Raw genomic sequence first — 122,594 nt, 5'->3', positions numbered from 1 at the left:
CATAGGAGGGTCACACAGCTCCCACAATCAGACGACAGTGCCCAGGAACTCCTGAGGTACTGAAACGATTACCAGAGGCTGCTCATAGGCCAGCCCTTCCACCCACCCATGTCCCTTGGCCAGGTATCCTCTGTCCCTGCTAAACAGTTACCTCATGTTCCCAGGAGCCCCAGCTTCTCTCCTCCCTTTGCTCCCTGCGGCTCTCTGCAGGGGGTGCATCCTTCCTGCTCATCTCTGCCCAATTCTGGGGGGCCTCGGGTGCCCACCTCAGCCTGCCTCCTCTGGAGAGAGAGCCATCCCTAAGTGGCCCTTTTGGGAGCCTTGGCACAGAGACCAACAGGGTCATTACTTATCCCTTAGGTGCCTGTCTGGCTTCTCCCCTGGCCTGTGGCCCTGAGGCAGGACTGTGTCCTAGGGTCTCTGAACCCCCACACTGGGCACCAGGGACTTGGGGATGCTTGGAGAAGGGTATGACACTAAGAGGAACTGGTGGCCACTGTGGGGGGGCGGGGATAGGAAGCAGGGGCCCTTGGAGCCTCCTAGCTGGCAGAAACCTGAATCAATCCTTGCTCTGGCACTAATTCCATGAATAATCCTGGGCAAATCTCTGTCTTCCTGGGCTCTGTCTCTCCGCCTGTAAAATGGGGAAGTTGAATTCAGTGATTTCTTAGAGTCCTGCAACTCTCACCACCCTTGGTTTAAATCTCTGCTCTCAGCGTCCCCAGCTCACCCTACCATGCTCCTCCAGGTCTCCTGTCCCCCGGAGAAACTCTCAAGAGTTTCCCCCCGAGGTTCAAGAGACTCTCCCCTGAGCCGGGCCGCAGTCAGGTAGACTATCTCCCTCACTCCACGTGGCTCCCTTTCCCCAGCCGTCACCTGGCCTCAACAGGCATCTGCACCCCATTTCTGCCCTCCTCAGGGCCTGGTGACAACTTTGGAGGCCTAAACACTGAAAAGACAATCCCTCCATGCATAATTCAAAACAAAACAACACTACCTTGTATAATAAATGCAAGGAAGTCCACAAATTCTGGTTTCTCCCATGATGACATCTTCAATTAAAAAAATATATATCAATTACTAAATTCTTTTTCTAAAAAAATGTTTTAACACCCCAGCCTTGCTGGGACCTTGAACGCATGCTTCATCTGCCTTGTCTAGCCTCCCCAATGCATCTATATGGCCATGTAAGGAAGCATGCATTCCTCGTTCCAGGCTCTGTGTCCAGCGCTTTGGAACCCTTATCTGTAAGCCTACTGAAGTAAGTAACACTACTTCCGTCTTACAGAGGAAGAAACAGGCTCAGAGAGGTGAACACTTGCTCAAGGTCCCCAGCTAAGAAAGGGCAGAGTCAGCTCTGACTCTGAAGTCCAGGCTCCTTCACTTCTGAGACTGCCACCCTTTCCTCTTAAATATGATGCTAGCCACAGTCGAACCAGCTCGGGTGGGGCGGCGCAGCATGCCTGGCCGTGAGCACAGCCTGTTCAGGGTATCCTTGCCCAGATGGCAGTGCAGGCTTGTGTGAGCTGACCCGGCTCACCCTCTCCCTCCCTTTCCCATTTGGCCTCTGTCACTCCCTGCCCGGTGTTTATAGCTTCTTTACAGACATGTCTTGTTCACGCCCGTGGAGGTGCAGGACAAGGTCCTGATGGGGTGTGAAGACCTGGGTGTCCCGTCAATCCCCCTCACACAACACCCTCCCTGACTCCCAGCCTCAGTTCTCAGACTCCTCCCCTAGCCTCCCCTCCACATCAGGAAAGCTCACGCATCCTAGAAGTGCCACCTCCACCTTGACATCTTCCCTGAGTTCCCACACCCTGATTCAGACCCAACTCGAATTTCATTCGGCTTTGCATTCGTGTGAGTGGTGCACGTGCCTCTCTCCCACTAGATGGCGAGTTCTGTGAAAGCAAGAGTCATATCTTATTTCTCTCTATAGACCATTTTCCTTTCAAGTGCAAATGGGTATTTGTTAAATGAATCTACTAAGTGTGCTCATTCTTTCCATCTATCTATCCACCTATCTTTCCACCTATCCATTTATACACACACACACACACACACACAGATGATATTTATTAAGTGCATATTATGTGTCTGTCCCAGTGCGAGGTATTTCACTTTTGCAAAAGTTAAAAATTATAGAAAAGCAAAGATTCAGCACTTTTAATATCCATAGAGATAGAAAGTAGACACTAGCACTTGCCAGGCTCTGGGAGTAGTTGGGTATGGGGAAATGGTGAGTGACTGCTAACGAATACAGGGTTTCTCTTTGCGGGGATGAAAATGTTCTGGAATTAGATAACGGTGATGGTTGTACAACTTTGGGAATATACTAAGAGCCACTGAAAAAGGGTGAATGTTATAATATGTGTATTATATCTCACATTAGGCACTTTAATATATTTTCCCATTTATGGTTAATCCCGTCAACTGTGTGTGTATGTGGGTGTGTAAGTATTTTTATTGCCATTTTACAGAAGGGGAAACTGAAGCTCTGAAAGGTGAAGCGATTCAGAGGGTTATTGTGAGAATTAACTACAAATAGCAAATGTTTATGGAGCCTAATCTAACCAGTCTATGGAATCTTCATTACAGCCCCATGATCTTCAACCCATTTTGTAGACAAGGAAACAGGCTTTGCCGAGGGTCACAAGGTAGGAAGAGAACTGAGGTTCAAATGCCGGCATTCTGATGCCTGCCTGCCCCACAAGCACCCACCTTCTCAATTAAAAGGACTAGCAATCATTCACGAGGATGTGGTGCGAGTGGAACCTCACCCACTGCTGCTGCCAGTGTCACTTGGCACAATATCTTTGGAAAACTATTTGTCAGTATCTACCAGAGCTGAACATCCACATAGCTTATGACCCAGCAGTTCCACAGAAATGTGCGCATATGTGCACCAAAGACGTGTACAAGACTATTCATAGCAGCATTATTCTTATTAGCTCAATATTGGAAACAATCCAGATGTCTATCAACAGGCAAACGGATAAATACATTGCAGTACAGTCACACTATGGAATATTAACACAGCAATGAGAATGAACACTCTACGGCCAAATGCAACCATATGGATGAATCTCACCAACAACATGTTGAGCAAAAGAAGCCTGACAGGGAAATGTGTATGCTGTGGGACTGCATTTACATGAGCCTCCAAAACGGGCTGGTCTGTGGTGTTGGGAGTCAGGGTTGTGTTTAGTCTCGGGGTGACTAGAAGGGATAGAGAAGAGTTTTCTGGGGTGGTCCAAACATTCTGTTTCTTTATCTGATTTCACATTACATGAGTGTGTTCACTGTGAATATTCACTGAGCTGGATACTTATGACGTGTGCACTTTTTATATGTATGTTAGACTTAAAAGTTTTTTAAAAGAGAAACTGAGTTTGCACACGCATACACACACAAAATCTGCCACTCCACCTCTGGAGTCACCTCAGATCCTGTTACCAGGCTGGATACTCAGGAAGCCCCACTGAAGCCTGCCTTGGATCCGGCATCTAGGTGAGGGGAGGAGGGAGATGGTGCATCAGGCCCAGAGGTGGTGGGGGTGGGTGGGGGCAGATCGGTGAGTGAGTTGAGGATGCAGAGGATGGAGAGGTGGACAAGAGTGAGAAAGAGGAGTCTTAGCTGTGTCTCTAACTGGCAGCAAGTTGGAAAGTCATTTCCCCTGTCTGGGTCTCAGTTTCTGCATCTGTAAAATGGGTGAACAAAATTATGAAGGAAAAACAAAAAATATGACTACATTAAAATGAGGAAGTTGGACCGGATTAGTTTTCATATCAGAAGCACCCAATTGTTCTATCAACAAATATGGGTCTCTCTTAGGAATGAAGAAAATCACCTCCCTTTGCAAGAAGCACACATCATGTTTATAGACTTTCTGCTTCTCTAAGTTTAGTGATACTAGAAGTAGCAGTCATATTGTTTATACATTTTTAAATTATGAAAATACCGAGTCAAAAATAATTCCTATGTAAACTGCCTCTGGTCCCGATTGAAAACCATCAATCTTTGTGCTCTGAGACTGTGAGCGTGGAGGAGGAGGTGAAGGAGGAGGAGAGGCAGAGGAGAAAGCACAACAGAGTAGAGACCAAGTGAGTATTCGGCTATCTGTCCACCCAACCGTTCCTCTGTGCATCTAGTCTTTACCTATCCATCCATCCATCCCCTAATAGTCAACCTGTCCACCTATTCGTCCATTCATCTCCCTGTCTGTCCCTTCATAATCTGTCAATCCATCCATCCCTCTCTTCTGCCATCCATCCAGTTCCTATCAGTCAATCTGTCCACCTGTCCATCATCCTTCCCTCTATACATCCACCTAAACTTCCATTTCTTCATCCATCCATCCACCTAGATACCCACTCATCTGCCCATGCAACACACGTATTAACTGCCTGCTGGTGCCAGGCCCTTGGTTATGCTAGGGATGGGGAGTGGAGGGATGCTCAGACACTCATAACCTGCCTCCTGCCTCCAAGCAACTCAGCATGGAGAATGAAGCGTACCCACCAGCAACTCAGACAGGGGCAGAAATAGTGTCTAGCACTGTGGAAGTTCAGTGGAGGGAGGGCTGACTTGCAGCCTGGGGATCAGGGAAGGCTCTCTACAAGAGGGTGTGCTTGAGGTGGGCCTCGAAAGACAAACCCGGTATTAGACATGCAGAGAAGGGAGAAGGTGTTCTGGAGGGAACAGCAGGGGCAAAGCCCGCATAACTGCAATGCTCCCTGGCTCCCTCGGGGCAGGACACAGGCAGCCCCCCGGCCGTGCCCCTCAGCCTGGCTCCAGTGGGCACTGAGGCATCTACACCAGTGCCACTGAAAATGTGGCCCACGGACTACCGCCAGGCTGTGGATTCCCTTACTAGTTAGTGACAAGATAAATAAATTGAGAGTAAGTGTTTAGAAATATTTATATCAATTTAATAGAGTAATCTCATCTATTGAAGATAAAAAAAGCTGGGCTTATAGTTTGTATATTTTTTCAATTTAATTTTTCTAATAATTCATTTTTTATTGTATTTCGCATACTCATGGCAGATTGAAGATGAGAATGGGCCCCTTGCCCATTTTGCTTGGGCTGCAGGTAGTTTGAGAAGCTCTAGTGGACAACACAGCTTACGCTCACATCGGCTTTGCCAAAGTGGCTTCACGATCATCTCAGTTCCTGGAAGGCGGGGCAGGGTGAGGACTATCGTCGCCACTAGAGCACGACTGGCCCAAGTCCTCACGGATGGTGGATGGCAGGGCTGACTCCATACCAGGCGCCTCCCCTGAGCTCCTGCCCCAGGCTAGGCTGAGCTGGGGGGTGGGGGAGGGCCCAGGAGAAGAAGAGAGAACAGCAGACAATGTGGGGCGAGGTGACTGTCCTAGAGTGTGCGTGGGCACTGAGGGGGACAGACTTCTGGAGAACACCAGCCCGAGGGCCAGCCTGGGCTTCCCCAGATGGTCCTGGAAGAGCCAGGCCAGGTCCCTGGGACCTCTGGGAACACGCAGTGAGGCGAATTCCAGACCCAGCCCACTTCCACACCTTGCCATCTTCTTCCCTCCTCTTCTCCTCCTGCTCCCCCTCCCCCCACCAGCCAGCCTGGAGTTCCCCAAGGCCAGGGCCTTGGCCCATCCACCTGTGTTCCCAAAGCCTGCCCTAAGTTTAGCCAACAAAACCACTGGTCTCTGCTGGCCCTTGGCAGGAACCACAGAGCTTCTGGACACATTGTTTCATCTTGTCCCTTGGGGAGATTAGATGAACAGTGATTATGATTGTTCCTTGTCACCTATGAGGTTACAGACTCAGAGAAGTTAAGTCACTTGCTTGAGGTCACAGAGTGAGTAATCTAAGGCTCTAATTCCCGACCCTATACTTTTTGACTAGTAGGGTTAAATAGTAAAGAGGATGGGGTTGGCCTGGGGACATAGAGGTTAAGTTCGTGCGCTCTGCTTCAGAGGCCAGGGGTTCGCTGGTTCAGATCCTGGACGCTGACCTACTCACCGCTCATCAAGGCATACTGAGGCAGCATCACACATAGCAGAACTAGAAGGACCTACAACTAGGATGTACAACTATGTACTGGGGCTTTGGGGAAAAAAAAGAAAAAGAGAGGAAGATTGGCGCAGATGTTAGCTTTGGGCCAATCTTCCTCAAAAAAAAAAAAAATACTAGAGAGGAGAGGGAAGCCATTTGCATATGGCCCTGGGGTGAAGCCCGTGGTGGGGCTGGGGGCGGGGTGGGTGGTGTGCAGGGCCAGCTGCCCAAGAAGAAAACAGTGGTGTGTGGCATGACCAGCGGGATTTCTGCCCAGAAACTTCCCCTTCTCCAGCACTTTGGCTGTCTCCTGGGCAGCCTTAGAACCCCATCCCAGGACAGGAAGAGGCAGGAATGGCAGGGGCAACAGGCATTTTCCCTACTCTGCTGGTAGACAGGTAACATGGGATTATATTTTTGGAAGACTATGTGGCAAAATCTGTCACACCAAAAATGTTGGTACTCTTTGACTCATCAAGTTCAATTGCAGGAATTTGTCCTATAAATATTTCCATAAGTGTGCAAAGATGTACAAGGATATTCCTGGCAGCGCTATTGATAACACTGAGAAACAGGAGAATGGTTGAATAAATTTTGATAAATCCCTGCAGGGGAATACTATGGAGCTGTTAACAACCTCATCTGTAAAATGGGGATAATAAGTACCCACCTCTCACAGTTTTTATGAGGATTAAGTGAATTAATACCTGCAAAGTGCTTAGATAGTAAATGCTAGCTATCATTATCATTATAGGTGTAGAAATAGGGAAAGTTAGCTAAGATGTAATGCCAATCAAAAAAGAAAGTTACAGAACGATATGTGAAGTGTGATCCCATTTGAGTAAAAATTGATAATAGTAAACATTCACATATGAAAAAAGAAGAAAAGTTTGGACATATAGGCACCAAATTATGACTTTGGTGGTCTTAGGGGGGGTGGGATAACAGAGACATTCACTTTGTAAATTTCTATAAATTTTGAAGTTGTATAATACCAGTGCATTGCTTATGAAACCAGAAAAAAAAAATCCTCCAAAAAGGTAAAGAAAATAAGAGGAGAGAGTGGAGTAGATGATGCCCTGGGAACCCTCTTCCCTCTTCTTCGGGACCCCAAAGTCCAGAGATCAAAGCTGTCCAAACAACAGGAAAGGCTCCCTGACTGGCTGACCAGACACAGGGAAGGTGGAGGTGCAGCCTCCCACTGCAGCTTCTCTGGACACTCACTCTCCTTCTGCAGGGCCCAAGGACCCCACAGGGGACACCTTCTCTTTAGGGCACAAGGCCCAGGAAGCTGGCTCATCAGGGACCTGTGGGTCATCTCAGGCAAGCCACTCACCCTCTCTGGGCCTCAGCTGCCCTTCCTGTAACATGGACAGAAGCAGCCCAGCCTATTGGTAAGTTATGAACAGCCAAGGGAGCAGAAAAAATGTGTACCAGCGTCACAGCAAGGCAAGGGATGCGGTCAGCCTGGAGTTGGTATTTCACCAAGAAGACCCGTTATGCCAAGAATCTGTCTGTAAAAATGTCAATGGCCACCACTTACCAGTGGACAGTTTTTACTCACAACACTTGTGACACCAAACGCATGATGTTTTTTCCAACACCACTTCTCCAATTCTCCAACACCAGCCGGGTGTCCTACAATTCATTTCAGTTCTGACACTATCTATCTGGAGATAGTGTCAGATCCCACAGCTTAAGGGCCTAGTCCTACAAGACTGCCCCCACTTCAGACACCAATCACAAGTCCAGGTTGTCACCTGTACTTCTGACCGACTGGTATAAATCTGGGGATCCCATGACCCCTGCCTCAATTGCGATAATTTGCTAGAAAGTCTCACAGAACTGAGGAAAACACTTATTTACATTTACCAGCTTATCATAAAGGATACAACTCAGGGAATCCAAATGGCAGAGATGCACAGGGCAAGGGCAGGAGCTTGGAGCTTCTGTGCCCTTTCCGGGTGCACCACTCTCCAGCACCTCGAAGTGTGCACCAACCCAGAAGCCATCCCAACTCCTTCACTGAGTTTTTATGGAGGTTTCATTACGTAGCACGGTTGATTAAATCATTGACCAGTGCGGATTGCATTCAATGTCCAGCCCCCTCCCCTCCCCAGAGATGGGGGTGGGGCTGAAAGTTCCAACTCTCTAACCAGGCCGAGATCTTCCTGGTGACCAGCTCCCATCCTGAAGCTGTTAGGGGCCCCCAGCCACCAGTCATCTCATTCACACAGGAACGACACTCTTATCACTCTGGAGATTCCGCGGATTTTAGGAGCTGTGTGCCAGAAACCAGGGATAAAGACCAAATATATGTATTTCCCACTGCACTGCAACCGAGTGTCCCGGAGGGCTGCCAGGCCCTGCGTGTTGGTTGTCATGTCTAACCAGTCCGCCCCACCACCTCTCATGTAGGGCTGACGCCCCCCAGTTTACGGAGCACACCAAGGGTCAGAGAGTTTGTTTGTTTGTTTCTCCCACACAGTACACATATGTTAGAGAGTGCAGCACAATCATCCAGGTTGTACAGTTTACGAGAGGTGGAGTCCGGATTTGCACCCAGTTATGTTTGATGGCAGAGCCCAAGTCTGTTCTCCCACCGGGCTGCTCGGAGGAACTAAAGGCTGACCTGCCCCTTATACCTCCTCCCCCAAATATCGCATGTCAGGTGAGCCCACCCAGGACTGGGCTAAAGGGCAGTACTAGAGTAGGGGGCCGCTGGCGCATGGTAGGCTCTTGGTGAATACCTGCTGAGTCAGCGAAGGACTGGCAAGTCCATCTCTCTATGCTCTCCAGGAAGGGGTGTGAGGACTAGGGTCTCGCCAGCTGCTCGGGGCTCACATCCACTCCCCAGGATGTCTGGCATGTCGGAACCGGAATGAGCTGTGGGACTCAGCAGGGACAGCGGGCCTTGTGTCACCCAGATGGCAAACTGGGCTCAGTTTGAAACAGGAGCTTGTCTCAGACCACCCGGCATGTCATGTCATGACCATGCCAAGTCTCCTGCCTCCCGGCTCTGGGCCCTCCACACTGCACCACTGAAGTCTCACAAGAGAGAGCCAGAAGAGGCAGAACAGGTACCATTGCGTCAGTCTACCCATACTACAGATAAGGAAACAGAGGGCTGGACAGCAGGTGTTCTGGGCAGCGCAGCCCCCTTCTTTGTCCCTGGATGGCATTTCTGGCCACCTCAGTGCGCCAGGATGGGGTCTGTGCTTGGTTGTTCAGTCAGTCCCGGGAGACCAGATGCCACTCAGGGCGTCAGGCCCCTGGACTGACATGGAAAGGGGGTCCCAGGGAGGCACATCTCTCACCCAGAGTCACACAGCTGATGGAGCTGTGTGTGGGAGCTGGGATGACCCTCAGCGCTGCCCAGCACCAGGGGGCCCAGGGACTCTGGGCAGGGCAGAGCTGACTGTCACCTCCCACTTACACGCTGGCCAGCCTGTCCCGTATCTCAGGGACAGACAGGGGGATGCATCGCCTATTTATCATTGCCAGGCCTGCCCTGGGAATGTTCTGTTCCTTTCTGCCCTGCTGGGAGCCCCTACGCAAGGTCAGCTTAGCCCACCTCAAGGAGGAAAGGCAAAGGTGAGCTGCCTTGCCCCTGAAGCTCAGGAGCAGGAAAGGCAGGTGGGGAGGTGGGTGCAGGCCATATGGACACCCATGGGCCGACGTGGGAGGCCAACCGGCAGCCAACGCAGCCCACTCTTCTGTGCTGCTCCCCAAATGCAGAACACACCCTCACCCACAGCTCCTGTCCTACAGTCCAGGCAGCCTGCTTGGCCCCAGGTTACAGATGACCAGAGTGAGGTCCAGAAGAGGACGGTCACCTGGGGGGCTGAGTCAGAGGCAGCAGTGGGAGCAGAAACCAGAGCTTTGGAATCAGGCTGCGTGGGTTTGAATTCCAGCCCTGCCATTTCCAGGCTGTGTGACCTCGAGCCAGTGCCTTGAGTTCTCTGGGCCTCTGTTTCTTCATCTGTAAGGTGGAAAGAATATCCTTTCCCTCTGAGGTTATTAGGAAGAAGGAAACAATGACAGAAAAGCTGCGCACAGTGCCTGGCACGCAGTAGGTGCACAGTAAATTTCAGTTTCTCCCTCTCCCTTTCCAGCTACCCTGAGCCTGAGGGAGCCCTCTCTCCCCTCCCTCCTCTGCCTCATATTTGAGCCAAAATCCCTTCTTTGGCCCTGACCAGGAAGTGAGAGCTGGGTTAAGGAGCACCTCTTCCAGCCTGACAGCTCCAACACAGGTCCCTACCTACCTTTGCCCACCACAGGGCCAGTGGCAGGGTCAAGGAAGCCTGAGGAGGGCTCCAGGGAGGGCGTCTGCCTGGAGGGAGTGTGAGCATCTGGGCAGGTGTGGTCCGTGGGAGCCTCAAAGCGTGCCCCACCCCCACTTCCATTCCACTCAGCGGTTTGTCCACGCTCATTCTGCCCTCCACCTCTACAAACGTCACTCCCACCGTGCCGCCCATTCACAGTGTCTTTAGGGGGTATGGGGGTGGGGTGCAGTCAGAAGGACACCCTCTCAAGAGAGGGGACATCCTGGCTGCCACAGCTCAGAGCTCCTCAGCTGGAATCTCCCTGCTCCTCCAGAGGCTGCTCCTACCCTGGGGCTGAGGAGCTGAATGCCCTGGGATGCGCCTGAGCCTGCTGCTCCGGTTCCTAGGCCTGAGATTCACAGGCTCCTATTCTTTATTTATTTATTTTTGTGAGGAAGATCAGCCCTGTGCTAACATCTGCCAATCCTCCTCTTTTTTTTTTTTTTTTTGCTGAGGAAGACTGGCCCTGGGCTAACATCTGTGCCCATCTTCCTCCACTTTATATGGGACGCCGCCACAGCATGGCTTGCCAAGCAGTGTGTCAGTGCGCGCCCGGGATCCGAACCGGCAAACCCCGGGCCACCACAGGGGAGCGTGCCCACTCAACCGCTTGCGCCACCAGGCCTATTCCCCACAGGTTCCTATTTTGAGCCTTCCCCTAGATCCGGAGGCCTGGGCAGGAGGTGAGGCAGCCAGATGCTGAGACTAAAAGGAGAACTTGGGCAAGATGGAGGCCTGGGCTAGATCCCTGCCCCACCTACCAGCTGATTCAGCCGACCCTGTCACATCATCCCCTTGTGAAGGACCAGAGAGACCTTGTTAGGAGTGGGCTGCCCTGTCCTCCAAAGCATCTCGGTGTCCCACCTAATTCTGTCCCTATCTCCATACCAGTGGCCCAGGCACAAGCCTCCTATGTCACAGAGGGAGAGCCGGGCCCAGAGGAAGGAAGTGATGTGCCCGAGGTCACACAGCCAGACACAGACAAAAGCCCAAAGCTCCTAAACCCGGCCCAGGCCTGACCATGGCCTCCTCCCAGCGAGGTGGCCTCAGGAGACACAGGGCTGGGGGCAGGGTGGCTGGGAGCAGAAGGAAGCCTTGGTCTTTCCAGCCAGACTGGTGGGAGTGTCCTTCGCCACTTCTCTTTCCCCTACCTGTTGGCCAGAAGGCTGGTGGCCGTGAATCCACAGGGCTTCCCTGCCCACTGTGACGTCTGGCTTCTCCCTGCCCAGCCAGGGGGAGCTTTGGTCCTTGCCCCTGATCCCAGGGCCCATCTGGAATCAGCTTCTCTGCTGGCACCACACTCCAGGGCAGGGAGTGGGGGTGGGGGGTGGCTGACAGGGAGGAAGGCCCTCCCTTGGCCCACACTCAGCTCCATGGAGAGTCCCCCAGATCTCGATTCAATCCTGCCAGCCAGTGGGCCCCAGGACACAGCAGGAACCTGTGTGCAACTCACCCTCTGCTCCTGGAAGGGCAGGCAGAACGAACTCTTGGTTTCTCAATCCTGAGCCCTCTCTGGGGTATGAGCTTGGCTCTTTCTCCCTGGCAGCTGAGCCTGAGGGAGGGGGACCGGGATATGAGAGTATTCACCACCAGCCCAGCAGAGCCACAGAAGTACACCTCTCATTCCACAGGTGGGAGACTGAGGTCCAGCCTATGACAGGCTCTGACTCCCCTCCGGCTAGGCACCTGCACCCACTTGATCCCCTCCACGTCCCTCACCTGGATTTGGCGCGGTCTGCGGGTAAGGCAGGCCCCAGCCAAGGCCACGGGGTCTCCCCGTGCGGCGGCCCGCCCCGCCGCGGGGTGCGCGCGGGATGCTCGGCCGCGGAGGCGCTCGCGTCTTCTCCGCGCCGGCGGCAGAGGGCTCTGTGCACTGCGCTGCGCCCGCGGGCCCGGCTTTTAGCAGCGGGTGTGGACGCGGGCACTGCCTGGCCCCTGCCCGCCCAGCCGCCGGCTCGGGGTGTCCTTTGCCCCTTGATCCGGTGCCTCCTTCTCTCCTTAGCACGTGGGTGGCAGCCGCTCACCCGGCTGGCGACCTGTGGAGCAGCTATGGCCAGGGCCATGGGCCCAGCCAATCCTCGTCTGGGGCCAGCTCGTGCCCGCTCACCTTTAACCCCCTCTCCCAGGGGGCTTGGTGCCCGGCTCCCAAACCGCGGGCTGGGTTTGAGAGGGGAGGAGCCACAGGTGTGGGGCCAGACCCAGGTGGGCAGAGACGGAGCCTGGGGCAGCCTCAGTTACCTCCCTGAGCCCAGCTCCTCTTCAGCCTCATCCTAGTCCCCCAGTTCTCTCTCTCTCAAGCTTCCATCTGGCTTACTGAACCCCATACACTCCCTGGGCGCCAGCTCCATCCAGTGCCGCCTCCTGAGCCCTCTCCCCCCTCTAAGCCCCCTCCCTCTCTGACTTTCCATCGCCTTCACGGAATCCCACTCCTATTCCCTGAGCAGCCCTCTCCTTCCCTTACTGCACCCTCCCTCTCCACAGCCTCTACCTTCCCTGGGCTCCCATTCCCTCCTGGAACCCCTCTTTCTGACCTCCTTTCTTCCCCGGAGTCCTTGTCTCCTCCTATGCCTCCCACCTCTCCCTGACCACCCCCGTCTGCCCTGCACTCCCATCCTTGAGCCTCTGTCCCCCTCCCTGAACCCACTGCTTTCCTGAACCTCCCTCACTCCTTCCCTCCTGCCACCTGGAGCCCGCTGATCTCCCCTCACGGGTCCTCACATTCCTCCTGACTCTTACATTCCTTCCACAAACACCCTGGACACCCACAGGGTAGAGCCAGAGAGGATGGGGCCAGGCCAACGGTGGCTAAGCATCCAATTCTCAGAGTCCAGCAATGACACATGCAAGGCCTGGGAGGCCCTGCTGAGGGGGCTCCACCTGGGAAGGAGGGATTCAGAGCCCTAGCTCACCTGCCAGCTCCAAGGGGCTGCGTGGGGTTGAGGCAGCAGGGCCCCATGGCAGAGCTTAGCCAGGAGCAAGCAGTCTGGGGTAAACAGAAGAAAGAATGGGTTGATGGCTGATGTTCCAAGTGATGAATAGGTTCCCACTCGTCCCATGAGCTTCCTTCCTTCTTTCTGCTGCTGGAGGTGAGCAGCAGAGTTTGAGGGAGCCCTGCCAAAGACGACGCCCAGAGTCCCCTGCTGATGGCAGGAAGTGGAGCACAGGGGCTGTGACACAGGGGATTGGAGGATTGGGCTGGGCCCAGAAGAGGCCCTGAGTTGTACAGGATCCTGCTCACCCCACAGCCTAGATTCACACTGCCCTAGGGTGGGCATCTTGAGGAGGGGAGCAGATGAGGATGCCCCCCTACTCCTTCCAAACTCCTCATCCTCGGTGAGTGTTCCTGGTGGGTGAGTCCGGCCTTTCTCTGCTCCCTCTTCCCTCTTCTCCATGAGCTTCATTTCACATGGTCTCTCACTGTTGTTCCTCAGTCCTGCTACCTTGGACAGACACCTGTTCACAGTCAGAGCTAGGACCCAGAGAATGAGATCAAAGGCATGTGCGTGTGTGTGTGTGTGTGTGTGTAAGGAGAGTGGGGCTTGAGCCAGGGCAGGGGCAGCCCCGAGGTACAGCCCTGGTCCTGCCACTGACTGGCTCTGCAGCTGGGCAAGGTACTTACTTTATCTCCCAGGGCCTCAGTTTCTCTATACATATGGTTGCCAGATTTAGCATAAAAAATCAAGAATGCCCAGTTAAATTTGAATTTCAGATAAACAATGAATATTCTTTAAGTATAAGTATGTCTCATGCAATATCTGAGGCATACTTATACTAAAAGATTATTCCTAATGTTTATCTAAAATTCAAATTTAATGAGCATCCTGGATTTACCCTACCCATATGTGAAACAGGGGAGGCAGGGAAGTTTGGACAAGATGTTTTTTCTGCAGGGCCCCTCTTAACTCCAGCTATACCCTGTGAAAAACCTCAGGTTGACCTGGAAGTGGTCCAGGGGTATTTGCATCTCTTGCAGAATAAGGGGAGAGCCAGGTAAGATGGGAAGCAGCATGGAGGGGATGGATGTCGTCATAGGGCCCTCAAATGAGAGAGAAGAGGCAGAGGGAAGGAGAAGGTCCTCAAAGCAATGCAATCTTGGAAGAATTTCTGAAGGAGAAAGATTTTCATGGTTGCTTTGATGCTGGAAAAGAAGGGAAGGAGGTTGGATGGCCTCTGGTGATTGTCCCCCCTCCCTTAACGGAAGCTGAGGAGGCCTGGGAGCGGGGTCCCCTCATGTAAGGAGGTCTCCTGAAGACCAACAGACAGTACTCCCCCTTCACATGCAGAGTCTCTAGAGCGAGGACAGGGTCTCACTTCAACTCCACAAGTCACTACCACTTCTAGCTAATGTTGGCCAACCATTTAGTACTGGCCAGGGTCCTGCCTACATCTTCTAAGCCCTTTATGTGGGTGAATCCCTTCAACAATCAGATGAGGTAGGTGTTTTTCCCCATTTTACAGATGAGGACACAGAGGCACAGAGAGAGTGAGTGATTTGTCTGAGGTTCATACAGGTGGTAGGTGGCAGCGCTGGAACTTGAGCCCAGGTGTCATGGCCCTGCACCTGCTGTGTAACAGATTCTGTGCTGGGGGCTGGGACAGGAAAGATGACGTAAATGCCATCCCTGCTCTCAAGGGACCTCTAGTCTAACGGGGGATGAGTGAGTCTTTAATGACTCCAGTCCAGGTCAGGCTGGGATCAGGGCTGGGACAGAGTGTGCGGGAAGGAAGGACTGCAGGAGGAGGTGTGTGCCAGGCCCGTAAGTTCTTCAGCAGCTTTAGGAGAAGGCATCGGGAGCAAGGGCATTCCAGGTGGAGGGATATCCTGCGCAGAAGCAACGGGTGTGGAAATGCAGCAGAAGACTGGGGAGCAGTCAGGAGTCTGACCTGACTGGAAGGGGGCGTCTAGAGGTCCAGTATGAGATTGGGGAAAAGAAAAAAGGGAGAGAATCATGTCGGAACACAGACGTCAGACAAAGAAAGGGTGACTCCATCCGGGGACAGGAGGGAGCCATGGAGGAGTGTCCAGCAGGGGCAGGGCTGGCTGGATTGGCTGGAGTTGCTGCAAGAGGGTAGCACTGAGGGAGAGCTCAGGGCTGCATGGGGTGGGGGCCTCAGCCCTGGAGTAGGAGGTGGGGAGGGGGAAGGGGGTCCTGCTGAGATGAAGGGTCTGATTGTCGCTGTGATTTCTGCGTGTGCTTCTCCAAAGGGCTCGGGTCTCCATCAACTGGGGATCCAGCCCCAGAACAGGACCTGGAACAAGATAACACGCTTATAAATGTCAGCAGAATTGTGTGAAGAGAATCTTGGGACAGATGGGAGGTTTAGGGGTAAGAAAGGGGTGAGAAAGGCTTTCCTGGGCTGAGTATAAGTGCCTGGCAGGATGCTGACCCCCTAAACCAAATAAGGGGTTACAGCGGAGACTGATTGTGGGCAGAGGTGGGAGGTACTGCACTGAAGGGTCATCATGGGGTGACGTTCAGCAGGCTGTTGTCCTCGGGATGGCAGATAATGTCTGAGCCTCTGATGAGGCAGATGCCGGAGCTCTGAGGCAGCTCGGGGTGTCAGGCTGCTGGTTTCTTCAGCCTGGATTGATGCCCGCTGTGTGCCTCGCCCTGTGCTGTGGGGACATGATTATAATGTGGTAGGAGGGTGTCCTCTTCAGCAGAAAGACAAGATGGCTGACGTCAAAGCCTTCACTTTTCACAACGTTCAAAACAGCTACCAATAATGTATTGTTTAGATGCATGTGTCTATATAATAAAACTATTTTTAACAAAACAAAGGAACCACACACCTGTTAGAAGGGCTAAAATGAAAAGACTGACCATATAAAGTGTTGGTAAGGATGTGGAGTAACTGGAATTCATATATCGCTGGTGGGGATGTTAAACCTGTTTGGAAAACTGTTTGGCGGTTTCTTAACGTGTTAAACATATACCCACTGTCTGACCCAGCCCTTTCACTTCTAGGTATTCAGTCAAGAGAAAAGAAAGGATACATCCTCACAAAGACTTATATGCAAATGTTCACAGCAGCTTTATTTGTAAAAGCACAAAACTGGAAACAATCCAAATGTCCAGCAGCAGGTGAATGGATAAACAAGTTGTGGTATATCCATACAGTGAAAGACAATACTGTGAAAAAAGGGACAAACTGTTGATAAATGCAATAGTATGGATGAATATCAAAATAATTATTCTGAGTGAAAGAAGCCAAACAAAAAAATAGTATACACTGTATGATTACATTTATATAAAGTTCTAGAAAATGCAGTCTAACCTGTAGTGACAGAAAGCAGATCAGAGGTTATCTGAGGATGGGCTTGAGGGGTGCGGGAGAGACTGGAGGGAGGGATTACAAAAGAGCATAAAGGAACTTTTGGGGGTGATGGATACGTTCTTTGCCTTGATTTTGGTGATGGTTTCATAGGCATATACCTATGCCAAAACTCATGAAATTGTACACTTTAAATATGTGCAGTTTATTGTGCACCAATTATACCTCAATAAAGTTATTTTTTAAAAAGCAAGGGAGTGATAAACCCCAAATTCAGGAGTGTGGTACTTTGGGTGTGGGCAGGCAGGGGCACAGGCTTGGGCAGAAGCACCCAGATGTAAGGTATTGGTGAGGTTCCAGTTCTGGGATTGGGTGGTGGGTTCATTTGTGTTCATTATAAATTAATAAATCCACAAATAAATGAAATAAAAGCAGGTCAGGTATGGACCAGAGACAAGAGTGTATTAAAAAAAATTAGGACTAATCTATTTCTGTGTACCTGAGGTCCAGATTTTAAAGGGGGGTATGTGTGCACTGAGATAACTGGATCTCCACACGCAAAAATGTGAAGCTGGATCTCTACCTCACACCATATACAAAGATTAACTCAAAATGGATTAACGACCTAAATGGAAGAGCTACAACTGTAAAACTCTTAGAAGAAAACATAAAGGTAAATCTTCATGATCTTGAGATAGGAAATGGTTTCTTAGGCATGATACCAAAGCACAAGCAACAAAAGAAAAAATAGATAAACTGGACTTCACCAAAATAAAAACTTTTGTGCTTCAAAGGACACCATCAAGAAAATGAAAAGTCAACCTACAGCATGAGAGAAAATTACAAACCATATATCTGATAAAGGACTAGTTTCCAGAATATATGAAGAACTCTTACAACTCAACCATAAAAAGACAAATACCCAGGCCGGCCCCGTGGCTTAGCGGTTAAGTGCACGCGCTCCGCTGCTGGCAGCCCAGGTTCAGATCCCGGGCGCGCACCGCTTCTCCGGCTATGCTGGGACCGCGTCCCACATACAGCAACTGGAAGGATGTGCAGCTATGACATACAACTATCTAGTGGGGCTTTGGGGGGAAAAAATAAATAAATAAAATCTTTAAAAAAAAAAAAAAGACAAATACCCAATTGAAAAATGAGCAAAGGATCTGAATAGACATTTCTCCAAAGAAGATATAAAAATGACCAAGAGCAATTACAACAGATACCACGGAAATACAGAGGATTATAAGAGAATACTATGAGAAATTATATGCCAACAAATTGGACAATCTAGAAGAAATGGATAAATTCTTAGACTCATACAACCTCCCAAAACTGAACCAAGAAGAAATGGAGAGTCTGAATAGACCAATCACAAGTAAAGAGATTGAAATAGTAATCAAAAACCTCCCAAAAAATAAAAGTCCAGGACCAGATGGCTTCTCTGGTGAATTTTACCAAACATTCAAAGAAGATTTAATACCCATCCTTCTCAAACTCTTCCAAAAAATAGAGGAAGATGGAACACCTCCTAAATCATTCTACGAGGCCAACATCCCCCTGATACCAAAGCCAGACAAAGACAATACAAAGAAAGAAAATTACAGGCCAATATCGCTGATAAACATTGAGGCAAAAATCCTCAAGAAAATATTGGCAAACCGAATACAATAATACATTAAAAAGATCATACACCATGATCAAGTGGGATTTATACCAGGAACGGTTCAACATCCGCAAATCAATCAACATGATACATCACATGAACAAAACAAAGAAAAACCACATGATCATCTCAATAGACGCAGAGAAGGCATTTGACAAGATACAACATCCATTTACGATACAAACTCTCAACAAAATGGGAATAGAAGGAAAGTACCTCAACATAATAAAGGCCATATATGACAAACCCACAGCCAACATCATACTCAACGGGGAAAGACTGAAAGCCATTCCTCTGAGAACAGGAACGAGGCAGGGCTGCCCACTCTCACCACTCCTGTTCAACATAGTACTGGAGGTTTTTACCAGAGCAATTAGGCAAGAAAAAGGAATAAAAGGAATCCAAATAGGTAACGAAGAAGTGAAACTCTCACTATTTGCAGATGACATGATTGTATATATAGAAAACCCTAAAGAATCTGTTGGAAAACTATTAGAAACAATCAACAACTACAGCAAAGTTGCAGGGTACAAAATCAATCTACAAAAATCAGTTGCATTTCTGTATGCTAATAATGAACTAACAGAAAAAGAGCTCAAAAAGATAATACCATTTACAATTGCATCAAAAAGAATAAAATACCTAGGAATAAATCTTACCAAGGAGGTGAAGGACCTATACAATGAGAACTACAAGACATTATTGAAAGAAATCCATGATGACATAAGGAAATGGAAAGATATCCCATGCACGTGGATTGGAAAAATAAACATAGTTAAAATGTCTATATTACCTAAAGCAATCTACAGATTCAATGCAATCTCAATCAGAAGTCCAATGACATTTTTCACAGAAATAGAAAAAAGAATACTAAAATTTATATGGGGCAACAAAAGACCCTGAATAGCTAAAGAAATCCTAAGAAAAAAGAACAAAGCAGGAGGCATCACAATCCCTGACTTCAAAACATACTACAAAGCAATAGTAATCAAAACAGCATGGTAACGGTACAAAAACAGACACACAGATCAATGGAACAGAATTGAAAGCCCAGAAATAAAACCCCACATATACAGACAGCTAATTTTCAACAAAGGTGCTAAGAACATACAATGGAGAAAGGAAAGTCTCTTCAATAAATGGTGTTGGGAAAACTGGACAGCCACATGCAAAAGAATGAAAGTGGACCATCTGCTATCGCCATTCACAAAAATTAACTCAAAATGGATCAAAGACCTGAAGGTGAGACCTGAAACTATAAAACTCATAGAAGAAAATATAGGCAACACACTATTTGACATTGGTTATAAAGGAATCTTTTCGGATGACATGCCTACCCAGACTAGGGAAACTAAAGAAAAAATAAACAAGTGGGACTTTATCAGATTAAAGAGCTTCTATAAGACAAACGAAACCAGAATCAAGATGAACAGACAACCTGCCAGCTGGGAGAGAATATTTGCAAAACATACATCTGACAAGGGGTTGATCTCCATAATATATAAAGAACTCACACAACTGAACAAGAAAAAAACAAACAACCCGATCAAAAAATGGGCAGAGGAAATGAACAGACACTTCTCCAAAGACGATATACAGATGGCCAACAGGCACATGAAAAGATGTTCAACATCACTAATCATCAGGGAAATGCAAATAAAAACAACACTAAGATACCACCTCACGCCCGTTAGAATGGCTATAATCACCAAGACAAAAAACAACAAGTGTTGGAGAGGATGTGGAGAAACAGGAACCCTAAACCACTGCTGGTGGGAATGCAAACTGGTGCAGCCTCTATGGAAAACGTTATGGAGATTCCTCAAAGACTTAAAAATAGAGATGCCCTATGACCCAGCCATCTCATTACTGGGAACCTATCCAACGAACCTGAAATCAACAATCCAAAGAGGCTTATGCACCCCTATGTTCACTGCAGCATTATTCACCATAGCCAAGAAGTGGAAGCAACCCAAGTGTCCCTCGACTGACGATTGGATTAAGACAATGTGGTATATATACACAATGGAATACTACTCAGCCATAAAAAAAGACAAAATCATCCCATTTGCAACAACATGGATGGCCCTGGAATGTATTATGTTAAGTGAAATAAGCCAGAAAGAGAAAGACAAACACTGTGTGATCTCACTTATATGTGGAAGATAAACCAACACTTGGACAGAGAAAACTGTACTGTGGTTACCAGGGGCAGTGGGGGTGGGGGGTGGGCACAAGGGGTGAAGGGAGTCATATATATGGTGATGGACAAACAAAAATGCACAACCCAAAATTTCACAATGTTAAAAACCATTAAAACATCAATAAAAAAAAAAAATGACCAAGAGCACATGAAAAGATGCTCAACCTCATTAGCCATCAGAGAAATGCAAATCAAAATTGCAAGATACCACTTCACACCCACTAGGATAGTTATAATTAAAAAGTTAGACAATAACAAGTGTTGGCAAAGAAATTGGAACCCTCATACATTGCCAGTGCGAGCGTCACATGGTGCAGCTGCTTTGGAAAACAGCCTGGCCTTTCCTCAAAGAGGTTAAACATAGAATCACCATATACCCCCTCATTGGTATACAACCAAGATAAAAAAGCACACGTCACATGAAAACTTGTATGCGAATGTTCATAGCAGCATTATTCCTAACAGCCAAAAAGTGGAACAACCCCAAAGTTCATCAGCTGAAGAATGGATAAACAAGTCATGGTCTATACATTCAATGGAATACATTTCAGCCTTATATTTCTTTCTTTCTTTTCTTTCTCTCTCTCCCTCCCTCCCTCCCTCCCTCTCCTTCCTTCCCTTCCCTCCTCCCTCCCCTCCTTCCTTCCCTCCTTCCCTCCTTCCTTTCATTTTTTTTTGTGTGTGAGGAAGATCAGCCCTAAGCTAACATCCGTGCTAATCTTCCTCTTTTTGCTGAGGAAGACCGGCTCTGAGCTAACATCTATTGCCAATCCTCCTCCTTTTTTTCCCCCAAAGCCCCAGTTGATAGTTGTGTGTCACAGTTGCACATCCTTCTAGTTGCTGTATGTGGGATGCGGCCTCAGCATGGCCAGAGAAGTGGTGCGTTGGTGCGCGCCCGAGATCTGAACCCGGGCCGCCAGTAGCGGAGCGGGGGCACTTAACCGCTAAGCCACGGGTCCGGCCCTATTTCAGCCTTAAAAAGGAAGGAAATTCTGATACATGCTACAACATGGATAAACCTTGAAGACATTAAGCTAAGTGATATAAACTAGTCACAAAAGGACAAATACTGTATGACTCCACTTATATGAGGTACCTAGGGTGGTCAAATTCATAGACAGAAAGTAGAATGGTGAGTGTCAGGGGCTGGTGTGAGGGGGTAATGGGGAGTTAGTGTTTAATGGGTACAGAGTTTCAGTTTGGGAAGATGAAAAAGCTCTGGAGTTGGATGGCAGTGATGGTTGCAGAACAATACGAATGTACTTAGTGTCACAGAACTGTATAGTTTACAATGATTAAAATGATAAATTTTGTTACGTATATTTTACTGCAAAAAAAATCAAAAGGAATCATATGCTAATAAATGCTACAACACGAATGAATCTTGAAAACACTATGTTAAATGAAAGAATCCAGTCACAAAAGACCACATCTAGGATTCCATTCACATGAAACGTCCAGAACAGGTAAATCTATAGAGACAGAAAGCAGATTAGTGGTTGCCTGGAGCTGGGGGTGGGAGTGGTATTGGGGGAAATGGGGAATGACTGCTAATGGGTACAGAGTTTCTTTTGGGGGTGATGTAAATGTTCTAAAATTGTGCCAGTGGTTGCATAACTCTGCAAATACAGCAAAAACCACTGAATTGTACCATTTAAATTGTTGAATTGTACGGCATGCGAATTATATCTCAATAAAGCTTTTTTTTCTTTTTAAAGGGGGGTGGCGATTGGATCCTTGGAGAATAATGAATTTAAAGCTGAACCGGGGAGCAGAACCCCAAAGCTGAAGTGTCCTCTTTGCATGGTCAGCTTCTGGAAGTCCCTAGCAGATAGTAGGTGTTCCATAAATTAAAACCAATGGAGTGTTTCCAGAAAGAGAAACCCATTGCAGCTTCTGTTTTTGGAGCATCGACTAAGTGCCAGGCATCATGCTAGACACTTCTATCAAGTCACCCAACCCTTCAACTACCCGTTTTACAGAAGATATCATTGAGGCTCAGGGAACTAAGGAATTTGCTCTTGGTCACATAGGAAGTGGCAGAGCTCAGAATGTCTGACTCCAAAGATAAGGTTTAAAAATAGACCCTAAAAATTATTAATTTTATATAAAAGTCTTCAGACTCACGAAAAAGTATAAAGAATAACAGAGTGCACACCTGTGTACCCCCAAGCAGCTTAAGAAATCGAACTATCTATCAATGCCGTTGAAGTCCCTCTGTCTCCTCCCTGACTCCATGCCCGCCTGCCAGACAGCCGTGCTCCTAATGGGTATTGAATTGCTATTTATTGTTCCACACTTTTACTTTGAACATATCTCCAAGCAATATGAAGTGTAGTTTTGCATGTTTCTAAACTTTATATAAACAGTATGATAATGTACTCTTCTGAGGCCGCCTTTTTTCACTCAGTGGTGTTTGTGAGATTCATCCAAATTGACATGTGTAGCTGTAATTTGCCCATTTCTGTTGCTGTGTAGTACGAGGTGTTCTACTGTCTGAAGGCTCATCAGTTCCTCTCCATTCTCCTGGGGTTGGACTTTTGGGTTGTTTCCAGTTTGTTGTTACTACAAGTAGAGCTGCTGTGAACATTCCTGTTCTTGTCTCCTAGTCCAAGGGAGTGAAAATTCCTTCGAGTCTGTATTAGTTTCCTATTGCTGCTGTAACAAATTACCAAATTAGTGCCTTAACACAACACAAATTTATTATCTTACAGTTTTGGGTGTTAGAAGTCTGAAATGGGTATGACTGGGCTCAAATCAAGGTATTGGCAGGGTCATGCTCCCTTTGGAGTCTCAGGGGAGAATCCATTTCCTGGCCTTTTCCAGCTTCTAGAGGCTGCCTGCAGTCTTTGGCTCGTGGCTTTTCCTGCATCTTCAAAGCCACAACGTAGCGTCTTCAAATTTCTCTCTGACTCCGACCCTCTGCTTCCATTGTCACATCTCTTCTGATTCTGACCCTCCTGCCTCCCTCCAGGATAATCTCTCCATCTCGAGGTCCTTAATCACATCTGCCAAGTCCTTTTTGCCATGTAAGGTAACACATTCACAGATTCCAGGGATTAGGATGTGGACATCTTTGGGAGCCGTTATTCTGTCCACCACAAAGGGGAACAGCTGGGTGGTGTGATATGAGCATCTTTGAATCATGAGTTTGTCAAGGCGCTCTCCAAAGTGAGTTGATTCTTTCTCCCACTAGCAGTGCCTAAAGATTCTTGTGCTTCCCATCCTCACCAACACTTGATATTACCTGACTTTTTAATTTTCACCAACCTGATGGCTATGAAATTATCTGGGCTCTGACTGCTTTGTGGTCAATGGAGTTGAATGTGAAAAAGAAGGGCCTTGCCAGTAAGCAGGTGGTCATGCCCTTGCCTAGAGCAATGCCCCTGAAGTGGTGAGATGGGGTGACGTCAGACTGGGTACAGGAATACGGGGGTGAGAAAATGGACACAGGGAGTGCAGAGTGTCGAGGGGATGGCTTAGTCAGCTCGGCTGCCGTCACAAAATACCCCAGACCGGGTGACTTTATTTATTTATTTATTTATTTTTTAATGGCTCATTATCTTTTTTTTTTTTCTTGTGAGGAGGACTAGCCCTGAGCTAACATCTGATGCCAATCCTCCCCTTCTTTCTTGAGGAAGACTGGCCCTGGGCTAACATCCGTGCCCATCTTCCTCCACTTTATATGGGACGCCGCCACAGCATGGCTTAACAAGCCGTGCGTCAGTGCGCGCCCGGGATCCGAACCTGCGAACCCTGGGCCGCCGCAGCGGAGCGCGCGCACTTAACCACTTGCGCCCCGGGGCTGGCCCCCGCCCGGGGTGACTTTAAACAACATTTATTTCTCACGATTCTGGAGGCTGGGAAGTCCAGGATCAAGGTGCCAGCAGACTTGGTTTCTGGGGAGAGCTCCCTCCTTGGCTTGTAGACAGCAGCCTTCTCGCTGCGTCCTCACATGGTGGAGAGAGAAAGAACTCAGCTCTCTTTCTCTTCTTATAAGGACACTAATCCCATCACGGGGGTCCCACTCTCATGACCTCACCCAAATCTGATTACCTCCCAAAGGCCTCACTTCCAAATGCCATCACATTGGGGGTTAGGACTTCAACATATGAATTTTGGGGGGACATAAGCATTCAGTCTATAACAGGCTACTTTCAAAATACTGGGGGAGGGGGTGAGAAGGAGGTATCAGTCTAAAGCCAGAAATTAAAGGTGAAAGAGACAGAGGAAGAGAGACAGAACAACTAGAGGGGGGCAAGGCATCTTGGAGGAGGCAGGTGAAGGTGAGACCCATAGCAAGGGTACCTGGGTTGGCTCTGGAATGAGGAGAGGCTGCCCTTCCTGGAGGCAGAAGAAAGGAAGGACGCTGGGGCAGATGCAGAGAAAATCCAAAGAGGTGGGGCAGGAAGTGACAGAAGCTTCTCCATGTGATGGGCAGTGGAGGTATCTACTGAGATGGTTGGGAGTAAGTGTGGGGTCTGAGGAGTGTGGGGAAGGTTTACAGGGGACATTGTTGTGGGGCATTCAACAGGAGGCCCACTGGGCTGAACAAAGAGGGGCTGGTGAGAAAGAGGGGATAAACTGAGGCAGGAGCCTCCCATCAGATCTCACCAGGGCCTCTTAGAGTGAAGAAGGCCTGTGGCTTAGAGTAGGAAGGGCCAAAGGAGGGCCCGGGATGGGGAGTGTCTAGGAGGCCCCTGGAAGCTTGGTGGAAATAGTGGGTCCTGAGGAGGCAGAGCAGAACCAGGGAGATCATAGCCAGGAAACTGGGGAGTGTGGTGGGGCTGTTGATAGTGCCCAGGATCATGGTGGAGGGACAGCAGGGACTGTCCAGGGGAGAGGAGTGCACAACCTAGTCTGGGGAGGTGGAGAGGGCTTCCTGGAGGTGGTGATGTTCCAGCTGAGTCTTGAAGGGGAAAACCAAATTTCAGTTATCACAAAAATGTGGAAGAAGCGTTGCCTTCCCAGTCTGTCAACAAACCTGTCCTGCCCCCCTCCATCAGCTCTGTCTCTTTCTCAGACTTCTCTACCATGCCCGGTGTGCTCTGACTGGATTGATAAGAGTCCTTGTGGGGCTCTGTAGCTCCCATGCCTTGGCTTATAGACTTCTCTTTGGTTTCATTATTTTCTCCTTTAATTTCAGAATTCCTATTCATCCCTCAAAACCCAGCTCAAATGTCAGCCTGTCTGGGGAGCCTTTCTGGTTGCCCGGGTCCCCTCTCCGTGCTTTCTTAGTAGTGTGAAGTAGAACAAGCTCACTCACCACTGCTTGATTTTAGACTAGTGACTTCATCTCCGAGTGTCTGTTTCCTGACAACGGCACCGGCCAAGCCTAGTTGTGAAGACAAGGTGCATGACATCTTCTGGCCTCACACAGGAATCACACAGGACAACATCCTGTGGCGGCACCTGCCATTCTGTCTTGTACTAAAGAAGCTGAGTGAGCCTGTGACTCTGCCTTACTCCATGTGCTCTCTGCGGGCAGGTACGACGCCCCACAGGGCCCAGCCCATGCCCAGCACAGAGAGGCATCGTGTGCTCTGTGGACACTGCACAGACAGCAAGAACTGAGACTGTCATTGACCTGTAATGTGATTTTGGGGAGGTGACATCATCTCTGTGAATCTGTTTTCTGATCTCTGAAATAGCAATAACTCGTGTGAGGTATTCACTTACCACAGGTGAGGCCCTCAACGTTCCCTCTCTCTGATCCTCACAGTATGTATCGTCATCCCATTTTGCAGAAGAGGAAACTGAGGCTTGGGGAGGTGAATGGCTTGTCCAAGTTAGCAGGGCAAGGGCTCCCGGCGCCCAGCCAGCCTCAGAAAACTTGTGCGAGTCCGAGGGGAAATGTGCAGCAGCCCTGCAAACTGGGAACGCCCAGGGTGGGCGAGTGCGACCCGGGGGCGTGGTGAACGACGGCCGGGAGAAGGGATGCAGAGAGAGGTGGTCTCGGACACCTGGAAGGCGGCAGGAGGCTGAGTTTGCGCCGCAGTCCGCGGGTGCGGGACGCGCGGCGCGGCGGCTGCGCCGGGGTGGGCAGGGTGCGGCCCGCCTCTCCGCGCCCCACCCGCAGCCCCCGCGCCGCGGCCCCTTTAAGAGGGGGCGGGGCGCCCCCTGGCGGCGGAGAGGCGCGCGGCCCGAGCCGGAGCCGGATCCCGGAGCCGGAGCAGAGCGGAGCGGAGCGGAGCCGGGGCGGAACGGGCCGAGCGGGCCGAGCCAGCAGCCGAGCTGGGGGCGCGGGCGGGCGGCATGTACCGGGCCCGGGCGGCGCGGGCGGGGCCGGAGCCCGGCAGCCCGGGGCGCTTTGGGATCCTCAGCACCGGGCAGCTCCGGGACCTGCTTCAGGATGAGCCCAAGCTGGACCGGATCGTGCGGCTCAGCAGGAAGGTAGCGCGGGGAGTGCGGGCGGGGGGCGCGGGGGACGGGCCGCGGCCTGCCGGACCTGCCGACCGACCCAAGGACCGCGCGGGCCGGGCCGCGAGGCCGCTGGTGGGCGCGGGAGCCTGGCACGTACGAGTGGGCCCCGCGGAGCCGCCCCCGGGAAGGGGTCGCCCGGAGCCGACCTGGGGCGGGTGGGGCGCCGGAGACCCAAGGAGGCGCCCGCGCACCCCCGGATGGCCGCGAGGCGTGTCCTACAGCGGATGCTCCGGGGAGGTGTGTTTCGGGGGGACACGGGGTGGCTGTGTTGTGGGGGGCCCTGGCTCGCACACCCACGTTCTGTAGGGCCAGAAAGGGGAGGCGCCTTCCACAGGGAGAACTAGGGGCCTGTTTGACACCTGGGGGGACCACTGGGGGGGCGTCCGCATTCTGGGGGTGCAAGAGGAGGCTTTGTGTCTTCCGTTGGGGAGGGTTACTGAAAGCCGAGGTGTGTATTGCATAGGCCACCATAAGAGAAAGTTGTATATTGCACAGGAGCTAGGCCTGGGCTGGTTGTCTGTGGGGAGGGAAAGTGTATATTGGAGGGAGGCAGAGGAGGGGCATGTGCATCCTACAGGGGACAGAGGGAGGGTAGTGCGTTCTCCAGGGACAGGGAGGGGAGCGTTGGCCCTCCTAGAAACACAAGGAAAAAGCATTCTCCAGAGCAGGAAAGAAAGGGGGTCTGCTTTCTGCAAGAGAAGGAAAGCTCGGAGCAGGTGCTAGGGATCAGGAAGGAAAAGGGGGTGTGTATTCCTTGGGGTGTGGGATTCCACTGGAGGGCAGAAGGAGGGGGTATAAAGGGAAAAGAGGGTGGCTTGAGGGGGTACTATGCAGGGACAGGGTGAAGACATCACTCTGGAGAGTAGGAGCAGGGGTGGGAGTGTTTTCAGCACAAACACCTGAGGAGGAAGCAGACAAAGGCCTAGAATGAGAGGGAAGCTGCCCGTGCGTGGGAAATGGGACAGAGGAGGGAGGGGGACTCCTCAGGGACCAGAGCAGACAGAGTAATTGAAAAATTAAAAATTAACTAACATTTGTAGAGGCCTTCATAGTTTTCCTCACTCCAGTCTCACAACGACCCTACAAGGTAGGTGTTTTCCGCTGACTTTGGAGAAGAGGAAACTGAGGCCCAGAGAGGGAGCTCAAGGCAAAGCCTGGTCCAGGCCTCGTGTAGTCCCTCCACCTGTTGGCTCGCCATCCTGAAGGGTGGGGTGCTTTGGCTTGGCCTGTGGGCACTGTTGCCCAGGGTGGCAGGAGGTGGACGTGGGCAGGCTCCGAGTGGGCCTCTTGGCTCTTCTCTGCCGGCAGTTCCAAGGCCTGCAGCTGGAGCGTGAAGCATGCCTGGCCTCCAACTACGCGCTAGCCAAGGAGAACCTGGCATTGCGGCCCCGCCTGGAGATGGGCCGGGCTGCCCTGGCCATCAAGTACCAGGAGCTTCGAGAGGTGGCTGAGAGCTGTGCAGACAAGCTGCAGCGACTGGGTGAGGGCACAGCTGGGAGAACCGCCTGGGGTGGGGGCAGTGGCCATATGGCTGGTTGGCCTGGGGAAGTGCCAGGCTCTGAAGGGTGGGACTTGGGCAGACCTATTTCCTGGGCAAGTCTGAGGGGAGCTACTCCTGGAAAACTGAGTTGGGGAAGTGAGCATTCGGTGAGCAGAGCTGGGTTGGAGAGGCCAGATGGGGGCCCTGGGCAGTGGGAGAAAAGGGGGAACAATACCCAAGGGCCTGGGGTGCTGTAGGAGACAAAGCCCCTGCTTCCTCTTTTGCACTAGGACTGGGGACAGAACCTTGGGGGGAGGTGCACAACCTGATCCCGTGGGCATTGTACAGAGGAGGAACCTGAGGATCCAGAGAGGGGCCAGGAAGCATAGAATCACATACAGGGCGAGGGTCGGGAGTGGGCCCTGGGGCTCTGGCTTGCCTGTCCTGGATGCCGGGCCTGAGGGCAGGGGCTCTTCACTCTGTCCCTCCGTGGCCCTCAGAGGAAAGCATGCATCGCTGGAGCCCCCACTGCGCGCTGGGCTGGCTGCAGGCTGAGCTGGAAGAAGCTGAGCAGGAGGCTGAGGTGAGGGGAGGGGTGGCTGGGCCTGGGGACAGGGAGGGAGACCCATCGTATGATCATCCCCCGCCTTCATTCTTACATTGCAGGCTTGAGAACCCCTCCTCCAGGAAGCCTACCCTGAGGGCCTGGCCCCCAGGAGAGCCCACTGCATTGCTGTCCAGCTGTCCACATGGACAGCAGGGCTCGCTGTCCCCCCGTGACACCACCCCACCCTGGCTCCCTGTGAACGCCTCAGGGCAGTGCAGGACGGGTCTACAGAGGAGCTGGACGGACTTCTTGGTGCTGGGGTGGGGGCAGGGTGCTCAGTGAGCAGAAGGAGGCTGGGGAGGTGGGCCCTGGCCCTGGCCCTGGCCTTGATGAGACACCCTAGGCTACTTCAAGCGCGTCCCCATCTCTGATCCTCTCATCTCTGACCCAGCAAGTCTGGTGACAGTAAGGAAATCAAAGGCTTGAGAGTAGAGGACATTTGTCCGCAGTCACTCAGCATGTTAGAGGCAAGCCCAGGCTGGAACTCAGGTGCCCCGTCCCCTAGTTGTGGGGTGGTCGCCAACTGGAAGGGATTCAGGGTGGGAGGCTGAGAGGTCTTTGGCCATGCTCCTCCCAAACCGTCCCTTTCTCCCTGTCCCAGGAGCAGATGGAGCAGCTGCTGCTGGGGGAGCAGAGCCTGGAAGCTTTCCTGCCCGCCTTCCAGCGCGGCCGGGCCCTGGCCCACCTGAGGCGGACCCAGGCGGAGAAGCTGCAGGAGCTGCTGCGGCGCCGGGAGCGGTCTGCTCAGCCAGCCCCCACTGCTGCTGCGGATCCCCCCAAACCCTTCCCCGCTGCAGCCGTCCTGCCCACCGGGGCCGCCCGGGTGCCACCAGCAGTGCCCCGGAGCCTGCCCCCCTTGGACTCCCGCCCAGTGCCCCCACTGAAGGGCTCCCCCGGGTGCCCCCTTGGCCCAGCCCCTCTGCTGAGCCCTCGGCCCTCGCAGCCAGAGCCCCCCCACCGGTAGGATCCAGGGTATGGCCCCCCAGTGGGGGGCCCAGACAAACTTGATGCGTGGCTCCTCCTCCTCCCCCATTGCCTGGGTGGGGGGAGGGGCAGGCCCCTCCCCCTGGCCTCAGGCAGGCCCTGGCCCTGGAGGCTGAGCTGGGGAGGAGGGTCACCTGGAAGATGCCCAGAGAGAGGGCCAGGGTGGGGTGGGCAGGCTATTATGCCTCTGGCGCTGAGGAAGCTTTGCCTTTTTTTCTCCCTGGCTGGAGCCTCTTTGGTGATGGGCCAGCCCCAATGAAAGAACTTGACTCATGGGGGCCTGGGAAGGTATCCGCTTCCCCCAAGGGACCCTGCCTAGGGGCCCATCGCACCCCACCACTCCACTGGGCTCGCACAGTGCCAAGGCCGACAGGAGTGTTTTCCATCAAGTCCTGAGCCTATCTTTCCCCCAGTTCTGGGGCCCGCCGCCTAGGAGCCAGGTGGTCAGGCCCCAGCTGACCAGGGTCAGGGTCACCATGGCCCTGGGGCTACTATGTGCCCCACTCATGCTCCAGACCCTGGGGCAAGGTAGGCCAGGGCCTTCTGACCTGCACAGGTGAGAGTGGGCCATCCCCAGGAAAGACCATTCTGTATTTTTCTGTCCCAGTCTCCTTAGAATGGAACCTTTTTGAGGGCAGGTCCTTGTCTTTGTATGTTCTGTTCCCAGCCCCGCCTCCCAGGGGCCGTCAATAAATGTGATGATGAGGATGCTGCTGCTGCCTGACTCCTCTCTGGCCCCTCCACCAGCTACTCTGCTGTTGCAGCCTCCACATCTCAGCTTCTGCACTTCCTTCTCCTGAGATGACCTCCCTTCCTCTCTGCCCATCCAAAGCCCAGCTGTCCTTCGGGTCCAGCACTGTTCTTGCCTCTTCCATGAAGCCGTCTCTGATCACCAACCCATGGGAGTCTTTCCTAACTCTTAACTTCCCAGCACCTCTGGCCAGAAGCACACTCTGCTCCATCACTGTTCTCCAATGGCATCACCTGTATGCACCTTCTTTTCCTGGGTTGCCTGTAAGCCTGATCAAGATGGTACCTGCTCCTTCTCTGGCCTGCCAAATGACCACCCCCACTGAGTGATGGAAGAGGGCTGAAGGGATCTGTCTTCAGCTAGGGTAAATACTAGGTGGCCAGCTTGGCCCATGAGTGTGGGACAAGAAGTTGGGAGAGCGGGAACATGCCCTGCATCAGCTTAGGTCAAGTCTAATGAGATACAGTTTGGTAGGGAGGCATGGAAGGTCCTACAAATAAGAGGGGAGAGTCAGAGTGCTGTAGAAGCTAGTGTGATCTTGGTCCTTGTTAATAGGGATATAACCATCTAGAAAGAGGGAAGTATTGGGTTGGCTCTACTTTTCACTGAAGTTTTGCACTGTTAGAGGGACCCCCAAAACAGTACCTTTGCAGTAATAATGATGAGAAAGAGGATTGGGACCAAGTCGCAGGAGGAAGAGTCGAGGGATCTGTTTGAGACGTGTGTGTCTAATGTTTAGTCTTTGAATCTCCAAAGGCTAGAGAGGTAGAGCCCGAGATCACGTAGAGCTTGACTCACATGGGAGTCAAGACCAAAAAGGGGAAACCACAGGGAGCCAGATTTTGGTTCAGTGTGAGGCTCTTAAGTCAGGGCGGCTACTGGAGGTAGATGGTCCCCATTCCTAAAGACGTGCAAGCAGTGCCTGAGGGACCGCTTGATGGGATCTTTAGAGATTTAGGCAAGGGTTGGAGGGACTGGCCCATTGGAGCTTTCAAGAGCCCTTCAAGTCCAGCTGGATCTCCCCCTGGTAGGGTGCAGTCAGAGTACTGACAGCGCCCACTTGAGAACCTCCATCCACACAGGCCTTGGCTCTCCTACTCTCCTCACTGCTAGCACTTGAGCTGCTGGAGGCAGAGGGACACTGGAACCACAGGGTGCCTGCCTGAGATGGCAGGAGACTGAACAGCTCTGGAAGACCTCCCGCATTCTCAGCACAGCCTGGGGCAGGCTGGCCCCTCTTGCCCTGGCTTACCATTCCTGGTCCATGCTTCTAGGGAGTTTTTTGTTTGTAACCAAAAGGAGAAAAGGGGCTAAGGCTAGGTGTGTCTGAGCCTTCCTCCACTATTATGAATTGGGGAGCAGCCTCTAGAAGGCAGAGCCTAATGTCCACAGCCTAGTTCAGCCTCCCCTCCCTAGGAAAGGTAAGAAGAGAAAGCAATGACCCAAGCAAGGGAAGGACTGGGAGGGGAAAAGATGGGGTCCTTCAAAGGGCCTTCCACACCCCTCACTTTCCTCAAAGAGCTCAGACTCAGTTTTAGATGGAGTAGGGAGCAAGGCCCCTCAGTGTTCAGCTCTAGCATGAAAAAGACCTGAGGCAGGTGGATACAGTACCACCAGAGTGGAGTGGGCCCAGCTATGGGCCATGGGAAAGGCTTAGAGTTGGAGAGTTAACAAACTTCATTAACCCACCTGCTTGAAGGTACATGGAATGTTCTGGAAGGTTCCAGGCAATCTGGGCTCTCTCTCCTGCCTGATAACTTCTGGAATTTTCTGTTTCCTGGTTCTGGGGCCCCAGGGAATGTTCCTGGCTGTAATCTTCTGTGAGAGAGAACAAACTTGAGGGTCTACACCAAGGGAACCATGAGAAAGGTCCCACCTATTACAGACCACCAGTGTTTTTACAAACCAAAACCAAAAAATTGCCCAAGTAACAAAACTCCCACTCATTTTTGATAAAAACAAAGAGTTCCTGCCCCTCAAGAAAATCTGTTATGTATAACTTCTTATTTGGGAATGATTAGCTTCTGAGTATTTTCCTAAGCTTCCCTCATTTTCCAAATACGAAATATAATAACATTAAATGTGTGTTTTGTTTTTGCCAATCAAGGCTTACTGAGCTAAGCAGGCCCTGAACCAGAGTGGGCTCAAATCTTTACCACTGAATTGTGTGGTCACTGTAAAGCCATGACTAAGAACTTGCCCCTGACCTCCAAGGCTAGAGTCAATCAAATGGTTTCCAAGAGACCAAGCTGGACTAGCTGTGGTTTTACCCCAATTTATACAAGGATTTTACACAAAAGATTGAGCGCAGGAATTGGCGTTACTGTACCAAGGGACCTCTGGCTTTGTCTAGGACCTTGCCACTACCGGAGACTTCTCAAAAAGATTCTTCCTGTCCCACAAAGAAAATAAGATTTACATTCTGCCTCCCTGCATACAGTGTGAGCTCTTATAACAACACACGATGTAGCCTAGGGATCTGCAAACTCAAATGCCTGCAGGGGCCAGGAAGGTCACAGAGGTGCAAAGCAGTCCATTTCCACAAAGAAATACGCCCTCCCCCATTTTTCTGGAAATGCATCATCCTTTTGTTTCCCCTTTTGATAGACATGGGATACAGAAAGATACTTCTCTATTGTGTGCAAAATGGTGCAAGTGTGTGGATCAAGGCCGTTGGTGTGAGTGTAGTGAACTGGGGAGCGATATCTAAAAGGCAGATGTTACAGCATCTCCCAGCTGGTAATGCAGGTATGTGAGCTCAGTGGCGGCACATTTTCTCATTTTTTGAGAGAAGTCAGAAATCTAGATTTTTTTTTGTGAGGAAGACTAGCCCTGAGCTAACATCCGTTGCCAATCCTCCTCTTTTTTGCTGAGGAAGATTGTCCCTGGGCTAACATCTGTGCCCATCTTCCTCTACCTTATATGGGACGCCACCACAGCATGGCTTGACAAGCGGTGCGTCGGTACACACCCCGGATATGAACCCGCGAACCCCAGGCTGCTGAAGGGGAGCGCACGAACTTCACCACTATGCCACCAGGCCGGGCCCGGAAATCTAGCTTTTTATGCAAAGTCTCCCAAGTTTTGAATGTTGGCTAAAGTTATTTTAAGGCACCACGCCAGCCACAGCCGAACACTGTGTGCGGGTTGGCTGTGGCCCGTGAACCATGAATCTTGGTCTGTTCTTGGTCCTCCTGAAACAGGCCTTCTTTTCTCTAGTAGCAGTCCCCTCCCAGGACTGAGTCTGAACGCCGAAGGGGCAAAGGCAGGATGGCAGGGCCAACCCAGCTCAGGACCCCAGGTTCTGACAGCCTTAAGAGACAGTAGTGAGATGGCTAGATCCAGAGTGACACCATGACCTCATGACAGATGGTGGAGATGAACTCTCTGCACTGGCTTCTTGGGGGTGAGCACACTGAGTTCTTGGCATATTCAAGTTCACAAGGTCCAGACTCAGGTCTCACTATCATCCTAACACACTAACAGAGGGACCCTCAGCTGCTTTGCACAAACCCTATGGCTATCAGGGCTACAAGCAGGCCTGAGAGCCAAGCTGCTGAGGGCAGGCAAGGCAGGCCTTCTATGATCCGGCTCATAGGCAGGTGGCAGCCTGTGACCTCATTATAAGGCTGAGGATCTGAGAGGAGGGAAAGGCCAGGATAGAGCTCACTTTTCTAGTGCACTGAATTCAAGAGATAGTGGATTGAAGTAACACCACCACTTACCAGCTGTCCCTTCTCTGAGCCTCTCTTCAGGGGATCTGGTGACCTTCTAGGAAGCCCAAAGATCTGAGGCACAAGCACCCCACCCCCTCAGCCATTCCCCCAAAACAGAGTGTGGTGGCCACTTACTTTGGCTCCACCCTTGGTGCCTCAGCCTCAGGCTGTGGCTATAAAGACCGCATATATATATAAGGAGTCAATAATGACCAAATGGACAACCCATTGGCCTAAGGTAGACTATCCTTATTCATCTTGGCTCAAGCTGGGGCGATTACAGAGGACAGGTGCACTCAGTGAATGAAATGCCAGAGCCTCAGATGGAAACAACTCCTACTCCCTCAGAACTGGGATCTGTATTTCACTCAGTATTAAAAAAAAGGGCAACAGAGGGAAAAGCAGTTTGACTCAAGAGGAATAAAATCAAGTCCTGATCAAGTCCAAAGACAATATCACAATTGCCAAGACATGTACACCTTTGATTCCTGTCTTGTTGTCCATGTCTCCCCACTTAGGACCTGTGTGTGCTGCTCACTCAGCCACATACTGTACTTGCACCCCCATCCCCACCCCCACCCCAATGAGCACCGCCTGGGGCAGGCTGGGCCCCTCCTGTCCATCTCCGTCCTAGGTCCAACCTTCTAGGGAGTTTTGGTTTAGTGTGTGACCAAAAGGAGAAAATGGACTAAAGTTGAGCATGTCTGAGCCTTCCTCCACTATCAGGAATCGGGGAACAGTCCCTAGAAGGCAGGGGCTAATGTCCACAGCCTGGTTCCGCCTCTCCTTCCCAGGGCAGGTAAGAAGCTGAGAAAGGAACGACCTAGGACAACTGCAGGGAGCGGGTGTGTGTGTGTGATACTATGGGAACCAGTTGGGGGATCCTTCAAAAAGCCTCCCACACATCTCCCCCTTCCATGAAGAGCCCAGACTCAGTTTTAGGGAGGGCAGAAAGTGGGGTCTCTCAGAGTTCAGCTCTGGTCTAAAAAAACCTGAGGCAGGCAGTATGGCACTATAAGAGTACAGTGGGCCTAATTCTAGGCCTAAGGAGAGGCTCAAAGTTGGATGGTTAATAAACTTTATTGACTACCCTGCTTGGAGCTGCATGGAATGTTCTGGAATGTTCCAGAAGTTTCACATTCTGGATTCCCCAACCCCCAAAACCCTCTGGAACCTTTATTTATCTCCATGTTCTTCACGGACAGAGAACAAACTTGAGGAGTCTATGTCAAGCAGCCCATGAGAAAGGTCCCAGCTATTACAGACCACCAGTATTTTTACAAATAAAATCCAAAAGAATCCCAACCCCTTTTGATAGAAACTTTGATAGAATCTTGCCCCAAGGACACTTTGTTATACCCCAACTCCTTGGTTGAGAATCACTAGTTTCTGTACATTTTACTAAGCTTCATTTCCTGTAGTTGGCATTTCAAAAAAAAACCCAGATCTTTCCTCTTGTTTTCCAAATATGAAACATAATAACATTAAATGTTCTTTTTCAAAGTACATTTGCCCCTCCCCCCAAATCAAGGCTCACTGAGCCCAGCAAGTCTGAACCAGACTGGGCTCACAGCTTTACCCCTTAATTGTAGGGTCACTGCAAAGCCATGACCAAGAGCTTGCGCCAACCCTCCAAAGCTAGAGAGAATTGAATGGATTTCAAGAGACCAAGTTGAACTAGCTGTGAGTTTATCCCAATTTATACAAGGATTTCACACAAAAGATTGAGTGTGGGAATTGGTATTAAGATACCAAAGCACCTCTGACTTCGTTTAGAACCTAGACTTAGGCCCTCACCCTTGTGGGAGATCTCTTGCACAGGTTTCCTATCCCCACAGCTTTACACTCAGTCCCAGTGCATAAACGTTTGAGCACCTACAATCTCACAGCCAACCCACACCCCCCATGGTTAAGAGAGCCTGACTATTACAGCTCCAGCCAAGTGATGACCGCTGCTTAGCACGAATTAGACAAAAAAAGCAGCCATGTTTCAAGTACTTGTCTTGTGGGGCCTGCGATAAGCATTGCAAGCTAAGCAGGAGGATGCGCCACATTCAGACGACTCAAACTCCCAGTTTGTTGCTCTATTTCTGGCAGGGTATGAGTTGCACAGTTAGCCATGGGGCTGGCTGGTAAAGGGATGACCTGGTGACCGGTACACTATCCCAAGGATAAATCTGACTTGACCGGCATCAGGTTTTAATCACCGAGCCCACCAGAACTATGGATAATAAAATGTGACAGACCTCAGGAGAGCAGATGATGTGCTCCTTTGCTGTCATGCCCACAGAGTAACTTCTCCAAGGTCATCCATTAGATAACTATGAGCACAGGAACGCTCATTCCTTACTTGATGACCTTGCTTTCCCACTCTCACATGCCACCAACAGAAGGGAGAGTGGGGTCTGGGGCTGACCACACAAGAATGGCAAGGTTCCAAATACCACATTCTTACCCTACACCAGGTCTCACCTGTGGCTTGGGGAACTCACAGAAAGACAAGGTTCGTACAACCCCAGAATTTTTCTTTTGGCAGCCAACAATTGGTCACATTGCACGTTTCAAGGTTACAGAGGAGCCCCACGGTAGACACGCAGGGCAGGAGCAGCCAGTGCTTGCTCAGAGCTTTACAACAAAGCCAGAGCAAGTGTTCCAGAAGTGGACAACATCAGGAAGGCAACCTCTGGAAGCAGGCACCCAAGGGACTCCAGAAAACCCTTCACTATTGGGCTTTCGGGACTCTCCATCTTGGGGCCTCTTTCTCGGGCATCGAAAAGCCACCTTTTCTGGACCGTGGAGGGAGGGATGTGCAGGTCCACGGCTAGGCTGGGCGGGCGGGGAAGAGGAGGGGAGAGCAGTCCTTCGGACTCCAGCAGAGGTAGACTATGGAGGGCAAAGGGCTCGAGAAGACGGGAAAGCCCATCTTCGTGGGGCTGGCTGGGGCTGCTCCCCCGCCCTCCTCTCTCCGATTAAAAACGAAAGCCCACGATGATGAAGATGGCGAGGAGCAGGAAGACGAAAGCCGTGTCGCGGGTCTCGTCCCAGCGGAAGCCCCTCGCGGCGCGGTCCTCCTGCTGCTTGCGGAGGGCCTCACGCCGGGCCCTCTGGCGCCGCTCCCGCTCCAGCTGCTCTCCGTAGTGCGCCTGGTAGAAGGCGTCAAAGTCGAACATGGTGCGGGTGGCGCCCGGCGCGGCCTGACCACGGCCGGGGGCCCGAGAGGCAGGCGGCGGGGCGCGGGGCGCGCCGGGGTCGGCCGCCGGCGTCCTGGAGGGCCGGCCGCCGGGTCCGCGCAGGTCCTCGTCGCTGAGCAGGCCGCGGTCATACTTGCGGCGCAGGGTGGCGCTGCCCAGCACCACGTAGGCCTGGGAGATGCGCGTGAAGCGCTCGGCAGCCTCGGCGCTCCCCGAGTTGCGGTCCGGGTGGTAGAGGAGGCACTGCCGGTAGTAGGCCGCCTTGATTTGCGCCTGCGTGGCTGTGGAGGGGACGCCGAGCAGCTCATAGAGCGCCGTGCGCGAGTATGAGCCGTCGCCCGGGGAATAAGCCCTCACTTCCAGGCGCAGGCCGGCTCCCGGATTTTGTGGCGCTCCCCCGGCCTGCCACAACCTCCACATTAACAGCCCCGGGTACCTCAGAGAGCGCTTGGCTGCCATCTTGCGTGGGTCGGGGGGGGGGCGGTGCAAGATGAACTAGCAAATGGGAGGCGCGCGTTGTTCGCGACGCGTAGGCCCTGTAGCCAATCGGGTGAAAGAGAAGGCGGGGACAGGCGTGGAGCATGCGTAGTACGAGGCGGTCCCGGAGCCGATGACATAAAAGCCAGGTTCCGTGAGCCGCCGGCACCAGCCGTGCTGACGAGCGCTGGGGATGGCGTTCCGCGGGCGGAGACCAGAGCACGGCGGGCCCCCGGAGCTGGTGAGGCTTGTGGCCTGCGGGCACCCCTCTGTTCTTCTCTAGGGCCTCCGCGTCTTGATTCCTCCCTCTACTCCCCTTTTCTTTTTCTCTTTCCCGCAGTTTTACGACAAGAATGAAGCCCGGAAATACGTGCGCAAGTAAGGGGAGCCTGGATGTTGCGCGGCGTCGGGGGTCGGGAGCCGGCAGGTTGCCCTGATTGCGGAAGTTGCTTGGAAATCACGCAGAGTTTCGGGGGGTAGGGGAGGGAAGGGACCCGGGTTGGTCCGATTTTTCCCACTGGCAAAGTCAGCTTTAAGTAAACCTCCGAACCCTCTGGGCCTTAGTAACCAACCTCAACACTAGAATGGGAGTGATTACACCTACTTTGTCTAAGTTGTTTTCAAAGTTTAATGTGACAACGTGTTTTAAGTATGTGGTAAAATAGGAGGCAACGGATACTTGTGGGGGGGTCATTCGTATCGGGGGGAAGGAAATAATATTCATAGAATGCTTATTCTAGAATATCTTTAGAAGGTCTGCCCTTATTTAGTTATTTAGCTGACTCCTCATGAGAACTTTTGGTGTGGTATCTGAATTTCATGGAGGGTGCTTATTTGTATAATTATGAAGTTGTTTAACAGGTGAGGGCTAGAGAGGGGACTTCCAAGGCTAGCCTTTCTGATAGATTCCTCTAGAAGATACTACAGATACCTGTTCTCTCCTTTCTGTTCAAATCGGAGTCCAAGACCAAGATGGTCAGCAAAAATCTCTGGCCCGGTTGTCATTATGTAGCAAACAGACTTTTTTCCAGCTGCAGAGCCATCTGTTTGGCATTCTGAAAACCACTATGTGTGATTCTTTCTCTTGATCCTGGGAAAACCAGGTATACTATAGACCTGTTTGTTCAATATGGTAACTAATAGCCATCAGCCATCTATTCAAATGTGTCTAGTCGAAATTACTTAGTATGAAGAAAAAGTAAATATTTTGTTGATCATTTTGTGTGTTGATCTGTTGAAATGATGTTTTGAGCATATTGGGTTAAGCAAAATATATTATTAGGTATATTGGGTTGGGTAAACAGCTATTCATTAATTTCACGTATTTCGTTTTAACTATGGCTGCTAGAAAGTCATACGTGGCTTGTGTTATATATCTCATTTTATTCTTATTTATTTTTTTGTGAGGAAGATCAGCCCTGAGCTAACATCCATGCCAATCCTCCTCTTTTTGCTGAGGAAGACTGGCCGTGGGCTAACATCCGTGCCCATCTTCCTCCACTTTATATGGGACGCCGCCACAGCGTGGCCTGACAAGCGGTGCGTCGGTGCACGCCCGGGATCTGAACCCAGGCCGCCAGCCGCGGAGCGCACGCACTTAACCACTGCGCCATGGGGCCGGCCCTATTTCTTATTTTATATCTCAGCACTGCTATAGAATTTTGTTGTGCATTGTTGATCTTTATACAGTAATTTTTCCAGAGAACACGTTCTTAAGTAATACAACATCAAAGCCTGATTGAGCTGAAAATAGCTGATAGTTGGTCATTAGCTAATCTCTTCACGTTAGCTTTACAGCTGGTACAGTTAGAATTTGTGTCACAAAATAACTTGTTGCTGTATTATGTGGACTTCTGGGGTCACTTTTAAATAGTTGTGGTTGAGTTTGGTGACCGGTAGAGTACCTCAGGGTGATTGTTTCTTTTTCTCTTTCTCTGGCTTTTTTTGCTCTGGGTGAGGTTTTAGCTCAGAACTCCTTTATCACTTGCTTGTGTTTCTGCCTTCCCAGCTCACGGATGATTGACGTCCAGACCAAGATGGCTGGACGAGCATTGGAGCTCCTTTATCTGCCCGAAGATCGGCCCTGTTACCTCTTGGATATTGGGTGAGAACCTGGGCCCGGTTCCCACTGTCCAGGTAGTGGAGTGCCTTTGCTACTCACACTGCTGAGTCCCTGTTTGATGGTGTCTTCCAGCTGCGGCTCTGGGCTGAGTGGAGATTATCTCTCGGATGAAGGGCACTACTGGGTGGGCATTGACATCAGCCCTGCCATGCTGGGTAAGTACGTCCTGTTTAGCACTGGGGTGGGCTACCCTCATGAGTGTGGAGCAGCTATGCGTAGGGTCTGTTTCCCTGACTTACTCTTGTCCGATGTAGATGCGGCCTTGGACCGAGACACGGAGGGAGACCTGCTTCTAGGGGACATGGGCCAGGGCCTCCCCTTCAAACCGGGCACCTTTGATGGTTGTATCAGGTAAGAGTCTTCATGTCCTGCTTTTAGTCCTCAGGCCAGTGCTTCCCAAACCTGTCTGTGCAGCAGAGTGACACAGGATGCTTAAAAATATACATTCCCCAGGATTTTCAGATTTATAAGGTTGGAGCGAGGCTCCCAAATACGTGTTTTTTTGTATTTGGAAACGATCTACTCCTTTGATTATTTTGCACTGCCAGGGTCAAGCACCAGCGGTAGAGATTCTTTGCCTTGTGTGTGGGGGCGGGGGAAGGGTGGTGGTCTGAGCCCGTGGGAGCCATTTTGTGGCCTCAGCAGCCATCTTGTTCTCTTCTTTCTGGACTCTGTAGTGGAGAGTGGCCCAGACTGCTCCAGCCTCTTTAAGTGGCTTGGGAGTCCTTTCTGGGTCAGTTTTGAGCAGATACATAGAACTTTGATAACAGAACTTAGAGCACTGAAATTACTGTTAGAAACATGAAGTTGTTCTTTGTTTTCTGTGCTAAGTTCTGTTGAGTATTTGGTGTTGTGTTTTGTGGGTGGAGGTAGGGAATAAGGGAGAAAGTCATAGTTTAGTCATTACCTGGGGGAAGACCTCCTCCTGTGATTGTAGACTGAACAGTAGGGATCTGGGTAAGTAGTAAAAATTTGGATTTGAAGATTTTCTTCTAGGGTAAGGGCTTAGCTTACATTTGGGAACAAGATTGGGGGTGGGGGGGGAGCAAAACATTTCAAGGATAACAGTTGCTTATTAGTAATGATTGGGTGAGATGTTCTAAGCTGCAGAAAATCAAAGGCTAACGATGTGGTCTGTATGTTTTAGGGGTAAATAGTCATTTTTTGTTTGTCTTTAAGAGGAAACGTGGTATGGCAAGCTTTTTCTTTTTTTTTTTTAACATTTGGTATATATATAAGACATTGTACAAGGTGCTGTGGAGTTTGTGGAACTAAAACACAGTCCCTGTTCTTAAGACTCTCCATGGTTTATTAGGTACTGTAAGACTTGGGCCAGACAGCTAAACGTGGAGCTGAGTATAGAGTGTCACTAGGGAGTCGTGGGACCCACCAGAGTTGTGAGGAGAAGCAAGAGAGCACAGGAAAGCCTTGACGAGGGAGGAGAGGCTGGGGTTGGGCCTTGAAGATGGGGAGGAATCTGAAGTCAGAGAGAGGGTTTCTGAGTGAAGGAATGGTGTGAGCAAAGGCACAGAAGCAGGTGGGGAAGGGAGTCTGATAGATGACAGGGATGAATGAGAGATTTCATGGAAGGTGAGATTGTGTGGGGCTGGTTCCTAGAAGGCTTTTAACTCCGTCCTAAGAAATTTGGGATTTATTCAGTAGTTGATGGGGAGCTGGGGAGTGACAAGATCAGGTCTGTGTTTTAGGAGGGTCATGTAAGAGAAGAGAGAGGAGAGCTAAGTTCGGTGGTTGAAGCAGTCGAGACAGTAATGTGTGCTGAGCCAGGAGAGTGGCAGAGGGAGGTAAAAACTGGGAGAGGCAGTCAGACAAAGCAGCAGGGTTTGGGGTTCCGTGGATGTGTGTGCACAGCAGTGAGGAGGGGAATGCCAGAAAGGAGGACATAGCTCCTTGAGGTTTTAAATCTGGGACTTGTGGAGACACTTGGGCAGGTACCATTGAAGGAACTGATTTAGGAGGAGGGTGAATGAATGGCTTTGTGTAAGTATAGTAAGGCACATTCCCCTTGATTGGAAGAAGGGAATGAAGGGGTAGGTGGCAGAGGCAGCCTTGACATGCTTAGTAATTTTAAACTTGAGATGCATGTAGAAACAAGGTTGAAGAAATGTTTGCTTGGACTGGCTGCAAGGAAGTTAATGCTCACCTTCTGTACACCCTGTTTGGGTCAGTGTTGTAGAGTAGTGACCTGGAGTGGACCTGCACATGGCAAGAAGGAGAGTTATGAGCAGGAGGGTTTCATCTGGAGACCAAGGATGTACGATGTTAGAGTCTAGAAGAGGCAGGGGGAAGCGATGTGTATTGGTCCCTTTCCTGACTAGGGTCCTTTCCTGTTTTAGCATTTCTGCTGTGCAGTGGCTCTGTAATGCTAACAAGAAGTCTGACATCCCTGCTAAGCGCCTGTACTGCTTTTTTTCTTCTCTTTATTCTGTGCTGGTGAGTATGAGATGGCCTCCGCCTCTGGGCTGGCTGCCCGTCTCTCCCTTGCCCTGCAGGTAGAGTGATGAAGTAGAGGTGTCCAATGGGAAGGCCATTCAGATGGGATTGCATGGGGTGGCAGGAACTTATTGTGGGTACTTCTGTCCAGGTCCTCAGCCTAAACAGAAAACTCAGTGGGTTGAAACTCGCTGATGAAATGCAGAAAGACACTGATGTCACAATCTGAGACCGATCACAATTCCTGTGTCCACTATGCTGAATTTTAATCAGAAGTTGGTTTGGGGCATGGACTCCACAGAGTGAGGGCAGGGACATTGTGTCCAGGCCACACAGAGGATGCCTTCTAGAGTGCTCACATCCTCAGCCTCGCCCCTCCCCTACTGCTGATGCTCAGATGGGGAGCAGGGTGGTTATTTACCACTGAGAGAGCCTTTGTTAGCTTTATTTTGTGTTTATAACTGATGATGTTTTCTGTTGTTTACTAAGATTAGATGATAGTTTGAGATTCTAAGTCCTAAAAATGAATTCTTTGACTTTTTTGAAGGATCCAGGTGTTTCTTGGTCTCCTTAGTCTTCCCCACCTCACTCCTGGTTTTCCTAGGGTGGGTTGTTCTGCAGATGGCTGGCTGGTCTGGCCCATTGCGTGGTTTCTCTCCCTTTCATGCATTGGGGTTAATCCTGAACTTTTGAGGGCCTTTGTATTGGTCTTTCTCTTCTGCTGAAATGCTCTTCCCTCATCCATTTAAATAGCCAGTTCTCCACTGCATTCAGGTCTCTGCTCAAGTGTCCCTCTGAGAGGCCTTCCGTGAAGCAGAAGTAAACTCAGCACTCTCTGTCACTGGCCATCCCTTTGTGCTAGTTTATTTTTCTTTTTGGCACTTGATCACTGCTGTAAATTAGCTGCCTCCCTCACTGAAATGTGAGCTCCAAAAGCTCAGGGGCTAGCTCTTGTTCATGGCTGTGTCCCTGGCCCTAAGCACAGTGCTGTGCACATAATGGGAACTCAGTAAATACTTAGTGAATAAGGGGTCCTGAACCCATGCGATGTTTATAAGATAGCAATGTTTCTGTGGCTTGCAGGTCCGTGGATCCCGAGCTGTCCTGCAGCTGTACCCTGAGAACTCAGAACAGGTGAGCTCCTTGCCTGCTGGAGGTACAGGGAAGGGGGAGGGACCTGGAACAGGTCATCTGTCCTCCTCACTCACCTGCCCTCCTACTGTTGGAATGGGACAGAACAAGGAACCTCATGCTGATTGGGGGGAAAAGGAGGGAGTGAGCACTTGAGAGTGGTCCCTGTGGCCCCTGATGGTACATTTTATGACTTAATGTCCTAAGGAAGAGGGGTGGTATCTATCTGTAGGGGTTGGGTAGGACGGTTGTCTTCCCTTGACAGATAAGGTGGTATTACAGGTAATGTGATATCACTGATTTCCATAACCAAATAAGTAAATAAGGCAGTGGCTGAGAGAGCATTATCAGTTGTCTGTTCTGTGGAGTGTAATGCAGTAGGAATGAGGAACGAGGGGGTAGGAAGTACAGACTGAAAGAAAAGTGGTGAGCTGTCTCTGACTAAATAATATGAATGAGTCTGCCTCCTTATTTTTTTTGTTTTATTTTGGTGAGGAAGACCAGCTCTGAGCTAACATCTGATGCCAATCCTCCTCTTTTTGCTGAGGAAGACTGGCCCTGGGCTAACATCTATTGCCCATCTTCCTCTACTTTATATGGGACCCCGCCACAGCATGGCTTGACAAGCGGTGCGTCAGTGCGTGCCTGGGATCCGAACCTGGAAACCCTGGGCTGATTAAGCAGAGCACGCACGTTTAACCGCTGGCATGTTAACGCTTAACGTGCCACCGGGCTGGCCCCCAAGTCTGCCTCCTCATTGATGGCCATTCATTTCCTGAGATTTGAGTGGGGAAGATGGGTCCCTGGGCTAGAAAGTGAGAATTAGGGGGATTGCTTGTTCTGTAATTCCCCCAAGGGAGGTGTATACCATGGCTGCTTCTAGCCTGCACTTTCCTCTATGTGGCTTTTGGGGACTCAGAATTGGGAAGAGTCTGATAAAGAAGACCTTCACTTGTCCCAGGCAGGGTCCATCCTGGGACCAGACTGGTTTCTTAAGGCGAGTGGAGGGGAAGCTGCTGCTGCTCCAGCCTCCCTACCTGACTCACCACTGTTCTCTCATCAGTTGGAGCTGATCACGACCCAGGCCACCAAGGCTGGCTTCACTGGAGGTGTGGTGGTGGACTACCCCAACAGTGCTAAAGCAAAGAAGTGAGTGCTGGGGGCCAGCGTGAGCCTGTGCTGCAGGAGAGGGGGACACTGTGGCCCTTGCAGGCCGCTGATGAGTGTGGACCAGAGTAGTGCTGGTTGGGTCACCGGGGCCCAGGCAGGCAGGAGGCCCTCACTTTCTGTACCTGTTTCTGGGAGGGAAGGTGAGGACTTGTCTTGTGCTGCAAAACTTGATGAACCCAGCCCTCACTCTGTACTTTCTTGTTTCAGGTTCTACCTCTGTTTGTTTTCTGGACCTTCGACCTTTGTGCCAAAGGTGAGGGACCCTGAGTTTGCAGGCCCAGGTCTTTTGGGTTCTCTTGTGGGGCTGGGCCAAGTACCTATTGGAAGGGCTCAGGCCTTCTCAGGTGGGGCGGACGGGTTGAGAGATCTCCAGGGTGATCTAATAGCACTTTGGTTCCTTCAGGGCCTGAATGGAAATCTGGGGGAAGAGGCGGCCAGGGAGTCCACGTTCACAAATGAGAGGTAACGCCGAAGGGGCAGGGAGCTGCTGCCACCAGCTTGTTAGACATGACAGAAGCAAGGTGGCGGCAGCAAGACTACTCCATTTCTCTCTGCTTTCACCAGATCTTTCAGGTTCAGATGTGGCAGTGACACCAGGGTAGTAATAGAACCAGGGAACAGTTTGGGACTGTACTTGCACTTGCCTCGGGCTGAGTGGCTTGGGGCCCTTCTGGATGTCTGTGGGCAGCCATACACCTTATTCTCTTCCTCTCTGCCTTCCCTCTTGCCACACCTGGCAGGCTGTCCTCTCTGTCCGTGAGGCTGCATCTTCCACCTGCATCCTGGACCCCCTCCCCTCTTGGCTCCTGTGGTTCTCCCTTCCCTTTCCTGCATCCTCATCTTTACTCTCCTGGGTCATTCCCATCAGCATCCAAATGTGCTGCACCGTTTCTCCTATCTTCAAAAAGATCCTCCCTTAACCCCATAACAACAATGAGCTACCACCCTGTTGATCAGCTTCCCTTTATAACAAAAGTCCTCATGCTTGCCTCTCCTTGCTGTCTCCCCTACCATTCTCTCAATCCTCTTCTCTGGCTCATCACAAATTGCTCTTGTCGAGGCCATCACCAGCCTGTCTTGCCAAATCTTGGGTTGCTTCTCAGTTTTTTTTCCTTCTCCGTCCTCATTGTAACTTGCCTGCTCAGGAGGAGCTGACAGCCGATCACTCCCTTAACACTTTGCTCACTTGGCGTCCCACCCCCTCCTGGTTTTCTCTTAACCTCACTGGCTGTTCCTTTGCAGTCTCCTGTGCTGGCCCTCCCTCCTCTGGAGCACTCTGGGGCCCAGCCTGGACCCCTGCTGTTTCTGCACTGCCTTAAACATCAACTCTAGGTTTGTAACTCCAGGTTGATATCCTTGGTCTCAACCCTACCTCTGATTTCCGAACCACCTCCTAAGTGTCCATACCTGGACTTCCCACAGGTGTCTCAAACAGAACAGAGCTCTTGATTTTCACCCCCAAACTTTTGGGCTCCATTCTTAACATTCTCAGCCATTCCCGTCCTCCTCACATCTCCCAAGCCGTCGATCCATTGGCAAGTGCTACTGCCCCCAGTCTCCGTGTACATCCCAGTTCCAGCCCTTCCCCCCTCCCACCTGGTCTGCGTGCCCGCTGCCGCTGCCTGGATTACGGAAAGCTGTCTCGCTTGTCTCCCTGCTTCACTCTTTGCCTATTTCCATTTGTTTTCTGTGCAGCAGCAAGACTGATCTTTTCCTTTTTCCTTTTAAAAAACGTAAATCATATCTTGCCATTTCTCTGTTCAGTGTCTTTGGTTGAGTTCTCCTTCCCTTAACACCTTTAACTGCACTAAATCATATATTTGCTTACTTGGTTGTTATTTGAATCCCTAACTAGAATGAAAACTTGGTAGGGACTGGTATTAATAATATCGCTGACATCAGAAGAGTATCTTGTTAGTAAAAGGTATTCAATATTTTTTGAATGAATAATTGATTACAAGGTAGTAAAGAGTGAGGTTATTTCTTAGTTTTGGTTGATATGAGTGAAAAGTTGTAAGAGGTAAAATGGGCAGAGAAGGAGTTTGGAAGGCCCACGGTGGTGAAAATCATGAGTGTGTTCCTCGTGCCTACTATAGATTTGTGCCGTCTGACCCCCTGGCCCTCCATGGTCATCCTCTTAGCTTCCTCAGCCCATTCCTGATGGGGATTTGGGGGCTCTTCTAGGTGTTTTCTGCTCTAAGGTGCCCACCACTTGCTCCAAGTGAGTGCGCCCCTCTCCTACTTCACAGAGGCAAGACTTAACTCCCTCCATCCATCTTAGGATCCCTCTTGTCCTCACACTGGTGTCTACAGACAGCACGTTCTAACTGTAAACTTGGGTAAGTTGCGTGATCTGAGCATCCATTTTGTATCTGTTGTAAAAGGGGGGCCATGCCACCCTTGTGGACGGTGTGTTGAGGAGAACGTGTTTGTGCAGGACTCAGCATGGCGCCTGGCACGGACCTGGTCTTTCCAGGTCTGCAGGCTCCTGCTCTTCGAGTGCTCAGGCTTGGGGAGTGTAGGGGAGGAGGCTGTTGTCTACTGGAAGGATCCTCAGGCCTTCTCCTGTTACTGTCACTTCTGTCTAATTACCTTCAGGCTACTTACCACATATAAGTAGGTGAAGAAAAAGCCTTTTAAACCTTTACCTAGGGGCCGGCCCAGTGGCGCAAGTGGTTAAGTGCATGTGCTCCGCGGCGGCGGCCTGGGGTTCGCAGGTTCGGATCCTGGGCGCGCACCAATGCGCCACTCGTCAAGCCACGCTGTGGCGGCGTCCCATATAAAGTGGAGGAAGACGGGCACGGATGTTAGCTCAGGGCCAGTCTTCCTCAGCAAAAAGAGGAGGATTGGCAGATGTTAGCACAGGGCTGGTCTTCCTCACACACACACAAAAAAACAAAACCTTTACCTAATTTATCTCTAATCTTCAGTTGTTTTTGCATCAGCTTCATTTCACCTATGCATTCCTTAATCCTTGCCCCCTGCCTCCACCCTGCCATTCCTGAACGGCTCCTGGAGGGCTCAGCCCCTCTGGCATTTGCCGCTGCTTGACCACTTCCTTCTCGGCGCCTGTGGTCTGGGGCGCTCGCCATCTTCACCTGCTCCCTTTATCGCCCCTGATGGCTCTTTCCCCTTGTTCCTTCTGTGGCTCACATCTTGCCCCCGTTCACTGCCCCACAGCTTGTCCTTCCTCATAGACTCCTGGGGGTCAGTCCTGCGTCTGCAGCCCCCAGTTCACAGCTGCCTCCTGCTTTGCACCTGGCCCGTCACTCTCCTGCCCCTTTAGTTCTAGGCCCTCTTAAGGTTCTTCCATGAACCACTGCTTCTGTACACCCTACAGTCGAGGAATGTTGTGTCATTCCTTCGATAGAAAACGTCCTTGGTTCCCCACTGCTTACTGAAGGGAGAACACATTCCTTGCTGGCGTTCACACCTCTGTAAATTGGCCCAGCTTGCGCTTCCCCCTCTTATACTCCTGACTCCAGGCACACAGGACTCTCTTCTCTTCCCTCACCTTCCCCTTCAGTCCTTTCACACTACCTCGTTTTCACATATTGCTTTTTGTCTGGAACGCTGCCCCCACCTTCTGCCTGTAGAAATACCACCTTCTCTCTGTGGCCTCCTTGCTTTTCCCAGACCCTGTGCTTCTCCTTCCCCATCACTCCCTTAGCAGCTCCTGGGCCTCCCTGCCCTCGCTGTGCCTAGTGTGGATGGTCTCTGCCACAACCCTCTTGTGGGCTCTTCAAGGGCAAGGCTGGTTCATACCCACTAGAACATACATGGGCCACACATGCAGGTGTTCAGGGAATGTCTGTTACTCAAATGGCAAGCAGCCCTCCATGGTATGAGTTATGCTGGAAACAGTTTGATCCCAACTGCCAGGTGGGGATGTGGTTTGGGGGCCCAGGCTCCCCCTGTTCTTAGGGCCTCTCTCCCATGGGGCTGTAGGGGGTCCCTTTTCTCCACAGCCAGGATTGGAGGCCAAAATCAGCCCCTGAGGATCATCGTCAGGGCCACCATGAGCTGGGCAGCCTTGTTTTCTGACCTCAGACATGTATGGCTGTTGGGAGACCCTACCTGGTCTGTGTCAGGCTAGGGCCTTCAGTGGCAGCAGTGGGCATGGGGCCTCTGGCCTTCTTGGGATACTGCCAGGCTCTCATGAGCCAGTCGTGGCCTAGGTTGCCCCAAAAGTAGCTTGGCCTCCTGCCTGCTCCACAGGAAGGGCGTATGCACACTCAGCAAGTGGGCACTTACCACAGAGATGCCTGTGAGTGAGGGGGCCTCTCACCTCCTGCCTTCCTGCTAGACGGCTGCTCTGCCCCAGTAGATGTTCCCAGGAAGAGGGGTGTGCAGGAGTGGGGACTTCTGTTGTAGAAGGGGCATTGGAGGCCACCTAACTTGGAGGGAAGCTCACCACTTTCCCTGCCTGGATTAACATGGGAGGCAGCCAGGCCATTGCATCCATCGGCTCACAGCCATGTCTCCTGCCCAGGGTCCCGTACAGGATTGCGCGGCGGGGGGTCGTGAGGAAGAGCCGGGAGTGGGTGCTGGAGAAGAAGGAGCGCCGCAGGCGTCAGGGCAAGTGAGTACTGGGCGGGCACAGCTTGGGGGCGGGGGTGTCTTCGCCACTGAGTATTCGCCTGCATCTGAAGGGGTCCCAGGGGTTTTTTGTTATCTCCTCTGAGACTGTTCTGTTCTTCCCGCCCCTGTTCTTTCTTTGGCACAGGGAGGTCAGACCTGACACCCAGTACACCGGCCGCAAGCGCAAGCCCCGTTTTTGAGCGGCCAGCTGGGGTGCACACAGCCTCGCGCTGTGCCATCCAGCCCAGGCACTCGCCCCTGCGAAGTTTTCTGTACTGAAGTGCCTACTTCAGCTTACAATGTAGTGTTTTAGAAAAGTTCTAAAGTTCTAAAAGTATTTTTTCACTAAAAAACGTTCTGAGAGCACCTTATTTTGTTCTAAAAGCAATAAACCACTTTCTGTGGAACTCTGGCATTTTCCAGCGCTGTGGTCCTCAACAAATTCCTTAAGTTCCTCTGTTGGTGGGGCCTACTACTTCATTCCCCAGGTACAAGTTAGGTTTAAAGAATTTAAATGTACAAAAGCACTCTTTTAACCTACAGAGGGCACAGGTAGTTTCCTTTAATTTAGGGCTGCTTATATATAACTATATTATATACTACTACACTGGGCACAGTTGGGAAGGATGGGCAGGATGAAATGTATCTGTGATCCCAGTGGCCTGGGCTGACCTTTGGCCCTGAGCCATCATCAGCTGCTGACCTGACCAGCCCAACGCTTGGTTGCCTCAGGGGCCTGTCTCCTGTCTGATCACTAGTGGTCAGAAGGGCAGGACCTGCACTGGGTGCGTTAGGGGGACTGTCTAGCAGGCTGATAAGAGAGGGGATCCAGTAGTTGCTGTGACTTCTGGAAGTGGGAAGGGGGGTGGTTCTGGGCCCGCGGTACAGAACAGGCATCAGGTGTTAAGTAGGAACTGAGACTGGGTGGGGTGGAGGGGCCAGAGGGTCTGGACACTGAAAGCTGGGGGAGGAGGTTGGGATCCTTCACCCCTGAGCCCCTTTCCATTAGTGCCACATACATTCACCCCCAAGTTGAAGGCCATGACATGGTGACAGTAAGAAATCTAGGGCAGAGGCACAGTACAGATAACAAATGTTTAATCTACATAAAAATTTCACAAAATGGGCAGCTGGTTGTACCATGACCTTTGGTGAAGGGGGTGAAGGAGGGGAGGGAAGTCGCTGTTCAAGAAAGCAACACGGACAGTGGTCACAGTCACTGGGCAGGAGCAAAGCTGAGGGAAGGTGGGGCACAGACGTGGCCCCATCCCCTACTGCATGCAGTCGCATGCACAATCCCTGCCTGTCAACGAGGAAGAGGGGTCTTGGGGTGGGGGCACATTTCTGACTTGAGAAGCCCCAAGATGGGGAGGGGGAGGTACCCCTCCCTGGCCGGCTGCTGAATACTGCATCCAAGACACCTGACACCCACGTGGCACATCAATGGGGGACAGCAAGGGCAGGACGTGATTGCAGGCCTGAAGTGACATCTGACTTGCCAGAGCACAAGAGAGCAGGGACTAGTGTCCCAAACATGCGACACAATGGCTTGAGGACCTGACTAAGGCCTGCTGGGGAGAGTGGCTGGCCCATGCTGTGGGCTTCAGCCAGGGCAGAGGCCTGACACTGGGGCTTGCCCTGCCTCCCTAGCTACAAGGGGGGCTGGAGAGCAGGCACCAGCCAACTTCTTCCAGAATGTTACCTGGGGTTAGGCATAGCCCAAAGGGGTTGCTCCTGGGGCTGTGGGTATGTAGGAAGGAAGGCTAAGGCAGCCAAAGACCTGTTGGACTCTGCCCCCAGGTAGGGGAGGGATCCTGGTCTTGACACAGCTGGAAGCCACCTGGCCATGGCACCCTGAGCCTCCCTGGCAGTGATTGGCTGGCTATTAGAGGCTTAGAGCTGGGCTGTCTCTCAGGGCCACCCCTCCCCTAACCTGAAAAGCAGCACCATGTGGCCAGCTGGTCCCCACCCCTTAGGGGGACAGCTGGAGAGGACAGAGGACGGGGCAGATGGGCTGGTCAGTAGGAGGTAAGGTTGGGGTCCAGAGAAGGCCTTGATCCCAGGAGAGGGGAGACCCCAGGCCGGAGTGGGATTACTGGGATTACAGTAGGGGAAGGGCAATATGGCTACCCTAGGCAGCCCTGCCTGGTGAGGGCGAGGTGGCCTGGGCCAGGGCCTGAGTCTATCCCTTGCTGACCCATCGCCACCTCACTGGCTGTTTCCCAGCCTGCCTCCCCTCTGCCCCTTCTGTACAGACGCACACTGTTACAAAGATCATGCACATGACGGCTCAGGGCAGGGTGGGTACGGAGGGCCCTGTGGCAGAGAAAGGAGCAGGATGGGGTGGGAAGGACGGAGCTCTGAGCCAGAAGGCGGCAGCAGCCAGGGGGCCTCTTGTGGGTGGACCATCCACAGTGGAGTGGCAGCTGGGGTGGTTTCTATCCAAAGATGCCTCCAAAGGTGGAGGCGATGACAATGCCCAGGACCACACAGCAGATGATGATCATGATCTTCTTCTGCACCAGGGAGGCAGGAAGCAACGGCCTCAGACAGTGCCTGGGAGAGGCTGGGGCTGGGAGGGAGGCTGAGTGCTCTGGGCGGCGCTTCGAGGGGTGTGGGACAAAAGGAGAGGGAAGGGGCTTGGGGTCAGTGGGGAGGGGGCTATGATGAGGGTTGAAGGCTGGAGAGTTTGGGGGATGGAATGGGGGAAAGGTGATGGCCTAGAACGTGTCTGGGCCGGGGGCTATGATGGGGTGCTGAAGGCCTGAGTGAGTTGAGTGAAGGCAGGCTCTGGTCAGAGCTGAGAGGTGGGGGAAAGGCAGAAGGGGGAGGGATTTGTGATGGTCCAGGGGCTCTGATGGGTGCACGTGGGATGCGGGCTCAGGCAGGGTTGGGGCTACTAACCCGGCGTGCCTTGCTTTGGTACTTGACGGCCTTCTTGGTGTCAGACACGGCCCTCTCCACGTAGTCCACCGAGTGCTCCACATTGTACTCGATCCTGTCAATCATCTCCCCCTGCAGGGTCGGGGGCACCTGAGCTCCAGAGGGCCCCCCTCAGGGTCGGGAGGGGGCTCATGGCAGGACTTTGGGAAGGCACCCTGAGATGAAGAGAGAAAAGTGGGGTGGTGAGGACAATAAGAGTACAGCTTCTCACCTGTGCCCTTTGGGCCAGGCACCATGGGCAGCTCCCGCCTCTCCCCGCAGAGCACCCATCCTGGGGAGGGAACTGGCCATGCAGTCTCAGCCAAGGCGGTGGGGACCATGCAGAGAACTCAGCTGGGGCCCTCACCCCAGTGCTTGGAGCTGGATGGAGGGCAGGGGCAGGAGTGGGTGGGCTGGAGTCTGGCCATAGCTCACAAGGTGACCACAGTGAGCCCCACAACCCTTTTGGGCCCTGCAGTCTGGTCCCATGCTGCCCCCAAAGGCCACTCCAACCACTCCACAGGACTCCCAGCAGTGGCGTGCCCGCCTCCTCTCTAAGTCCACTGCCCCCACCGGCGTCCACATCGCCATGTTCTCTCACCTGGATGGCAGCGGCAGCCTCCTGATGGCCTCCCTGCTTCCTAACTTGGATCACACCACTCCCACACTTAAGACCCTCTGGTCTAGAAGAGAAGCCAGACCCCCAGCACCGCATGCCAAGGCCCCCGCCTACCTCATCTCCAACTACCCCTGTGCTCCAGCCGCATGGACCTCCTTTCTGTTTCTCAAATATGTCAGGCTCTTGCTAGTCTCAGGCCATGGTACTGCTGGTCTCTCTGCCTGGGCCAGCTCTTCACTCTTCCCGAGAAGTCTTCTGAGCTCAAATGCCACCTCTCCTCAGAGAGGCCTTCCCTGACCACCCTGTCCAAAATGGCCACCGCAGTGACTCTATGAGAGTCACTCCAGATGTGGCCCTTGGACTAGTAGCATGGGCAGCACCCTTGAGCTCGTCAGGAAGGCAAATTCGTGGGTCCCCACTCTGACCTACTGATCTCTGGGAATGGGGACCAGGAAACTTACAAGCCTTCCAAGTGTTTCTTGGGCACTTTCAAGTTTGAGAACCACTACTCTTATCACATTGCCTCCTCCTAACATCTCCTGAGCACCTGGCATGACTGGAGAATATTCCGTTTGTTGTTTACTTATGTTACCCTTTCGCCCAAAAGACATTAGCTCCAGGAAGCAGGCCCTCAGCTGTCCTGGTCACCGCTATGCCTCCCAGGGCCCACATGACAAACAGCTGGTGAAGAAGACAGGACAAGGCTGGGTGTAGGTGGGAAGGGCCATGCAGGGCCTGGGGTCCTGGAGGGCCAAGCAGAGCCATGCAGTGCCTGGGGCCTGGTGGCCGAGCCATGCAAGGGTCCTTCGGGTGGCAGGGCTCTGGAGGCAGTTTCAACAGTGGGTGGTTAGTTACCTGCAGATTTGGTCCCTCCCGGGCAGGGCAGCGTGTCGGGCAGAAAGGATGGGGTTAGTTCAGCCATGGGTGCTGCTGGGGGCTGGGGGTGGAGGGCAGTGGGCCCCCGGGCACTCACCTGGCTCTCCACAAGCATGGCCATGTCCCTGAACATGTCGTGCAGCTCACGGATGCTGTTCTCCAGCTTGATGATCTCACTGTGCCGTGTCTCAATCTCACTCAGGGCCTGCTTCGAGATGCTGGAGTCCATGATGATCTAGGAGGTAGGAGCAGGGAGCTGGGACCCAGGCGCCTGCTGAAGGGGTCAGGGCTGGGGACCAGGACAGCAGGAGGCCAAGGGTGAAGGCGACTGGGATGGGCAGGGCTTGAGTAAAGCATGCGTTCTGGAAGCAGGACTGAGGCTTCCTCCTTAGCCACAGTCCTCCGCCCACTTCCTGCCTGGCCCTTACTTGTTACCTGATTTCTGAGGTCTGACTTCCTACCTGTAATACGCGTCTGATACCACCCCCCCGGCCCCATGCTTGCAGAGTACCTGCTAAGTGGTAGTGCTCATTACCAGTGTTGCACAGAGCGAGAGGTGACTGCCCCAAGGACCAGGCCTTGAACTGCCTGCCTCCCACACTAACTGCCCCTCCCCTCTCTCCTCCTGGGACCCACATCCCTAAGCTGCCTCCCACCCTGTGTGGCATCTCCTTCAAGAAGCCCCCCTGCTCAAGCTTCACTTGAATATAGAGATGGCCAAGGGCACCAAGTCCTCTGGGAGGAGTAAAAGGCCTTGAGGGTGGTGGAAGGAGCCCCTGGCTGGTGACAAATGGGCAGCGGTAGCAAGAACGGGGACCCACCTGGGAGGAGCCAGGGGTCTTAATTGCACCTTTGACACTAACATTTATGTGACCTTGGCCTGGTTCCCTCCCCTCTCTGGGACTCAGCCTTCTTTAAAACCTGCCTCACAAGGTGCCTGTGACCAAAAACTGTCCAGATCCAGCAGCGGTTTGCACACAGACCGGGGGTCCCAGTGGGCGGGGTGAGGTCCACACTCACCCCGGAAGCAAAGATGGCCGGGTTCCCACTTTCCAGCATGTCCTCCAGCTCCTCACTGGTCGTAGTCCGGCCGGCTGCGAACAGGGGCCACAATGAGTCCCGCCCTCTCCAGGGAGCACAGCAGCGGCCCCGCCCGCCAGCTTTGGGCCGCCCCAGCCGGGCCCCGCCCTCAGCGTACTGATCTCCAGCTGCCTCTGGATGCGGCCCTTGCAGCGCTCGCGGTAGTCAGACTGCGTCGCGTTGTACTCGGACATGACCTCCACAAACTTCCGGGACAGCGTGGAGTGCTGGGGGTCCGAGATAGGGGTGCAGGGGTCAGGCCCAGCCCCACGGGGCCCCAGAGCCTCAGCATCCCCCAGCCTCTGGCCTGCACCTGTGTCTTGCGGATCCTCAGGTCGGCTGAGGAGCGGTTCAGGCCTTCCTCCTGCTCGATACTCTGCTCGATGCCTGGGGGACAAATGGCTACTTAGCCACAACCTGCCCCATTCACCGCTGCCCCCCCCCCCCCCCGCCGCACACCCCGGATCTCGCTCAGGACCACCCCTGGGGGGTCTTGTGTGGTCTATGAGTGAGGTCACATGGGAAGCAGAGGAAGAGAGGGCATCAGGCACTGATGGAAGAGGCTCTTCCAAGTGTGAAGCGTGTGTAGGTGTGTGTACATACGCACACCCCCCTGTGAGGCCTCAGACACATATGAAGATGTGTGTGTGTGAGCACTTATGTGCTGGGCCTGATGGCTCAGGCCCACCCCATCTCTCTCCTGCTCAGGGGAAGGCTGTGCACCCAACATGGCGCCATGCCCAGAGTGGGGAGGGCCAGGTGGCCATGGCCTGCAGGACATGGGCCCCTAGGCCTGTGTGTTCGTGTGGCATGCACGTCTGTGCTCACACAAGTGCATGGGGGCTTCTGTGTGGGACCAGGGAGTGCTGGCCACTCGTTTAACCCTCTTTAGCTGAAACGGGGGACAGCCCGGAGTGGAGAATGCCCTCAATGAAGCCTCAGGCATCTGTCCTGAGGCCCAGCCCAGAGCCAGGCATGAACAGGCCTTGCCAGGTGGCTGTTGAGTGGAGGGCACCTGACAGCGCCCTCATAAAGGAAAGCAAGACCCAAAGTACCCTCAGAGTTAGTGAAACCCCAGGGCTGTGTGTGCCCAATCCCCCAGACAAGGCCTGGAGCCCAGACTCACCCTTGAGCTTAGAGCGCACTTTGTTTGCTGTCTTCTTTATGTCGGACATGAGCTCCTCCAGCTCCTCCTTTGTCTCTGGGGAGGGAGAAGAGGTGGGGCTCCGCACCCTGGGCTCATCGTGCCCCACGTTCAGCCTCAGGCTGACTGGGGGCTCTGGGCAGACCCTGGGTCCTGGGTTTCCCCTCTTGCCCTGGCTGAGGCTTGGCCTGCCCCTCCAACCCTGGGCCAGGGCCGCACCAGGTGCAGCTGCACCCCGCCTCGTGTTGCCTTCCAAGGAGCCTCCCTTCCTCCTTCACTGGCTCCCCCAACCCCTGCAGATAACAGATGGGTCTAAATTTAAGGCAGAAATAATTGTGGAGCAGCTGGTGATGCTGGAGTTGGCACTAGGGAATGTTTACTTGATGCTTGAGGCGAAGGTGGGAGGTGCAGGCTCACCTAGCATTACCTGGTGGCTCAGGGGGGTAAGCATCCAGCCAACAGGCTGATGAGGCCAGGAGGAAGCCAGCCCCCCATCAAGCACCCTGGGTGGGGCAGACCTTGTTCTACTCATAAAGCCCTCCTCCCCAGGTGCTGAAGAGTGGAGGCCAACTGCTAAGTGCCCAGTGGGGGCAGGAGGCGCCTGGCCTGGGTGGGTGCTGACGGAGAACAGCTTCAAAGAGGCGGGCCCCCTGGGGCACAGCTGGCTCTGGAGGTTGCAGGCACCTAGGCCTATGAGGGTGAAGTGGGGGGAGGGCAGCAGTATGGTGTTTCTGACCCTGGTGCCAACTGGAACCATCTCCCTGAAGCTGGCAGAGGCCATAGGGTGCCCAGCTCACTCCACTCCTTGAGAGGGGTTGGCTGGCAAAGTGGCACAAGATGGCTGCTTCCCTCTGGAGTACGGGATGGAACAGTGGGTCCCAGCAATGCCTCAGCCTCAGGGCAGCCCTCAGGACTTCACTCTCTGGAGAAAGCAGGACTGAGCTCCTGGCTGCCGTCTTCCTCAGCAGCCTCTGCTTGCCTCTGGGGCTGGGCTTCTCCTCTAGGGGATTGGGGAAGGGCATTTACAGTGGTCCATCAGGTGGGGGCCACCTCCCAAGTGGAATATGAGTGAGATGGAGCGGGGGGCTTTGAGGCGCGGAGGAGGGCGCCTGATTTGTACAAACAAAGGAAAACTTGGTTACCAGCTGCTCTGACGTCTCAGCCTCTTTTGCTCAGATCCAAAATAGCCCAGCCCGGATGGCAGCCCCCAGGGAAGGCAGAGCAAGCCTTGGCCCAGGAAGGCCCGCCACTCACTGCCATCTTTCCTGTGCCTCCTTGTTAACTCTGTTCTGCCTCTGCCCTAGAACCCTTCACAGGGAGCCCCTTCCCCTTGGGGAGTGCCCATTAGCACCGACAGCTGAGTCCTGACTGCTCAGCTCATGGGTGGCGATTCTGAACTGGTGGCAACTGACTGTATGACAGGGGAGAAGTACTGAAGGTGGCACAAGGGAGCTGAGGGGGAGCTGGGCAGCTCCACTGCCCCACGCCCACCCGCCTTCCAGCAAATGAGAGGCCAACTGTGCAGCACATGATATCCTGTGTTCCCGCAGGCAGCCCCCTCTGACCCTCACTGGGAGTCACCCACCAGGGACACACACTGACCCAGATACACATGGGCCCACAGACAAGCCATGTCACATGCTGCCCCCAGACAAACCTCTGGGGAGAGGGAAGCATGATGGCTGCCTTGGATGCATGCTCTGCTTTGGGTGACCCCTCTCTCCTCTCCACCCCTTCTTGGCACAGTCTCCCGGCTCCCAGATCACTCATTTTGCCTTCCAAGGGCCTGGCACTAGGCTTAGTTGGTTTGGCACTGGCCTCGGGTTCAAGCACACTTTGGGGCTGTGGAAAGATTTTTTCTGGGTGCTTGCGGATGCCAGTGGCCCTGGGGTCAGGGGCCATGGATGGGGAGGCAGTGCTGGAAACGAGCCTGAAATCAAGCCCTGGGTGCTGGTCCTTGACCACCTGAGAGCAGCCAGGGCAGGAAGCGGCCCCCATGCTTTCCCATGGGGCTCCACAGGCAGTGCCTTCTGGAGGAGCTGGTGGAGCAGCAGAGGAAGTGAGCAAGCCTGGGGAAGCAGCTGCACATGCTCCCAGCCCTGTCTCTGCCCCCCTGGGGCTGAGGGTGAGCCCCCTCAAGAGGAGGGGACCTGGGGCCTGCATGCTGCCAGCCTGGTACATAATCACGTAGTAATCAACACCTCAACAGGAATTGTGACTGCTGGGTCAGGGGACCTGTCTGGGGACAGAGTGCAATGCAGACACACACAGGCTCCCTGTGAGGAGGGAGAGGTGACTTCCTGAGCCCTGACAATGCCCAGCTCCGGGGTACCAGTGGCCAGGTGCCAGGGCTGCCAGCTCTTTCCGGAAGCTCTGCCTGTTTGGCCGGCTTGCCCTCCCACAGTGCTGACGCCTCAGAGCTGCCATCTGCTCCCCCGGGAGGCAAGGGAAAAGGAGGGGCTGGTATTTATCAGAGGCAGCTCCCTCCCTCCCTCCCAGCATCCCAGGGCTGCAGCCAGCCCAGCTGCCTTAGGAAATAGCCAGCTCACCTGGGGAGGGCAGGGCTGGCCACTTGATCCCACCCCTCCTACCCCGCAAGTCTTCGCGTAGGCCCCTGGTTCAGCCGTGATACAGAGCACTGACCCCCAACCCCGGGCCTGGGACAGCTGTTTCCTGAGGTTTCCCACGGAGCCCTCCCCAACCTGGCTGGGCCCAGGTGCCCCTCAGCTCACCAACAGTGAAGGGTGCTGGGGTTCCAGGAGCCCCTCCCTGGCAGCAGCACCTTCCTGGAGGGCTTTGGGGCCTGAAACCTGGCCCTCACACCTACACACTCACGCTCGTCAGGGTTGGGGGAGGCCAGGATGGCGCTGTGCTTCCGCTTCACCTCCTCCACGTTCCCCGAGATCTTGTCAATGAAGCCGCGGATCTCCTCCACCTGTGGACCAAGGCCAGGGGGCCAGGGGGAGAGAATCCAGGCAGGGCCTCTTGGGCCAGGGCTCGCCCAGAGTGGGGCTGGAGATCAGGGCTCAGGGAGAGGCTGGGAGCGGTGTGAGGTGAGGCTGGCTGCTCTGAGTATCCTTCTAAACCAGGGAGGGGAGGAGTGGGCAGTTCCAATCGCAAAGTTGGCTCTCCTCTGAGCTTCAGTCTATTTACCCTCAAAATGGGTTCATTAATTGGTGCCTATGGACTGCTGAGCCAGGCACAGGTGTGTAAGAGCCCTGCCCGTGTCTGGGGAGAGGTGGGGTGTGCTGCTCCCACCTGTTCGAAGAACTCATCCATGAAGCGGTCTCGGTCCATGGTGACAGTGACATCATCATCATCATCGCTGTCCTTGGCCTGCAGAGGGGTATGCGCATGTGAGTGGACCTGTGGTAGGACCACTGGGTCCCGCTGGACCTGGGACCCCAAACTGCCCAGCATCCATATATAGCAGACTCGCAGGCTGCAGCTCCAGGGCCCTGACTATCCCCCTCAGTCCTTTTGGTGGGGACAAGACCTGGCCGTGCCCTAAGCTCCCAGCCACAGTGAGACTGGAGGATCCCTGGGGACCCTGTCAAGTTGGCAGCAGGACCACGTCTCCACCTCCAGGCCAGGACTCCTGCCCCTTCCCCACAGGACGAGGGTCCTGCCAGCTGCACCCCTCACCCTAGGGTGCAGCTGGGAGGCCCTGCCACAGGTGGGCAAGCAAACCTCAGGGCTTGGTCCCCTGGCCAGTGGCCCCAACTCACAGACCTTGCCTGAGACAGGCTGCCTGGAAGCATTCTCTCTGGCCCGATGGTTTTAATTAAGATGGCGCCCTGAGTTCCCAAGCTTCCTTTCTGGGGAGGGCCCTGGAGGGGGAGGCCTGGGTGCTGTCCCAGGCCTGGGTACCACCAACACCTCCCCCGCAAAACGCAGGATGGCTCAGACACGGGCCATGACAGACATTGCCTGTGTGAGGCTCTGCGAGGTGCCAGCGTTGACACTCAGCCATCTTGGGGATCCTCTCTCCTTGTCAGTCTTGACATTGGACCTTGATTCTCTTTCCTTCCAGGCCCAGAGCTGAGCCTGGCAGGCACAAGAGGCCAGTCACATTGTCACTTGGCTGGGGGCCTGCCTTAGGCCTCAGGTGCAGCTGCAGGCCCTACTCCGCTGCCCCAAGAGCAGCTGTACCAAAGCCAGCCCAGCGTGGGGTGGGGTAATTACACCTCTGACTTCCCCGCGTGCTGGCCATGCTCATTACTGTCCACCTAATACGCCCCGAGTCCCTGGGCTCAGGCCACTCCACTGGCAAGGCCAAGGTCCCTCTCCACAGGCGTGGCCGGGACACCCAGGGCAGGACCAGCTCCCCTGGACTGGGGTTCTTGGGCTCTGTCACGCCTCCTCATGGCTCAGCACCCCGGCCCTCACCTCGCTGCTCTCTCACGTCAGGCCGAGGACAGGGGCAGGCCAAGATCAGGGGGATGGGGAAACTAAGGGACCTGGCAGTCTGGGCCCTGCTAGCCTGCTGGGGCAGGGCCAGGTTCTGGGCCCAGCACAGACACTGACTGGCCGAGGGACTTGCCTCCGGGTCTGTTTTCTCCTCTATGAAATGGGGACAGTGACCCGGCTGCAGGGAGCGGGGCTGGGGAAGGGCAGACACACAGCATGTTCCGTAAAGGCTGTGCCCTTGGGCTCTGGGGTCCCGCTACCCCACCAGAGTGGGGACCGACCAAGAGAGGGGGTTGGTTGGGAGCTTTGTGGAGGCGGCTCGGGGGGGCCCCCCTCTCATCAAGAGATCACACCTCCTCCCCCAGCAGCTAAAATAAACCCTCGCTCCCACAAGTGCCTGTGGCTGCTACCAGGTGGCCCCCCTCCCTCCACCAAGCCCACCCATAGATGCAGAAAGTCTAGGAGCCATTCCCACACTTTTAGACCACTTTTAGGCCAGGCCTAGGAGTTGAGCCAGAGTACAGCCTGGAGGAGCCCACTTCCTCCTCCTGGGCAGCCTGACAGCTTGGGAGGTGGCCCTAGGAGTTCCTGCCATTCGGCGCCCTGCCTTCTCTGGCCTTCTGTTGCCCAGAGAAGGACAGGGGTGGACGAGAAGGGGTAGGAGAATTTTCCAGCTCCCTTCCCAGAAAGAGTAATGACCAGCTAGGGCCCAAAACACCTAAGTTACCAGAGATGAGCGTCACTGCCACAGACCCCTGGGATCCCTCTCTGGCCTCAGCTTGCCCATCTGTAAAATGGGGACATATCTTCTCCAGGCGTCCAGCCAGCTCTGACCTGCTACCTCCACAGCATTCCCAGAGGACTGAAGGTTGGACTCGAGGGTTGGCAGGAGAGATGCCCATACCCTCCTCCAGGCTCTCCATCTATGAGGGTAGAGCTGGGGAAAGGGAGACCTGAGGCCAGGGGCTGACTGGAGTGTCCAGCTTGGCATCCACCCTGGAAGTGGCATTCAGACTGGCCCCAAAGCCAATTGGAGGGTTCAGGGCCTGACCTTACAGCCTTGGTCAAACCAGCCTTGGCTCCCAGTGAACCCTTGAGGGGGTGCTCCAGGGGACCCTTCCTGGCCAAGTCCTACTTCTTCTTCCTCAGGACTTCTCACCACACCCCCTTCGTCACCTCACTGCCCCACCCCACCTAGAACCACTTTCTTGCCCCGACAGTCCATCCACTTTCCCCACGCAGTTCCCTCTGCCTGACATTCCCCTCATCCTTAGATGCCACCTCCTCCCGGAAGCCTTTCTCAGCTCCCCCAGGTCAGCATCTTGCTCCTCTGGCTCCCCTCACCCTATTCACATGCCTGCTGGAGCCACAGCCACAGACTCTTGGGCTCTAAGGGACCTGAGAAGTCACCTTGGCCACAGCTTCCAGCCTCAGCTTGCATGCCTCCTGTGATGGAGAGCTCACCAGCTTTCCCAGGCAGCTCTGCCTATCTGGGGCAGCCCCAATTGTTAGCAAGTTCTTCTCTTTCCTCTGGTCTGGCTCCCGGCCATAAAGAACCTGTGGTGCCCTCTCCCTGGACTGGCCCTGCCAGAGGTCTGAAGCCACATCCATATCCTCCCTGCATTTTTCTTCTGAAGTTACCATTCCCTCTCCTTCAGATCCTTCCCAGAGGCTCCAAATTACAGACCCTGCCCCAGACTTGTTCCATTTGGCCTGTCTTCTCCTGCAGTGCAGGGATACAAACTGAATCTGCCTGCTGATTGTGGGCTGCGCAGTGCCAAAGAGCTGACCCATCCCCTCCCTCTTTCTACAGGGTCTACCTCTGTTAATGCAGCCAGAGATCATGTAAGTGATCATATAGCACTTCTTGCCAAGGAAGGCCCCAAGCCCTTCCCCACCACTGTCTCCTCAGTTGGATTTAGGGCTCAAGTGAGCCTCAAATTTCCTGTTTCATTTCTTTATTTGTTCTGATCCTTGTTCCAGGTTGTGAGAATCTGATGGCTGGTGACTCTGTTGCCCCCTGCAACCTCATCCACATCTAGGCCAGAGCTCTGTGGCACCTTTCTAGAGACATCCACCAGATTAACTCAGACCTCTAATCAGTTCTCATTGGACACTAAATAAATGATAAGGATGTAGGATGTCAGTCCCCACCTCCCCTGCCCCCAACCCAGACACACTTCTAACCAAAAGAGAACTAGGAATAGGCTGGCATGCCTCCTTCCTAGCGTCCTGCGCTGGCCAGGGCAGACATCATGTGTGAGGTGGGCACCCAGATGTTGTTCAGTGATCAGAGCCCCAGCTCCCTTGGGAACCTGCCAACCCTCTCCAAGTGGCGGTCACAGCTCCGGAGGCAGGGAGCTGGAGGCGGGGTCTTGGGCGGCTTTAGCAGTGAGGTGGCAAGGGGAGCTGGGGGCAGTTACAAGCTGGAAGATTCAAACATCTAGACGGAGCCACCGAGACAGCACATGGGCACCCGCCTGGCACCTGGTCCAAACTGGCTCCACTTCTTTCTCCTGAGCCCCCTCCTCTGAACCCCTGTTCCCAAGGGCCCTGCAAGTAAGAAACTGGGGGTCATCCACACTCTCCTCCTCTCACGTCCAGCTGACATCCAATGTGTCCTGATGTTTTTGTTCATCTTTCAGTGGTTCTCAGCCCTGGTCCAGCACCAGAATCCTTTGGGGGGATTTGAAAAAACAGCTTCCAGGGTTCTACCCCAGAGAGACGGAATCAGAATGTATGTGGGTGAGGCTGGTGAGGCTAAGTTTTTAAAAAGCGCCCCAGGACTGCGAACCGCCGGTCTGGTCTCACTTCTCTCTGACCAGGTCCCTGTCTCAGCTCTGCCCCATCACCTCCAGCCTGAGCAATCAGGAGTGAAGGTCGGTGGGTGGGAGAGAGTGCTGCCCCCAACACAGCGACCTTCAGGAAGAGCAGATCACCAGGCGCGACACCCTGAGCTTCCCCTAGTGGAGGCTGAACAGCCCTGGCGGTCTCTCCTGGCAGAGGCTCCAGGATTCCAGGACACCTTCCTGGAAACAAGAGTGTGATTCCTCCAAGAGGCATGGGGGACAGGCGGATTCATTCCTGCTGAGCAGGAGCTGCTGTCGTCTGCCTCGAGGGCTACTTTTTTTCCCTTCTTTTAATGCCTAATCCAAGTCACATCTCTAGAGCTGAGAGGCTGGAGCTGAGTCAAGGGTGTGTGAGAGGCCAAGCTGGGTCTCCAGGGACGACGGTCCCTTCACCCTCTCCCCACCCTGCGCACTCCCTCCTCACAGCAGGGTCTGCCCCTTAGCAGGGCCCCAGAGCAGGTCGGGGAGGCAGCTTTAGGCCGTGGAAAGGAACTGGGCTCTGCCCCCAGGTGCTGTGTGACATTGGATAAACCCCTGGCCCTTTCTGGACCTCAGTTTTCCAAATTGTAAGATAGGAGGTTGGACCAGATAGTTCCTGCAGGCCATTCCAGCTGCACCTCAGATGAAAATATGCCCAAGTCCTATTCTTACACCCCGTTCCTTCCTCTCTGCAAGGCGGATGCTGCCAGCTCCCCTGCACAGATGAAATGAGCAGAGAAAGGTTAAGGCACCAAGCTGCCTGGTGTTGCCCCGGGGCCCCCGTCTCTTCCCAGCCATGAGAGAGAAAAGGGAACTGGGGGGCAAAAGGGGGCCTTGGGCTTGCCCACCCAGGCCTGGCCCTGCTGCTCCCGTGAGCAGGCCCTGTTTTCTGGGTTGGGCGTTCCAACCTCTCTGCCTGTCCTGCCCCTCCTTTTGGACGCCCGCTCCCATTCAGATCCAGCTCCTCCTCATGCCGTCTGAAGTTCTCGTCTTCCTGGAAGGCTGCCAGGCTCTGGCTGCCCCGACTCTCCCTCCTGTCTGTCCCCGGGCTCTTGCAGCAGGGTCCACGTGCCCCACACGCCCCACATGTAGATCAGCACTGTTCTGGGCCCAGGGAGGGGTGGGCCCGCTCCAAGAAGTCCCCAGAGAGAAAACCAGGGAGGCCTCCACACTGGGGGAACGGGCAGCTGCATGCCCGGCGGGACTGCCTGGGGACACCTCGTCCCAAAGTCTCCCGGCTGTGTGAGCCTGGACCATTCTTTGCCCCTCTTAGCCTCCGGGTTGCCCTTCTGAACTCTGAGGGCTGCCTACAGCGTTGAGGTCCCCACGTTGGCCCCCGATGACCCCTTCACTGTTCCTCTGCACAACAGGATGAGCCCCATGAGAGATGGGGGCTGGAGAAGGCTGGAGGGCTGGAGAGCGCGGAGGAGACGCGCCAGTTCCTTCCCCAAGTGTGACTTTTATAAATAAGCTTCCTTCCAAATGTGGTGGCACTGGGTGGGAAAGGAGGAGGAGGGGGAGAGGGAGGGAGTGTTGGGGTGGTACAAGTTGCTGTCCCAAGCACCATCTCTGTCCAGCCCAGCCAGTACTGGCCTCTTGGTTCCTGAGGATTCTGGCCTGAAAATTCTGACTCCTGGGGGTCAAGGTCTCCCACAAATATGGAGTCAGAGTCAGGAGACCTGTGACCACCCCTCTTGCCCTGAGAAGCTGGGTTGCAGGTTTTCCTATCTCCACATCATTGACAGGAACCCAAGGCCCAGAGGGAAAGAGTCTTGTGGGAGTGGAAGCCCCCTAGACTAACCGTTCCACTCACCCAGTGTGGGCTCCTGCCAGCCCAGCCTCGAGGCTGCTAGAAACCCCAGTGGGTAGGGCCACCCTGCATGGGCTCCAGATGCCTGGGGTGGGGTCTGGAGACGAAGCCTCAGTCAGTTCAGAGAAGCCAGGCCTCACGGTCTAAGGGACCATGCTGGCGCGCGTGCATGCATGTATGCGTGTGTGCGTGTGTGTGTAGGGGGGAGAGGTCACAGAGAGACATACCAGAGCAAAAGACCTGGGTTCAGTCCCCTACAACCCAAGTTCTCCTGAGGGTCCCCCAGTCCCAGCCAGGCCTAAGTCTGACCGTCTTTAGGACCAGGCAAAGCCCCTTTCTACCATCCCGCTTGATCTAGCAGGCAAGCCACTGCTCACCTGTGCCTCAGTTTCCCCTTCAGCAGAGGAGATGGAGGCAGATGAGCCAGAGGCCCTGTCAGATGTAAAGGACTGTGTTCCCCTGACCACGTGGTGCCCACATACACTCTCATCTGACCACTAGGCGCCCAAACATCAGCAAACGCACCACACAGCCATTCATCGCCAACCTTCTTTCTGACTCACCCGAGCACAGGAACCTGAGGGCAGCCGCAAGGGCTGGTGAGGGAAGTGTTTAGACACCACATAAGACCAGAGGGACCATCTTCTCCCTCTGAAACCTTGTGAGGTTTACCCAGGGGCTGGGCACTCAGCCAGGAATCACACAGGTCTGATGAGACGGTAGGGGCTGGCAGCAGGGCAGGGGACGACGGAGGCAGGAGAGCACAGTTCCCAGCTCCAGGATGCCCAGGAGACAGGGCTGGAATAATGGGGGAGACGCAGGCAGGAATGCAGGGAGCCCCTGGGCAGAGAGGACAGCCATGGGATCAAAAGCCCAAAGGACACTTGAAACTCTCCATATGAGGGAACCTAGGTCTCTGGCTATAAGCTGGGCAGCAGGGGGAGGATTCTGGGGAGCCACCGAGCTCTAGTCCCCCCAGAGATAAGCAGGCCGGGCCTGCCAGCAGGGTGGTCAATCAGGGGATCAGATGAGACGAGCTGGTCTAGAGCCCTGATGCCCCCCTCTCCACAGACAGGCTTCATCTCCTTCACTGGCCCCCCAGGCACCCCAGGATTGCCATCCCTAACGGCAGAGGTAAACGGCAGAGGCCAGGCGAAGGGGGACCTGTTGATGAAGAGCAGGCTGCAGGGGTCTCTGTAAGGGCTGGGAGATGGTGGGCTCTGACATAGAACCTCTGCGCATCCCCCAAACCCCGCCCCTGGAGCCACACCCAGGGGCCTCAAAGACACAGGTGGGAAAATAGGTTCAGGTCGGAATCAGACCAGGGAACCTCGGAAGGGTCTGGAAAAGCCGGCCCGGACTGCCCAGAAGCCAGGAAGGTGGACTGAGGGCAGGTCTGACCTTCCCGGACCCGGGCGGGCGGCAAATCCTGATCGCAACCGGATGAGGAGCTACAGGTGACGGGAGGTGATGGGGGCGGGGGGCGTCCCTCGAGACAGCGCCCGCCGGAGGAGCCCGGCCCCACCCGCCCGCCCGCCAGGTTTCCGCAGCGCGCCCGCAGCGGGGCTCCGGGCAGGGGGCCGCCCCGGCCCGCTCCCACCGCGGTCCTGCCTCTGTCTAGACCACAGCGGGGACAGGAGGGTCAGTGATGAGACACAGTGCGGGGACAGAGATGGGACCTGCTCCGCGGGGCGAGGGAGCGGTCAGGCTTCTGTCCCGCCACCAATATCCGATGATACCCCTCCGACCCCCCAAAACAAGGGGGCGCCGAAAAGTTTATCCAGGACCCCAGGCTCCAGCCTCCAGCCCGCAGGACAACGGGGCCGAGCTCACGCGAGCCCGTGCCCCCAAGTGGGTGCGAGGGGCGGGACCTGGAGGGGGGCCGGGGTCCCTGGCCCCGCACCGCTCCCTCCCGTGCGGCCCGGGGCGCAGGGGCTGCCGCCCGGTGGGCCCGGAGCCCGGCGAGGAGCGGCCGGCGCGCTGGGCGCGGGCGGCGAGCGGCAGCGCGCGGGGCCGGACTCACTGTGCGGAGCTCCTGGGTTCGGTCCTTCATGCTCCCGGGAGTGGCCGCGGCGCCGGCTGCAGCCTGCTGAGCCCCGCATGCGCGGAGGCCGCCCCGCGGCTGCGCAGCGCCCGCCCGGCCCCGCCCCGGCCCCCGGGACCCCGGCCCAGCCCCCAGCCCGACCCCGCCCAGCGCCGTCCGGGTCCCGCCAGGCCCCAGCTTAGCGCCGGTGTGGGAGGCCGGCTCCCCGCCCCACGCCTCGCAGGGGGACCCTGTTGGAGTTGAAGCCTGGGACCTCGTCTCCCTGCGTTCTCGACGCGTGATCTCTGCTTGGGATCGCGCCCCAGAGCCCCTGCTCCCTCCCCTGCCTCAGCCTTCCCTGCCTCAGCCGCTCAGCATCCCTCGTTCTGGACCCTGGATCTTTACCTCCAGAGCCCCTCACATCCCTAGGACTTGATAAAGGCTGGACCCCGCCCCTATTTGATTTTATTGCCTTTGAACTTCCAGCAACCCCCTCCAAAAATCTCCTCCAGAGTTCCAACCTCGGAGCCCCTACTCTTCCCACTGTCCCCATCATCTCATCCAGCCTCAGGCTCTGCCCCCCCCCCTTTCCCCAAGATTTCTCGGTTCACAGGTCTGATGCTGGGTGACCACTCTTTTCCTTTAGTTTCCACTCCCAGCAGGATGTAGGAACTCTTCCATCTTTGGGGAAGGGCATCTAAGTTATAGCCCTCACCTTCCCCTTTCCTTCATCCCAACCCTGAGTCCCAGCCCCAGGCCCGAGATCCTATTTCCTGCCTAGAAGCTGGAGGCAGCCAAGCCTGGGGCCAAGCTCCCTCTGGCGCTAATGGGAAGATCTTAGCAGTACCCTAGAGGGGTGGTGGGTGGGGGTAGTCAGTAGCGGATGTTCCTTTTCTGGTCCCTGCCAGTCTCTTGTTCAGACAGCAGTGACACACACCTCAGTTGTCCCCTCTGTGTCCTGGCCCAGACCCTCTTGACCTCAAGCCAAGCACTGCCCCTCCCCTTCCCCAGGGCTGCCAAGGTGTTGCTCTGGCGCTGGGCCAGCCCCATGCTGCCCAGTGTGTCCGGGCCTGGCACTTCTCCCAGACTGTGGGCACAGGTTAGCTGGCTGGCAGACGGGCTGGAGACACTGTTCCAGCCATCCCTCCTTCCCTGGAAAATCTGGCCTAAGACTAGCTCAGATGTGGCCTGGCATGAGAGACAGCCACATCCCCTCCAGTTGTCCAGACCTCACCTTTGAGTGTCCCACAGAACAAGCATTGGTGGTGCCCCATTTGACAGAACCCAGGATTCACCTGCTACAGGGACGTGCCCAGGGTTCCAGGGGACAGGGGCAGGGAAAGTGCTCCCTGACTCCTGGTCCAAAGTGCTCTCCTGTGTGCAGGCTGAGTCAGGGGGGTGGGTCATGGATGCACCCCCAGAGCCCAGTGTCTGGCCCTGTGGGGAGAGGGCAGGAGGCGGGGGATACAACTCCTGCTCTTAGAGAGCCCCAGTGTCATGCCAACCATCACTTACTGAGACGCATATTAAATGGTAGCGTGAAAAATGAATAGAGTTGGGCCGGCCCCGTGGCTTAGTGGTTAAGTGCGCGCCCTCCGCTGCTGGCAGCCCGGGTTCGGATCCCGGGTGCGCACCGATGTACTGCTTCTCTGGCCATGCTGAGGCTGCGTCCCACACACAGCAACTAGAAGGATGTGAAACTATGACATACAACTATCTACTGGGGCTTTGGGGGAAAAAAAAAGAAAGTAAGCGGATTGGTGATAGATGTTAGCTCAGAGCCGGTCTTCTTCAGCAAAAAGGGGAGGATTAGCATGGATGTTAGCTCAGGGCTGATCTTCCTCACACACACACACAAAAAAGAATAGAGTTAATGTGCCCTTCACCTTAAACTCTGCCTTTCTGATTGAATGAGGTCTTACCCTCATTCACTCATTTATTCATTCATCAAACATTACCTGGGAAACCATGCTCTGGGGCCACTGTTTTGCACTTAAGATTCTCCTAGTGTGTGGGGGAGACAGATATGGTTTCAATATGTAAGGGATCCTGGGGGGCCTCCCAGAGGCAGTGTTGGAGGAGTGGGGTTGCAGCACGCAGTGGTGCAGGCGTTCTGGACAGAGAAGGAGTGTGCCCAAAGACACCTGGGTGGGAGTGGGGGAGCATTTGGGGAAGTCAGGAGCCTGCAGTGGCGCGCAGATGTGAGGGTGAGCTTGGGTGGGAGATGAGGCCAGGGAGGGAGGCCTTGAATGTTCAGCTTTATTGTGCAGACCTGGGGGAGGCAATCAAGGGTCAGACTTTCATCAAAAAGTGTTAATTGAAAAACAGCAGGGTACTGGCACAAAAACACACACACAGATCAATGGAATACAATCAAGAGCCCAGAAATAAACCCACACATCTATGGACAGCTAATCTTCGACAAAGGAGCCAGGAATGTACAATGGAGAAAGGAAGTCTCTTCAAGAAATAGTGGTGGGAAAACTGGACAGCCACTTGGAAAAGAATGAAAGTAGACCATTATCTTACACCATACACAAAAATTAACTCAAAATGGATTAAAGAGTTGAATGTAAGACCCGAAACCATGAAACTTCTAGAAGAAAACATAGGCAGTACACTCTTTTTTTTCTGTTTTTGTGAGGAAGATCAGCCTTGAGCTAACATCCATGCCAATCCTCCTCTTTTTGCTGTGGAAGACTGGCCCTGAGCTAACATCTATTGCCAGTCCTCCTCTTTTTTCTCCCCAAAGCCCCAGTAGATAGGTGTATGTCACAGTTGCACATCCTTCTAGTTGCCGTATGTGGGACGCCACCTCAGCATGGCCAGACGAGCGGTGAGTTGGTGCGCGCCCGGGATCCGAACCCGGGCCGCCAGTAGCAGAGCGTGCGCACTTAACCGCTAAGCCAGCCACGGGGCCGGCCCCGGCAGTATGCTCCTTGACATCAGTCTTAGCAACATATTTTCAAGCACCATGTCTGACTGGGCAAGAGAAACAATAGAAAAAATAAACAAATGGGACTACATCAAACTAAAAAGCTTCTGCACAGCAAAGGAAACCATCAACAAAATGAAAAGACAACCTAACAATTGGGAGAAGATATTTGCAAACCATGCATTTGATAATGGCTTAATCTCCAAAATATATAAAGAATTCATACATCTCAACAACAAAAGAACTAACAACCCAATTAAAAAATGGGCAAAAGACCTGAACAGACATTTCTCCACAGAAGATATACAGATGGCCAACAGACACATGAAAAGATGTTCAAAATCATTAACTATGAGGGAAATGCAAATCAAAACTACAATGAGATATCACCTCATGCCCGTCAGAATGGCTATAATTAACAAGACAGGAAACAGAGAGTGTGGAGTGGAGAGAGTGTGGAGAGAAGGGAACTCTCATATGCTGCTGGTGGGAGTGCAAACTGGTGCAGCCACTATGGAAAACAGTATGGAGATTCCTCAAAAAATCAAGGATAGAACTACCATACGATCCAGCTATTCCACTGCTGGGTATTTATCCAAAGAACTTGAAAACACCAATGTGTAAAGATACATGCACCCCTGTGTTCATTGCAGCGTTATTCACAATAGCCAAGACTTGGAAGCAACCTAAGTGCCCATCAAGGGACGAATGGATAAAGAAGATGTGGTATATACACACAATGGAATACTACTCAGCCATAAGAAACGATGAAATCCAGGCATTTGTGACAACATGGATGGACATTGAGGGTATTATGCTAAGTGAAATAAGTCAGAGGGAGAAGGTCAGATACCGTATTATCTCACTCATTAAGTAGCAGATAAAATCAACAACAAACACATAGGGACAGAGATTGGATTGGTGGTTACCAGAGGGGAAGGGGGGAGGCAGGAGGGTGAAAGGGATAATTAGGCACATGTGTGTGGTGATGGATTGTAATTAGTATTTGGGTGGTGAACATGATGTAATCTATGCAGAAATAGAAGTATAATGATGTACACCTTAAATTTATACACTGTCATAAACCAATGTTACCACAATAAAAAAAAAAGTGTTAATTGAGGGGGCTGGCCCTGTGACGTAGTGGTTAACTTTGGCAGGCTCCACTTTGGCGGTCTGAGTCTGTGGGTTGGGTTCCTGCGTGCAGATCTACACTGCTCGTCAGCCCTGCTGTGGCAGTGACCCACATACAAAATAGAGGGAGATTGGCATCATAAATTTTAGCTCAGGGCTACTTTTCCTCAAGCAAAAAAGAAGATTGGCAACAGATGTTAGCTCAAGGCAACTCTTCCTCAGCAAAAAAAAAAAAAAAAGTGTTATTTGAACATCTACTATGTGCTGACTGTTCTAGATGTTGGGGCTGTGACAGGAAACAAGACAGACAAAAATCCTTGCCCTCATGGAGTCCACATTCTAGTAAAGAGATGATAAACCAAAAAACAATAACATCTATAATGGTGAGAATATGCTGTGGAGAAGATAAAGTAGGAAAGAAGGGATGGGGTGCTGGGGTTAAGGGGGGATTCCAATTTTAAATTCTAAAGGCACGGAGGGCCTTGCTGGGAAGGTGACATCTGAGTAAACATCTTAAAGAGGTGAGGGCGTGAGCCTCGTAGGTCTCTAGAGGAAGAGCATTCTGGGTGGAGAGAACTTCAAGTGCAATGACCATGAGCAGGGAGCATGCCCAGCATGTCGGAGAAGCAGCAGGGAGGTGAGGGCGCCTGAGCATGGCGGGCGGGGTAGAGCTCAGAGGAGGTGAGGTCAGAGAAGTCGAGGGAGGGGCCTTGTAAGTGACTGTAGGGCCTTTGGCTTTTACTCTGAGTGGGATGGGAGCCCCGGGAGGTTGTTGAGCAGAGGAGGGCCCTGGTCCCCCCTGGGCTCTAACAGGACTGCTCTGATTGCTGGAAGTGACTGCAGTAATGCGGGTGGCTGGGACCAAGGTGACGGTGGTGGTGAGGAGTGGTCCTATTCTGGGTGCGTTCTGGAGATAGAGCCAACTGAGACAGAGAGGACACAAGCATGACCGAGTCAAAGTTTTTGACCTGAACACCTGGGAAGATGCTGTTGCTGTTTGCAAAGGCGGGGGAAAACTGGAGGAGGAGCAGCTTGGGGGCGTAAATCAGGATTTGGGGTTGGACCTACTGAGTTGCCCAGCAGATATCCCAATTGGGAGGGAAAGCAGGCCACTGCCCACGTGAGTCTGGAATTCATGGGAGAGGTCCAGCTGGAAGCGGCCAGCATAGGTGGTTCTTACAGCAAGGGAAGAGGCCCCTGTCGCAGCGGGGAGGACAGTGGGAAGGCTGCTGCGGTCTCCAGGAGAGACCGTGACTGTCTGAACAAGAGCGGGACCCATGGGCTGGAGAGAAAGGTCAAAGGCATTCAAGATTTATTTAATCATACTATACTTTATTTCAATCATGAAAAGAATATGTTTGCTGTACAACATTAAAACGAGGACAGATATTATGAACTGGAAGCAACAGGCCCTGGTGACTGACCATGTGCAGACAGGAGTGGAACTGGCGCCTGGGGAGGAGCAGACCCAGGGCAGGGGAGGAGTTCAGACCAGGACACGTAGCACCTAAGGGGCCTGACCCGACATCCGGGGAGACATGCAGATGATCAGTGAGCAGTTAATGTGGCACACCGGCCAGAGACTGGGGAGGCGGGAGTCATCCGGCTTGGGAAGGAGAGGGAAGTTGTGGGCCACAGTGCAGGGCGTGTGTGCATCTGTGTGCGCGTGTGTGCGTGTGTCTATGGCAGAAGACACAAGGGCTGAAGACCGAGCTGGATGCTCCCTGACAGGCCAGGTGGAGGAGCCAGAAACCTGGCAAGGGCTAAAACAGAAACTGCTGCACAAGAGGCCATGGGTCCCCAGGGCATCCACTTCCCTGGGATCAGGGACCACTTCACAGAGGCAGGGCATTTGAATTGGGGCTTAAAGGATGGGTAGGAGGTGGCCAGGTGGAGAATGGGGGAGAGGCATTCTGCGCCAGGGGCGTGAACAAGGACAACGACACGGAGAGAGCGGCGCTTCTTCCCCAGGGGCACCAGGCAGTCCCCATAGCAGAAGTCACCCCCACCAGATTCTTCACTGTGGACAAGCGATGCATATTCAGTCCAGACCAATGCTCTGTAAAGTCCTGTCCCCACTCTAGTCACAGGGGCATCTCTAAGCCCCAAAATTGGCATTCTGCACCCCCCACGCTTGTTCAGGGCAGTGAGGTTCCCTATGGCTCTGGGGGGAAATCCTGATACTCCAGTGTGGCTTTCCATGTCCTCTGTGGTCTGGCCCTGCCTCAGCCCTTGGAGGCTACCTTGCCCCCATGAGCAGCCATAATGCCCAATCCACACCCTCCTCTCAGGCCTTTGCACAGGCCTTACTTCCAGGCCTGGCGCACTCTCCTCCCTGCGTCCCTCTTCCTCCTCAGGCACCTGGCCAATGACTTCTAGTCCTTCCCTCCTAGATATCACCTCCTCTGAGAAGTCCTCCCTGACTGCCCAAGAATGAGTTTTGGGCTGCTTCTGTGTGGTCCCACAGACACACATCTATCCCGATTGTAGCACTATTGTGGATATACTCTGTGTTAGGCATCTGTCCCCCCATTAGATGGCCACATCTAAAGAAAAGGATCTGGGTGACATTCTTGTTGATTTCCCAAGGCTGGCACAGAAAGTGTTGTGGAGTGAGGGGTAAATCTGTGCACGCTTGAGTGAGCAGCGTCCTATAGAGGAGGACTGAGGGAAAGGCTGGGCATCTGGGGGCTCCCACAGCCCCTGGACACAGTTTGGGGTTTCCACCCACAGGCGGCGCTGGTGGGCTGGCCCACTGGCCTGATATTGGGCACTGCTGCCACCTGCTGGGCAAGGCCAGTATTGCCTCCCGGATGCCCTCATTGCTGAGCCCCTGTGTGCCCAGGTTGGGATGACAGTCACCGCCTGTTCTCCAGAAGCTCTCGGGCTGGTGGGGGAGACGTCTTGACGGTGAAAAGACCATGATGGGGAAGTACAGGGCCTGTAGAGGTCTGGAGAAGGAAGAGGAGGCAGTTTGTGTAGGATTCAGGAATAGAACTGTCCCTGGGGCAGAGTTGTGGGAGGTGCAGAGGAAGAAAGGCAGCTGACCCAAGCGCCATGGCTGGGGAGTGTGAGTGTGAGTGTGAGTGTGTGTATGTGTGACCTTCTCCGGTTGTTGCTCTCTCTGGTCTGGCAGGCTTACTCTCCTCTCAGAAGTCTGCCCCGGCCCGTTATGGTACCAAGTGCTGGCCATTGTGTGAGGGGCCTCAATTCACCCCTACTGTGACGGTCAGGGAGGCCCTGCATTGGTTCCACTTGAAAGACGAGGATGATGAGGCTCTGGGAGATAAACACAAACAAGGGCACGAGGGTGGGTGACACAAGTTGTAAGCTGCCCAGCCCTGCAAACCCCAGCTGTTCTGACCACAAAGCCCAGCTCCCTGCTGCTGGTAGCTCTGCTTCCCCCTCTGGCCTCCCCCACCATCAGCCTGTACCCACCTTCCAGCTCAACCCTGAGGCCGGGCTCAGCCACCCCGGGGGAGCAGGGGAGGAGGGAGATGTGGGCAGTGGGCAGCTGCAGGAGGAATCCTACTGCTCAGCGTGTGGTATTTTGAAGCAAGGCTCTGTGATGGAATTCACTATATGCCTGAATATAAGGTTATTTCCTCCTTTTTCCAGTGAGAAGATTAAAAGAAAATAAATTTGGCCCCAAATTCTAATTTAAACTTTTAGGGATACAGGTGAGTTCATCGACTCCCTACTTACAACATTTAGTTACAACATTTAGTTACAACATTTAGAATTTAAATATCTAAAATCACATACTTTTTAAAATAACTGTATTTCAAAACAATTCTTTTCCACTCTCATGGTGCGTGAAAGTGTATTCCAACCATTCACTTGTGTTTCTGCCTCTCATTGTCATGCGTCCTGTGTCATCCCTAGCACCTCCTGTGGGTTCCCTAACACAGTTTTCTCAAACACATCATCTTCATTTGTGCTTGGAAATACAGAACTTTCTGAATCCACGAATGACACTGTTGCTGGAAATGTTATTCCAAGTCATAATGGCTGTTTTTCGTCTACGTGGTCAGTTAATATCCGTGATCTCCTTAGGGCAGCACAGAGCTAAATGAAACAGCAATCCTCGTTCTCTTGCTCTTTCCTCCCTCGGTCTCTTTCCCTGCTCTCTCGTCCTCCACAGCACCTCTTACCGTCTGGTCTACTCATCCAGCTCTTTATTGTCTCTCTCCCTTCACTAGAAGGTGAGCTCTGTGAGGTTGGGAGGTTTTGTCTGCCTTCCTGTTTAATGTCACTCACCTGGAAACATGCCTGGGACACAGCAGGTGCCCAATAAATATTTATGAAATGAAGGACTGTGAGACTCTTAGGAATGTTCTGTAGCCCAGTGGCAGCCAGGGCCATGCACGAGCATGGCATTGGAGGGGGGTGGGAAGGCAGCCCTGCAGGAGCCGAGCCCACATGAGGAGGGCATCTAAGTCAGGGGGAGCCCCACGGTTTCTGGGTTTAGCTACATACAGGGAGACTGAACACTTTATGAAATACACTGAAGACGTTAGGGAGAGGGGGTAAAATATGGAATGGAGGAAGGCTAGGATAAAGCCCCTCCGTTGGACTGGAATTTAGGGCTAAATGTAAACTTTTTTTCAATATGTGTAAATTCTATCAGTTAGGATTCTCCAGAGAACCAGAACCAATAGGACAAACGCCGAGAAGAGATTTATTATGAGGAATTGAGTCACATGACTGTAGAGGCAGAGAAGTCCCACAACCTGCTGTCTGAAAGCTGGCGACTTGGGGAGCTGATGGTGTGGTTCCAGTCCAAGCCCAAAGGCCTGAGACCCAGGAGCACTCACGGCGCAAGTCCCAGCTGGAGGGCAGGAGAAGCCCCATATCCCAGTTCAAGCTGTTAGGAAGAGAAAAGAATTCACCCCTCCTCTGCCTGTTTGTTCTACTTGGGCCCTTAGTGGATTGGATGATGCCCACCCACACCAGGGAGGGCCATCTGCTTTACTCAGGTCACCAAGTCAAATGCTAATCTCTTCCAGAAACACCCAGAAATAATGTTTAACCAGTATGTGGGCATCCCGTGGCCCCGTTGAGAAATAAAATTAACCATCACCTAGAAAAAGAAACAAACATAGATGAAATGTGTATTTGTGTGTGTGTATAAACACGTGTGTGAGTGGGCCCGGGAGTAGAGATTACCCTAATTGCAATGAGCACACCTGACACCCAGATCTTGGTTTCTGAATACTATTCTCTACCAAAAAGAACCAGGTATTCTTGCAGAAATGGCTAAGTCCAGGGCTGGGTCAGGGAAAAACAAGAGCCTGGAATATCTTGTTGAGCCAGAAACAAAGAAAGTGCTCAAAGAATGATGGCACATATCAAAACGAGAGACCAGGGAGGGGCCGCTCTGGTCAGACCTGGACAACGTGAGCATCAACACAAACGACAGGAGTGGCTTATGACCCACTGAGTAAAATAGGAAACCACAAGTCCATCTGATATAAACGAATAAATAAATGGGGATGAAGAGAAGGTTCTTTATTTTTTTATTTTTTTTTTGTGAGGAAGACCGGCCCTGAGCTAACATCTATTGCCAATCCTCCTTTTTTTTTTCCTTTTTCTCCCCACAGCCCCAGTAGATAGTTGTACGTCATAGTTAAACATCCTTCTAGTTGCTGTATGTGGGACGTGGCCTCAGCATGGCCGGAGAAGCGGTGCGCACCTGGGATCCAAATCCAGGCCGCCAGTAGCGGAGCACGCGCACTCAACCGCTAAGCCATGGGGTCGGCCCCAAGAAGGTTCTTCTTTAAAATAGAATGCCATCTAATAAATGTAGAAGGAATGAGGAAGTTAGAAAATCACCATTTGCAAACCATTATAGTAACAATTAATTCGGGCAAGGAAACATCCATGGATGCTGAAACTTGTGGGTGAAAGTGGGGTGAAGAAAACGATGTTTCATAGTCTCAAAATACCTCCCTTCCCCAGTACTTATTAATCATAATCAAGTGATCAACATTAATACCACCAGTCATGGTTCCAAAGGATACTGGATACAAGACACAGCCCCATTTCTGTGGTATTTCCGCCCAAAATGTATAATAGAGGTCTAATCATGAGGAAGGATTAGACAAACCCAAATTGAAGGACGGTCTACAAAGTCTACAAAGTAACTTCACTGTAATCTTCAAAAATGTCAAGGTCATGAAATTCAAAGAAATACTGCAAAAATTTCTTCTAGATTGAGGGAGACCAGAGAGATGTGACAACCGGGTACAGTATTGGGTACCATATTAGATTTTTTTTACCCTAAAAGGATACTTTTTTTGACATTTAAGAGCAGTTTGAAATTGTTTCCAAATAAAAAGTGAAATAGAAGAAATGCCTAGCTTCTCCTGGCTGACTCCTGCCGGCCTGCAGGATTCATTTGGGACGAGCTCCTGTGGAACCCTGACTGCCTGGGCGTGGGGAGCCTCCTCTGCGCTCCCACTGCCCCTGGACCTCCAGCAAGCTTTTCTGACTATATCTATGCTTTATCTCTGCTCACCCTGGAGGGTCACGGCCCAGAGCAGCCTCTCGAAACACACTGCATCTCCTCAACAAAAGGGGTGTATTTGGGGCCACAGCTCAACCCCACCTCTTCGCCTGGGGTTCAACCAAAGAAATTGTGGAGTCTGGCTGTGGGAGGCACACCTGGCTGAGTGGGACCCAGAGACAAGTGGGAGTCATGTCTGCAGGGCGTTTCCTGGGGGTCTTGGAGGAAGTATTTACTGTTTAGGGCTCAGTTGAGCACCTAATCCTCAAGAAGTAACCTTGCTGAAGAGGCCTCTCAATGGGGAAAAATTCCCTTTTACACCTTAGATGTCACTGGTGTGCTCAACGGTCACCTTGAGGGAGGCGAGGGATACCAAGGCCGCCTCCCTAGAGCACAGCGGACCCACCCACGCTCAAGGATCAGAATGTTGGGAATGTTGGAGGAATAATGGGCCATATTGCTAGGAAGGATGGACATTCAAGATGTTAGGAAGAAGTTGCCAGGAATGATGAAACTTTTTTCCTTTAGTTTTCTGCTGAGCTAAGGTTGTAGTTATACGTGTGAATGATGCCATTCAGGGTTCCTTGATGCCAGCTCTTCAGGACAGGGGTCCAGAGCACCTGTCTCCATCCCTCCTTTCTCATCTCCTGATGTGGGGCGAGTGCCCCCTTGGGGTGAGGGACGAGTACGACTGGGCAGGAAGGGGCTGAGGAAGCTCTGGCCCTGGCCAGAGGATTCCAGGATCCAGGATAGAAGGCAGGGGCCTGGTCAGCCTGCTGGGGGCGGGGCCTGGCAGGGAGCGCCTTACCCGGAAGGGAGGGCAAAGGGCCATGTCCTCTGCCTGCCCCACCCCACTGACAAGAGTCCCAGTCACCAGGCCAACGTGTCTGGGGCCCTTGAGAGGTAAGTGTCCTTTTGAACCCACCTTGTCTCTTCCCTGGGGATCGGGTGAGAACTCCTTCCCTCCTTGGGGGGTCCAAACTCCCTACCCCCTCTGCTTACCCTTAAGCCAGGCAGGAGCCACACCTGCCACCCCCCTCAGCATGGAAGTCCCCCTGCTCTACTCCCAGAGGTCCAGGAGACTGGGCACTGGGGGGGAGGGGCAGAACATCTCAGAGCCCTCCCCTCCTGACATCAACATCAGGGCCAAGCCCAGGGCGGAAGGGCCCAGAGCGGGGCACCTCATCCAGGCAAGCCCCAGATCACTGACACTTCCTCTGTCACCCTACAACAGACCCCAGAAGACCAAGCGGCTGGAGCACTGGGGGACACCCAGACAGAGCCCTCGCTGGACCAAGTCCTCCAAGAGCGGGATGAAGCCATTGCCAAGTGAGTGACAGCTGCTTGCACGGGCTGGGAGGACAGTGGGTGGCTCACCCTCAGGGATCAGTCCTGCTAGAGGAGGGGAAGGGGGACGTCAGGTCTTCCAGGAAGGAAAGCCACATGAACACCTACCCTGTCACAAGGTAGGGGCTGTGGCCACACTTGCCCACCCCCAGGGCCCAGCACCAGATGGGCGGGCCTGAGCCTCAGGCTGCTCTCCTTGCCATCCGCAGGAAGCAGGCAGTGGAGGCTGAGCTGGACACATGCAGAGCCAGGCTGCGAGCTGTGGAGGCCCAGCTGCTGGAGGTCCTGGAGGAGAAACTGAGACTGAGGCAGGAAGTGGAGGCCTGGGAGGTAGGGTGGGAATGCTGGTCGGGCCTGGGAGGAATGGGGAGAAGGGCACACGGTCTGCCCCTGAACCTGCTCTCCTGCCCTCAGGAGGACATGCAGCAGCTGGTGAGACAGCGGGTCGAGAGTCAGCTGCAGAGAGAGTCCAGGGGCACTCTAGGAGTCCCTGTGGCCCCCGGAACAGCCAGGACCCCCCGGGGCCGATTCCCCCTGGGTCAGTGGGGACGTTGGCGGTGAGCGAGCTCAGCCCAGGACCTTGGGAGCAGTGTCTTTATTCATTAAAGCTTGAGGTCTGACCACCTCTGTACCCTCATGCCCTCTGTGCCCGCCTGAGTCCTTCTGTGCAGAAACGTGGAGCAGGCAACAGGGCCTTGAAGCCTGCGGTTTTGTGTCCCCTCTGGCCAGCAACCCTCAGGCCAGGAAGCCTCGAATGGCAGCCAGGAAGTCCTGCGGGCGGTCGGCGTGGATCCAGTGCCCAGCGTTAGGCACGGTCTGCATCTGGGCCCGAGGGAAGAGCCGCCTAATCTCAGAGTGGTGGCTGGGCCTGTCCACCGAAGAGAACACCGCCCAGCATGGGTGAAAGGGGAAGTGGGATAGAAAGAGAGAAGGAGGCAGAGCAGGGAGAGATGGAGAGCCACGTGAGCCCACGTGGCCAGTGGCGTTTCTGGACTCTCAGGCGCCCCCTGCCCCATACCCAAGCCCTCCCGGAGGCAGGCTCCCCAGGCTGGGAACTGAGAAGTAAGGCATGCCCCTCCCGCCACCCAGCCTGACTTACGGCACAAATTGAGAATTTCCACCAAGGAGGAAGAGGGTTGGCCCAGGATAGGATTCTTGTTGTGGTGGGAAGGCCATGATCTTGTCCACATGCTGGGCCAAGGCATCCAAGTTCACCCTCCACACGAAGCGCCCGTCCACCTCCACCAGGTTGGTCAGCAGGAACTGTCGCACAGCCATGTCCTGTGGGAGTCCGGCAGTTGGGGGCAGCTGCCTGTGAGGCGTGGGGCTGCCACTCTTCCCTTGATGGGTCCCAACCCACAACACTATCCAGGGGCTTGGGTGCATCACCTGGATGACAGTGCTGAGCTGCTCATCGGCCAGTTTGCGGGCACAGGAGCGGGACACCTCATCCGGGATGTCTATGGCCCTCATGGCTGCCATGTAGGTTGGGAAGTCTGAGCTAGATGTGGTCTCCACTGGGCTGATGTCCACGGCAATCAGGCGTTCCACCAGCTCTGGCTGTGGGAGAGAACCAGACTGGGGACCAGACTTAGGGCAGGCACAATGGGTCTCAGGCATAGTTCCCGGATCCTGAACTTGGCCATCCAAGGCTTGTTTGAGTCCCAGGTTGTCTGCTGGGTACTCAGAGTTTACAGTGAGTGGACGGAAGTCCCGGATAGGGACGGCTCACCCTCTGTAGTGCCAGCAGCATGGCTGTCTTGCCTCCCATGCTGTGACCAATGAGGACGCAGGGCACTAAGTCCAGCTGGGGAAGGAGGTCCTGCAGGTCCTGGCTCATGGCCTCATAGCTCATGTCTGAGCTGTGGGGGCTATCACCATGGTTCCGAGCATCCACTGTCAGCACCTGAGGAGTAGGGTGAGAGAGGGCAGCACAGGCATCCATATTCCGGGCGTAGACAGCCAAAGGCCTGGCAGACCGGCAGGCTGAGGAGGGTGGAGAGCCTGGGGAGAGATCCTGAGTGCGAAAGGGCCAGGATGGTGAGAGGGCCCAATTCCCAGGCCTAAGCGGCCCGGAGGAAGAACCCAGGGCCACTCTGCCAGAGAGGAGAAGGCCCGAGGAGTGTGACCACGTCTCTGAAGGTCTGGCCTGGTTGGGTGGCAACCCCAGAAAGAGCAGATGCCAAGAATTACAACAGTTGGAGCAAAAAAGGATGGGCTACTGTAAGAGGTGGAAGACCCTTGCCGTCCCCGGTTAATGAGCAGGGGCTAGCCCCCTTAGCAGGGAGGGTGCTGGCGCTTAGGCATCGGACAGCTGAGCCTAGCTCAGCGTGGACCACACAGCCAGGGAGCTGTAACACGAACGAAGGACTGGATGAATGTAAGCATGAGGGAATGAATAGGGTCCATCTAGGGCCTGGGTCTGCCCTTTGGCCTCCATCCTTAGAAGGTCAACCTCTCCTTTCATTTCTGCCCAGAGAGACCGGCCACTCCTCAGCGGGGTCCCAGCAGCGAGGGCAGAGAAGCTGGCCACGCCTCGGCCTCCTTCCTGGCCCCGCCCTCCCCGGGACCCCGCCTCTCCCGGAAGCTCACCCTTCGGCCTGTCTGCTGGGCCAGGGCCTTGGCGACAGAGTTGAAGTTGGTTTTGCAGCCGAAGAGTCCGTGCAGAAAGACGAGGGCCGGGCGGGCCGCCTCCCCGTCCAGAAGCTTGTAGGAAAGCGGCACCGGCCTGGCGGGAGGAGCAAGGAGCGGGGGAGGGTCTGAGCCGGCGGGCGAAGGGGTTTGGGCGGGAGGCCTGGGGGGGGCGGGCCCAAGCGGAGGAGGTGGGGCCGTCGGGGGCCGGACAAGAGGGCCAGGAGCGAAGGACGGCCTCCCACCATGCGCCCTTGACTGACCTCGGCTCGGCGCCGCCTCGGCCGCTGCTGCTGCTGGGCGCGACGGGCACCCCAGAGAAGCTGAGACGGGGGGGACCGAGCCCCCTGTGGGGGAGCCCCCAGGCGCGGACCCAGCGGAGCATGCTCGGGAACCGCCGCACAGCGCGCACCTCGTCCAGTCCGCTCGCTCCGCCTCCCGCCCCGTTCCGACTGCAGCTCCGCCCTCTCCCCGCCCGTACCGCGGAATTCCCGCCTTCGCTCACGTTTTCTCACGTAGTCCCAGAGACGAGTCTGTTCCGCCGCTAGCTCCGCCCCTCGCGGTATGACGTAATCCCCGCCGCCCCTGCGCCCGCAGGCGGGAGCACCGCCCCGGCCTCGCCCCGCGCGGAGCCACCCGATCACCTGGCCCCGCCCCGCGAAGCTCCGGCCAGCCCCTGCCGCGCGACGTCCTCGCGGGCGGTCAGGCCCCGCGGGCTGGGAGCCGGGGCTGCGCTGCGCCAGATGCTCTGGGTTTGAGGCGGCGGAAGTGGGCGGCCGCGAGGCCGTGCCTTGTCCCGCGCCGGCCCGCACCTGGCCTGCTCCTGTGCCCTGGCGCGCCGCCGTGGGTGGGCGCCGTACTTTCTGTGCGGCCGGCGGGCGCGGGCGAGAGGCGCCAGGAGTGGCTCTCCTCGCCAGGGCGCCAGCTTGGAGGCCCCGTGCCCCACAGCCCAGGGCCCAGGGAGGCCGGATGGAGCCCGTTTTACCCGTCCTGAAATTGTGGCCTCTAGAAAGACCCAAAAAGGGGGTTGGTCTGCCCGCCGCAAGACATGCCAATAGGCAAGAGGCACGGTAGTAGGAGAAAAAGGACTTTTTATTACAGCTTGCTAGCAAGAGGGAAGATGGCGGACTCATGTCCAAAAGAACCATCTTTGGGGGCACAGAATCTTACAGCAGTTATATAGGCTGATGGATTATTGGGGAGGGGGTTAGGAATGTTGACCTTCTGTTATAGGCTAGGAGTGCCACACCAGATCTTTCAGTTTTCAATGATGATGGCTATCAGCATAGACTCTCTGTTCAGGGGTCAAGCAGGGGTCATAAAATCTACAGAGCAGTTAGATCTCCTGGAGGTTACATATCCGGCTGGCTTTGTTTGTCAGAGGTCATTCAAAGTTACAGTCGAGTTTCTATTCTACAATGGCTTCCCTCTTGTCAACGTTGTCTTGAACCCGTATCAATTTGAAGGTGTCTGGAGCTCATCTCTAAATACCCTTCACTCCCCCCCCCCCCCCCCCCCCCCCGTATAGATGGGGAAACTGAGGCAAATGACTTGTACAAGAGGTGGAACCAGAACCGCTGTCTGGTCTGTCATTCTTGATGTGAGTCAGGTGGGAGGCCAGGTATTTGTCCTGGAGAGGGCATTTGTTGCATTGAGCTGAAATAGCTCAGATATGCTCCCATCCCCCACCCCCATCCCCATTTCCCAGCAGAGAAGTAAACAATCCTCCCACCCCCAGAACTCAGCACATTCTGCAGGGAAATCACTTCCCTTTGGAACCTTGACCTGCTGCCATCTACTCTTCCCTGTCTGGAGTAGAGGTGCCAGTGGTGGCATTATCTCAGGTCTCGGCTGACTTCCACGGCAGTCCATCCTCCAGCAGTTGCAAGAGTAGCTGCTCTTTCTACAGCATTCTTCCGCTCAGAAATCTTCAGGGACTCCCCATCTGTAAAGTTGAGTGTTGAAATTTCATAGCATCCCAAGCTTTCCCCAGTCTGATCCTACCTGCCTTTCTATGCATGCTCCACATTCTCTTACTCCCCAACCAGGCACCCTGAGGACCACACTGCACACCTCCCTTTAGATCTTTGCCCCACCACTCCCCCTGCTGGGATGCTGTGCCCCTCAGATAGCCAGCTGTCCCAAGTCCTATACATCTTTTAAGGTCCACGACAACCGCCTCCTCCTCCTCAAGGCTTCCCAGAGTTCCCTAGTTGAAACTAATCTCTTCCACCCCATGTTCTCAAAGCATTTTTCAGAGTCTACTGTACAGTATTGTAGAACTGGCCTTCTCTGTGTCCACCGTAGGCTGGGGGCTCCTGCAGGACTGGAGTCGTTTGGTTCATCTGTTGCAAAGTGCAATAGTAATTTTACGGAATGGTCATGGAGAGATTCAGGGCATCAGCGGAGGCTTAGGTGAAGGTTCAGCTGGTGGCTGGCTCAGTGCCCCCTCCAGGAGATGACACCTGGGCTAGCCAGGGTTACATCGGTCTCTCCCCCACCTCTTTAGGGCGGGCCTGATGGAGTAAGGACCGGTAGGATGCATCCTAACTCTAAGGCCTAATAAATGCCTTGCCTAATAAAATGATCTCCATCTTTAGTCAGCCTGGGGACTGGCAGGTGTTTTCTTCTCATCTGAGGAGGCCTTTGAGGTCACTGGGGACTCTCAACACACCAGGTGGTGTGATCATTTGTTGCCAGCATAGTCTTGAGGGGAATGATGAGGACATCTGAGCCCTGAGTGGGGCCTGGTCCAAGGCCTGGGAGGGGTCCTTGGAGGAGATGATGAAGGATGGTGTTTTTCTAGAGTTTGTGGCTGAAGGGGAAGGGGATTGACGTAAGGTTGGTGATTCAGAAGAGTAGTATTTCAAAGGTGATTTCCAACCATCCTCCACCCCTACCGCAGCTAGCCGACAGTCTGGCCGGGAAACCTGAGCCTCGCCCAGGACCCTTGACCGTCTGCTGGGAGCCAGTGCAGAAGCTGCTTCGAGACATTCCGAGTCCTGGGCCCCAGCCCTGTCACGTGCCTGGTCAGGGCTGGGCTGGCGAGCAGAATAACCAGTCGGCTTGAGGTTTCCACTTGAACACTCCAAAGAAAGCAGTGGGGCCAGGAGAGGGGTTGTTGCTACCTGGGAAGGCCGCTGGCGATGGTGTGTTGGGGAGGGGTCAACCTGGGGGCTGCCCACCCCTCCTTAGCTTGTTACGGACAGGCCAGTGGACTCGCTGTTGGTTGGTGAGGGTTCACTCTTGGGGGGTGTCAAGCTGCTGGAGGGGAGGCCTCCTGGAGCCCCTGATAGGCTGAGGTGATGTGGGGGGAGAAACCAGGTGCAGAATGAGAACGCTCGAGGAGGTCGAGTCTACACTTGCGCGTCCTTGTTCCCAGCAGTCCTGACCTCCCTGTGAGTGGGAGGCTGTCATCCTCATTTTACTGCTGAGAAAACGGGGGCTCAGGAGGGGAAGTAAGCCAGCTCCAAATCACTCAGCCAGTGCGTGGCCCCGTCCCCACACCTTCCCGGGCGGTGTGACTCCTAGGGCAGTGTTCAGTGTATTTCGTCCCTGCCCTTCTGGCTGGGGACCGACGGCCCAAGGGGTGCAGCCTGCAGTGGCAGGGACACAGTGGCCTGGGTGGTGGCGGCGTGCAATGGGTTAAAGTGGAGAGGCGGTGGCTGTTCCGTAACTGCACCTGGCCCAGTATCGGTCACGTGGCTGGGGTTTCACCTGCCCCGCTGAGCAGGGACAATCAGGCTGCTTGTTCCGCTGTTGGTCGCCATGGTGACAAGAGTGCGCCTGGGGAGGTCACCGGGGCAAATTCCTGCCGGCTGGCTGGGTGGGGCAGGGGTGTCAATGGTGCTGGGGCCGACCGGCTCCCAGAAGACCCCTGGAGGTTTCCCGTGGGGCTCTCCAGGGCCCCTGTGGGACTCCCGCTGGCTGCCTCCCATCACATCCCCCTAAGCCCCGGCCCACCTTCTTTCTCTCTCTCAGATTCTGACCCTGAGTTTATGAAGCTGTCAGGACTTTCATATACATTATCTCCTTTAATCCACGCAGCAGCCTTTCCCACGGGGGAATAGTAATCCCCTTTGCCTCGCAGGACTCCCTGAGCACTTGGAGAACATTCGCTTTTTCCTTCAAAAATCAGCACTTTTTGGAGCCCCTACTATGTGCCTTTCTATACATAGCCATGAACAAAACAACAAACTCGTGAACCATACATACAACAGTGGATTGTGTGGAGTGTTTATGTTTCTCAGAGCAGGTTGGGGAGGCCCCTGGGGACCATGGATAGAAGGAGGGACTGCATGACTATCCCATAGCTATGGTGTCAAGAACACCTCTGGGGGCCTCTCCGCCACCTCCAGGCCCCACTTGTACCGCCTCCCCTCCAAGCTTCCCACCAGGCCCACAGATCCTCCATCTCCTGCTTTCATCCCCCACTCCTGTGCTCCAGAACCCCCCACAGGCCCTGCTAACAGCAACTCTGGTCAACTTTTTTTCTGCTTTCAGACTCATGTGCACAGTCACTGCACCCCCAGTAACAGTCTCATTGTGCACTGATTCGTAAAGTAGGAAGGGTGAGGACACCTTCTCTTTTGGAATGGAGGTGGTGGAAAGAGTCTATGTATTTTGAAACCCAGCAACCTCCACTCCCCTTGAGAAACACCAGCCTGCAGGATACACTCCAGCCTCCTCTGCTTGCTTTTAGGAGCCTTCATTTATTGAGGACCTACTGTGTGCCAGGCACTGGGGATGCAAGGGTGAGCCCAGATCAGCTGGAGCCCTGACAGTCTGGTGGGCACGGTACTAACGGATGTGTGCTCACACACCCAGAAAACGTGCAAAGGAGAGTGAGAGCATAAAACGCAGGAATCCCCCCACCCTGGGGTCAGGCAAGGTGGCTCTGCAGGAGCGATGCTTGAATGGAGATCTGAAGGATGAGTAGGAGTCGGCCAGGTGGAGTGCTTACAGCGGAGGAGGGTGTTCCAGAAGTGGGAACACCGTGTGCGGTGGCAGAGCCATCCTGTCTCCCAAGGCAGACTCTTAGGAGTCATTCCTGAGGACTCCTTCTTCCTTACCTCCCCCACCCCATCCAATTCTTCAATCCCTCACCGAGTTCTGTTGATTGTCTCCCAAAGAGCTTTGATACCCATCCACTTCTCCCCATCTCCGCTGTCTCGTCTCTCCCTTGCATGGCTGCCCCCTCCCTGGACTTCTCCATTTTGGCCCCTCTGGTCATTTCCCTGCATGGTATTCAGCATGATCTTTTCCAAACATATAATATATTTCTTTTTCTTTCTTTTTTTTTTTTTTTTGAGGAAGATTAGCTCTGAGCTAACATCTATTCCCAATCCTCCCCCTTTTGCTGAGGAAGACTGGCCCTGGGCTAACACCCAGGGCCAGTCTTCCTCTACTTTATACGTGGGACGCCCGCCACAGCATGGCTTGATAAGTGGTGCGTAGGTCCACGCCCGGGATCTGAACCTGCGAACCCCGGGCCACCGAAGCCGAGCGCGTGAACTTAACCACTACGCCACGGAGGGGGCGGCCCTATAATATATTTGAATGTTAATCTAGTTTGTTCCTTCCTGCATTTGCCTATTTTTCTGTGCTCTGGGTTCTGTGCTCATTGCCTCTGGGGATGTATGTGGCAGACCTAAGAGCAGAAGAGCTGGTTTATGTGTTTCAAAAGCCAAAGCCCTGAGGGGAAGGGAATGCCTCATCAGAGACAAGCATTTTGGCCAAGAATGGGAGGGAGGTCTGCCACCTGCTTCTTGGCAGTGTCCTCAGAGAGGAATGGCTCATGGGTCTACTATGCAGGTAGGACCATAGGCAGCTTGCAAAATATTCCCCGGTCCCAAGCCCAGAGCAGACACAGTGCAAGCCACAGGACGGAAGGGGCCGTTGGGATGGGATGGTGATGTCCCGGCAGTGAATACTGTTGCCTGAGGGCTGGATGCTGTCCAACCTCTCCCTCCCCTCAGCCTCCTCCTTCATACCCTCCCCCCACACACAACAAATGTGGTCCTGCTGAATATCCTGGAGTTGTGGCCCAGCCTCAGGAGGATTGAAGTTCAACTTGTTTCCAGCTGCCTCAGCAGAATGGAGCATCGAGGAAACAATGTCATTGCACATCTAAGTTTGTGGACTGACTTTCAGATTTGCCACAATGCCATACACATTCGTCCACAACAGACTTTCTTTTCAAATCAACAATCCAATAATTCATTCAACAAGTATTTACTGAGCACCCGCTAATGCCAAGTATGAATTTTAGAGCTAGGGATGTGGCAATTACATGACCCCGTCCCTCAAGGAATGCGAAAAACCAAAACCAAAAAATCCCCGGCTTTTCTACTCTCCAGTGGGGGAGACAGGCCATAAACAAATAAACAAGAAATAAATATGTAAGTACAAATTGTGACAAGTTCAGTGAGCAGGGTGCTGCGTTTGCTAATAATTGGGGTGGGAAACATTAAGTAGGGCCGTAAGGGAAGGCCTTAGGTAAGGTGAAATCTGAAGGATAAGAAGGAGGTAGTCATATGAACACCAGGGAGAAAAGTGTTCTAGGCTGAGGGAATAGCATGTGCAAAGGCCCTGAGGTGCGCAAGACCTTGCCTTGTTAGAGGAACAGAGAGGAAGGCACAGGAAGCTGGAGCAGCAAAAGCAAGGGGAAAAAGGCACATGTGGGCTGGGGTTGGTTCAAGCAGGGACCAGTAGGGGATTTGGTCTTTATTCTAAGAGAAATGAGAGCCAGTGAAGGGTTTAAGCAGGGAAAGACAGGATTTACATTTTTATAGGCCTGTTTGGCTGCCCAGGAGAAGGCGGGGGCTCAGACTAGAGGGGAAGTGAAGGAGAGGAGGGAGACTATTGCAGTTGTCCAGTTGGGACATGATGACAACCGTTGACTGGGAGGTGGCTGTGGAGGCAGAGAGAGGTAATGGATTTCAAATATATTTTGAGTTAGAATCAATAGGATTTGATGAAGAATTGGATGAGTAGAGACGAAGATGGTGAGGGAAAGCAAGGAATCAGGACAACCCCCAGGTTTCAGACTGGACGCAAGGGCGGGCAGTTGTGGCAACTACTGAGGTGGGGAAGGCTGGAGAGGAGCTGTTTCTCCTCTCAGGGTGCTATTGGTAGGGAGGGTCTGGAGCCCCACTTGAGGTGTGTTAAGTTCCAGACGCCCATGAGATATCATAAGAGTTACCATTTATTGAGAGCTTAACGTATGCCAAGCACCGTGCTAAGTGCTTGGCATCCATTAATTCGTTTAATCCTCTTATTGGCTGTGAGAAGGTCCATGTATTGTTTATGATCCTTCCTTCATAGCTGAGAGAATTAAGCCACAGAGAGGTTAATTGCCCACCATCACGCAGCTTGGAAGCTGCAGGGCCAGGATCCAATCCCCAGTGGTGGGGTTCCAGGGGCCATGCTGTTAACCACTGCCCTCCATGACCCCCATGCCATCCAATGAGGCACTAGATGCGCGAGTGGGGAGCTCGGAGCCGAGGTCCGGGAGCTAGAGGATGTTAAAGCCATGGGAATGCGTGAGACCTCCAAAGGGGACAATAGTGCATTGGAGGAAGAGAAGAGGGCTCAGGACAGAGGACCCTTGAAGTCAAGTAAAGGAGGACTCTGGAAGGGAGACAGAGGAGTGTGCACGGAGGGGCCAGCTGAGGGTGGTGTCACCAAGGACAGGAGTATCGAGGGCTCTAAGGAGGAGGGAGCCGTCAACTATGCCAAGCGTGCTGAGATCGTGAGTTTAGCTCTGGACAGGATAGTGACCGTTGGCCGCGGCAACCTGGAGGCCGCTGGGGACCTTGCCAGGGCAGCTTGGAGTGGCTGCTTTGCGTGTGGGCGGGGAGGAAGCGGAATCAGGGGAGAGAGAACTCTTGAGAAGGTGAGCAGAGAAATGCGCTGGCATCTGTTTGGAGATGTGAAGTCCAGGAAACACTTTTTTTAAAGACGGGCAATTCTCAAACATGTTTATACGTTGATGTGAAGGATATAGTAGAGAGGGCGTGGCGTTTGATAATGCAAGAGAAAGAAGATATTTCTGAGGGAGATTTTTCTACGTCAATACAGATCCACATTTTTTTATTTTTATTTTATTTATTTATTTTTTTGTGAGGAAGATCATCCCTGAGCTAACATCCATGCCAATCCTCCTCTTTTTGCTGAAGAAGACTGGCCCTGGGCTAACATCTGTGCCCATCTCCCTCCACTTTATATGGGACGCCGCCACAGCATGGCCTGACAAGCGGCGTGTCGGTGCGCGCCTGGGATCCGAACCCAGGCCGCCAACAGCGGAGCACGTGCACTTAACCACTACGCCACGGGGCTGGCCCAGATCCACCTTTTTTTAAATAAACTATTTATTAAGAAAAATTTTAAACATATATGGAGGAAGATAGAATCACCATCTCCCATCATCCAGCTTCAACAATTATCAACTCAAGGCCAGTCTTGTTTCATCTACACCCCACGTATCTTCTCTCCCACCTGCGCATAATTTTGAAGTAAATCGCAGACATCATACCATTTCATCTGTAAATATTTCAGCATGTTTCTCTAAAAGTCGAAGATTTTTTTTAGTTTCTTAAACATTAACCACCACATCATTTACACACTTTAAAAAAAGTGATTCCTCAATATTATCAATTATCCACTCAGTGTTTAGTTTTCTAATTGTCTCATAAATGCATAAACTTTATTTTAACAGTTTGAATCGGGAACCAATTGCGGCCCACAGCTGTGATTGGTTGGTGTGTCCTCTAAGTTTCTTCTGCTCTAAGGTTTCCCTACATCTCTTTTTTTTCCCTTGGAATTTTTTGGTTGGAGAACCCATTGATTTGTCCTATCGAGTTCTCCACATCTGGATTTTGCTGACTGTATTCTGGGTTGACAGGCTGCTCTCTCCTTTGCATGTCCTGTAAATTGATTTTGGATCTAGGAAATTGACCAGATTCAGATTTGATTTATTTGTTTATTTTTATTTTCCTGTGAGACTACTTATAACAGACGTTGGACTTGATTCCTTTTTTACAGCAGCCAAGTTGTAGTGGTTAGGACATCTTTGGCTGGAAACTGCAAGTCAAACTGGCTTAAGCAATAAGAAAAGCTGCATTTTCTGCAACCAGAGATCTAGAGGAACAGGAGGGCCCCAGCGAGGAGACAGTTACTAGAGAGAAAATGTTTCCAGGGCTCCAGGCTCCTCCTCTCCAGACTGATGTCCTTGGGCTCATTCTCGTTGAGGTTGGTAATACAATTCCAGATGTCACCACCTGACAGGACAACATCCAGGGAAAGAGGGGTGCTGTCTTTCTTAAGGATGTGGAAACCTAGCCCTGCTGCCCCCAGCAGACCTTCCCTCTTGTCTCATTGGCTGGAACTGTCACACACCCACTCTAAACCATCACCATGGAGGGAAAGAGACCCCCCACTGTGACTGGCTTAGTCTGATCAGGACTTATTCCTGGAGCTGGGGGAGGGGTCAGTTCCAGTTACCTATAAAGTGAATATCCCATATCCTTGCACACTGTGTGAGTATTTCAGAGCAATGTTACCTAGAAGGGGAATTGCTGGGTCTCAGACTATTTTTATATTTATAAGGGACTTTATTTTTTATAGAAGTGCTCAAATTGACCTCCAAAAATTGGTTATTGTATCAATATATACTTCACCAACAGGAAAGAGGAAAACAAAAGAGGCAGGGGAGTGCAGTGGTTCACAACCTGGGCTCTAGTAAGCCAGACTGCCAGGGTTCAAAGCCAGCTCCTCTGTGTAACATCTGCGGGAACTTTGGGAAAATAGTATAACATCTCTGTGCCTCAGTTTTCCTACCCATAAAATGGGGATGATGATGACAATACCACCATTCCCTCAAAACTTGCGCTTAAAAACCGTTAGCTGCGATTATTTTCTGTCATATTGGATATCACCAAAGTGCTGGTTATTCTCCCAAAATCCATTCTCTGCTCTTCTTTGTGCCACTGGGAGGCTGACCTATGCAGACTGGAGCATCTTTGCCTTCTGGCTTCTGAGGGTGAGAAGAGACAGATGCTGAGCTTTGTCTCTCCCGCTGCCTCCTGGTCTGCTGTGTCCAGCAGGGGTCTGTCCTTCTACTGACTACTGTCCAGTACCCCTTTCCCCACGGCTCCACATTTCAGCTGGCTCCCGTAACTCGGTTTCCTCCCGTTGCTTCTTTAGGCTTGGGGGTGGTAATGACTCCCCAGTGTTCTTAGTCTCTTGATACCTCAGTATCCTTTGCTGAATCTCCTAACTCTACCCGGACATCTCTGTACATAAGTCCCTCCAATAAAGTCTCTTCAAAATCCAGGGCTCTGTCTGCTCCCTGCCGGGCCCTCAGTGATACAATCAGTCTTTAAAGTTTGCCAATCTGACAGGGGAAGAAAATTTTGTTTCATTTCGAGAATTTAGAGAAATATCATTTCATAGGGAAGTTATGCATCTTTTCATATGTTTACTAGCATGGATAGTTCTTTTCATAATTGTTCTCCTTTACCAATTGTTTTATTGGATTGTTATACTTTCTCTTGTTGATTTGCAGGAACTCTTTTTATATTAGGTATATTAACCATTTTTCTGTTACATCTGATGCAAATATTTTCTCCCTGTTTCTTGCTTATCTTTGAAATCTATTTTTTTCTCCATATAATTTTTTTATTGTAAAAAACACATAACGTAAAATTTACCATCTTAACCATGGAGTACAGTTCAGTAATTTTATTTTATTATTACTTTTTTTGCTGAGGAAGATTTGCCCTGAACTAACGTCCACTGCCAATCTTCCTCCTTTTTTTGTATGTGAGCCACCACCACAGCATGGCCACTGACAGACGAGTGGTGTAGGTCCATGCCTGGACACCAGGCCCCGGGCCACTGAAGTGGAGTGCGTTGAACTTAACCACTAGTTCAGTAATTTTAAGTATATTCACATTGTTGTGAAACATCCAGAACTTTTTCATCTTGCAAATTTGAAACTATATCTGTTAAACAACAGCTCCCTTTTCCTTCCTCCCCCTTTCTCCTGGTAACCATCATTCTACTTTTTGTTTCTGTGAATTTGACTACTCTATGTACCTCACGTAAGTGGAATCATACAGTATTTTTTTGTGTGTGTGACTGGCTTATTTCAATTAGCATAATATCCTCAAGGCTCATCTATATTGTAGCATATGTCAGAATTTTCTTCCTTTAAAGGCTGAATACTATTTCATTGTATTTCATTCAATATACCACATTTTGCTTATCCTTTCCTCTGTAGATGGATATTTGCATTGCTTCCACCTCTTGATATTGTGAATAGTGCTATGAACATGGGTGTGTAAATATCTCTTTGAGACCCTGCTCTCAATTCCTTTGGGTTTATACCCAGAAGTGGAATTGTTGGATTATGTGGTAGCTCTATTTTTAATTTGTTATTGCTATACTGTTTTCCACAGTGGCTGTACCATGTTACATTCCCACCAACAGCGTACAAGGGTTCCAATTTCTCCATATCAACAGTTTCTCCATTGTCAACAGTTGTTATTTTCTGTGTTTGTTTTTTTTTTTTTGATAGGAGCCATGCTAATGGGTATGAAGTGGTATCTCATTGTGGTTTTGATTTGCATTTCCCTGATGATTAGTGATGTTGGGCATCAGTTCATGTGCTTGTTGGCCATTCATATATCTTCTTTGGAGAAACATCTATTCAAGTCCTTTGCTCATTTTTGAATCAGTTGTTTGGTTTTTTGTTGTCAAGTTTTAGGAATTCTTTATATATTCTGGATTTTAATCCTTTATCAGATATATGATTTGCAAATATATTCCAAAACCATTCTTTGGGTTGCCTTTTCATTCTGCCCATAGTGTCCTTTGATGAACAAAATTTTAAATTTTCATCAAGTACAATTTGTTTATTTTTTCTTTTGTTGCCTGTGCCTTTGGTGTCATATCCAAGAAATTGTTGCCAAATCCAATGTTGTGAAGGTTTTGCCCTGTTTTATTCTAAGAGTTTTATTGGTTTAGCTCTTATCCTTAGGTCTTTGATCCATTTTGAGTCAATTTTTTTTTTTCTGTGAGGAAGATCAGCCCTGAGCTAACATCCGTGCTAATCCTCCTCTTTTTTTTGCTGAGGAAGACCGGCTCTGAGCTAACGTCTATTGCCAATCCTCCTCCTTTTTTTTTTCCCCAAAGCCCCAGTAGATAGTTGTATGTCATAGTTGCACATCCTTCTAGTTGCTGTATGTGGGACGCGGCCTCAGCAGGGCTGGAGAAGCGGTGCATCGGTGCGCGCCCGGGATCTGAACCCGGGCCGCCAGTAGCGGAGCGTGCGCACTTAGCCGCTAAGCCACGGGGCTGGCCCATTGAGTCAATTTTTGTTTATGATGTTAGGCAAGGATCCACCTTCTTTCTTTTGAATGTGGATACCTAGTTTTCTCAACACGATTTGTTGAAAAGACTGTCCTTTCCTCATTGAGTCCTTAGTTTCCTTTTGGAAAATCATTTGATCGTATATGCAAGAGTTTATTTCTGTGCTCTCTATTCTATTCCATTGGTCTATTTGTCTGTCTTATGCTAGTACCACAGTGTTTTCATTACTGTATCTTCGTAATATGTTTTGAAATCCAGATGTATGGGTCCTCCACCTTTCTTCTTCTTTTTGGCTATTCGGGTTCCTTGAAATTCCATATGAATTTCAGGATGAATTTTTCTATTTCTGCAAAAAGTTATGTTGGGGTTTTGATAGGGATTGCATTGAATCTGTATACCACTTTGAGTAGCATGGACATCTTAGCAATTTTAAGTCTTCCCATCCATGAACATGGGATGTCTTTCCATTTATTTTGTGTTTTCTTTAATTTCTTTCAGTAATGTTTTGTAGTTTTCAGTGTACAAATCTTTTTTTTTTTTGGGGGGGGGATGAGGAAGATTGGCCCTGAGCTAACATCTGTGCCCATCTTCCTCTATCTTGTATGTGGGATGTCGCAACAGCATGGCTTGATGAGTGGTGTGTCGGTGTGCGCCCAGATCCGAACCTGTGAACCCCAGGCTGCTGAAGCGGAGCGTGTGAACTTAATCACTATGCCACCGGGCTGGCCCCCTCAGTGTACAAATCTTTCACCTCCTTGGTTAGGTTTATGCCCAAGTATTTTATTCACTTTGATGCTATTGTAAACGGAATTGTTTTCTTAATTTCCTTTTCAGATTGTTCATTAATTTAAAATTTTTATGCACTCAAATCTGATCATCTTTTCTTTGATTCCTTCAGAGGTTTATGTCTTGCTTAGGGAGGCTTTCTTCCTTTCAATCTTATAAAGATATTTTTCTGCATTGTCTTCTAGTTCTTTCATAGTTTTTGTTGTTGCTGTTGTTCGACTTTAATCCGTCTGGATTTCCAATGAATTGCCAATTCCCTAGTGATGATTAGGACTTGGACAGAAGGGAAGGAGGAAGGATAGGGATAGTAAAAGGAGTGAAGGCTGGAACAGCAGAGTATGCTTAGGAGGGCAGTCCAGGTGGCTCCAGTGTTAAGTCTGGGAAGGAGGCAGTGAAGGGCCTGGAATACCAGGCAAAGAAATTTGGATTGAATTGTAACTCCATGTCCTTACTCAGTTTTTTCAAAGTTTTCTCTTATCGTCTTGTATATGAATTTTCTACTTCAGATAGCTTGGCCTTCTGGACACACCTATGCATATTATTTTTGTGCCTGCCTCCTTGCCTTTGCCCAATCAGTGACTCTTGCCTGGAAAACCTTCCCTTCTTAGCTCTGCTCATCTAAAACCTACTTATTCAAGACCTGGTTCAGGGACCCCTTCACGAAGCCTTCCCAGACTGTTATAGCTCTTTGTGACCTCTGAACTCTTCTAGAACCAACTGCTGTTCCTTGATTGCACATAAAACACAGTCATTTTCTTCTCGGGATTGCACCATGGGCATGAACCTTGTCCATTTTTCACTGAGCATCAGCCTGTGCTGGGCATTCTGCTGGGCTCAGGGCATACAAGGTGAACAGGGTGTTTAGGCCCCTCTCCAACAGTGCTGATGGTCTAGGGGCAGGACAAAGACAAGTTAAGAGGTGATTCTGGCACAGAATGACAAATGCCATGGTGTAGTCCTAGATGCACAGGACTCTCTGGGAATAGGCTGGGTGTCAGGGAAGCGTCCCTCAGCTGAGACATGACGTGACCTCTAAGCTTGCCAAGAAGGGTGAGGTGAAGGTGGGGCAACTGTGCCAAGAGGAGAGAACAACTTGTGCTGAGGCCCAGGGTCCAGAGAGTGCAGGAGTTTTGAGGAACTGAAGGATGTCTGGGGGGGTGGAGCCTTGGTTGTCAGGGTGGGGAGGAGATGGGGCAGTATAGAGGGCACAAGAGGAACCTGAGAGGCCAGCGTGGCTCTGCCACTGCAGGCGCTCTTAAGACATGCCATGGAGCCGGGTGGGGGGCGGATCTTATGAGCCATTTGGGGCCAGGGGGCTGGAAATTCTAAATAGGGGAGTGACATGGTCAGATTCAGGACTGTGTCACTTGAATGGTCACTTGGCTATTCTGAGGTGAATGGCTTGGAAAGGGGCATAGCAGGGTGGGGGGTGTGGAGAGGGAGCCTGGAGGCGGGAGACCCTCTCGAGGCTGTTACAGAAAGAGGGTGGTGTTCTGGTGGGAGTCATGGCAGTGCAAGTAGGGAAGAAGATGAGAGCAAGAAGCGGCCAGTAAATTGCCCAAGGACCCTCTGCGAGCACCAGAGCCAGTGCTCTCTCTTCTCTACCTGCTCTGCAGGGCCTACCTGTCTTGGCACAGGTGGCCTTCAATGGAACCCTGGGAGGGGAGGGAGGAGGAAGGTACTGTCTGTTCTTCCAGGCCAGCAGCAGACCTTGAGGGAGCCACAATAAACGCTGTGTTTGTTTGATAAAGCACTTGGCTTTTGGTCTCGGCAGGAGGAAGAGCTAGAACAGGTGTGGCAAGACCTGGGCGGCCTGTGGCTCAGCAGTGGGAGGTGGGGTGGGACAGAGCCCCAGGGCCTGGCAGGGGGCTCCAGGGCCTCGGATTTGGAAGAAATCCGGTGACTTTCTCACAACCCAGCCATCTCCCTCATGTTCCCAGGCTCCTGCCTGGCTGAATACACCAAAATATTAATGATACCAACTCACGCTGAGGTCCTACTGTGTGCCTAGCGTTGTGCCAGGCTCTTTTCATTCCTGCAGGCACGCCTTCATTCCACACATGGGTGCTGGCCTGCGCTGAGTGCTGCGGACAGAAAGAAGCCCAGGATAGTGCCCCTGACCTTGGGAGATGACCTTCTGGTGGGGAAGTTTGACAAGAAACAAAACCACAGCATAGTGTAGTATGTGCTGTGATGGGGTGAGAACAGGCTGCGTGGGAACCCGGAGGATGGCTCAGTAATCCTCTGCACAGCCCAGTGGTGTTATCAGACCCATTTTGTAGATGAAGAAACTGAGGCTCAGAGGAGTGAACTGCACTGCTTACCTGGTCAATTTGGTTCTGACTAATTTTCTTCTGCAGGGGGCGATGAGGATAAAATGAGGATGAAAAAGATAAGTTAGAGGGGCCCCTATGGATCATCTGGTCCAACCCCCTTGTTGAAATGATGGGGAAACTGAGACCCAGAAGGAGAAGGGAGTTGCTCAGAGTCACACAGGAAAAGGAGTGGATCTAGAAAGTGACTCCTAGTCCAAGGTGTTCCTTCGCATCAAATGCCTTTCTCTTCCCTAGTGGTCTGAAGTTTCCTGGGACCCTCACGTGGGGCTCTCCTCAGCTTGTGGTCTGTTTGCTGCAAACTCCACCACCTCTGTTTAGACTCTAAACTCCAGAAAAGATAAGAAGAGGTTGAGTTAGGACAGAGCCTGAAGCTAGGCAAGGATGTGTGTGTTGGGGGGTTAGGTTGGAGCAGGACACCTCACTATGCCTCAGGAGGCCCCAGGGAGCCCAGGCTTGGGGAGAGACCAGGGAGCTGGTGGATGGCCCGAGGGCCCGAGGATCGGGTCTGCCTGTCTTCTCTGCCAGTGTCCCTCCAGTCTGGGGCTGCTGGGGGTGGGCTACAGCGGGCCGGCTGGCTCTGGGCTTCAGGCTGAAGCTCTGCCCTGGTGTGGCCAGGAGGCATCGTGTCCAGGCTGCTCTCCTGAAGCTGGCGGTAAGTGAATAACTTTGCCCCTGTCTGCAGGGCTCTTGGGGACAAAGAAGCCACCCGGTGCCCCTCAGCTCTGGCTTGGCCCAGCCCGGCTTCCTGCCTTCCCTGGCCAGAGACTGCGGGAGGTGAAGGCAGAAATAACCCCTTGGCCCTCTGCCCACCTTCTAAATCCCATCCCAGACAGGCCCAGAGAACATTTCTCCTCTTGGTTCCCTGCCCCTCACCTCCTATTGCCACGCCTCCTTCCTCTCTGACCCTCCCTCCCAATGAGCCCTCTCCCCTTAATGACCCCCCACTGAGCCCCACTCCCTCTCTGAGCCCACACCCCCTCTCTCCAGCTCTCCCTAGGATCCATCTCCATCAATCACCGCCTTCACCTTCCTGTTCACTGTCACCCTCCCTCTTTCCTTCCCCCAGGCTGGAAGAGTGGTTCCCAAAGGGGACCCCGTTGGAGAGCACATAATGGCACCCCAAGTCCTTTCCTGGAACTTACAGAGAAGGACCTGAAGCCAGGGTGCTCTTACCATTCATGGTAACCTACTTCCTCTGCCTTGGGTCATAAAGGGTGACAACATGTCGGTGTTCCTTAACCAGAGGAGGATTCTTGGGGAGCTAAGTGCAGTATGTTATTGAAAAATCTGGCTGCCACTGGGACCTTTTGCTTTAGCTTTCCTGCAGGCAAAGAAGTTGGAGATACAATAACTGAAATAATTTCAAGTCTCTCTAATCGCAAACACCTGTCCAGTGGCCCTCATTCCCCTCAAGTTGCTAACTTGGCCTGGATTCCCTTTAGAAGCAAACCTCTTGGACGCACGATCTACACGTTCTGTTTTCCTTTTCCCACTCACTTTCCTCTCCACTGTGTCTGCCCCTACTCCTCTTGCTAAGGCCACCAGTGACCGACCACCTTGCAGCTTTTACTCCCATGGCTACTCCTCAGGCCTCATCTTGCCTGACCACTCCCACAGCCTTGGATGCTGTTGCCAGCGCCCGCCTTCTTGAAACCCTTCCTTTCTCTTTGGTTTCTAGACTGACCTCACCCACTCCTCTGGTTTCGGTTGCCAGCTGTATGCTAACAACAGCCAAGTACGCTAACCACTCCTGAGTTCCAGATCTCTGTATAGGCCCTGCCATTTCTGGATGTCTCTGCCTGGAGGTCCCACAGGCTTGCCAAACTCTGAACGTTCAAAACTGAACCCAGGGGCCGGCCTGGTGGCACAGTGGTTAAGTGTGCATGCTCCGCTTTGGTGGCCTGGGATTTGCAGGTTCGGATCCCAGGCATGCACCAGCGCACTGCTTGTCAAGCCATGCTGTGGTGGCGTCCCATATAAAGTAGAGGAAAATGGGCATGGATGTTAGCCCAGGGCCAGTCTTCCTCAGGAAAAAAAAAAAAAGAGGAGGAGGATTGGCATTGGATGTTAGCTCAGGGCTAGTCTTCCTCACACACACACACAAAAACTGAACCCAGCATCCTCCCCCAGCAACCTGCTTTCCTATTTTGGTAAATGGCACCACCAACCCATCAGTGACCTAGGTTGGGAAATTTGGGTTATCCTGGTTCTTCCCTTTCCCTCACCCCCTGTATCCAAATGGTTCTTGAGCCCTGCTCATCTTGCTTCCTCAACAACCCCCTGCCCCATTGTCCCTGCCTTATTCTGGCCTGCATCATTTCACGCCGGGGTGGTTGCACAGCCTCCGAGATGGTCTCCCTGCCTTCATCTCCCTCCTCGAATCCCACTTCCACAGGGGCTGCTGGAGAGGTTATTTTAGAGCATAAATCTGACCAGGCATGTCCCCTCCATGACTCCCATAACACCAGAGCAAGGCCCCAAGCCTAATTCCCACGTGAGACTCTCCATGACTTGGCCTCCTCTGGGCCCCTGGGCCTCATCCCACTTCCTCTCTCACCTTGCTGTCCATCTCTTTCCTTTCCCACTGCCTGAACCTCCTGCGCCTTCTCCAAGACGCAAGCACTTCCCCACTTGGTTTACTTCAAGCGTTAGTGTCACCACAGGGTTCTGAGTGCCCGCTCTTTCCTTCCCTCAGGGTCCCAGGAAGAAAATGAGGCCCCTCTCATGGCTCCACCAGGGGAGGAGATTCTGCCCAGCTTTACTTTTGGTGGTGTGTCTCACCAAAACAATAGGTCTTTTTGTTCTCCTTTCCCAAATACGAAATCATAGCCCTGAAGGTGCTCTTTCGCACAGCACAGGGGACACTCGGGCGTGCAGCTGCACTGCGGAGGACCAAGGCTCCAGGCACAAACCCAAATGGCACAGCCTGGAAAACAGGGTCCCTGACACCCTCCTCCCTCCCCCAGGCCTCTCCCTGCCGCAGTACGCTGGAAAAGCTCATGCCCGCCTCTCTAGATGGGGCCTTCATCCTGGGCCGAATGACCACCTAGCGAGCGCCCAGCTCAGCTTACAACCCCACTTTCTCCATTGGTCACCCGAACCTCCGTCCCTCTCTAAGCTTCATCCCCGCAGCGGCAGAGCAGGATCCAGCCAAGGCCAACTCTTGCTGGGGGCGAGGGGGGGTGGCGCTCAGGACAAGGAGGCGCCGGCAACTGCAAAACCAAAGGCTTTTATTGAAAAATATCAAGTGGCCCCTTTCAAGGCTGCCGGTCGCAGCCCAACGCTGGCCTGGGGCCGCGGCCCGAGGGGGCAGGCAAGCAGCGGCGGCCACCCCAGCTCCGCGCTCTAGAGGGGTGACGTTTCATTGTCTACGCCAGCTGGTCCCCGGGCTCCGCAGTCCCGCTCCCCGGCCCGCGGAGGGGTGGCAGCTGCGGAAGGGGCGCCGGGCTGGCCCCTCCCAATCCAGCGAGAGAGCTGCCTGGCATCTGGGCTGGGCTGGTCTCCGATGCCAGGCTGCACTCTGCACTGGGGGGCGCTCCAACTCGTGGGGGTGGTGGGGTCCCCCCGCGTCTGCCCCCTCAGACGTAGTCCTTGCGGTCGTAAGCTGTGCCCGTGCCGGTGCCCTGCCCGGCGGAGCGCGGCGCCGAGTAGAGGATCTTGGCGGGCGCATATTTCTTCTCGCGCGGCGGGCACGAGCAGCAGAGCAGCGCGCCCCCCAGCAGCTGCAGCGCCGCGGCCGCCCAGCCCACGTACAGGCTGGCGCCCATCTCGCGCTTCTGGGACTCGGGCACCAGGGAGCTGTAGAAGTCCTGGATGATGGTGTTGGCCGACCAGGACACCGGCACGAGGGTGAGCACGGCGGCCAGCAGGTAAAGCACGCCCGCCACGATGGTGATCTTGGCCTTGGCGCTCTCGTCCTGCACACAGTTGGTGCACTGGGCGCCCACGAGCGCCACAAAGAGCCCGAAGGCGGCCAGCAGGATGGCGACGATGATGAGGGCGCGGGCCGCCTGCAGGTCCTGCGGCAGCGCCAGCAGCGAGTCGTACACCTTGCACTGCATCTGGCCGGTGCTCTGTACCACGCAGTTCATCCACAGGCCCTCCCAGATGATCTGCGCCGTGATGATGCTGCTGCCGATGAAGGCCGATACGCGCCACTGGGGCAGCGCGCAGCACACGATGGTGCCCAGCCAGCCCAGCACGGCCAGCGAGGTGCCCATGATCTCCAGGCCCATGGACATGGCTGCCGCGCCAAAGCCGGCTCTGCCGGGCAGCTCCGGGTGCGGGACGACGAGGGGCCGGGGCCGCTGCGCCTGGACGGGAGCTGCGGCGCGCCGATGGACTGACGCCCCGACTGACGGACCGACGCACAGACGGCGCGCGCGCTAACGGCTCGGCACTGCCCGCTTGCGCCGCAGCTGCGCCTGCACCTGCCTGTGGCTCTGTAGGAGGGCGGTGGAGACTGGGCTGGCCCTGGTCTGGGGCCGGTTGGTTTTAGATCCGTGCCCTAGCGTTTTGGCAGGGGCGGGAGGGGCGGAGCCGCTCTCTCCCGGGCCTGGGGACAGTGACGTGGCCCCTCTTCCTACCTTCACCGTGTGCCCTGGGAGGAAGGACTTGGCCAGGAGCGGCGCACGGCGCGGGGATGGGGGTGCCAAGAGAGGGCGGGGCCGGGCCTGCGTCCCCGCCCCTCCTTCCTCGTTCCCCACAGCTCGGAAACGAATTCCTCAGGCCAGCCGGGCAAGCGGTGCAAATCACAATCTGCTGGACACTCCCCCCACCTCGTTTTCAGTGCGAGTGGCACGGACGGCGTGGGGAACCGGGCCCTGCCAGCTGCCCGGGATCCGCAGGGACGAGGAGGGCCCAGTGTGGGCGTGGCTGCGGCTGTTTTCCGGAGTGGGCGGCTGCCCCAGGAGCTGCGCACCTGCTCCTCGGTCCCTCCGGCTTCTGAGGCAGCACTCGCCGCGCACGATCCCGGCCTGATCCAGGCCCATGGGGTTGCCAGCCCTGGAGGTCTGGGCTCAGAAGCCAAGGCGCTCAGAAGGTTGCCCTGAGCCAGTGCTGAACTCAAGTTCCCCTCCAGCCCCCTGCAGGTCCCACAGCTCTTATCCCTCGCAGTGATCCCGGATCCCTTTAGCTGAGCTGCTCTCCCCTCCCCGAAGCCCCCCTCCTCCTTAGTAAGTCCCCTCCCCTCACAGAGCCCTGTCCTTTTTCCCTCTGGGCCCCGACTCAGTGCCGAGATCCACCTTAATGAAATGGTGATGAAAGAGATTTGATCCAGGCAGAAGAGGGAAGTCAGAGACGCTACCTGCGGTGACCTTGCCCCCACACCTGCGCTCTCCCTCACCCTGCTTAGAGCCCTTCAGAGTTGGCCTGGGAGGTTCTGCCCAGTCTGCCCGCCACCCTCTCTCTTCCTCTCACTCCCGCGCTTGGATCTCTGGCTGTGCCTCCAGTAATGCCACATGCTTCCCCTTCAGGCCCCTAGGCTTGCGGTGTCCTCTGCATGGGACACCTGCAGATACCCACGTGGCACCCTCCTTCTACCTTTCAGGTTTTGCTCCCAGCGAGGACTTCCCTGACCGCACTATTTAAAATCGCAGCTACTCACCCCACAGAGTCCTACCCAGTTTTCATACTTTATATTCTCCTTAGCATTTAACACCATCTGTCATACTTTATGTTTTTCTTAATTATCTTTTCTTCTCTCTCTCTCTGCTCCAGTGTGTCAGCTCCATTGGGACATCCAGAATGTCCCCAAATGGGCAAGGATTTCTGCCGGTTTTATTCACTGTGGTATCTCCAATGCTTGGAACAGTGCTGGGTACTCAAGAGAAAGTTGATTTAGTGACGTGAATGAAGGAAGGGCATCACGTTCTTGTGTTCTTGCCACCTTGCCTGCCCAGGACCTCTTGCCGGCATGAGTGACTGATGATGGGACACTGCTGCGTCCCCGAATCAGGGAGCTTCGTGATCTGGTAGGAAGCAGGGGCAGTTCCAAGTGAGATGAGAGACCTCACTGAGCGGGCCTTGGGGTGTTTCTGGTTTGCCCCACATCTCTCAAATCGCAGGCGTGAAGCCTGTGTCCTCTTCTGTCCCAAGCCCTGGGATGATACAAAAGTAAGGTAAACAGGCCCATGGAAACCAGGGTGCTACCTCTTTCAGGGGTAAAGGTCTTGGGCTGGGCCTGTTGGGGCTGGGCTGGGCAGGGCTGGGAGTGTCCGGCCAGAGGGCCCAGCAGGTGCTGGGTGAGGGCTGCCCTGGGAGAAGTTCCTGTAGCCCGGGTCCGCTTTAGTGGCCTGCTGGCTGCTAGAGTTTCCTGGTTAGTGGGGGTGGCTTTGGGCCAGGAGAGAGGCAGCACCCTCAGGCAGTGTGGCTGGATTTAGGGTGGGGGCTGAGGTCAGATGCTCTTGGCCAGAAAGCGGGCCTCCTGCTATTGTGCCTGGGTGTGGTGCTGTGACCTCTGTCTCCTGCTAGCCGTGAGACTGAGGAAAGTCTCATCACCTCTCTCTCTCTCTCTTTTTATTGAAGTATAATTAACACACAATATCCTATTAGTTTCAGGTGTACATCATAGTGATTTGATATATATATACATTATGAAGTGATCACCACGGTAAGTCTAGTTACCATACAAAGTCATTACAATATTATTGACTATGTTCCCTGTGTTGTACATTACATCCCATGACTTATTAATTTTAAGTCACATCACCTCTCTTAACCTCAGTTTCCTCCTCCGTAAAGTAAAGAAAATGATGTCTACATGACCCACCTCCCAGGGTTGTGATGAGAATGCAGGCAATGTAGTGTATCCTAAACCAAAAACAACCAGGACAGAACATTCAAATGAGCAGAGCAGCTGTGTGGAGAGAGTGTGAGGTTTGGTTGGACAGACCTGAATTTGAGCCCGGTTCCCTCTCAGTGGTCGTGTGACCTTGAGCAAGTCCCTTTCTACCTTGAGCCTCAGTTTCCTCATCTGTGAGGAGGGTTCTGAGTTGTTGGGTTGGGGGGGGCAGGAAGAGGTACCTTGTTCCTGAGGCTGAGTGAGGCGGACCTGCTGGGCAAGGCTGTGAGGAGATGAGGGCAGCAGGACGGGGAGTGTCGTGCCCAGGGGCCCGACTTAGGGACTCTGTAAGTAAGACTCTGGTGCTGGGCAAACAGCTCCAATCAGATTTTTGCTTATATCAACCATGGTTTTTACAACTCAATAATAAAAAGACAAATAACCCAATTAAAGAATGGCCAAAGGATCTGAATAGACATTCAGAATAGACAAAGAAGATATACAAATAGCCCAGAAGCACATGAAAAGATGTTCAGCACCTTTAGTCATTAGGGAAATACAAATCAAAACCGCAAAGAGATGCTGCTTCACACCCACAAAGATGGCTAGACTCAAAAAGGCGCATGAGGACAAGTGTTGCTGAAGAGGTAGAGAAGTTGGAAGCCTCGTACTTGCTGGTAGGAATGTAAAATATTGCAGCTGCTTTTGAAAACAGTCTGGCAGTTCCTCAAAAGGTACAGTTTCCATATGACCCAGCAATTCCACTACTGGGTATTTACCCAAGAGAAAGGAAAACATACGTTCACACAAAAAGCATGTACACAAAGGTTCATAGCAGCATTATTCATAGCAGCCAACAGTGGAAACATCCTAAATGTCAGTTGATGAACGGATAAACAAAACATGGTTTATCTACACAATGGAATATTATTCAGCCACGAAAAGGAATAAAGTTCTGATACATGCTACAACGTGGATGAACTTTGAAAACATTATGGTAAGTTAAAGATCTCAGTCATAAAGGACGACATATTGTATGATTCCATTTATAAAAAGTATCCAGAGTAGAAAAATCTATAGAGACAGAAAGTAGATTGGTGGTTACCAGGAGCTGTGGTGGTGGGGGTTGGGAGGAAATGGGGATTGACTGCTAATGGGGACAGGGTTTCTTTTCGGGGTGCTGAAAATGTTCTACAACTGATTATGCTGGTGGTTACATAACTCTGTGAATACAGTCATGCTCCACATAACGAGGTTTCAGTCAGTGACGGACCACATGTACAATGGGGGTCCCCTAAGATAGGTACCGTACAGCCCAGGTGTGTAGTAGCTATACCATCTAGGTTTTGGTAAGTGTACCCTATGATGTTTGCACAACAACAACATCACCTAATGACACATTTCTCAGAACGTATCCCCATTGTTAAGCAACACATGACTGTATACTAAAAACCATCGAATAGTACAATTTAAATTGGTGAGTTGTATGCTATGTAAATTATATCTCAATAAAGCTGTTAAAATAAAAACCAGTATGGTGCTGAGGCCTGCAGTGTGTGTCTGTGAGGTGTGTGTGTGCCTCAGAGGGTACGATGAAGCTGTCTTTGGAGGAGCGTGCTGTGAGGGGCGGGGGTGAGGCTCAGGGGCTCCAGGCACAAGGCATCCCCAGCACACGCACTCCTGAGCCTCTTGTCCAGAAACAGCAGATGACGCAAGGTGGGCCAGATGCTCCAGGAATGGACCCCTGCAGTAAGTGCTGAGTGGCTGCAGTGGTCCAGGAGAGCTCCCCATGGGAGGCTGGCCAGAGTTGGAGGAGAAAGATTTGGCTGGTGGAGGTGTCTAGGTGTGTTTGGGTAGAATGTTGTGTGTGTGTGTGTGTGTGCGCGCGCGCGCGTGAGTGTGAGATTCCAAGGAGCAAAGGGCTAGGAAAGGAGGAGGTGAGGGAATAGTGCCCACAGCTGGGAGATTGGCCTGTCCCCCATCTCCTGCCCTGTGTCCAACCCCCAAGAAGCAGCCATCAGGGCCTGCTTCTCCCCTGCTGCTGCCGTGGCATCTTCTTTCTCTGGTTCCAGCACACTCAGCCCGTTCTCTCCTATCCCCACTAGGCAGTCTCTGTTGGGGCTGGAGTCCTGCAGCCTCTAGGGTCAGAAGTGAGGGTTGTATGCAGAGGTGGCCGGGGGAAGAGCCCAAGGCCTGAGGAGTTTGGGGCCCTAGATGCCCTGGCTAGCGGCAAACCATGCGGAGCCCGGGGGGCCCATCTATACATACTGTGGTTGCTGAGTCCCTGGGGGAAGCGCCACCCTTTAATCCGCTGCAGCGTCTGGGTGTCAGTGTGGTGGAGGGTGTGTGTGTGTCTGCGGGTGTGCAGTATTTGTGTGTGATGTATCCGAATGTGTGAGGATGAGAAATAAACAGTAACGACTGTGCATATCACTAAATGTATGTTTTAAACTCTGCTGTCAATTTCACTTGATTACAGCGCTAAACATGCTCCTAGTGCTCGGCCAAGGGTCGCAAACTGCGGCCCAGGGGCTGGAATTCAGCCTGCAGGGTTTTGTTTGACCAGCACGAAGTTTTTCTGAAAACTGAATTAGAATGCTTCTAGGTGGGGCATGCATACTCCAGTTGCTACTGGTGCTCCACACCTACCATCCTTTGTTGTTTTAATTAAACTTTTTACTTTGTGTATGTTGATTCACATACAATTGTAAAAAACAATACAGTACACCTGAAATTACACAATGTTACAAACCATTATGACCTCAATAAAATAATTGAAAAAAAAAAATAAAATCCTGAGTAAGAAAAAGAAAACAGTAAAAAAAAAAATAGTAAAAATCTCTCCAAAATCAATACAGAGAGATCCAGTACCCTTTACCCAGTTTTCTCCAATGGTAACATCTTGCAAAATTATAGTACAGCATCACAGCCAGGATATTGACATTGACAGGATACAGAACAGATTCATCACCGGGAGGATCTCTCATGCTGCTCTTTGATAGCCACGCCCACTTCTCTCCTAGCCCCAACCCCAACCCCTCCTTGCCCCTGGCAACTACAATCTGCTGTCTATTTCTGTAATTTTGTAATTTCAAGAATGTTATGTAAATGGAATCATACAGTACATAGCCTTTTGGTGTTGGTTTTGTTCACTCAGCATGCTTTTCTGGAAATTCATCCAGTTGTTGTGTGTATCATCAGTTTGTTCCTTTTTATTGGTGAGTGGTGGATATTCCATGGTATGGATGTAAACGTTTTGCTTAACTGTTCACTGGTTGAAGGACATCTGGATTGTTTTCAATTTGGGCTATTACAAATAAAGCTGCTGTAAACATTCGTGTACACTCAGGTTTTTGTGCAAACATGTCTTCATTTTGTCAACTTAAAAGCAAATTCTTCTGTTATTTTACGCTCAAAATAGGTTTATTCAGGAATAGCCAAAAGAATGCAATTCCGATCTGCATGCTGTGGTGACCCACAGGGCAATCCAGAAAACAAGAGGAGCTGCTTTTATAGGTGAAAGGGGGGAGTAGGGAGGGGCTGTCCTCCCTTCCCAATGAAGGGAAGTTCCTGGGGAGAAAGGAACAGTTCATAGGGGAAATGGCCTCTCATTGGCTTAGCTGCAGCATTTCTCATTGGCTGGTCTGTTGCTGGGTGGGGAGAGAAATCTTCCTTCAGTAGCAAAGTAGTTTTACTTACTGTTAAAGATGCAAGTGTTGGTCTCTTCCTGTTTGGTGTAATGGATGATGTGTGATAGGGTGTGAGAGCTCCCCCTACAGGCCTTCCCGACTCCAATTTAGTTAAAATTTCTTTTATTAATTTCCACAATTTCTATGGGATAAATGCCTAGGAGTGCAATTTCTGGGTTGTATGGTTGTTGCATGTTTCACTTTTTAAGAAATTGCCAAACTGTTTTCCAGAGTGGTACCATTTTACATTCCCACTAGCAGTGTACAGGTGATCCAGTTTCTTTGCATTCTCACTAGCATTTGGTAGTGTCAGTATATTTTACTTTAGTCATTCTGATAGGTGTACAGTGATATCTCATTGTGGTTTTAATTTGCATTCTATAGTGACTAATGATGTTAAACACCTTTGCATGTGCTTATTTGCCATCCATATATCTTCATTGAAATATCTCTTCATGTCTTTTGCCCATATTCTAATTGGATTGCTTGCTTTTTAAATTTTTTACTGGTGAGTTGTGAGAGTTCTTCATATATCTTAGATAGTAATCCATTGTTGAATGTGTGGTTTGCAAATATTTCTCCCATTCTATAGCTTGTCTTTTCATCCTCTTAACAGGGTCTTCCACAGAGTAAAAGCTTTATTTGTATGTTTTATTTTATATGTTTATCTTGTGTCCTATGACCTTGTTGAACTCACTTATTCTAGGCGTCTTTTGTGGATTTCTTGGGGTTTTCCCAGGTAATCATGTCATTTGCAAATAGAGATAGATTTATTCTTGCCTTTCTGATCTGTATACCTTCTATTTCCTTTTTTTGCTTTATTGCACTGGCTAGAACTTCCAAGACTAGTTGAGAAAGAGTAGAGCAAGCAGCCATCTTTGCTTGTTCCTGATCATAGGGCGGAAGCAGCCGGTCTTTCACCATTGAGTATAATGTCATCAGTTGAAATGTTTCTGTGATTTTTCTTCCTTGGCTTGTTCATGTGGTGAATTACATTGATTGATTTTTGAATATTGAGCCAGTCCTGCATGCTTGGAATAAACCCCACTTGGTCATGGCTTATAATTCTTTTTATATATTGCTGAATTCTCTTTGCTAATATTTTGTTAAGGATTTCTGAGTCTATATTCATGAAATATATTGGCCTGAAGTTTTCTATTTCTGTACTGTATTTGTCTGGTTTTGGTATCAGAGTAATACTAAACCAAACGAATCGGAAAGTCTTCCCTCCTTTTCTACTTTCTGGAAGGGATTGTTAGAAATGGTATCAATTCTTATTTAAAATTTAGTAGATGCGCTGGTTAATTTTATACATCAACTTGACTGGGCTAAGGGATGCCCAGATAGCTGGTAAAACATTATTTCTGGGTGCGTCTTGAGGGTATTTTTGGAAGAGACGAGCATTTGGTTCAGCAGACTCAGTAAAGAGATCCCTCACGTGTGGGTGGGCGTCATCCAATCTGTTGGGGGCCTGAATGGAACAAAGATCAAAGGAAGGGTGAATTCCTTCTCTCCTTGAGTGGGACTCCGTCTTTTCCTGCCCTCGGACTGTGGAGCTTCTGGTTCTCAGGCCTTCGGACTTGGACTGAATTATGTGACTGGTTTTCCTGATTCCCCAGCTTGCAGACGGCAGATTGTGGGACTTCTTGGCTTCCACAACAGTGTGAGCCAATTCCTATAATAAATCTCCTCATATATATTTATATATATCCTATTAGTTTTGTTTTCTGGAGAATCCTGACTAATGTAGTAGAATTCTCCAGTGAAAACTGGACCTGGAGATTCTTTTTTGGGACCTTTTAAATTACAAATTTAATTTCTTTAATACTTACAAGCCTATTCAAATGATCTATTTTATATTGGGTGAGTTGTTGCAGTTTGTGTTTTTTGAGAAATTGATCCATTTTATCCAGGTCATTGAATTTTTGTGTGTAGAGGTGTTCATAATATTCCTTTATTATTTTTTTGGTGTCTATAGGGTCTGTATGTTAGCTCCTGTTTCATTCCTATTGGTAAGTTGCATCTTCTCTCTTTTTTTCTTTGTCTGTCTTGCTAGAGGTTTGCCATTTTTACCTTTTTTTCCCTATAGAATCAGCTCTTTGTTTTATTGATTTTTCTCTATTTTCAATTTCATTGATTTCTGCTCTTATCTTTAGTATTTCCTTCTTTCTACTTGCTTTGGGTTTATTTTGCTCTTCTTTTTCTAAGTTCTTTATATGAGAACTTAGTTTATTGACTTGGGACTTTTCCTCTTTTTTTTTTTTTTGTGAGGAAGATCAGCCCTGTGCGAACATCTGCCAATCCTCCTCTTTTTTTTTGCTGAGGAAGACTGGCCCTGGGCTAACATCCATGCCTATCGTCCTCCACTTTATATGGGACACCGCCACAGCATGGCTTGCCAAGCGGTGCGTCCGTGTGCACCCGGGATCTGAACCGGCAAACCCTGGGCCGCCGCAGGCAGCAGAGCACGCACACTTAACCGCTTGCACCACCGGGCCGGCCTCATCCTCTTTTATAATGTATACATTTAGTGCCATAAATTTCCCTCTCAGCACTGTTTTATCTGTGTCCCATAATTTTGAAATGTTGTATTTGCATTTTCACTTAGTTAACACATTTTGTGGTTTCCCTTGACCTATGGCTTCCTTTTGAGCTATGGATTATTTAGAAGTGTATTGCTTAGTTTCCAAGTGTTTGGAGATTTTCCTGTCTGTATATTTCAATTCTTTTAAATTTATTGAGGTTTGGTTTTGGCCCAGGATATAGTCTATCTTCGTATATGTTCCATGGGCTCTTGAAAAGAATGTGTATTCTGCTGTTGCTGAGTGGAGTGTTCTATGAATGTTGATTAGATCCTGTTGGTTGATGGTGTTGTTGAGTTCTTCTATACCTTTGCTATATTCTGTCTAGTTGTTCTATCAATTGTGGAAAGAAGGGTGTTGAAATCTCCAATATAATTGTGGTTTTGTCTATTTGTCCTTTCAGTTCTGTCAGTTTTTGCTTCACATATTTGCAGCTCTGTTGTTTAATGCATAAACGTTTAGGATTCCTATGTCTTCTTGGTAGATTGACCCTTTTATCATTATATAATGCCACTCTCTGTCTCTGGTAACTTTTTTGCTCTGAAGTGTAGTTTATCTCATATTAATATAGCCATTTCCACTTTCCTTTGGTTATTATTTCATGCTATATCCTTTTCCATTCAATCTGCCTATGTCATTATATTTGAAGTGAGTTTCTTGTAGACAGCATATAATATGGTCATGTTTTTAAATTCACTCTGCCAATCTCTTTTAATTGGTGTATTTAGACTACTTACATTTAATGTAATTATTGATATATTAAGGCTTAGTCTTCTATTTTATTTTTCGTTTTCTGTTTTTTCCCTGTTTTTTGTTTTTCCTTTTTCTTTTTTTCCCACCTTCCTGTGGGTTACTTGAACAGTTTCTAGAATTCTATTTTGATTTATCTGTAGTGTTTTGAGTGTATTACTTTGTGCAGCACGTTTAGTGGGTGTTAGGGATGTTGCATCGTATGTATATAACTTATCATAGTCTGGTGGCATCATCCTTTTACCAGTTCAAGTGAAGTGTAGAAAGTTTACCTTGCTTTACCCTCTCCTATTTATAATATAATTGTCTCAAATATTCCCTCTCTATATATTTAGAATCACATCAAACAGTGTTATTACTTTTGCTTCAACTGTGAAACATAATTTAGAAAACTCAAGAGGGGAAGGAAAACCTATTGTATATCTTATATATTTTTTTTCTAATTGGTTGAGTTTGGCTATTATTTATTTAAGTATAAAAGCAATGCCTATTTATACAGGAAAATCAAAATGGAAAATAACATTAGAAAAAGTATAATCCTATTCACTTAAAGATACCATTATTGACATCTGCTTGTTTAAGTCCCAAGACCCTTTTCTAGTCATTTCTGTTCAAAAGTGGGATCCACTAGAATGCAAACTTGATGTCCAGCGAGACCTTGTCTGTATGCTCCACCACTTTATTTTTAGTACATAATAGTGGCTAGCAGCAAGCAAGCACTCAGCAAATACTTGTTGAATGAATGAGTCCTATTGTACTACTGTTTTATAACATACTGTAATTAAAATTTTTCTTTAAAAATTACAAAAAGTTCTCATTTTTTATCATGGAAAAATACACATAACATAAAATTTACCATCTTAGCCATTTTAAGTATATTTTTCAGTGATATTAAGTACATTCATCTTGTTGTGCAACTATCACCATCATCCATCTCCAAAACTCTTTTCATCTCGTAGTACTGAAACTCTGTACATATTCATTAAACAATAACTCCCCATTCTTCTCTTCCCCCAGCCCTTGGTAACCATAATTCTACTTTCTGTCTCTATGATTTTGACTATTCTAGGTACTTCATATAGGTGGAATCATATAGCGTTTGTCTTTTGTAACTGGCTTATTTCAATTGGTATAATGTCCTCAAGATTCATCCACGTTGTAGCATATGCCAGAATTTTCTTCATTTTTAAGGCTAGATAATATTCCCTTGTATTTCTATACCATATTTTGCTATCCATTCATCTGTCAACGGATGCTTGGCTTGCTTCCACATTTCTGCTACTGTGCATAATATGAACATGGGTTAACAAATATGTCTTTGAGACCCTACTTTCAATTCTTTTGGGTATATGTCCACAAGTGGAATTGTTGGATCATATGGTAAACCTATTTTTAATTTTTTGAGGAAACATCATACTATTTTCCACAGCAGCTGTACCATTTTACATTTCCTCCAACGGTGCATGAGGGTTTCAATTTTTCCACATCCTCACCAACATTTGTTTTTTGTGTTTTTGACAGTAACCATCCTAGTGGGTGTGAAGTGGTATGTCATTGTGGTTTTGATTTGCATTTCCCTAATGATTAGTGATGTGGAGCATCTTTTCATGTACTTGTTAGCCATTTGTATATCTCATACATCTTCTTTGGAGAAACATCTCTTCAAGTCCTGTGCCCACTTTTGAATCAGCTTATTTTTATTGTTGTTGTTGAGTTTTGGGAGTTTCCTATATATTCTGGATATTAATCCCGTATCAGATATATGATTTGAAAATATTTTCTCCCATTCCATGGGTTGCCTTTTCACTCTGTCCATAGTGTGCTTTGGTGCATAAAGTTTAAAATTTTCAAGTTCAATTTGTCTATTTTTGGTTTGGTTGCCTATGCCTTTGGTGTCATATCCAAGAGATTGTTGCCAAATCCAATGTCATGAAGCTTTTGCCCTGTTTTCTTCTAAGAGTTTTATAGTTTTAGTCCTTATGTTTACGTCTTTGATCTGCTTTGAGTTAATTTTTGTGTATGGCACTAACTAAGGGTCTAACTTAGTTCTTTTGCCTGTGATATCCAGTTTTCTCAGCACCATCTGTTAAAAAGACTGCCCCTTCCCAAGTGAGTGTTCTTGGCTCCCTTGTTGAAGATCTTTTTACTGTATGTGCAAGACTTTATTTCTAGGCTCAATTCTGTTCCATTGGTCTATTTGTCTGTCCTTCTGCCAGTACCACAGTGTTTTGACTACTGTAGCTTTGTAGTAAGTTTCAAAATCAGAAAATGTGAGTTCTCCAACTTTGTTCTTCTTTTTTACAGATTGTGTTGCCTATTCGTGTATAACCCATAGTTTTGCTTATCATGTTCTTTTTCTTTTCTGATGTTCTATGGTTTCTTCTTTTATCATTTCCCTTCTGTTTAGAGAACTTCTTGTAGTCGTCCTTTTGGGGTAGGTCTGCTTGTGACAAATTCTCTTAATTTTCCTTCATCTGAGAATGTCTTGATTTTTCCTTCATTCTTGAAGGATATTTTCACTGAATGTGGGATTCTAAGTTCTTTTCTTTCAGCATTTGAAAACTACTGTGCCGCTTCCTCCGGCCTCCACGGCTTCTGCTGAGGCCCTTGCTGTCGTTCTAGTTGTCTCCCCGTGCAGGTAAGGTGTGCTTGTCCTCCAGCTGCTCTTGAGATTTTTTCCCTCAGTCTTTTGTTTTCTGAGGTTTAATTATGATATTTCTTGGTGTGCATTTCTTTGGGTTTATCTTGTTTAAGATTTGCTTAGTTTCTTGAATCTGTAGGTTTATGTCTCTTGCCAAATTTGGGGAGTTTTCAGCCATTATTTCTTTGAGAACTTTTCCAGCCCTCCCCTCTTTCCCTTCTTCCGGGACTCTGACGACACGACTGTCAGATCTTTTGTTGTAGTCTACAGACGCCTGAGGCTCAGTTCACTTTTGTTTCTCCCTGTTGTTCAGACTGGATAATTTCCCTTGCTCTATCTTCCAGTTCATTGATTCTTTCCTCTGTCCTTCCCTTCTGCTCTCGAGCCCATCCACTGAGCTTTTTGTTTCAGTTCCTGTATTTTTCAGTTTTAGACTTTCCATTTGGTTCTTCTTTATATCTTCTATTTCTGTGATGAAGTTTTCTATTTTTCGTTTGTTTCACGTGCATTTGTGATTGCTCATGTGGTCATTTTCATCACGGCTGGTTTAAAATGATCTCTGTAAGGATTCTAACGTCTCTGTCATCTTGGGGTTGGCGTATGTTGATTGCCTTTCTTCATTCAGTTTGAGCTCTTTCTGGTTCTTACTGTGATGAGTGATTTTCAGTTGAGTCCTGGGCATTTTTGTTTTATATTCTGTGAGTCTTGACCTTATTTAAACTTTCTATTTTAGCTGTTTTATTTTGACACTGCAGGAGAAGGGCAAGGGGCTTCCTCATTACTGCTAGGTAGAAGCAGAAGTCCAGGCTCCCCATTTGGTCTTGATTGACACCTGGGGCAGGGGAGGAGGGTGGCTCCTAGCTACTGCTGGCCAGGGAGAAGGATTCTGGCTCCCCAGATGGTTTCCACTGGCGGCATGGTGGGAGTGGCCTCCCCTGACACAACCCAGTGGGGAGGAGGTGTGGTGCCTTTTTACTACCTAGCGGGCATGGAAGGCTAGACTCCCCATGTGGTCTCCACTGACACTGAGGGGGTGGGGGATGTGACACCACCTTCGTGGGGTGTTTGAAGCTTCATGATAGCCTCTTGAGGATGGAAATCTAGAGTCCCCACCTGGTCTTTGTGGTGTGGGTATGGGTGGGGCCACACTTCTTTCTCTGGTGTTTGGCCGGTGTAGAGTGGTTTTTGTCTAAAAGTTCTCTGTCTTTCTAGGGTGCCCCTTTCCCGGTCCTTTGGCTGGAGAAAGCGGGCTTTTGTTGGGGCTGTTTCTGTCTGTGCCCACTGGTGTCTCCCAGTGGACTGCTTCTTCACGTCCACGTCTGGGACACGTGAGGGATGAAGAAAACCCAGGGCACTCACATGTGCCATGAGGAGCCTACGGGGGGCCAGCAGGATGGCGATGAAGATGAGGTGTCACGCGTCCTTGGGTCCAGACGTCCCTGGCTGGTCTGCCTCCTCTCCACCTTTCAATCTTCTCAGGTTTGTTTTATCTGTCGAGTCCAGGGCTTTTTGTTGTACTTGGCAGGAGGACTAGGGAAACGTCCGTCTACTCCATCTTCTTGGAAGTGGGAGGCCCCCACCTCTTGTCTTCCACCTGGTTCCGTGTACACATTGTCGTTACCTTTTCGGTCCCTGTAACCACTTGAGTTTGAGACCCCTGGCTTAGCCTTTGTAGGTCAATGTTTTGGCCCTGGGTCCCCTACTGGCAACCAAAACGAGAAACAGGAAAAGGAAAAGAAAGAAAGCCAAGGGAATCTCTGTTGGGATTGGCTGAGGTGGGGCTGGGGGCACTGCAGGAGAGACAGGGATGTGAGACCTTGGTCTCTAGCCCTGCAGGGTCTTGTGTCCTCACCTCACTGAGCCTCCCTCCCAGGGAATGGAGAGTATTAGGCCCTATTGACTTCTAAGTTTATTTAAACCTTGAGGACCTTGTCGTATCTTCATCCAAACAGCACAAAGTTAAACAAAGCAGCTTTTGAGGCCCAAGGAGAGAGAAGTTGATTTAAGATAGGGCTCTGTCAGAGGTGACTCAACCCTTAATGCCTCCTGCCTTATCGCTGACAGAGGCCACGTTCGCCTGTCAGGGCAGCCCGGTGGCACTGTGTGCTCTACTCTGAGCCTCGACCCAAAGGAGGGTCTTGCTGCTGGAGGGGCTCAAACACTCTGTGGGCTGATGAGCAGCCCTGTGGGTGCCAGATGGCCTTCCCTAGCCAGTCCAGTGCCTGCTCCATGGCTTGTGACCACAGCGGCCACTGTGGCAGAGAGGGAGGCCATGCAGGGCTTTCTCTCACCAAGGCTGACCCCAGTGCCCACTGGCAGCAACACAGCACCAATCCTGAATCCAATATGTCACCCTCCTTCCTTAGGGACCAGCCAGCCTAATGCGACCCCATCACTCCAGACTCCTTCTGTTGTGAGGACGTCAGCAATTTGTCCCTACCTCGATAGACGCATATCTGGGATTTGGATTTGTTTTACTTGCATAGCATCCTGCTGCCAGTACCACCATTCGTGAACTTCCTAAGGCCCCATACACTGTTCTGGTAATTCTTGCAATATTGCTTCTGATCTAGAAGCTGCCTTACAGCAAAAGAAGTAGGGGTGATGTCCTGGGAGTCCTGCTCTTATCATGAACCCCAACGTCCAGAAGCATCTGGCTTTGCAGGATGATGAAATGGCCTTTTGAAGTCAGCCGTGGCTCCACCTGGGAGACAACAGAGTGGGAGGCTGGAGGGCTGTCTTGCAGATGCTGTTACACCTTGCTTTTTCTCCTGTGGACAGAACATATGTGCATTCACAGACTTCCTTCTCCCCTGGTGTGCAAAAGAGTATTCAGTAATTGCACTGGACCCCCTCCCCCATCTCAGCAGTCATGGGAGGAAGACTTGCTTGCTAAGGGAAAGCTGTGTGGATATACATAATAAAGTGTTGAGATGGGCAGGGGAGGAACAGAGCTCTTTAGACTGGGGGGTGGAAGAGAAGTTTTGGGGATAGCTTCTAGAAGATCTGTTTAGGACTGGTTGTGGGATGTGAAGTGAGAAGAGAGGAGAGGAAAGGAGGTTCTTATCTGTGTTGCAGTAGACCACATATTTCAATACCTTTGGCATCTTTCAAAAGACAAGGGTGGGGTGGGGGTTTCTATGTACTTCTAGATCATGCTTTGTGAATGTGACACCAAGCCTGGGCTGCATTAGGTCTCCAGAATCTCAGTGTTATTTGTGGATCTAGGAACCAAGGGGCAAAAACGGGGGTGGCATCACCCCGAGGAACACCCAGTGACCCACTCTCAAGAGTTTTGTTTCCTGAACTCTGCCAAAGGAGGGATGTTCTGCTGAGGGATTGCATGATAACGGGTCTCCTACACTGGAAGAGAAGGAGCCTCCTGGCCATTTGGGGTTCCTTGTGCCCCTACAAGAACAGGCAAAAGGGAATCACTACAACAGCTGAGGTGATTGACTCTGACCACGGAGGGTAAGTCAAGTCACAGTTCCAGAGGGGAGCCTGGGCAGTATGTGTATAGCTCAGGGGCCCTCCTGGGCATCCGCATTCTGCCATCACCAATGGGGATGGCCCCCAGCAGGACCACCAAGGGCTAGGAGGCCCATGGATGAAGGCAAAGTCATCTCTGTGGGAGAAGAGCTCTGGCTCAGCTGAGGGGCTGCCAAAGCTGAACTGTGGAGTGAAGCCAGGAAGGCACAACCGGGGATCAGCTGCAGAAACCAAGATGGCAGCCTGCCATGTTGCTGCTAGACTGTAAAATTGCCCTCTTCCCTTTGAACATATTAGGAAATTATGAGATGTTTCAAACACACAGAAAAGTACAAAGGATAGCATAAGAAACACCCCGGGGACCCCAGCACTCAGATTTAGCAAGGCTTCACATTCTGCTGACAGCCCTTTCCACCTCTTCCCATTCACTTCTCTTCCTCCAGGTAACACTCTCCTGAAGCTGACATGTCCTCTTCCTGTTCTGGTTTGCATAGTTTTGCTACTTGGGAATACCGTACATCCATTCACAATACATAGAACTATTTTGTGCATTTAAAAATTTTACACAAATGGTCTTATATTGTACATATCATTCTGCAATTTGCTTTTTTCATTGACCTTACGTTTTCAAAACATATCCATATTTAAACCAGAAGCTGCAGTTCATTCACTGTAACTGCTGTGTAGTATTCCATTGTGTGAGCACGCCACAGTTCATGTCCATTCTCCTCTGGACGAGCACTTGGATTGTGTCCAACTGGTTTTGCTATTATAAACAAGATGTGACACACGTCCTTGTAAATGCCTTCAGGTGCATAATTGCGTGAGAGTTTCTCTAGAAGAGTAATTGCTGGATCATAGGGTATATGCACCTTCCACCTCACCAGACCCTGCCAGATGATTCTCTAAAAGCGCTGTACTAATCGACACGCCCTCCAGCACGTCGGAGAGTTCTTATTGCCGCACATCTCTGCCAACACTCAGTAGTGTCAGACTTGTTATTGTTCTTGTCATTCTGTGGGTGTCAAACGGCATCTCATGGTTGTTTTGATTTGCATTTCTCTGATTATTAGTGATATTGAGCCTCTTTCCATTTATTTATTGTTTATTTCAATGTTCTCTTCTATGAGCTATTCATTGATGCTGTTTGCCTGGTTTTGTGATGTTCGTCCTTGTCTTATTGATTTATAGAATTTCTCTATATGTTCTGAGTACCCATCATTTGTTGATTGTATATGTTTGCACATATCTTCTTTCAGACTGTGGCTTATCTTTTTCCATTTTTATGTTGGCTTTTGCTGTGCAGTTTGTTTTTTTGAGGCAGAAAATGTATTCAGTGGGTCCTTAAAGTGCACAATTCTTAAAAGTACAGCTTGATGAAATTTTTACATTTGTACCCACCATGTAACTACTATCCAAATCAAGATATAGAGCTTTTCCATAACCCCAGAAGGTTTGCTGTGTCCCTTCCCCATCCCTCTCCCCAGAGGTGGCCACTTTTTAACACTTGTCACCATCAATTACTTTTGCTTGTTTTTGACCTCTACATAAATGGAATCACAGTGTGTACTCATCCGTAGCTGGCTTCTTTAACTCAATATAGTGTGTGTGAGATCTATTCATGTTGTTGTGTGTGTCAGTAGTTTATCCTTTTTCATTGCTGTATAGTATTCCATTGTCTGACTATGGCACAATTCATATCCATTCTTCTCTTGATGAGCATTTGGATTGTATCCAATTGTTTTGCTATTACAAATAAGATGTGACACGCATTCTTGTCCTCCAGGTACGTGTGACTGAGAATTTCTCTAGAAGTGGAAATGCTGGATCACAGGGTATATACAACATCTACCTTACCGGATATTGCCAAATGAGTCTCTAAAATTGTACCAACCGACACTCCCTCCAGCACTTTGGAGAGTTTCTGTTGCTACACATCTCTGCCAATAATTGGTAGCGTCAGACTGTCTACTTTTGTTCTTCTGTGGATGTGAAATGGCAACTCATTATTGTAATTTGCATTTCTCTGATTGCTAGTGAAGTTGAACACCTTTCATATATTCGTCGGTCGTTCTAGTTTCTTCTTCTGTAGGATGCCAATTCATAGCCTTTGTCTGTCTTTCTTCTAGGTTGTCTTTTTCTTAGAGATCTGTAGAAGGTATTTATATATTCTGGTTACTGACCATTTGTTGGCTATATGGGTTGCATGGGTTTTTAACTTTTTTATTGTCTTTTATTATGCCGGTTTTTAAATGTACCCAAATTTTCATGTATCTTTTGTATTTTATTTAAGAAATGCTTCCCTGGCCCCAAGAATAGAGATATCCTCCTCTATTTTCTTCTAAAAGTTTTACAGTTTTCATTTATATGTTTAGTTTATTTCTAGTGTATATATTTCATCTATGTATATTAACATACTATGCAGGTCCCCAAGCTGTCCCAGTTTGTGCCTTTTCTGGAATTTGGTGACTCTTCTTTTGCTCTGGTGAGAAGCCTGTAACTATTCCCATAGTTTTTTTTTTGACTTAAGTTAAACATTGTCGGTTGTTTGTTGCTTTCACTAAAAATAATCACATCTAGCACACCTGCTCTCTTCAACACGGAACATGGAGGCCCTGGTCCCATTGGAGAGATGTGCCTGGCCTCGGGGGACCTTTCTGAGAGGAGACAGGCCCTGAGCTGGGGAGCCTCTGTCTGAGGCAAGAGAGCCTGAAGGAATCTCAGACCCAGAACCTTCCAGAGCAGCGGAGGCTGTGCCCTGGGGTCTGGCCCCGTGTGCCGGTGCTGGGTGGCACTGACAGACATGGTCAGCATGGTCAGGGGCTGCGGGCTCCAGGGATTTCCTGGAGAGGTGACTTTGTAGCCAGCTCTGGTACACGGATGCTGCGCTGGGAGGTCAGGGTTCATGTGGTTCTCTGAGCCTGAGACTGGAGGGAAGCCGTGGGAGCAGGAGGTGGGGCACCTCCTGTTCTGGTGGTGATGGAGTGCCTGGCCCTGGGTCAGTTAAAGCTCCATTTGTGCTTTCCCTCCTCAGAGTGAGGCCACTGGGGGTCACCCCCACCCCAATTTGGCATCGCCTCCACCTCTGCTGCCCCGTCTCCTTCCCTCTCTTTCCCTGAGGAGGCTCTTAGACTGGCCAGCTGAGGAGAAAACTGGTTCTGAAGCCAGCCGTGGGGTGGGCGCGGGGGGGCCCACAGCTGGGTCTTGCTGTGTCTGTGAGCAGGTCTTCTCCTTCACGGGGTGGTATGCTTTGTGGTAGGCTTCCTGGTGGGCTGTCTCCTGTCCCCTGACCCGGGAGCTGTATACACATGGCTTTGAGTGTCTGTGGGTGGTGGGTGTTTATTTCTGTGTGGGGGTGCTTGTGTCTGGGTTTCGTGTGTGGGTGTGTCCGTGCTTGTGTGAGAGGGTATGTGTTTCTCATCCAGGGTGTCCACACTTCTGGGCGTAGCCTGTACCTCCCTGTGGGTGACAGTGGAAGGTGTGAGGTGAGAGTGTCGGGGGCGAGTAGAGCTGTTTTCTCTCCGCCTGGCCTGGTTGGCTGCTTTGGGGTAATTCCCAGGCCCTGTGGTGTCACCGAGTCTGGAGGGAGGGATGAGTCACTCCCCCACCCCACCGAGCCCAGAGAAACTTCTTCCCTATCCCCAGGGCCAGGTTTCGCCAAGAGCCATAAAGAGGCCCTGCCCAAGCTTCCTCCGTTTCAGCCAGGCTGGCCGAAAGCGAGCCTGGGGGCCGCCTGGGAGCTGCGCCAAGGGCGCCGCCCAGATGGGACCCAGCCCCCACGAGGGCCAGGCGGCCCGAGCCCACCCCTTAGGGCTGTCCCTGGTATAGTCTGGCCTGGGCCCTGAGCCCCCTCTGCCCACCCTGAGCACCTCCCTCTTGGGGAACCTCTCCCCTCTCAGACTCCCCTTCCTCCCTGAGCCCCTCTCCTCACTGAACCCCCTCCCTTCGCTAAGCCCCCCTCTTTGAGTCCCTTCCACTCTCTGTGCCTTGTCCCTTTGCTAAGCTCTCTTTCTCCCTGGGGGGCCATGGTGGGGACCAGAAGCAGGGCTTGGTGAGGGGGCTGGTGCTGAGAGAGGGCAAGGGGCTCAGGGCGGGGGCTGGCAGATGGCCAGCTCGTCTTTGGCCTGGCTGGCTCTCCATTCCATAATGAATACATGGGCCAAGGTTTCGCCATCTCGCCAGCCTCAGGTGGGCCTGGCTGTGACTGAGGGGGATGATGGGGAGTGGGGAAGGTAGGGGCTGTGAATCTGGAACTGCCATCACCCCAGGGGCTCCTGGACAGCTCCTGCCTCTCCTTCTCTCCTGCTTTCTCTTTCCTCATACAAGAACTGACTCATCCACCTACCCTCCTTCCTGACCCCCTCCGTGGGGGACTCAGGAGAAGTCCTCTCCCTTCTCCCCAGGTCTCAATTCTCAGCCCTTGGTCCTGGCGCCCCCACCCCACCCTTCCCTGCAGACCCAAGACCAAGTGCCAGGACTTTCCTCCGGGCGACTCCGCCGAGGGCTGCAGTGACGCCCGCCTCCAGCGGGGGGGCCTCCCCTACTCCTGGGGCCACCACACCGGTCCTTCCCACAGACCTCACAGTCCTGCCCCGGATGGCCACCTCCTCGGCCTCTGCATCAGGGCCTCAGTCACACTTGCTGTGCCCCGCGCAGACACCCAAGGGCGCCCGCCTCCGGTCTGCCCAGCTGGACCCTCGCTGGAGAGGATGGACCTCTGCCTCGCACAACGGCACTGGTCAGCTTTTATTTTTCATCATGATGAAAAATGTGTAAGCCCCCGCTATGGTTCACCATCTACACTGAACCCCCTCCTTCACTGAACCCCAACTAGGGGGTACTTTTGGCAGCCCCACCGCATTTCTGCCTGTCACAGCTCTCTCTCCTCTCTTCTCCACCCGCCTTGAGCTATTTTCAAAATTTCCGTCAACGGGCGGGGCACAGCGTTGAGGCTGCAGTTCCCACAAGCAAACACACGGGGGCGCCTCCCGGGAGAGCCACCGCGGCCCTGGGCTGGCCCAGCCTTGGCGGGGAGACGGACACCCAGCGTTTGTCAGCTGGGATGCAGCCACTGCCAGGGCCTCTGTCTCCTGGCTGCGCATCCCAGCTCATTCTGGACAAGGGGTTGTGGGTGGAGGGGGTGGGGGGGGGCGTTGCCTAGGATAAGCGCCCTGAATTTCCACTACCCTGCTCTGTCCCCGCACCCTTGCCCCCGCCCCGCACCGTCCCAGGCAGGTCTGACCCGCTCCCGGGGGTCTGCAGTCTGTCCAGCAGCCCTCGAATACAGGGCCAGGGCGGTTCTGAGTTTCTCCCC

The 122,594-nt window shown here is 52.0% G+C and overlaps 6 protein-coding genes, 1 long non-coding RNA gene and 1 other non-coding gene across 23 annotated transcripts; 4 read left to right on the top strand and 4 right to left on the bottom strand.

Annotated features, from left to right (window-relative positions):
* The first annotated feature begins 26,751 nt into the window (after nucleotides 1-26,751).
* Nucleotides 26,752-31,681, top strand: VPS37D (VPS37D subunit of ESCRT-I). The gene is made up of 4 exons (XM_058568992.1): nucleotides 26,752-26,893; nucleotides 28,232-28,403; nucleotides 28,904-28,986; nucleotides 29,612-31,681. Exons 1-4 carry the CDS (start codon nucleotides 26,756-26,758, stop codon nucleotides 29,972-29,974), a joined length of 756 nt encoding a protein of 251 aa, XP_058424975.1. The 5' UTR covers nucleotides 26,752-26,755; the 3' UTR covers nucleotides 29,975-31,681.
* A 3,841-nt stretch (nucleotides 31,682-35,522) lies between these two features.
* On the bottom strand, nucleotides 35,523-38,235 carry DNAJC30 (DnaJ heat shock protein family (Hsp40) member C30). Its single transcript, XM_058568990.1, is given in 2 exon segments — nucleotides 35,523-38,165; nucleotides 38,167-38,235. Coding segments are annotated over 2 exon segments (804 nt in total). The 3' UTR covers nucleotides 35,523-37,430.
* Nucleotides 38,236-38,273: 38 nt separating this feature from the next.
* Nucleotides 38,274-49,991, top strand: BUD23 (BUD23 rRNA methyltransferase and ribosome maturation factor). Of its 2 annotated transcripts, XM_058568988.1 has the most exons (12): nucleotides 38,274-38,370; nucleotides 38,470-38,507; nucleotides 40,138-40,233; nucleotides 40,324-40,406; nucleotides 40,506-40,602; nucleotides 42,606-42,702; nucleotides 43,786-43,836; nucleotides 44,897-44,982; nucleotides 45,211-45,256; nucleotides 45,407-45,465; nucleotides 49,496-49,585; nucleotides 49,730-49,991. In XM_058568988.1, exons 1-12 carry the CDS (start codon nucleotides 38,323-38,325, stop codon nucleotides 49,782-49,784), a joined length of 846 nt encoding a protein of 281 aa, XP_058424971.1. In that variant the 5' UTR covers nucleotides 38,274-38,322; the 3' UTR covers nucleotides 49,785-49,991. The 2 variants fall into 2 exon arrangements, with proteins under 2 accessions (XP_058424971.1, XP_058424972.1); XM_058568989.1 differs by lacking the exons at nucleotides 49,496-49,585; nucleotides 49,730-49,991 and adding an exon at nucleotides 47,285-47,342.
* LOC131423002 (small Cajal body-specific RNA 20) lies at nucleotides 48,928-49,059 on the top strand. The gene has a single exon (XR_009224177.1). It is a non-coding gene; the product is annotated as a small Cajal body-specific RNA 20 (non-coding RNA).
* A 1-nt stretch (nucleotide 49,992) lies between the features above and the next one.
* On the bottom strand, nucleotides 49,993-67,344 carry STX1A (syntaxin 1A). 8 transcript variants are annotated; one of them, XM_058568987.1, is made up of 10 exons: nucleotides 67,297-67,344; nucleotides 59,484-59,561; nucleotides 59,061-59,160; nucleotides 56,208-56,282; nucleotides 55,395-55,468; nucleotides 55,200-55,308; nucleotides 55,022-55,095; nucleotides 54,099-54,236; nucleotides 52,489-52,599; nucleotides 49,993-52,100 (listed from the first exon to the last, which is right to left on the bottom strand). In XM_058568987.1, exons 1-10 carry the CDS (start codon nucleotides 67,324-67,326, stop codon nucleotides 52,023-52,025), a joined length of 867 nt encoding a protein of 288 aa, XP_058424970.1. In that variant the 5' UTR covers nucleotides 67,327-67,344; the 3' UTR covers nucleotides 49,993-52,022. The 8 variants fall into 8 exon arrangements, 4 of the variants coding, with proteins under 4 accessions (XP_058424970.1, XP_058424969.1, XP_058424967.1 ...); XR_009224028.1 differs by lacking the exons at nucleotides 49,993-52,100; nucleotides 52,489-52,599 and adding exons at nucleotides 52,615-52,887; nucleotides 53,240-53,560; XR_009224026.1 differs by lacking the exons at nucleotides 49,993-52,100; nucleotides 52,489-52,599; nucleotides 67,297-67,344 and adding exons at nucleotides 52,615-52,887; nucleotides 53,240-53,560 and having other exon boundaries at nucleotides 59,484-60,442.
* Nucleotides 67,345-76,950: 9,606 nt separating this feature from the next.
* ABHD11 (abhydrolase domain containing 11) lies at nucleotides 76,951-82,274 on the bottom strand. 8 transcript variants are annotated; one of them, XR_009224024.1, is made up of 7 exons: nucleotides 82,115-82,274; nucleotides 81,813-81,948; nucleotides 80,953-81,126; nucleotides 80,610-80,780; nucleotides 80,320-80,501; nucleotides 79,329-79,505; nucleotides 76,951-77,161 (listed from the first exon to the last, which is right to left on the bottom strand). XR_009224024.1 is itself a non-coding variant. In XM_058568979.1 (6 exons), the coding sequence occupies exons 1-6, from the start codon at nucleotides 82,234-82,236 to the stop codon at nucleotides 77,110-77,112; spliced, it is 837 nt and encodes a 278-aa protein (XP_058424962.1). In that variant the 5' UTR covers nucleotides 82,237-82,274; the 3' UTR covers nucleotides 76,951-77,109. The 8 variants fall into 8 exon arrangements, 7 of the variants coding, with proteins under 7 accessions (XP_058424962.1, XP_058424961.1, XP_058424959.1 ...); XM_058568979.1 differs by lacking the exon at nucleotides 79,329-79,505; XM_058568978.1 differs by lacking the exon at nucleotides 76,951-77,161 and having other exon boundaries at nucleotides 79,182-79,505.
* On the top strand, nucleotides 79,145-79,858 carry LOC131422083 (uncharacterized). Its single transcript, XR_009224025.1, has 2 exons — nucleotides 79,145-79,202; nucleotides 79,430-79,858. It is a non-coding gene; the product is annotated as an uncharacterized LOC131422083 (long non-coding RNA).
* Nucleotides 82,275-100,561: 18,287 nt separating the features above from the next.
* Nucleotides 100,562-102,059, bottom strand: CLDN3 (claudin 3). The gene has a single exon (XM_058570548.1). It carries the CDS (start codon nucleotides 101,587-101,589, stop codon nucleotides 100,927-100,929), a length of 663 nt encoding a protein of 220 aa, XP_058426531.1. The 5' UTR covers nucleotides 101,590-102,059; the 3' UTR covers nucleotides 100,562-100,926.
* Nucleotides 102,060-122,594: the final 20,535 nt, after the last annotated feature.

This window comes from Diceros bicornis, chromosome 26, assembly GCF_020826845.1.
Source record: "Diceros bicornis minor isolate mBicDic1 chromosome 26, mDicBic1.mat.cur, whole genome shotgun sequence".
NCBI classification, from domain to species: Eukaryota; Metazoa; Chordata; class Mammalia; order Perissodactyla; family Rhinocerotidae; genus Diceros; species Diceros bicornis.
Note: the sequence above shows the minus strand (reverse complement) of the source record. Positions and strands in the feature narration are given on the sequence as shown.

What these genes read in the sequence shown, in the direction of transcription:
- CLDN3 (XM_058570548.1), bottom strand. Translation starts at nt 101,589, where the DNA reads ATGTCCATGGGCCTGGAGATCATGGGCACCTCGCTGGCCGTGCTGGGC.
- VPS37D (XM_058568992.1), top strand. Translation starts at nt 26,756, where the DNA reads ATGTACCGGGCCCGGGCGGCGCGGGCGGGGCCGGAGCCCGGCAGCCCG. An exon ending in TCGTGCGGCTCAGCAGGAAG is followed by an intron (nt 26,894 to 28,231) that starts GTAGCGCGGGGA and finishes CTCTGCCGGCAG; the next exon opens with TTCCAAGGCCTGCAGCTGGA. An exon ending in AGACAAGCTGCAGCGACTGG is followed by an intron (nt 28,404 to 28,903) that starts GTGAGGGCACAG and finishes CGTGGCCCTCAG; the next exon opens with AGGAAAGCATGCATCGCTGG.
- STX1A (XM_058568984.1), bottom strand. Translation starts at nt 59,645, where the DNA reads ATGCTGGGCAGTTTGGGGTCCCAGGTCCAGCGGGACCCAGTGGTCCTA. An exon ending in AGTGCGCTCTAAGCTCAAGG is followed by an intron (nt 55,469 to 56,207) that starts GTGAGTCTGGGC and finishes TTTGTCCCCCAG; the next exon opens with GCATCGAGCAGAGTATCGAG. An exon ending in TGAGGATCCGCAAGACACAG is followed by an intron (nt 55,309 to 55,394) that starts GTGCAGGCCAGA and finishes TCGGACCCCCAG; the next exon opens with CACTCCACGCTGTCCCGGAA.
- BUD23 (XM_058568988.1), top strand. Translation starts at nt 38,323, where the DNA reads ATGGCGTTCCGCGGGCGGAGACCAGAGCACGGCGGGCCCCCGGAGCTG. An exon ending in AACAGTGCTAAAGCAAAGAA is followed by an intron (nt 44,983 to 45,210) that starts GTGAGTGCTGGG and finishes TTCTTGTTTCAG; the next exon opens with GTTCTACCTCTGTTTGTTTT. An exon ending in CTTCGACCTTTGTGCCAAAG is followed by an intron (nt 45,257 to 45,406) that starts GTGAGGGACCCT and finishes TGGTTCCTTCAG; the next exon opens with GGCCTGAATGGAAATCTGGG.
- ABHD11 (XM_058568976.1), bottom strand. Translation starts at nt 82,236, where the DNA reads ATGCTCCGCTGGGTCCGCGCCTGGGGGCTCCCCCACAGGGGGCTCGGT. An exon ending in CGAGGCGGCGCCGAGCCGAG is followed by an intron (nt 81,949 to 82,114) that starts GTCAGTCAAGGG and finishes TCCTCCCGCCAG; the next exon opens with GCCGGTGCCGCTTTCCTACA. An exon ending in TGCTGCTGGCACTACAGAGG is followed by an intron (nt 80,781 to 80,952) that starts GTGAGCCGTCCC and finishes TCTCTCCCACAG; the next exon opens with CCAGAGCTGGTGGAACGCCT.